The sequence below is a fragment of the Amphiprion ocellaris genome, chromosome 18 (assembly GCF_022539595.1).
Source record: "Amphiprion ocellaris isolate individual 3 ecotype Okinawa chromosome 18, ASM2253959v1, whole genome shotgun sequence".
NCBI lineage: Eukaryota > Metazoa > Chordata > Actinopteri > Pomacentridae > Amphiprion > Amphiprion ocellaris.
This window is the reverse complement of record NC_072783.1, coordinates 26,038,680-26,156,447: the sequence shown is the minus strand read 5'-3', so window position 1 is coordinate 26,156,447 and position 117,768 is coordinate 26,038,680. Positions and strand designations below refer to the sequence as shown.

The window sequence follows — 117,768 nt, the reverse complement described above, 5'->3', positions numbered from 1 at the left end:
TTTTCTATTTTTGTCTGTATAAAATTTTTAGAATTAGTCTATTTATTTGTTATGATAAATAATACTAAACGTTCTTAACTCGAACATTTAAGTTAGAAAAAGTGACATATCTAAAGTTGTCGAGTCTAAATGTTAGTATTTTAATTAGTCAGGTCCATTTTACATAAACAATAACACTGTAGTCTCTTAATCACAATATTTTAGTCAAGTGAACATAAATTTTATATAGTATTGTAGGGTCTTACCTGAATACTTAACCTTTTCAGGTAAATTTGCATAATAAATGTTGCTGTAAGGTTTCAACATTAACATTTAAACTTGCAAAACTAAATCAGTAACACCAATCTTATTTCTTTAGTGGAAAGCATATTGGGTACGACTGTTGCTTTAAATATGCAATATAAATAATGGTGATTGACGAGTAGTGACATATTTTACATTTTTGCATTTGTTCTGATCTGTTTTTACCTTTATCTTAATTTTCTTTACACTTCCATCTGGGTATCTTGCTTTCCCATTGTCTGTTAAAGAAGTTTGTAAACCCTTGTTTTTAAAAGTGATATACAAATATGATTTTATCACTTATTAGAACAAGCAGCCCTCTCATCGTTTTCCTTCCTCTATTTAAACTGCACTTTTTACTTTGTGGAATTACAGTGTCTGTCTGTGCATGACAATATTAACACTAATGTCAACCCAACAAAAGCAACTTCAAAATGTTGATCAATTTTCTTCTGAAATAAAGTCTGATAAAGTAGTATTGTCATATTGGATAGTAAAGCTCTTCACAAATACTTCAGTGTACTTCAGAAAACTTAAATTTCCATATTTTAGTGGTAAAACATAACACTTAAGAACAAGTACAATCCTCCATCATCTTCAAAACACAAACTGACTTATTGTACAGTGGTGTCCATCCTTTTAGTTATCAATACCAAGCTCTCCTTTGTTATCCACATCTATATAAACATAAAAACTTAGATTCTTCATGTTTGGGAGTAATGTGCTTTTCCTATTCAATAATACTGATGTTTGAGACCATCCCTTTTCAGGTTTGCTTTATTATAAAAAATAAGCACTGGGCAAATCATTGACATGACAAAAATGTTATCATTATATTCAATTTGATAAACAAAAATAAAGCAACTTCTATATTTCATTCATTCATTCACACAAAATAACTGCAGTTATTATTCTGGCTCCTGAGTGGTTTTCTTCAGTTTGGTCTTCAGCTCAGACATGAGTGGATTTCCAAATCTGGGGAGACATAAGAAAAGCAAGAATTGGAAAATGCAAGCACAAGATGCCTCAATATTGTTTTGTTGCTGCTTTTTCTTATTTTTTACCCTGGATGTCTTGGTGGCATCCATTTGGGTTTGTGTTGTGCCTCATCCTGTTGGGGAGCATCACTCTTCTCCTCTGGCTTTACCTCAGGTTCCTGCTGACAATGTGACATTTTAATAATACATACACTACCAGTCAAAAGTTTGGACACACTTTCTCATTCAGTGCTTTTTATTTGATTATTTTATACATTGTAGATTAATACTGAAGATATTAAAACTATAAAATAATGCATATGGAATTATGTTGTAAACAAAAAAAGTGTTGATCTTCAGTGTTAATCTACAAAAAGGTACTCAAAGATTAGTACCTGTGAGGGGGTTTCCTGGCTGTTTTCCTCTTTTACCACCCTTTGTGTCTTTTTTAAGACCGGAAAACCTGCACCAAGCCCTGAAAAGACATAATATATAGATTATGAAAACGAACGAGGCCTAAAAGACAAAAGGTAGCTGCTATCTGTGTGTCTTGAGTGACCTACCAGGCAGTTTTATCCCGATCCCCAGCCCTCCTAGAGGTACACCTTTTGGAGCTTTAACTGGTACATGAGTAGAAGGAGTTGGATCCATTGAGGGCATATGAAGCAGGGAGCGGGGATCTTTGGGTGGTCTTACACGAGGGTTCTTCACAGCAATTCGTGACCGTTGCACAGTGAAATCCAGCGCAGGAGCAACAACCTGTCATTACAAAAACAACTGAATCCACTCCATATGTAGGTTCTGATGACTGATATTATTCATAATATTACATCAGAGACTTTACCTTCTCCTGATCATCAGACGCTGTCATTGGTTCCTCTGCCTCCTCAGGCCTCTTTAGCTCAGACAGTGATTCAGTTTCTGACCAATCTGGTTCATCAGGTGAAGGCAACTTCAATAATCTCTTCTCAGTCCAGGATTCGCCTTGTGAATCAGGCTGTACTGTCATGATTTCTTCCTCTAATGAAGCTTCAGAGCCACTTCTAGACTCAGTGTGTTTGATTTCATGTGCAGAGTCAGACACGCTTATCTCAAGAGGCTCATTTTCAAATTTTGTTTCCTCTATTTGGAAAAAAGTGCTCCTTTTCGTCAGTGATGTGACATCCACTTCTTCACCGTCTTTCCAGTCAGTCTTCATTGCTTGGCTTGTCACCACCACATCAATCTCTGTTTGTGATGAAGATGTTGCATCGACTCCATCTGTTTTTTCCAGTGATTCATCAGACTCATGATTTAGATTCCTCTCCTCTGATGATTCTGGGTAAAATCCTGTCTCCTCTTTCAGGTAAGACTGCACTCTCTCTGCTGTTTCCTCTATCAATCCATCCTTAGATTCAGAGTTAGGCGTCTGTGCAGAGAATTCAGAGACGTCTGCTGATTCTGATGTACTAACCAACATGTCCTGTATGCCGTGAAGTGAGCCAGTGCTTGCAGATTTCAGTAGCTGAGTTTCGCTGTTCTGAGCGTCCCACTCACCGATAGACTGGTTAAAAAATCCAGACTCTACAGTCGACAAAGACATTTCTGCGTCACTTGCTAACCCAGATTCTCCAGAATTTGGCTCCATTAGCTGCTGTTTGTCCTCCTCTGATGTTATGTCACCTTGTTTCTCATTTAAAGGGTCTGTTTCTGTGTCTATTTGTTGTTCTGGCTCAGGTTCTTCTTCTTGTTTTATCCCATCAGTATCCACTGACATCGCCGCCTCGATCCACAAGTCAAGGATTTCCTCATCAATCACATCTTGATGTCCACTGATTGAGTCGCTTGTTTCCTCTGTGTGGCTCCAGTCTGTTTCTCTCACATGTTCTGCTGTTTCATCTGCTGATGAATCTTTTGGTTTGAACTCTGTTGCCTTTAATTCATCAGCTACTTCTGTCATCATCTCCTCCTCTCTTATCTCAAGTGCTCTGTCTGGTGATTGAGATAGTATAGATTCTGTGATCAAATTATTTCCTTTTTCTTTCACTTCTGTGATTAGCTCAGCTGCCGTTCCTGCTTCCTGTAGGTGCGTTTCATCTTCGGCTTCCTCCTCCTTTTCTCCATGATCTATTTCTTCCAGTATTATCTCTGCACCAAACATTTCTAAACTACTATCATCAAGTAATCCAGGCTCGATTTCAACTAAAGGTCTCAAGAATCCAAATTCACTTGTGTCTTCTAGTAAACTTGGAGTCCTGCTGCTGTTTTGCTCTGTTTGTACATCAAGCGCCGACTCCTGGGAGAAGTCTGTCTCTGTCATCTTTTGCACTTCAGCCTCAAAGAATTCTGAAATTTCATAAACAAAACCAACTGCTTCATCTGCAGCTACAGCTCTCCCTGTATCACCTTTTTTGGAATCACAGAACCCTCCATCTATTCCAAAATCAACCAACAGCTCCTCACTCAAACCAATGTGTTTGATCTCCGTCTTCATTGAGCTTTCCAATAATTTCCCTTCTTCTCTTTCAAATAGGTGCCTTGATTCTAATGGTTCAGCACGAGGTTTCTCTGTTTCTTGTGTCAATCCAATATCAGTAAGCTGCTGTATTCCAGTGTCCTTCTCCACAGCAAAATCAAAGCTACTCTTAATACCTTCTGTGCCTTCTTGTTTCTCTTCCATAGGCTCCTTCACCAGTAAATAGTCAGCTCCGGTGCTCCAGCCACTGTTTTGAAGGCTCTTCTGCTCTGTGTTCTCCACCTCTTCTGGTAACCAAGTGGTCCGTGTTTCCTCGTAATCTCCTACTTCCAGGAACCTTTGTGTTGTGTTTTCATCTGGCTCATTGTTGTATCCAGGAACTCCCTCTTGTGTTTCCTCGCATGTTGGAGTATTTAGTTGCTGCGACACAACAACCTGGCCTTCGCTGATCGCCGGGGGAGTATTTCCCAGCTCTCCGCTCATTTCCTGTCCAGTCTCGCCTTCGGGTTTTACTGTAACTGAGGTGCTCGTACATTCTACTTCCACGTCTTTGGTGCCCACTTCACTGGAGAGCGTCTCCTCTTCTGCTTGATCTTTATCATCTAATGAAACACATGCTATTGCCACATCTCTTGTTTTGGTTTGCACTTGTGTGACTGCCACGTCCTCTTGTTCTATATCTGTCAATTCTGCTGGTTGTAGCCATGTTTCAGTGTTATGCATAGCTTCTTCGCATTCATTTAAAATGTTTTCTTCTTGACTTTCGTCTGTAACTGTTGTGATGTTCTTTTCCTGCTCAGGCTCTTCGTCTGTTGTCTGGTTGCTTGTAGCTTCATTGTTCTGTTCTTCCTGCTCCCTCTCATCCTCTTTCACTCCCTCGTCCTCAAACGTATCCCTTTCACGTCTACCAACCATCATGTTCTCTTGTCCAACATCAATTAGCTCATCATCTAAAACTTCTGACACCACTTCACAGACCATGGCCTGATTTTCTTCTTGTTTTGTTTCCTCATCTGACCTGTTTTCAATGACCAGCTGTACCACACCATCACAGGTTTCTGCTTTTTCTTCTGTCACCACTGAAGTTGCATCGTCCTTCTGCATGCCTGCCTCTTCTCTCAGCATTTCATCTTCCTCCTCTGGACTTGAATCCATCATTGTGCACAGTTTCGCCTCAGCTGCCTTTGAATCTTGTTCTCCTTCGTGGAGCATTTTACATTCTTCTTCCTGTACATGGGTCTTTGTCACGGTTTCGTCTATTTCTTGATGTTCATCTGGTGTCACTGCACTCACAGTCTGCTCCTCGTCACCTACTTTCCCTTCGCTTTTCTGCATGTCTTCCCTCATTCCGTCGTCTATGAGAATTTGTGATGCATCCACATGCCGTTCACCATCCTCTGGAGTCTTACCTTGTGCACCAAATTCTTCGATCTCCCTTTTTTCATGTTCATCTTCTTTTATGTTTGCATTTTCATCATCATGTGTTTGACTGATCTGTTCCTCACCGTCTGTAGATTCTTCCTTCTCACTGCTTCTACTCGACTGTGTTTGGTACCGCACGCTTTCTTCATCGGGTTTCACGTGAATGTCGGTGGGCGAAAGTTCCCAGACAACAACTGGCCGAGATGAGCTAAGCTGAGCGGCTGTCGCAAGAGGTTGTTCCTTATCGACTCCTCTTCTGCCAGCATCATCCTCAGCAGGGTGACAGTCAGGAGGTTCGCTGTCAACTGCAGATTCCTGGAAGGAGTATGGATCATTGTAGACGTCGTTAGCGGGCTGCGGCCTGAAGAATCTGTTCACAGCTCCGGTTATATAAGCCTGAGAAGGAGATGGAGAGAAAGTTGGCAAAAACACACAAAGGAATCGAATCAAAATGCATTTATTTATCTCCAATGTTTTGTTTTCAGTCATTTCAGTTACTATGCATACAGTCTGATGTTTAATTTCCTCTTGAGGAAAATCTGAATGCCGCAGCATACAAGGTTATTTACACAATAGTCCTTCCAGCTTTGCAGCTAATTTGGGGAAGGTCCTTTCCTGTTTCGGCACAACAATGCACCCGTCCACAAAGCAACATCCATAAATGGTTTTCAGAGTTTGGAGCTGGAAGAACTTGACTGGCCTCCACAAAGTCCTGACTTCAACCCCACCCAATCCCAAGAAACAGATTTCTTAATTCACATCAAGTGTATCTATAAATATTAATGAGGGCTCCATTTAAACTGATCTGCAGAGAATAAAAGGAATGTTTTTTCCTAAACTATTTTTCTTGACCTCAGTAGAAAACATGACAAACTGATAGAAAGATGTAAAGGAGAATTCATGAGAACATCCAAAAAGACAACATTTAGAAATATAGACTTTACTGTACTAAAGGATCTGCTGTGGATGGACGCAAGGAAATGTGGGACGGCATTATCTCCTTTCCTTTTTTAAAGGATGGAGTAGTGCATCCTACGCTAAAAGAGATAAGAAACAAAACACTCTTTCCTCTCTGTAGTATTTAAGGAACTCAGCTCTTATAACAACTGCCACTTCTTTACTTCCTGCTCATTTCACTCAATAAGGAACCTTCAAAAAAGATGATTCAGCTGCAACCAGGAAGCTTTCAGGGCAACAAAATATATAAACAAAACACTGACTGACCTTGTATAAGTTTAGCAAACATGACGGACAGTGCACATGCAGCAACAATAGCTCTGTTAGTTGCTAAATGATGCAGTGTGTTCACCAGCTAGTTGCAAACTGTGTGTGTTTGTTGCTAAGCAGGTAGCAAATACTGGTACTCTGGTTTCAAGTCTCTTAATCTGTGTAGCGACGCATATCAGTGAATGAAGTGAAACAAAATGGCTATTCAGTCTAAATAGCAGGCAAGTGAACAGCGCTTTTTGTTGTGTGTGTGAGAAAATAGCCGCCTGTTGCAACTCAAACACAGTTGATAAGAGCTATTAGATTGAAACAAAACAGTAAAGTTGCAGGTGTGAAGCCAAAACAATGAGCTGAAAGGCGCTAAAATGCTCAGTGGACACAATGGGAAATACAGAGTTGGGTGATTCCTATCTATGGGCTCGTCAGTCCAAGCAAAACCAACACAGCCGTCTGATCTACTGTTAATATGAAAACACTGATTAAAGCAGCTTTAAGGATAAATGAGCTTCTCTGCATTAACAGCAGCCATCCCTACTTAGATCAGCTGCACTTGAATGTTTCCTGTGTCAATCATTCTGCGGTAAAAATTCTACACTGAGGAAATGGTGAAACACAATACATTACACCAAACCTCACTAATGCTCTTGTGCTGTACAGGAAAAACAAACTCGTGGTCTGATGCATGAAGCAAAAACCAGAAGGTGGATGACACCAAAAGACTCAGTGAACTTATTTCATAGGGTCCATTTAGTCCTGTTTGTGGATCTGGACATTCTGCATGCAGCTGTAGAGATTTCAGACAACGTCGCCTGTTGTTATTCACCAGAGGAGCGACTAAAGATTCTGAACGTCACACGAGATCCTTCATTTCTGTGGCCAGCCAGTTACAGTATATAATTCTTCCTCTTTCTGTGGATCTTTTAAAAAAAATGTTTGTTTCTTACAATCATTGATGTTCTTCTCATTCTCATTTAACATCTGTAGAGTAACTAAATGGTGTTTCTTTCCTGAGTTACCATGGATTTGGAGTTGTTTCAAGGAACTTCCCACAAAAACCATCAGCTCCTTCAAACACATTGAACAGTGTCCAAGATTTGTGCTTATTTATGGAAATTTGCTTTAACCCTCCTGTTGTCCTCATTTACGGGCACCAAAAAAATACTGTTTCCTTGTCTGAAAAAATAAAAAAAAAATCTGCAAAAAAATTCCCCAAATTTCTGAAAATTTGCAAAACCTTCAGGAAGAAAATTCCAATAATCCCTAAAAAGTTTCCCTTAAAAGTTTTATTTTTAAAAAATCCCCCAAATTTGTCAAGAAAATCTTTGTAAATATTTTCAAAAAATGAGTAAAAATCTTCCAAAAAAATCCTAAAATTATCTAGTGATTACATATATATCAGCAAAACTTCTAATATTTTCTTTTTTAATATATATTTGTGTATATATATATATATATATATATATATATATATATATATATATATATATATATATATATATATATATATATATATATATATATTTTTTTTTTTAATATATTTTATTTTTTATATTTTTAACATTTCTTTTTTTTCCACCAAAAAATGTTAAAAATGTGGACATCAGAAGTTTCACTGTGAAAATATTTATTTTATTAAACCGGGTCAATTTTGACCTGCAGGACAACACAAGGGTTAAGTTAAAGAGTGTATTTCAGGACATTTTTGAGATATTATTTCAAAGCTAAAGCTCTGCAGACAGATTCAAACACCTTCTGGAAGGCTAGTCACATAGAGGTGTCATGTTTTGGTGTCCTAATACTTTCCTCTCATTGGTGCACATTGAACAGCCAGCTTTGGCATTTAGGTGCTTAATTGTGCTCATGCAAGATGTCCAAGTTGCACAAACACAGGAAAACAGCATGGGAGGGGGGTAAAGAGGGGTGGAGAGAGGAGCATTCATATAGATCCATACACTCTACAGTGTATATTACAGAGACACACAAGGAGAGAGACTTTCAAGCCACATTTCATGGCTTCAAAGTTCAAAATTCAAGCAGTCATTTGCTGATTTGACGCAGCAGCTCACCCAAACTGTCCACAGACTCCTCTCCACCCTGGATAAAGGACTGTCGGGGTCCATGTTCGCTCTCCTCCCTCGGTGCTTCTCTGATCATCTGACTTGATTTCTGCTCTGGATGTGTCCGAGTTGCCAAATCGAGTCGCTTTAATTTCTCAGAAAACTCGACAAAAAAAAAGGGGTTTGCTCACTAACAGCAGTCAAACATATGGAGCATTTCTGCACCATTACATCTGCAACGTTCAGTCCAGTCATCCTCACACTAAAAAAAATAATGTGTTGCCTCAACTACAACAAAAACAATGCAACGGTTGGTATTAATCTTTTTGAGTTAGAAAAACTTCTAATAAAAGTATGCCCAACATACAAAATATACTGAATTAGAAAAATTCTTCTAGTATCTTTTTATTTTTTAAATTTATTTTATTTAAAATACCAGAATTAACAGTTTTTGTTGTTGTTTAGGCATTTTTAGTAGGCAAGAGAGGGGAAGAAAAATGTTTAAAAATATATTCATTAAATCATTTCATTAAGTTACATTAACCTGAATTTATTAAAAATCAACAAATGCCCCCCCCCCCCCCCCCAAAAAAAATGAGTTTAAATTATACACAATATTAAGTTGATGCAGTTACCAACATTATTATTATTTCTCTCTGTCTGAATCAGTACTTATTTTTTGCAACCATGCATTTAACTAAGCAGTGGGAATAAGTCCCTAGCTAAATTACTTTTTATAGTGTATTTGTTTTTCACAATTTAAACAACAGTTATTGAGCCGAAGTACTTTCCAATAAAGAAATAAGACTGATCTCACAAACACACCTGGCAAGTTTAAATATTAATAGAAAGAATCTAGAGTATTATTTATTATGTGAATTTAACTGAATATTTAAATATTGCAGTTCAAAGCCCTCAATGCTTTGTAAAATACACGTCTTTCTGACTAAATTCAGTATCGAGGTGAAGAACCTGCACTATCAGGCTATACTATTATACAAATGAGCCTAACTAACTTAACTGTACCAGATTACCAGACAAATTTAAAAATTAATGTTAAGATCCTACCAAATTATATAAGGAAAATTCAACAAATCTAAAGTTTTGCTGTGAAAAACCAAATAGGCTACAGTGGAGAGGAACAACTCCCTTTTAACAGGAAGAAACCTCAGATAGCAGCAGAGAGGGCAGATATCTGCCTGGACTGGCTGGGGTGAGAGTGAAATGGATTGGGACAGATACTTTTTAAATTATTCATGTGATATGGTACAATAAATAATGTTGTCTTAAATCTAATATTTTGATTTATTAAGTAAATTTGCATCACTCTTATTTCTCTATTGAAAAGCATTTAAATATGCCCCATAAATATACAAATACTTCACTTGACTCGAGGAACATTACAGGTAATTAACCCTCCTGTCGTCCTCATTTACGGGCACCAGAAAATATTGCTTCAAAAATTCAGCAGAAAAATTCCCCAAATTTCTGACAATGTGCAAAACCTTCAGGAAGAAAATTCCAATAATTCCTTAAAATTTTCCCTTGAAAGTTTTATTTTGGAAAAAATGCCCCAAATTTGTCAAGAAAATTCTTGTAAATATTTTCAAAAATGAGTAAAAATCTTCCAAAAAATCCTAAAAATATCTGAAGTGATTCCATATATATCAGTAAAACTTCTAATATTTTCTGTAAGAACATTCACAAAAAATAAACCAAAATCCAGTGAAATTCGCTGGATTTTGGTTGATTTTTTTGTGAACATTCTTAAAGAAACATTTTTAACATTTCTTTTTTTCAACCAAAAAATGTTCAAAGATTTCCTAAAAATGTTGAAAATGTTGACATCAGAAGTTTCACTGTGAAAATATTTTTTCCCCACATTTTCAAACTTTAAAATGGGTCAATTTTGACCCGCAGGACGACACGAGGGTTAAGAGATGTTCCACCCACACATTATCTAAAAGGGGACTGAAAGCATACTTTGCATTCAACAAACTTAGAGTCATTTAAAAACAGATTTGACATCTTACAGATAAAAAGTTAAATACATAAACAATAAATCACACCTTTTCTCATTTTCAGTGCACCAAGAGGTTTATTCCTGCGGTCCTACTAGTATGGCCAAAAGCCTGATTGATTTGTGTGTGGTTTGGCTGTGAATCTGACTTTACCTAAACAATTTCAAGACTTTATGATTCTCTTTTATAGTTCAGGTACTGTTACACTTTGTACTGAGTAACTCCGCTTGTCCACTGTATGCAGGAAAACATCTGAGAAACTGTTTCAGTCACCTGACAGCTACAGTTTTAAAAATAAAAATCTGTGAGCACAGAGTTAGACAGAAGTGAGTTGACCAAACCTCTGCAGCGTGTTCCTCATCTCTCAGCTATTCGATCCACCAACTACCAGCTTGGCATACGTAGATAGAATTTGTTGAATGAAAATGATAATATTCCTGGTTCTACTGCGTCAATTTTGATCTTTTTTTAAAAGAGGCTTTATTATGAGTAAGACAGTGTGGAATATAGCACTCTTTTTATGTGTCAAGCACATTTTAAGCTTTTTACATGATTGCTATGTCGTTAATCTTCAACAAAAATGCATGACGTCACTTTAGAGTCCATGTATCTTAGTGAATGTTTAGATTTTTATTGTCTCTGTCACATCAAATATAGTTGACTTTTTATTGTATTTGTGCCAAATGTAAACTCTTTTCTATCTCGCATAATATTTTACAGTACATATAAGAGTATATTCATAATAGTTGAGCAGCTGTGCGGGTTTTATTGTGTTTTTAAAAGTATACTGTGTGCAATATGTCTGAAAGTTGCTATAGCATGAAATGAGCAACTAGAATTTTCTCTAACTCTTAACTCTTGTTTTATTTTATTGTATTTTATGTACAGCGTCTTTGAGTTACTTGTAAAGCGCTTTATAAATAAAATGTATTATTATTATTATTATTATTATTATTATTATTATTATTATTATTATTATTATTATTATTATTATTATTATTTTTATAATTTTCTGTCATATAAAAACCGTGCTTTCCAACACGTATGTTTCCGTCTGTGATTAGTGCACAGATGCAGCAGAAGTATTTGCTGTACAATCAGAGGGGGAAGTTGCAAACTAAAGACCGTCTTAATTTCTCACTTCAACCATGCAGCACGTCCTCTGCTCAGGAAGGCCAAGTGACGTTTCTGTGGTCAGGGGGCAGAGAAAAAAAATACAGAAGTCTATTTTGAAATGAGAACTTATTTCAGATGCAGCAGTTGACCAACAGCAGATATCCGTTTAATGCCAAACGGAACTTCGGCTGGTGACTCACTGTTATAAAGGCAGCAACAAAGAAACTCCAACTAAATGATTTAGTTTTTTATTTTCAAATACAGATTCAGAAAAATATCCACAGTAAAATTATTTGTACAAAAATATGTATATATAAAGGAAAACTTTCTAAGAATATAAAATGTAACTATAAAATGTTGGAAGCAGAGCCACACTTGTTGATCATATTTAATACAGTTGGATACCCTAAAAAAAAAAAAAAAAAAAAAAAAAAAAAAAAAAAAAACAGAACTACAGGTTTATATGTACTTTAGAGATAAATATTAGATACATTACATGGGATATGTGAAATAGAGAAGCGCTCTTGCAGGGCGTTCATGCAGAAGATGAAATTTCCTCATTGGGCTCTGGGAGAGAGAAACAAAACATGAACAAACTTCCTGTTGAGAGGAAGATTGGCTTTCGTCCTGTGCAACGCAACACAAAACTTTCACTCAACCAGTTGAAGGTGTTTCATGATGCACACTCTGTAAAATGTGTTTTAAAAACTGACATTTAAATGGCAGGTTAGATGTCATATTCACTGTGCGTCTCACCTGTCCAGGTTCGATAAACAGGAAGTTTGAGTGTAGGGTGTGTGATCTCCAGGCAGACTCTCAGACGTGCCCTCTCGTTTTCTCTGGGACCCCTCCTCAGGTTGACCCTGTTGATGTGCAGAGCTCCGGGGTCGTCCTCTCGTTCTTTGTCGCTGTCCTCGTCCACTTCTGACAGCGTTTCTTCCTCCCTTTCAGTGTTGTTGTTATCTCCGTCCACTTTTTCGTCGATGTATTCTATTCCTTCGGTGTCAGGGTCTGCAACTGCTGCTTTTGTTTCTGTGAAGGGACACAGTGACAAAGTTAAAACAGCCCCAATACTCAGAAAGTAAAGTTTGCACATGGTTTCTTTATTGTAAATCCTTTTAAGTTTGTTCAAATTTGACACATAAGTTCCCCTGCCTCCTGAAAAATGGGATTTAACTGTGAGTTATGTTCATTAGTCACTTTTGGAACTGCAAAGCTAGCAGAGTTACCAAATGCTGAAAAAGTCAATTCCAACAAACTTAAGATATGAAGTTGAGTCAACTTGCTTTCATTTGACATTTTCTCAGTTTAAAGACTTTGTTCTTCTGTTAAAATGAAAATCTTGTAGCTGCTGAAACTATTTTGTATCAGCATAAGAAATAAACAGAAGACAACTTGTAAGGTTGTTCTCAGTGATTTAGACATAGGGGAAAATGCACTGGCTTGATTGCAGTTCTTTAAACCAAACAAGATTGTCTATGATGAGGTTAAGCGAAGGATGCAGCCTTGATGTTCCATTTAAATAGTGACAGGTGGAATTGTTGTATGCAGGGAGACTGCCTTAATGCTTAAAAAAATCCTTCAATCCTTGAAAACTTGAATTTTTTAGTGTGATAGGTTATTAGGCCAGAGGTTGTTGTTGTTTCCTATAGTGAAGCGGATTTTAAAAATGGTAACAAGCAGATAGTTGGAGAGGAGAAAGTTTTATAAGGTTTATACCTGAAGTCTAAATCCAGAGTCAGAATGTCATTATTATGGAAAAAAAACGATCATGACTTCATTAAAGATGCATGAAAGACAAACAGAAAGTTTCCACCACACCTGTTTTCTTTGAATTACAAACAAGAAGAGTCTCTGTGGGGAGTTTAATTCCAACAAATGCAACAGTTTTAAGTCTTACTCATTGAAATCCTGGTTTCAAGTGAAAAAGAATTTGAGTTAGAAGAACTTGTGTGTTTAAGTTTGCTAACTGTCTTTAAAATGAAAACTAGACATTTAAATTGAATAAACTTACAATTCACAAAAAAATAAATAAAATGAATTAACTAGAAATGATGAGTCAATGCAGCCAAATTCTTGTATGATATTTTACCATGTATATTTGCTGTGCTACTTGCTTGTTTGTCAGCTGGATTAAGAAAAAAACTACCCAGCTGGATTTCATGGAACTTGGTGGACAGTTGAATGTTCAAAATCTGTTATAAAGTCAAGAATAAACATATTTCAAAGATGAAATGATTCTTGTGTGGACAAAAATATAATAAAAACAAATAATAAAAGTTATTATTCATTATCAAAATGACAAAAATGGCACAAAAACGCATTGATTCTTAAATGGGTAATTTTTGACCCACTTATGGAAGAGTGTAGGGTCCAATCACTCGTGTATCTAAGGGTTAAAAGGTCAAGATTTGAATGCAGTTCTGGTTTTAAATAATGATGAGGGGCCACAGTGTGTAAGAGAGCAGCACTAAATGATCTGCTCAAAGGTGGACTGTAGAAAATATGAGCTGAGTTTCCCACTTATGACTTGCAAATATTTTTGTCAAAGTGTTTGATCCGTGAGGAAAAATAAACTATCTAGATCTACAGTTGGGCTGCACAGTGGATCGGTGGTTCACACTGCTGCCTCACAGCTAGAAGATCTCTGGTTTGCGTCCCGGTCTGGGATCTTTCTGCATGGAGTTTGCATGTTCTCCCTGTGCATGTGTTTGTTTTCTCCAGGTTCTCCAGCTTCCTCCCACAGTCCAAAAACATGCTGAGGTTAATTGGTGATTCTAAACTGTCCATAGGTGTGAATGTGAGTGTGACTGTTTGTCTCTTTATGCATCCCTGTGATAGACTGGTGACCTGTCCAGGTGTCTCCTGCCTTCACCCTAAGTCAGCTGAGATAAACTCCAGCCCCCTGCGACCCTAATGAGGATTTAGTGGTGTATAGATGATGGATGGATGTGTAGATCTTACAATTATAAATCAAGCTTGCACACCTGATAATTTTAAGTATATTGTTGGTAGTTAAAGTATTGAATTACACAAATCTACTTTGAAAAATTGAAGGAGATATTTGAATGATTCATTCCAGTAAGAGCCGACCCCCCTAGAATTAAGGTAAAATCAATACACAGCTGATATGTGAATGTTCAGATTTTACTTTCTATTTTTTTTTTTTAACACTGCAAGTGTGTAGTATAAGACACATCCTACTGATCATTCATTGTTCTGTTCATCGTGTTTAGTTTCCTTTCAAAAGTCAGTGAAAGAAACGCTCTCAATCTGAGGCTAATGGATCCAGACGGTATCTGTGGAGGGTCTCCTGGACTCTCTGCTGTTCTTCTAACCAAGACTAATGTATATGCAGTTTATATTATTGACACCTACTTATTGCATGTCCATTCTTGCGTCTCTCCGGCTGTTTGCTTGTGGGACTCGGCAGGCCTGTTGACCTCTCCAGAGCACACACACTTTTCAGCTCTCTCAGTCCGTCGTCTCCGATCTCCTCAGTCTCACTGGACACCAGCGGCGAGAGCGTCGCTCCTCCTGCTGCCCACAGTAGTTTGACCTTCGGGTGACCTCCCTTCAGCAGGAGAGAGAACACACCGACGCCTTCACTGCTCCAACAGACCGAGATCGAGGGAGGGATGGAGGGAGCAGCTGATGAAAAGGGACATAGCAGAAAGCGAATGAATGAAAGCATACAACACAAAATAGCCGACAGTAAAAGTGCCTTTAATGATTCATACCGATGTCACCGTTTCTCCAGTGTCTCACAATAGGTTCATGCAGGGAACAGTGCTCCACTCTGCAAATAATCCCTCCTCTTCTGTCCTTTATGTCCTGATTTGTTGGCCTCCTCTTCAGAGTGGCCGTCGCCCTGTACAGTCTGGTTAGAGTCTGAATAGGACCCCACATCTCTCCTCCCTCTATCACCTCCTCCTCTCTGTCATCCTGCTCTCCCTCTCTGAGCTTCAGCCAAGTGACTGATATGTTCGGAGGGTAGAAATCTGTGATTTCACATCCCAGAGTTGAAGTCTGATCCGAGGAGCAGGTGGAGCTGACAATGTCGGACACTGTTGGCCTCTTGATGAAGCCTGTTTGGGATAAAATGGAGAATTAATCTCAGCCGTTTTAGCACGTAACCTTACATTTAAAGCTTGTTTTATCCCTCAGTCTTACCTCTGGTCTCTCGGATGACCGGCTGCTTCAGGGCGATGTGGTGAACGCTGACCCACACTTTAGCGGCTCCTCTTTCCAGTTCACTTCGGGGAAGCTTACACTGGCTGAAGGCTGAAAAGAATCCCTCAGAGTTTGGACGAGGGGAGGACGAGGCCTGGGAAGCCACAGGGCTTAGCTCGCCGCCCTGACAGAACCAGCGGAAGGTGATGACATCTGGATGGAACTGGGACGCTCGGACTGTCATGCTGATGACATCTGGAAGAGAGAAACCGCAGGGTTGTAGCCCATTCCAGTAAAGGAGGTTTTAAACATACAATAAAAGACTAATCTGTTGGCTTTACCTGAGTCATTCTGTGTCTCAGCCAGTTGTATTTCCGACACCTCTGGAGGAGCTGAGAGAACAGACAGAACGCACTGTTGCAGAAAGCATGAAAACTAAACCAAAAGCAAAGTAAATACAAGAAGAAAAACCTTTCCTTACAGAGAATAGTGAACTTCTCCGACACCCTCTCCTCCACGATCTTGTCCTTGCCCACGTACGACACCTGACACTTGAACACGGCGCTCTTGTGGATGGAAATCTGGGGGATGAAGGTGAGCGAGGAGATGAGCTGCTGGATGCCGTTTCCAGAAGAGTGCAGCGGCCCCTGAGTGTGCAGCTTGTAGTATCCCAGCTCGCCTCTGGAGGCCAGGAGAGGACCTTTCTCTGAGGCTGGGGAGGTGAGAGTTAGACCGTAGGGGAGATGGATGGTGGTTAGGGGGCTGTAGAGGCAGTTAAAGTTAGCTTTGGAGGTTCCTATGTGTGTAAGGTTGTAAATTGTTAGCAGAAGAGACGACATGGTGTGTTTTAGGAACAGCTGCGATACAAATGACAGATTTTTTTTGCGTCTGAAATCATTCATTTTAAAGTCTAAACACATTTTATTTCCATTTTTTTCTGTTTACAAACCTTTCTACGCCCAGTTAGCCCTTTTATTTCTACTTTAAGGGAACAGTTTTTAAAAGAAAACGCATTTATTTGCTTTCTTGACAAGAGTTTGAGAATGTTGACACCACTTTCCTGCCTGTACAATAAATACGTGAAATTTTTCCACTATTTGATACTGATCAAACATATTCTACATTTAATCAACATCTAACTTTTACACTCAGTAACATATTATAAACCAAGACATTCTCTCCAAATCCAACCAACTTTGCAAACTTTGATGAGCACTAGAATGTAAAATATGTGACTTTGAACAATATATGTGAGCATAGCAGGAGTTTGGGGCTTAAGAAGTGTTTTTTTTCTCTTTCAAGTAGGCTATAAGCTCTCCTACCTGTGATTGAGGTGTCAGTGATGGGGGTGTCATTGAGAAACCATGCAGTCTGGACTCGGTCCACCCTCCTGCCCTCGATGCTCAACGACACTCGGCCCTTTTGACCTACAGTCACTCGCGGAGGGAGGATGATACCCGACACATTGAGCGACTTCTGTTTCTCTGAGGAAATAAAATAATTAGTGAGAGGAACTGAGGGCGGAGGTGGCAGAAATGTTACCATAATTCCTGACCAAGTGTGTTTTGTACACCGTATATGTAAATCTGTGAGTCTTGCTCAGTGAATTGAATGCGGTAGATTAATGGAAATGTGATACAACAATCCAGTTAATAGGAGAGCTACGTAAATAAAGGGCAACTGCATTGTTGCTATTGTTGAAGGTTTAAGCTTTCAGTTTCACCATGATAACAATGGCTTTATAATGAAACTATGCATCTTTACAGGAATATGTTTTAAGTATCTGCTGATTTCCTGGTGTAACATGTTCCTCCAGATGCAACAGGGGAGTGACAGATCAATGGGTCAGAATGATTCACTTTCACAAATGAATGATATTTTAAAAACTTCTCTAATTTTTGTATTTTTTCTTATTAAAAAAATGGTCTTTTCCTCTCTAGGCCGCTTAAAAAATGAAACAAAACAGTTTGAGAAGAACTGGAGCAGTTCATATCCAGGGATGAAGGTCACCATTTGTTGATTTTGACTCACCATCTCTTCTCCTCCAAGAAAAGCCGAAACACAGCAAGAAGACCAGCACTATAGAAATGCACATCATAGCCACAGATGCTTTGGCCGATTTAGTCAACACCGGAGGCTCGTCTAACAGGAAACAGAGAGAGGTAAAGAAATTTAAAGAATCAAGGAAGGGGAGGCAGCAGCAAGAAGATGAATGAGATGTAAACAGTAGCACCTGTTATGTGGTTTGTGCTTGTGAGGCAGCCAGACTGGTTTTTCTTGGGTTTTGCCAACTCATATTTAGTGGCCTTATCTTTCCAAAAAATTACTAGATGTCACCTTGGTGTGATCATGTGGGTTAAACAGAGACATTACAATCATACCTTGAGGATCCAGTTTGTCCAGGTATGCTGAGCCAAGCACAGGATTCGCTGCCCCGGGTTGGTTTACCGAACACTCCACCTTCCCTCCTCGGCCCCTCTGCTCGGGGTTCAGGGTGTAATAACGTCTGGTTCTGTAGGTCCCATCTGGGTTCTGCTCAGGAACAGGAGGCTCAGGGAGGGAGGTGCCGTTTTGAAACCAGGACACGGACACTTCTTCTGGGTAGAAACTCTCCACGTCACAGTAAAGAGTCAGGGGGGTGTTTTTGGAGCTTGGTGGCACGACAGACAGTCGAACGGAGGACAGATCTGAGGACACACAACAGACTTTCATCATCCAGTCAAAGCAGCTAAACATGTTGTCATAGTTAAGCCTTTAATGACAGATGTGATTGCTAAATAAAAAAGAATGTGATGAGTCACTGAGGTTGGTTGCTCAGATGTGACAATGAATCCTTTTGTCACTCACAGGTGATGTTGAGTTGGAAATCCAGCTCTTGATCGCTGCCATCGTGTGACACTCTGCAGCCAAAGGTCGCATTCTGGTCCACACGCGAAGGGTAGAAGGTCAGGTTGTCCACAGCCGTGTAGTATCCATCTGGAGCAAGGTCAGCTTCAACCTGGAGGGGAGACTGAATCACTTGTCCATCTCTGGTCCAGGAGAAAGAGACTGGAGGAGGGTAGAAACCATGTGCTTGGCACTGAAGCTGGCTCTCTGTTTCTAACACCAACCACTGCTGAGGGACGGAGAGAGTCGGGGAGGCTGAAGAAGGAATGGGGGGGAAACAGAAGTCAAAAAAAGCCAAGTTCAGTTTTGTATTTTATTTGGGTTCAAATTAAGGTGTAAATCAAAGGACTGAGCAGAGACATACCAAGGATACTGAATGTAACATTACTGGAGTGCAGGAATGAGGAGTTGTAGCCAACCGTGCATTCATAAACCCCCTGCAGGTCCAAGCTGGCTTTGAGGACGGTCAATGAAAAGTCCCCATTGATGAAATCAGTGGTGTCCCAGCTGAAACCCTCCTTTATCTGTGTTGCTGCTTTTCCAAACAAGGCGATATCAGAGCCATTACTTATCCAGCGGACTGTGATTAGAGACTTGTCTATTTTTCCCTCTTTTACAGGGACAGGGAGCGTCACATTGCAGGGGAGGGTCGCATTTGTGTTCGGGCTGGCTTGGACTTCACTTGAAGACACTAGAAGCAGAAAGAGAAACTTTAGATAGAGGGAAAATAAAGCGATGCTCATTACTGTAACACTGGAAGGCCTACATGAGATGATCTGACCTTTAGCTGCAGTTTCCATTCAAAATTCATCCGTCAAAACAAAACGCAACAAAATAAGTTCAATAAATTGTTGCAATAAACTCTTTTCTAACCCTCTGAAATCCCCAATTGGTTTAAAAGACCTGTTTCTGATGCTCCTTGAACATGTTCTTCCATCAGGAAACTCAACCCAATTTAAGCTTAAAATCACGATATTTCTTTAAAATCACTTCATTCTACAATATTTATATAAATAATATATTTTACAATTTCTCAAAAAATACATTTTTGTGTTTTGTCCCTGGGCCTCTGCCCTCCTCCTCTTTTGTCTGTAAATTTGTAATTTGTCTCAGCTGTGATTCCTGCTGCTGCCTCTGTATTTTGGGTTTGGAGTTTTCTTTGTGTTTGATATATTTTATTTTTCCTACAGTTTGGTAGTATCTACTTCCAAGAGAAGGTCGTTTTTTTAAAATATTTATTTGCTTTAGTTTCAGCAGCACCCATTTGCTTTAAGCCCCCTCACCTTTGTGTGTGTTTTTTAAACCTACCCTTATCAAAATAAACCAAAGACTAAACTCTGGAAACTCAGTGTTTGTTCCACTTGCTTTTTTTACGGTTCAGTTATCCTAGACAGCCGGGTTGTAACAGTTTGCTTTAACCAGATTCTGTAAAAAAACAAACAAAAAAAGTATGTGGAGTCATTAGTGACTCAGCTGTGACCAACTGTGATTCAACAAAAAATTAGGGACTTTTCATCTGACTTGCAGAAGTACAGAAACAAATAAAAAATGTAGGCAGTAAAGTAGAGTCACCCCTCTTCCCCAGTATTACTAAAAGCTGTGGGCACTTGGAAAAATACTGGACATGTTGAATCCAGGGTTTTTCAATTTTTGTAAAACAATCAAATCAATTCCACTTTTCTTTCTTTCTTTTGCGAAGAGTTATTGCATTATAACTCTGTTACACTACATAGAAGACATTTTTGAGTTCTTTCTGCTTCTAGCCTTGGTCGTGCTGTTTCCATCGAGGTGCAGAACTTAACGTTGCAGTAAAAAATGAGCACACAGTGAAGACTAATGTGATAGGAGCAAACAACGCCTAGGAACTGCTTGAGGTTTCGAGGGTTTAGAAATGTCAAACCAACGTGTATTTAGTTATCTGTTATCTATATTGTGCAACAAGTGTGATGACATTTCTTCTTTGAAAAGAAGAAATATCACTATCTTCCTCTTACAAAGGCCAGTCTTGATGTATAACTGGCTGCTTTTGACACTGTCACACGTCTGAACAGACGAACAAACGTTTCAGGTTTTTTTTTAAATAAATCAAACAAAGGGCCAACTTCCACACAGTAATTTCTAATAAATTAACTTAACTTTAAAAATAAAAAATGTTCACATTCAGAACATTAAGTATTAGAATGAAACTGTATCGACTTAAGTGAAATGATTATGTGTTTAGAATTATCTGAGCAAAGTGTACATACCAAAATGTCATCAATTTCAATCAACTCTAAAACTGAGTCACATGAACTTCATATGCTTTGTCAAAGTAAGTCAGGTCTACTTATTACTCCACCAACGAGGTGGAGCCTCGGTGGAGTTATGTGACGATCAGCATTGGTTTGTATCTTTGTCTGTCAGCAACATTACTCAAAAATGGACTGAAGTAATTGGATGAAATTTTCAGGGAAGGTCAGAAATGAAACAAGGACCAAGTGATTAGATTTTGGCAGTGATGCAGCTTATAGTCTGGATCCATGGATTTGTTAAAGATTTCTGTATCATTGCAAGATAGCAGCACGGCGTCACTGTAACTATGACAACAAGTGAACACCACGTCAGCTGCCTGCTGACGATCACATGATTGCGATCCTACTTCAAATCAACGCTGTGGACTTATCGGGACTTATCCGTCGGAAATGGTACAAGGAACAATTGATTAAATTATGGAGGTCTTTCCGAGTCCCATCAATTCCCGCCGTCACATATTTAGGTCACGCAAATTGGTATCCATACATAACGTACACATGCATAACACACTCCTGTGCTCAGCGCAAGGTCATTTTGTTTGTGGGAGCATCTATTATTAAATGGCCACATTCTGTAGTGCTGTGATTTGTGCCATGACTTTTTTCAAGATTTCAGCCGCTGGAAATGATATGACTGAGCAGCCCTGGTGGAGTACTACGTTCTCTGAGTGCTTTTCTAGGTATTAAATAAGATGCACCAAATCTACCTCACTTTAGCTGTCTTAAAAAATAAATTAACTCAGAAAATGTCATTCACACATTAGGACCTATGTGAATATTATTGTAGAATGTCCATGCACCTTACGTAGTTCGATACAACTTTTTTTTTCCAACTACCTGTCAAAGCCATTTTTAATCACTATATTCACTTTAATTTTATACTTCTGTGCCTTGAAATGTGTAAATACTGTACATTGAATTTTAATTTCAGTTTTATATACTAACCTCTATTGTTAATGTTACTAACCTGCTTTTTTTTTTTTTTTTTTTTTTGGTAATTTATTTTGTTGTATGTAAGCTGCTGAACACTTAAATTTCCCTCGGGATTAATAAATTATCTATCTATCTATCTATCTATCTATCTATCTATCTATCTATCTATCTATCTATCTATCTATCTATCTATCTATCTATCTATCATCTATCTATCTATCTTATCTCTAGAAAGCCTAGTTTTTTGTTGTTTTTTTTTTGTATACTGTATTGACATTAAGTGTTGAGGTAGAATATTTCATTTTATTTTGTAATTCCTGTGTCCCCTTCATTGCACAGCTATAGCTTTACTGTGATAATTTGTCTTTAAATAACAACCCTGAATGTAAAAGCTGGTTGGAGGTCATTAATCGCTACAGGAGGCTCAGTCTTTGTGCCCTCTTTGTAGCTAAACCTTAAAACTGTTCTCAGCCAAACAAATTTGGAATACCCATCGCAGATCAACAACAATCAAAGTCTCAACAAAACACGAGTGAAATAATGATTTGAACTTAAACATTAATGCTTGCTAAATGTTTATACTCACGTGAATTAGGTACAAATTATTAAACGACACAAGTACGCAGGCAAAAATACAGAAAACTCAGTACAATTAAGATAGTAGCATAAATGAAGTTAAATTGAGTATTTAATTAACAGATCAGGATCTTGTTTGCATGTACAGACACTGTTGAGCAGGGGTTACAATATGTCTCTCTTATGCCTTTCATTAGCTAATCCAATAAGTGCCATTATAATACCACATGATCAAAGTAAAACCGTGAAAGCAAATAACATTTATTCAGTGTGTTTATTTAAACTGACACGTGTCATAACTCTGAATGAGCAATGATAAGAAAATTAGAGTCAGGAGGCTTTGAGTTCCATGAAATCCACTCTTCATTCGTTCTTTTCATCCCTAAGAGTAAATCAGTAATCTCAGCGTACGCCAATAAATCAGTGTAAATATAAAGCCTTTCAGACAGCTCTGACCATCCAATCAGCTTAATTAGTAACTAGTACAATAAACACTTGTTGGCAGATATAGTTTGAGTGGAAAACTTTCTTTAGCGGGGAGTAATTACGTTGCACCTCTTGCTAAGTGTGACAAATGGGTCGATAATATCAGGCTGACAAGAAGGAAAAGAATGAAGGTCAGCAAACGTGACTAATGCCTCTGACACACTTATTTTTGGTTGCAAAGACACAAATAGTTCAAACCACTTGGCAGCAAACATCACACTGATCCATACTGTGACTGTTCAAATTCATTATTTAAAATGTCACATCAGAAGATTCGATATTGATCATATGTTGTCTCAAAGTACTTTCACTGCTTGTATCAATGCTAATTATCATCATCTAATTATGTAGTAAACAGACAACAATGTTATCTTATATTTTCATGGCAATTTCACTTTTTTCACAACTTTGCACAGAAACTTTAGTCATAATTCTGCCCATTTTTAGGCTTCAGGGTGCACATTTAACTTTATGTTGCAGTACTTTGCACCATGAGTCAATGTACATATTGCAAATTTTGTAGAAATTCAATCAAAGGACATTTTGTGTAATGACCGCATAATAATTCAGGATTTTTCAAATCACAAATCACAGCACTCCATTCCATAGATGCAAAAATTGTAAAAATCCAACTGAGCAGGCCTAGTCATATATTTGTAGCATCGATCAGTATGACTAATGTGACTAGAGATGAAGCTACATCAACATAACACTTTATCACACATCACCACAAAATAAAGTTAAATAAATGTTGACAATAACAGGTTAAAGTACAATTAACGTGTACTTTTGCACAGCTGTCACCCAGTAAGCCACTATAAGAGCCACAGAAACTAATGATTTGTTTTGGGACTTAACTGTCAAGTGTCCCTGTTACAAGCCTTCACATGCAGAATTCATCTGAAATATTTCACTGTCAACATTTCTAATTTCACCCGAGAAGCTCAAACTTAGCTGACAGGTAAAGAAACCTCGGCGTTTCCTCTGTTAGCGGCCTGTGAGTGTAACAACACAATACTCACCATGCTTTATGAGCGTCAGCAGGACGACATGGACGAGGACTTTACACTGCATGGCCAGGTTCATTCAACACCGACTTCTTATCATCAGGTCCTGTTGGCGTCTTTTATAGAGCCATGGGGTGGCAGTGGGCGGGTTTGGCCCTGCCAGTTGGGAAATAAGAAATATGGTTCCTGGGCCTCACAGAAGTGAAAGGAGGCCCTTGATATGTGCAAGTCCTCCTAAATAATCAAGCCCTGAGGAGTAACAGAGCGAGAAAGGGAGAAAGAACAAGAAGGGAGATGTGCAGTGACGAACAAGTGGGGAGACTGGTCACTTAAGATTCAGACGGGCCTCTGGCCAAGGTTTTGGGGCTACTTTACATTGGTGCAGTGTTGCCATGAACAAACGGAGAGAGTAATCCCACTGAGCTTATGTGGGCAAACACTCAGGCGAGACTACAACTCCTTTCTATCTGGGGAAAAGTTAGTGTGGTGTTGCATTTTGGAGAAAAAGGAGTCTCTTTTATTCCCCGTCTGTCTCTCCAGCCAGCTGCTGCTATGATCAGTCCCTCTGATAGTTAATGTTTAGCCACAACAAGCGCTTGATGTCTGACGGAAAAGGTGTCATCTGCTTCATCCCCCTCTGAATATTCATTAACTTGATTAGCTGTTTAGATTGTTTGACTTTGCACGTTAATTGGCCTTTAAACACACCAGTCTGGGTTAAGTTCTTATTTGGAGATCACACAGTGGATCTGTGTCACTCTGTTCCCTCTCTGCTTTATTTTGCGTTTGCTGGAAAACAAAAGTGAGGCTTGAAAGTCTTGAAAAGAAAGTGATTAATGTGTTCCAGGTCCCTGTTTGTCTTTGGTGCCTGTGTTCACTTATGACTCTGTGTGATTCAGCGCTGTGTTTTCTCTTCTTTCTTTGTCTGACATTCATTTTGCTTTTATCAGATTGAAAGATTGATTGGGGTTGCTGGGAGTGTTGGAAAAAAACAGAACATGTGGATTTGATGGAATTCACAACAGCTGATGGAAGGAATGAAGTGACTCAAATATTGTGAAAATGCTTCCTGGTTGCTTTAATGCCATCCTGACAAGCAAAAATGTTGTGAGGTTGACATATGGCCAAAATAAACTGAAATGAATACTACTAATGTGGACAGATTTGAACTTTTGGCAAGAAAGGGATATAAATTCAAAAGTCCTATAACTGTGAGTGGTGCAACTTTATCTACTATACGCTGCCTTGTAGTTTTATACTTCTGTCAACTGCGATTCGAATTCATGCCTGTCCAAATTCACATAATACATGTAGTGAGGAAACCAAAAGAATTTATTTTGTTGGAATCCAGGATTATTATCAGTGTGAAATATGATGCCAATCATTTTTTTTCCTGTTTTGGTGTTGAATTATGGCCAGAAAAGCATCGTTATGAAACAAAATGATGTTGAAGTGAAGTTGACTTTCGACCTTTAGGGTATTAAATGTCATGCTTTTGTCATTTTAACCTTTAAGACATTTGTGACAGAAAAAAAAATCTTGGGTTTTCAAACAGAACGCACACTCAAGTAGTTAACAACCTAAGAAGTACCTTCACATTTCCATGAGGAGTTTTGCATTACTTGTAAGCAGTAATAATAAGAGGCGGGTATTCAAAGTTGTGCCCTGGTGCTGGTGGTGCTGTGATCTCAGTTGCTTAAAAACATGTTCACGGTTGGTTCATTTATCAAAAACTAAATACACTAAAACTGTATACTTGTACTTGAGGAATTAGATTTTATTTCATATACATTCAGTGTTTTACTGTGCTCATTTCAGGATTTTGTGCTTTTTACTTCATCACATTTGTTTTGGACGCTTCAGCTGCTATTTTCTTCATAGGTTCAGATCAACATTTAACATTTATTCTCATAATTAGTTTTGCTTTTATTTGCAAAGGGAGAGTGCAGAGGAGCACGGTTAATACAGTAGAGAATGAACGAATGACAGAGGAAGTGATGCTCCTCCTGCAAATGCAATTATTCAATTATCAATAAGATACATATACAAATGTAATTTATATATAGTACAACACTAAATATGGTGCTTACTGCAGAGGTGTGGTACTGTAAGGAAAATGAATCGATTGCACAGATTCAGCTGCAATATTCCACCAGATTGTATCTTTACAATCAATAACAACAGTAAATATGTAATTGCAGTGATAAATAATATTTCCGGTGATAGTGCACATGAATAAATTCAGTACGAGATGAATAGCAGCTTGATTAGTATTTGTCACACTGTGAGCAGAATATCATAAATAAAAAGATGTTCCCCAACTGGGATCAATAGTAATTTTTCATTTTTAGAAAAATGTTTTTAGAAACATTTGTCAGGGAGGGTGAGGGTCCTCTTGGGTGGGCCCCTCTCAACTAACCAGATCCTGGGCAGCTGAGAGAGGCTTGTGATTGGAGGATGCTGGTAGACCTGGACCAAAAGCTCTGCTTCCCACCTGAGATCACATCCACCAGCCTGCAACCAGACCTGGTGCTATGGTCAGCTTCGCCTAGACACATCTACATCATCGAGCTCACAGTGTCCTGGGAGAGCTCAGTAGAGGACGCCTATGATGGCAAGAAGTTCAGATATATAGAGCTTGCTGGAAGGTGAGGGTCCAACCAGTCAAAGTAAGCTGCAGAGGCTTCATAGCCACCTCGACATCTTGGCTTCTCCGGGAGATGGGAGTACGTGGGAAGGCCCACCGGGAGGCGATCAAGGACCTCTCCAGAGCTGCTGAAAAGGGAAGTCAGTGGCTGTGGATAAAGAGAAAGGACTCCACCTGGGCCTTCAAGTGAGTAGATGGCACCTAGCGGGTGAACCTGGGATGCTGGGATTCACTGCTGAACCCTCTGGAGGTGTCGAGAGCCTATCAGCGAAACATCAAAGAAGGAAGGCGCCCACTTGATAACCCAGAGGATGTCCTCACTCACTGGACCATCCCACAGAGTCTTAGGTGTCTCATGTATGCAAGAAGGGATATCAACATCTAGTCCTACACAACAGATCTTTGTTCTGAAACATCAGACTTTCCAGAAACTGTATTAGTGTTGATTTTGTGGTTAAGGCTCTGAGATACTGATCAGAAGTTCAGGGCCTCAGACCCACCAAACTGAACTCTATCTGGTCCTGTAGTGCTGTAATGTGACATCTGACCTCTGACTTAGACTACATTTGGTTGTACCTGGTGCAATGATAATATAATTGATGTTTTTATTTTCCATGTTTAATCCCATGGGAATACACGAGTTTCACACACATGTAGACCATGAAAGTGTTCCACAATCACGTTTCCCACACGAAGAGTGCACGTGAAATTCATATGATCTTTATACAGTGGTGATTATGCAACAGAGTAAAGAAAAAAACACAAAATATGTTCGGAAACAAGGTACAGTATATGTATGTATGTATGTATATGATTCAGTGCAAACTACTGATTGCTCAGAGGTTTATTGGATGCTTTAATGGACAGAGCTACTCACACTGGAATGGAGAGAAACAGGTTTGAGCAGGGAGTTTTCACTGCACTAACCAGTACATGCGATTGTTCGCACTGTAGTATTTTTTGTTTATTAGAGACGGTGTCTTCTCTCTGAAGTCAGAAGGTTAGTGAGCGTCTGGTATGGCAGGCTGGACTGTAAGGATACTGCTGCTGTGTGCAGCCCTGATGGAGCGAGGTGAGCTTTTACACCAACTTCCCAGTTTATTACTCTTGTGTTCACCCACACGCTCTATTTGAGAGCATTAAATCTCCTCTTTTTTGCGGCATATTTTCAGGTTTTGATTAGACTTTTTGAGATAGTGATGGTCTCAATTAACCATTTTTAAAAAATTGCAGAGAAAATCAAACTACTGCTGCTGTGAATACAAGCTAAATTACTGCAGAGCTGTTTCATTGTAATAAGCTAACACTAACACGTTTTGAGAGTGAAGTAATTACGTGTGACGAATGAATTCATAAACCACTGAGAGGTTTAACTGTCAAGTAGCTGCTTAATTAAGCTTTACTTTAGCGGATCTGTGCTTGCTTGGTACAATGACTGGTCTCTTTTAGGCCTAGAATACTAGAACATGGTGAATAAGTTTATTGATGACTCACATAAAGAAAAGATCCAGTAAGATCTGCATGAAATCAAACTTGTTTTTTTTCTTCTATTAACGTTCATCTCTATCAAACCAATATATGGTAGTGATGTGTAGAGCTGTGAAAAAAATTATGTAACAGAATAAAACATGAATAATTAATAAAACACAGCTCGTCTGTCTGAACTATTCAAGGAAGCTGCTTGAACTCTAGTGCCACCTTGTGACTGCAGCTATAGAGATCTACCACACTGTTGATACTCAGCTGCAACTAACTTTTTTACCTCTTATTTCTACAGGGTTGAACGCTCAGAGTAAGTAAAGTCACATTTCATATCTTCCACGGAGCCAATGATGCATACACTGAACAGCTATGAAAAGACCTTTTAGTTTTGCAGATGAATCAGTGTAACTTTACTGCATATCTGCTGTCTGTCAGACTGTGGAGAGGCACCTCTGAACACCAGAGTAGTGGGTGGTACAAACTCCTTGGCCGGCTCGTGGCCCTGGCAGGTCAGCATCCACCTGCGGGGGTCTCACATCTGTGGAGGGTCCGTCATCAACACCGAGTGGGTTCTCACAGCAGCCCACTGCATCTTGACGTAAGACATCAGCTACCTTTTCTTTTGCTGTGCTTTACATTTCTCCTGGGAACATCCCAGGTTAAAAATTCTTCTCACCAATTGTACCTGATCACAGACCCGATATTAGGTTGGGCATACAATTCTGTTTGGTATTGCTGACTTAAAACCAGCTCAATTTGAAAATGTTCAATGCACGTTATTGTTTTATCTGCAGTTTCTCACCGACAATCATCATACTAGATCATTTTTGTTGGTCTGGAATCATAAGTGAGAATCAAAGGTCTGGTAGTAAGTGGTGTATTGAGTTGTAACCAGCTGATTTCCCCTCACTGTCCTCTTCAAAGCATGAAGTAGAAATGACTACGACCACTAAATGTGCAAAAAATGTGAAATGCCCTATAAAGCCAATGTTTGGTTTGTCTTTCTAGACTCGTTTAAGATAACAAAAACACAATGATTCTTATTTTCAGGTGATAATACACTAAGAAAACACAAGCATCGATTTACATTCCGTTTCTGCCACTAGATGAAATCTCACACATTAGACTTCTAAAATACAGTGTGCTTGTTTTTTTTAGCAAGTGACGTTTTGTAAATTTAGAATAACTTGTTTGTTGCACAATTGTAACGGAAAACTGTGACAACTATCACAAATTAGTACACACTCTATTATCATATTTTGTTGTCCTACAAAAGAAAAGAACATTTATTCTACACTATAACAGTGAATGTAAATGATCCAGTACCAAATACAGGTAAATGTCGATCAGACCACTGTGATAGAAACATTTAGGTGTCATTAAACTGCACATATATTTTACCAAATTTTACCAATTGTAAAGCTGCAACACAACTTCCCACTTCTGTATTGACAGAAGTTAAAAGTCAGACAGCAGCGGATGGAGTGGAGCACTTCCTTAGCTTAAATGCAACATCAGTGTCAACATCCAACTGCAACCAGGAGCTGGGGGCTGATTTGACTTTGTGAACACGTGATATGCACATATTCGCCTTTTCAGATTTGTTGGGTTTGTTCCAAAAATGTGCACTGGCTTGTGACAAATAGTAATTTAAGTGTCAACATTGCTAAAAATCCACCTGATACATGTTTTTGGTGCCTTTATTAGACTGGGGAATGTGAGCAAAGAGCGAAGTGGGTTGACATACAGTAAATGTCAAGTAACTTGAAACTGAAAAAGGAACTCACCAACAATAAACACATGGTATATTTGTTAGCCTCTTAGTAATCTGGTCACTCCCACCCTTTACTTGAGGAACTGAAATTTACTGGCGCTTACGCGGTTCACTTCTGATAAAACTGCGGCTTCATGAAACCTACTGAAAAACTGCAGAACAAATTATTTCACAGCACACTCATTTAAAAAAAAAAAAACAACTGCTATAATGAGGGTCTTATCTGACCCAACCTCACAGCTTTGCCACACCCTGCACTGTAAATGACTGGTATCTTTAACTTGTATAACTTTAACACACAGCTTCTGCATTTTAAAGTTACACAAGACAGCTTTAGTTCACAAATTACTCACTATACTGTTATTCTGTCTACATCTGACACTTTCTGAGACAGACCAGGCACAGCTGGTTAAACTCACAGTATTGATTATGGGCTATAATGTACTTATTTCAACTATTTCCCAATGGACTGACATTAAACTGAACTCTAGAGCTTTTTTTTTTTTTTTTGAAGATCCAGCCACACACATTGTTTCTAATTTATAATCCAGATTGGGCTGTCTTTGCTTGCTCTGTGTCAAAAAGTATTTTCATTTGCATTAATGTAGTATTATGTACACACTAATTGATTTAATGAATGTTTTTTTTTTTATAAATAACAGAAACACACTTAGTCAATGGACTCTCTACTTCGGAAGAGAAACTCAGGCTGGCCCGAATCCTAACGAGGTGTCTCGCTCTGTGGTCCAGATCATCGTCCATCCTAACTTCAATAACTCGCTCTACAACAACGACATCGCCCTGATGAAGCTCAACAGCCCCATTACTTTCACTAACTTTATCAGACCTGTCTGCCTGGCAAGTAACTCCAGCCAGTTCTTCAACGCTACACTCTGCTGGGCCACCGGCTGGGGAAACCTGGCCAAGGGCCGTGAGTATCCTTTCAGATTTTGTGTCTGGTGGCATGTTACCATCCAACCTCTAGGGCACACATGGCCACCACAGGCCATAACATGGCAGAATACGCGTTTTCTGTCACTTACATTTGAATTTCTCTTCTGTTTCATGCAGTTATTATTAATTCCTCTTTAGAAACAGCTGCTGTTAGAAACAGGTTTTGGTATTAACCAATTAACCAAAGTAGGTTATGGCCTAATTGTGGTGCTAGATGAAAAACAAACAAAAGGGTTAGAGCATTTGAATGCATTACCAAAGCCGTGCAAATTTTGTCACAATCCATCCTGTTGGAAGAACCAACCGTCAAACAAGAAAAGCACTCAGAGAGCGCAGTACTCCGCCGAGGCTGTTCAGTCGTTGTATGATTTCCGTAGTAGGATCACAGTCATGTGATCGTCAGCAGGCAGCTGATGTAGAGATCACTTATTGTCATGGTTACAGTGACACCGTGATGCCATCTCACAATGATACAGAAATCTTTAACAGATCCGTGGATCCAGACTATAAGCTGCATCACTACCAAAATCTAATGAGGTGGTCCTTGTGTCGTTTATGACCTTCCCAGAAAATTTCATCCAAATCCGTTTGTCCGTTTTTGAGTGATGTTGCGCACAGACAGACAGACCGACAAATATATGCTGATAGTCACATCACTCAACCGAGTTCTTTGGCAGAGTAACAAATGTGCACAAGTTCTGTATCAGCATTTGTGTTTGTGGGACACTAACCTGTCATCTTGTAAATAATACTTTGGAAATTGGATGACAGCCCATTGATCTTTCACTCTCTCTCCTCCACAGAGCCTTTGCCAGCTTCTTCGCCACTGCAGGAGGTTCAGGTTCCCATCATTGGATTAAACCAGTGCACCTGCAATTACTTGCCAAGTCCAAATGCAAATATCACTGACCTGATGATCTGTGCCGGGCAAGAAAACAGAGGAATATGTCAGGTTAGAGCAGGGGTGGGCAATTAATTTTCATATGGGGCCACATGAGAAACTTTGCCGGCTGTTAAGGGCCGGACCAGTACACTTAAAAGCTCTGCTCAATATATACCTCAATAAAAACAGTAAATGAAACATTACAATGATACAATGAAAATGTGGAACACAGAACACAACTATTTAATGAAAGATTTTGTCATTTAAACTATGATTGCTGGCTATTGAGTTGTAGATATTTTTGATGGTGTGACTTCCTTCAGTGTGGCTTGAGAGAAACTTCAGCTTTCTCATAAAAGCGGTCACCAGGCTGTACATTTCATCGTTTAAGCACCTTGTCCAGGCTGATCCATCTGACAGCTGTCTGGTAAACCAAGGTCACCATGTTCACTATCATCTCCTCCAAAAAGACAACAAACTGTCTGTGGTTTAGTGCTCTCGCCCCGATAAAGTGAACTACTTTAGCTACAACATCAGTCACGTGGTTGATTTTTAGCACTAACTTACACAGCACCTCCTGATGTATAATACAATGCAAAAATATCAGTTTCTGTTCTGGGTTTATTTTAGTCACTTTATCTTGCATCCGTTTCAAAAGTCCAACATTTTTCCCTGTCAAATTTGGACAGCCATCAGTTGTAACACCAACCAAATTCTCCCATTTTAGTCCCAGCTTGTTCATGCGTGTATTTACCTCAGTGAACAAATCACTCACCGTCGTGGTTCCTTCATTGGCTGCACAGCTGCCAGCTCCTCCGTCATCTCAAAGGTTTTTGTTAGTCCACGTACAAAGATGAGTAACTGAGCTGTGTCACGGACATCACAGCTCTCGTCCAGAGCCAAGGACAAAACGTCAAAATCGTCCACTATGTTGTGCAGCTGAAGCTCCAGATTTCGGCGCTGCTCTCCGCCCGCCTCGTTACGGTTCGCCTCCAAAGGGGCACATTAACGAACGCTCCTTTCTTCTCCGGGCATATAAACGCTGCAGAGTCCACCAGACATTCTCTTATAAACTCCATCAGAGAATGGCTTACTGACGTCATTTTATGTGTGAGCTTTGGTAAAAAATCCTTGCTGCTTTAGCAGTTTAGCAGCAAACCTTCAGATATCCTCCCCGCTCTGCATCAGTCAAATGTTTGTACTTCTCTGCATGTTTGGTCTCGTAATGTCGAATCAGATTTTTTTTTTTTTTTTTTTTTTTATTGAAGTATGTACAGTTCAAGACAGTTCACAGAATTGTAACATACATCTTGAAAGAACAAGTGGAGTACAGTTTTTTTCTTTCTTTTTAAAATTAGGCACACTAAGGCAAGGTATTACACTTATTCAGTTAAAAAAACAAGGATCTTTTAATACTATTACATAATACTGAGGATTTCCTGTTTATAATACAAGCAAATTTTAAAGACTTAAAATACTATGAGAAATAGTTTAGAAATACAGCAAAAATAGGAGTGGAGCTTCTCCATTTACAGGTATGAATAAAAAATTTACCCATTACAATAACAAAATTAACAGTATCTGAAATTGTCAAGTCCAAATTGTCCATATAATAGATGACATCATTCAAAATAAAAGGGGGTACATTTGGAATTGATTCATATTATAATCCTTGAGCACCGCGATCTGTTCGCCACAAACTAGCCCACAGATTTATCTCTGATTTCAGTTAAGAAATACCTGGAAGTCCATGTCTTGTTAAAAACTCTGCATTTGGAATCAATCTTTCTTTTTTGCCGTTAGCTGACATGTTCCCGGGCTGAAGCTAACCAACAAACCAATCAGCACATAAACCTTATGCTAAGTACGGAAAGCACGCGCGAAAAAAACGTAAGGTCGCGCGCATAGATGGCAGAAACCAACGGGTGACGTCACGGGTGCGACATCCATGTTTATATACAGTCTATGGTCGCGCGTGATCTTATAGCCTAAGGTCACGCGCGAAAAAACGGTAACTTAGCAGATCTTTCAAAATAAAAGCAGTGCAGGCGTATTGCTTGCATGTGTTGTGATGATATATATTTGCATTGACTTTTAATATTTTCCAATGACCTCATACGGGCCAGTCAGGGCCATCCGGTGGGTTAGAGCCATAGCAAATATCTGTAATATCGAGTGTTTACTTACTTGACACACTAAATCTTAAAGTCAGCTTTAGCATGCTAACTGTCACCAGCACCATAATGTAACTATGGAGCGTCACAAGACTAACATGTTTATATTTTTGTTATGAAAATGTTCATCAGTGAATTTTGCAGGTCTAATCTATCATTCTATGCATGTTACCAGCTGTATCATTTAGCTCTTTGTGTTTATCTTGCTCCTTTCAGGGGGACTCTGGGGGACCTTTGCAATGTAAACAAGGCTCTTCATGGGTCCAGGCTGGTCTTGCCAGTTTCGGAGTACCTTGTGCCCTGGCAGGCTTCCCTGAGGTTTTCACCCGTGTGTCTGAATTCCAGTCGTGGATCCAGGATCAAGTGACAGGAGCAAACGTTAGCTTTGTCACATTCGCTTCTACTGGCACCGACCCGGATAACAGCTTTGTGTGCAGAACCACAGAAACTGGAAGTTCAGATAAGCTTGCACCTGGGCTTGCATTTGTTGCAGTCTTAACGACAGTGTTGCTGCATCACGTTTGACCTCCATAGAGCTTCTCCTGTTCTGCTCTGTTTGCCTTTTGATTAATTTGTAAGGGTTATGCTTAAATATTACACAATGATGATTGTAGGTGAGTCTGGATGATGAAAGAATCACCTCATTTTAGCTTTGCCTTTGAAAAATTGCACTGCTCTCAGTGCAAACTTTGTTAAATCATCTTCTCAGGAAATAATTATTTTGGTAGTTAAAGGTATTTATTATTAGCTGCACCACAAAGCGCTTATTATGCAAACAACAAATAATCAAATAATTTACTTGACTAAATAAAATTTATAGATTTAGCTAAATAAAAATGGTGTTACTTAGCATTGTATACAATGATGGAAGAAACAGATTCTTCATAGAAACAAAAGCTCTAAATTTCACTTACTTGAAGAGCATTTCAATAGCAGCATTCTGCTTGCTCTTAGTAAATTAAAGGAGGTGTGTGATTTTCTGTTTTTTTATATGTGATCTGCTAATAAAAAGAGTCTTTTGAGTAAAAGAAAAAAACTTGTGTTATATGCACCATTGTACAGTTGCATTTTTAACAGTGAAACTCAGTGGGAAGATGATTTTGGGGCCATCATGCATCCATAGACTTCATGTGCATCATGTGATAAATGTGCAAGTTGTAGTTCTGCAGTTTGACCACAAGGTCTAATAAGCAAATAACCATGGGGCACATCAAGACAAATCCCAGAGTAATGATGCAACAGTGGGCAATAAAATTTCTACCGACCCTGTCTGGTCCTTTATCTTCCCCCTCTTCCCTTTGTTCTCTATAGATTATTTTTGGGATGAATCAAATAATGTTCGTTTTGGGATCTTGTTGCAAAACGCTCGAAATACACTTCTGCAGAGATACATAGAAATGTGATGCTAACTGACCTGGCAGCTACTTTATACATATATGGCTCATGATACAAACAAGGAAGTGAAAGTGAAGATCTAGCAATCAACATGTGAATTTAAATGGTGCCTACTGATCTGTAACATGAAACCTGGGTTTGCCTGAGGATCCTCAAGTAAGTAAAACATCAATGAAGCTTGTAGGAGCATTATGGATGCTTTAAATAATGTAATTGATGTAATTCACAATGAAACACCTTTAATCCATTCAGAACTACACACAAATGCCAAGAATACTCTCCCATAGATGTGTGGTAAAGATCAACACCTGGGTCTTTGTATGGATTGTACTGTAACCAATAATATAAAGTGCCTCTCCTGCAAACGCAGTTTTTAAATGATTTTCCAGGATGAAAATAAACTCAATTATGATGTCATGAGATGCAATGTTTTAGGTCAGGTTCACAAATTGGATGATTGACTGGGAGTATTTACTGAAATGAGACACTGAGGGCAGCAATTGGTGCTCGAAGTTACACAGTGAAACGCGATCAACTGAATGTAGTGAACATGTCTCAAGTGATTGTAGTATAAAGACATCTGTATCTGGAAGGTCCAGTCACTAATGAATCAGTACTACTGGATATAACTACACCATGAAGACTAAAGAAAATTCTAAGTGACTCTGTTAAACTATTATTGAAAAACATTAATCAGGGGAAGAAAATTTCCAAGTCTGATTTTTTTTCAATGACTGTATACGAAGGACTCGCTATCAATCATTTGGATCTGAAGAAGTCTCTTGAATGAGAAGTGCAACATTTTCAAGAACTGAAAAGAGAAGTCTACTTGCTTTCTACTGAAGTTTTTAGAATTACCATAATCAGAATAGCTAAGACAGACGGCCAGCTGTTTTCTTTGGGTTTATGAACTATCCTACATGTACTTTTAAGGTGTGTTAATGATTTTCCCCCACAGATTTCACTTGCTAGTAGAAAATACTGTAAACCTGAAACCTGGTGGTTTCATGTGACCTTTAAACAATGTTGTGTAATGAGAGGTAAATGTGGCAAGTACAACCAAAAAGGAAGCAAAGCAACATGGTAGGGTGAATACTTTATTCCGTGGCACCAGTATAAATCCAATACTGGACTTGATGGGATCAGACCAAGGAAAACAGTACAAGTTGTGTAAAAACAGTGAGGGAATTTTCACCTAAAAAAAGGGTGTTTAAAAACAAAAGGTAAGGGAATGGAGGCAGAAAACTTCCAGAATCTCCTAGCTGCAGCAGCAACCCAAGGGACAGTTTTATTCTTCTTTCTCTTTTGCTTTCAACCAAGATGTCGTGACAGTGCTGTTGTTACTCTTGCTGTGGGTACGAGAGAATTTCATGAGCAGTGCAACTGAGGACGTGCCCTTTTCCACGGTGATGTAATGATGCAGGGAAGAAGGTGGATAAGGTGTCCATGCTTAATAAGCATGATTAGCCACAAACAGAGACTCTCCACCAGCAGCGCTGGTTCCGGAGGTAATGTATTTGCCCTGGCAGGCCTGGCTGTTAGCCTGTAAGAGGAGAAAAGAACAGCATTAATGACTGCACTGTACAACACAGAAACAATCATTTTCATGCTAACAATCCAAACAGTTCTCTCACAAGATTAGAATTTGGAGTATTTCTGAAAGTAATGTTTATTTTTCCAGTCACACATACCAGAGCTCTCTTGATGAACTCATCCTGGCATGCCTTGCCATTCTCCTTCTTGCCACCCCAGGCTTTGAGGGCAGAGGCCTGCAGGGCACGGCCATATGAGAAGGTCAGGGCCCAGGGTCTGTGCAGAGGGCACTGGTTCATGGCGTTCAGGTTGACAGAGGCCTCCTCCTCACTCTGGCCACCAGACAGGAAGGTAATGCCTGTACAGGAAGAGCATGACAGTTGGGCAATGTGCACTTCTCCAAACATCCAATTTAACCTCTTTCAGAACATTCAATCAAGAATTCAATGTCTGTGGAAAAAAATAGCAAAAAATTATGTCTGTAGCATTTGCAGATTTGTTGATAAGAGGGTGCTGTGCGTATCCTGTTTACCAGGAACTGCAGGGGGCACGGTGCGGCGCAGGGCAGTAACAGTTGCCATGGCGATCTCCTGGTTGCTGTACTTGTGTGAGCAGGAGTGTCCGGCGGTAACCATGTTGGGTTTGAGCAGGGTGCCCTCCAGGTAGACGTGGTGGTCGGACAGGGCCTTGTAGACGGCGGCCAGGACCTTCTCGGTGATGTACTGGCAGCGCTTCAGGTCGTGGTCGCCATCGGGGAGAATCTCAGGCTCCACGATGGGGACGATGCCGTGCTGAAGGAGGGAAAAGCAGAAAAAGGACTGTGTTAGCAATACAACTGGTTAACAAAGTCAAACTCTCAATAAGGAGGCAAGAAATAAGAATGACTGCTGAAGCATATTGTATGTTAGATTATTATAAAAAATATATTTCCTTGCAGAAACATTTGGTTTCCTGTGTTGAGGTTTCCAATGAGGTTTCCAAATGACTAAAACACATATTTGTGTCACCCACCAGCCCATGCAGGAAATGGCATGACAGTATTAAATGCATGTCTAGCAGCAGTAAGGCTGCTGTTTACTAAGCAATGCTGTTTAAGCATTGGCAAACCTGTTGAAGAGTTTTGATCAGCATTTTAACTGCCATTTAACTATTGACGCAATCATAATGGCCACACAGGGTGTCAAAAGGGCACATTTTTCCACTGATAGCTTACATGCGTAGACCTGTCTTGCCTGCTTTTTCTAACATTGCTCATCAGCTGTTACTTCGGTGCTATTTTTGACACTGAATTATCTTTTGATGCTCAGGCGACTAAAGTAATGCAGATCTGCTCAGCCCAGACAGTTAACAAAGATAAGGTCCTTCTTTTCTTGTGCATACTGTGATAAAGGCCATCAGTGCTTTTATCTCTTCCAGACTTGACTGTTGCACAAAGCACTTTAGTCTGAAGCTGACACAAAACTCTGCTGCTGGGCTTTTAACACTTCCTAAGATAAGCGAATACTTTGCAGCAAACCCTGCTGCCCTTCACTGTCTACTTAACTTTAAGATCTATTTATTTTTGCTACTTTTTACAGCCTTGATTGATCTGGGTAACCCCCTATGAGCCTGATTGTATAAAATCCTAATGCTATAAATGCTTCCTAATTCTTGTTTTGTCGCTAAAGGTGATTTGGCTCTTGCTGTGCGGTCCCCTTGGTTGTGCAGATCTCAGTATCCTTTTATTAAGCTCTTCTTTAATATCTTCTTCTATATTAAGTTCTGGTTCTCGTAACTTTGAAAGGTGCAACATAGATAAAATTTCCTCGTAATATTGTCATTCCAGGATCTGTCTGTTGAGTCTTACCATCTGGCAGATGCTGGCATAGCGAGCCAGGACGTTGGCGTTCTCCAGGATGGCCAGCTTGGAGGGAGTAGTTGGGGTGATCTTCAGAACGCAACGCCACTTGGCGAAGTCAGCACCATCCTTCTTGTACTGGGCGCAGCGCTCATACAGTCCATCAAGACCTGTTGACAGGGAGAGGACATGCTGAGTGAGATAAGGTATTAAAAAGATGCTGATACTCCCTTTGCTTATACATCTTTTCTACGCTCACCCTGGGTGGTCGTCTCGCCGTTGGTTCCGGCCAGGGGGACAACACCTTTGTCGACCTTGATGCCTACCACCATGCCTCTTTCTTTGAGGTACTGTGGGAAGGGCTTGCCATCGTCGGTCTTCTGGTACATGGTCTCGTGGAAGAGGATGACGCCACCAATGCAAGGGTTGACGCGGTCGTCAGCGGTGAAGAGGAGCTGGCGGTACAGCCTCCTGTTCTCCTCAGTGTTCTCAGCATTGATGCTCTGGAAGCGCTTGGCAACGCTGCCTGGAAGTTATAAACACATTAGGTTGTATGAAAACACAGAGGATTTTTAACTGGACTGATGGATGTGCAGAAAAATTTTGCTCAAATTTACATTTAGACCAGAAACTGTGCTCTTAATTAGTAATTTTTTGAAAACTTCCTCTTCACAAATGCACACATGCCAGATGTGTTGTGGGTGTTAGAAACTGGTGGCAGTTCCAGTTTAACACAGTTGGGCACTTTCTTCCATCAGAGCGGTAAAAATTCAGTTGATTTTCTTGGAATTGCTTACCGGTGGACTCGTCTGCGGCGAGGATTCCCTTGCCGGGAGCGACGATCCTCTGAGCAATATCACTGAGCTCCTTCTTCTGCTCAGGAGTGAGGAAGGGGTATGAGTGAGGCATCCTGACTCTGCAGAAGAAGAGGAGGAAGAAAGAGACGCGAGTAAATAGCAAGACACACACCTGCAGTTTCATAGAATCCTGGGGGCAAAAGTTCAGTGGAATTGCAAAGCTGCATTTGAGGTTGTGGTTCTTCTTGTATGTGTGGGAAACTGTTTGGGGGAATGGAAAGTACAACATCATGCTGACAATGTAAAGGAAGTTGAGTCGACGAGTCTGACCACACAGCTGTAGATTTTCCTGTTTGTCTGTGATCTGTTGAAACATCGGACCAGCTGGTGGCCCGTGTGTGTGACCGCAGTTGTTGCTGCTATAACTGGCAGTAGCTTATGTGCAGGTGTTATACACTAGTCCCCAGGCACAATATATATGGTGACACTGGGGATCTAATGTCACTCTCATCTGCCCCACCCTCCCCGTGTCTGACCACCCTTGAAAAATTCTGACAAGCATGTGCGTGACCTATTCCGTTTTCTAACCTCTTATCCCTGACCTTTCCGTTCCCCCTCCATATTACACCTCCCACCCACCCCTGCCTGCTCTCCACCCCGTCTGTGTCTCCACTATCAATAGGTTGGACTAAATATATACAGTGTGCTGCTGCTGCACTGCACAAGGCAATGAATGCGCTGTGGCTCAGCGAGGAGGCATTACATAAAAGCAAAACGTGCAGCTTCAAACCCCCACTGTTCAGAAGCCATGACACGGCCTGCACTTTGCTTGCAGAGACAAGCAAGAGTCAGTCTCGACAAAGTTAGACAGTTTTAAATTAGAACTAGTGAGTCACTGGTGAGCACGCTGTCTGTGGAAACTTTGCATCACTTAAATGAGGGTGTAGCAACAACCTGTGATGCACTGAGGATTAGCTAAGCTGCTCAGTCATGAATATTAATGTTGGGTCTATGTCAAAATATTTAACACAGCAGAAGAATTGTCATGCAACGTCGGGACTAGCCTGCGAGTGAAGCAGTTTTTGACACTGTTCGGTTTACTGCATTAAGATGTTAGTAAGACTTAAACTACAGTTATCGTTAACCTACAGAGGTGTTTCTCTGGGTTAAATGTGATGCTCCTACCAAACTAGATAGTCTGATATACCTTCAGCTAGGCCCAGTAACCGCATATTTGTTAAAGCCTGATTGTCATCTCTAGTAGGTGTGAACAGTTTCATGCTTTACAGAAACAAAATATTCAGCAGGTTAGGTAGCAAACAAATCCAATTAAAGTAACTGGGTTATTTCATATTTCTTAATGACATTTTCTGTTCTTTTACCTTTGAGTTTGAGAGGAGAGCTGAGAGAGGGAAGGAGCAGATCCGGCCTTCGTCTGCGACACCCCTGCAGCCTGCTGGCCCTTGTATTTATCCTCCCATTGTGACCCCTCACATTTCAGCTGCCCAGCTATAAAAAGAACAGGACGCAACCAGAGATGGCTTGTGACATTCAGCAAGACTGGGGCTGGAGTAACATGTTGGAGAGAAGCCAGTAAAAGGGCAAAGAGTGTTTCAGTGAATGGCAGAAAACGCAACAGAGTGAGGGACAGTTAGGGGAGGATGCATAGGGGAAGTAAAGGTATAAGTCTTGCATAAGTAAATAAATAGATTAGTAGATGATATTATACATAGATGTTTACTGATGCAAGTGAATTAGCCTCACTTTGAAGTACCAATATCCTCTTTAAATAAATTTCTTCTTTCATGTACATCTGTGTACACTTCACACCCTTTTATGACTGCGTTCTGTAATAAAAAGTGTACACTAGTTTTAGCTCAGTTTAGCTTTAGCTCAGATTCAAATTTTCAGTCACACCCATGAAGAGCATCTCATCCCCCAGAAGTCAATTTAAAGGGTATGTGGAGCAAGATAACTTCGGTTTATGTGTAGTATGTGCCAATAGCACACACTCAAACAGGGGTTTGGAGAGCATGTGGCAACATTGCTAACCTGCCCTTAGAAATCCAAGCCAGACACGGCAACACAGTGTGCTGATCCTTGACCTTCTCGTGACCTTTCTCGATCATCTGTGCCTTGCAAGATGGGTTCAACCAGCGAGCTTGGCAAAGGTTACACGTGCACATAGTCTAGTTGTATAACACTTTGGGCCTGTTAAGGGTTCTCTCATTCAGACAAGAAATCAAAGATGTCAAATTTTGCATGGTGGAGGCAGTAAGAGCGTTGGGTTGTGCTGACAAAAAGTAGTTTTTATCTCCTCGGAGCAGAAGTTCAAAAAAAAGCTCACTTCCTGAGCAGAGGAGAACATACTAGCAGTAGAGCCACTTGGTTTATCACCTATCAGACAGGCAGAGTTCCTAAATATATTCATAGATATATATGTGTGTGTCCAAAAACAACAACAAAAAAGACTTCTGTGTCAAAATGAAAACAGATTAATTGAAAAATATGTCACTGAGTGCAGTCTGTGTCTCAAATAGTTGTAGTATAAAGACAAGATAATGTGGAAGGTTCAGTTATTTGTGCATTAATACTATTGGCTATCACTACACCACAAAGGCAAAAAAAACAACAACAAAAACACTCCAAGCAACTCTGTTAAAAGGTTTTTGAAAAGTAAAAGTGAGAGAATTGATTAAAGACAATTTCCAAGTTAATGAATATCCCTTAAATCTATCATTAAGAAATGGAAGAAGTACAGCACAATCCTGCCTAGAGTAGGCCATCCAGAAAAACTACGAGGTCATCAAGACACCTATGACTCCTCTAAGGATGTTTCAAGCTTCGGTGCCTGACATGGGAGAGACTGTGCACACATACAGCAACTGTTGCCTGTTCTTCACCAGTCCAAGCTTTATGGGAGGGTGGCAAAGAAAGAAACACAGCTGAAAAAAGCTCAGATCAAATGTCAGCTTTGACATAAAAGACACTTTTTCAGGAAATTCTAGTCAAAAAAGACAAATTAATTTGGCCATTATTAAATGTAAAAAAGCACTAAAACCAACAACTTCACTTTCCAACAGCACAATATAAACTGTAACACACAGTTTTTGTCTCAAATAGCAAAAGGCAAGTAAGGTTTTTTTTTTGTTTTTTTTTAAATGAAGCAAACTATTCCTAGTGTTCACATTGTAATTATACTAGATATCTATCCACTTAGCTGAAATGCTCCTCTGTTTGTTTATTTAGACACATAGCAACATAATACAGAAAGAAAACTTGAATAGAACATATTCAGTGTTATTTCGGTAACGCTAGACATGAAGTGGCCACATGTTGAATCCAATGCTATTCTACCAAGTCAGACAGGCTGCCACTTACAAAACTGGCACATTATCTAATGTTGTGACAAAGAGATGGAATGATGCAGTGTTGAGGAAGTCAAGAAAAGGAGAAATGAAACTATTTATTTTAAGCATTTTTTTTAATCATGAGGAAGCTTAGAAGAGCTGATAATTCAGATTTCACAACAAAAATATTCACTTCCTATTTCGCCCACCAGTCTGGGAAGAAGACAAACTTCCAGGAAACTATTTTTATCAGCATTCCCATCAGTAAATATATCTTATATTGTATTGTCGGTAAGTCTTTTTGTTGCAAGGAATACTATCTAGAGTTTGACTCACCGTCTTAAAACCTGCTTCCTTTTACTCAACACAGAATTTATCTCTGCATGTGTCAGCAAGAGATCAAGTTAGAGATAAAGTTTTGTTTTCTGTCGTTATTTTTCACATACTCTCATCTGGTTAGCCTGAAATGAACTAAGACATTGTGTACTTCTGCTAATTAAATAACAATTCACATCTGTCCTTTTTAAGTTTCTTAAAGCACCTGAGCAAAACTAAACAACACCAATGGTTTGTGCAATCAAGTGGCAACAGAGAGTGTGCTGATTAAAACAGCCGTATTTTAATCCCTCCTCTAACCGACTGCCTTGACTCTGAGCTGCCACTGAATGATTTCTGCATTCTGCTGTCAACATCTGCCTTTTGACACTTGCAGAAGTGGGAGTAGTTTAGTTACTTCACATAGTTTCTAAATGCATTTGTTGGAGCTTCGAGGGCGCATCATACTTTAATTCATAGGAGTAACACAATGGACTGGATAATTACTGCCACACTGATCCTGTCAGGTAAGACAGTGAGTTTGTACCTTGCTTTGATAATATGATGTTATTTACATTTTTGGCAGCTGTTTCTTTTACAGTCTTAAAGCATTGTTATTTGTGGCATTTAAACAAAAACATCAGGGCTAATAGATTAATGACCACAATATTAATAATACAAATTAATAAAACATTTTGAGATCATTTTCTTCTGTAAATCAAACTGCCTGCCTAAAGAAGTGACCAGCTTAATAAGTCTTGACTGTGAAAACATCTTTACTCTACAGTCCTCTGGGATTTTTAATGAGATTATTTAAATGCTTTGAGTGAAAATGTGCTTCAGAAACAACAACTAAACTAAATACTTGAACCTGGACACATAACCATCTGTGCAATTGAGCCTAAATTGCTACCCACTCGTGTGGTGAAGGGCTGCAGGAGAGTGGAGGTTTTGTCTTCATTATAACTTTTTGAACGTTATAATTAATACTACCACTTAAAAGTCCCACTTACACTACCTTTATAGCTTCCTTTTATGTATTTGGTGGCTTAATTTTCTTCCAGATCTACCTAATGACTTGCTACACATCTAAGACTGCGTTAAAATACATGAGAAATGTTTGACAAAAACTAAATAACTGGAGGGAGATCTGTGAGAGTATTTTCTGTAACTGCTGTTGAAGCCCTAAAAGCCACAGTGACTAAACTGAAACTGCACTGGTGAAAAAAAAAGATGAACCTGTGAGTCTCTCATAGTATCATTTCATATTTTTTGTCTATGATAACAAAACTATCACATAACAGCATTTCACTTACTTAAATGTACAGGAAACCAAAGTGTCAAATAATAACACTTTGTTGTAATTCGTATAATTTTAGTCAGTGTCAGGAAATAAGATAAGACAAATTTTCATTTATTCTGAAGGAAATTCTTGTACAGAATAACAATACAGAATAATTGCACAGAAGAATGATCTTTTACCTGCTGTTGTTAAAAAAAAAAAAAAAGAGTATATTTTCTTTAGTATTTTGCTTCTGCCAAATCCAGGAAATACAACAGAGACCAACAAGCACAGAAAGGCTGAATACAGAACGGAACCTTGAGAATGTGTTTTTTCAGCCGCAATGAGCCGCTGTGTTCAGAATTTGAACATTTCTGACTTTGGTGCTCCCTGGTGGTGCCTATCAAAGGCATGTGGCAGACCACAGTTCACAGTGCAACAGTCTAGAATGAAAGCAACATATAAGCTGAAAAAACGCACACGGTTATAACAAAGGTGCTGCAAACGCAAAATCATCACACACTAAGTGACTTTAAACAAGACAAATAACTCTCCTTCCTCAGTGTTTCAAGTTGCACTTTGTTACAATATTGATCCTGCGGCTTGGAAGACCCTGAGGAACCCTGCTGCAGGTTTTGGCTACCAGGTGGTGCAAAGACAATCAGAGTAAGTGACAGTGTGCGTTGTTGTGTTGAAAGTGGGTTTAAAACTACACGACATCTATCTGCTACGTAAGCTTTTTTTTCCCTCAGCTTTTATCTCTGTGATGTCTACACATGACAGGACCTCTAAACTGGAACATATGGGGTTTATTTCTCTGCACTGTGCTGACCAGATATGTTTTTTGTTCTGGTTTCATTTCCTCAGTTTGCTCATAAGCGCCCCACTTGCACAGTATTCAGAAAATGGAAGGGGCCAAATATATAGCTGCACCAACGATAACTGCCGAAACATAGGTAGGAAAGCGTTCATTTCTAAATATCTTCATATGATCTCCTAAGACAGTAAAGATGGTAAAAATTTAAAAAAGTATTTTCTAGGAGTTCATTAACAAATCTTGGGACTCGACCTTGTATGGCTCAGGTGATAGATACTCATATATCTCAGAAAAACACTAGTTTTGACACTTAAAAATGATCCTGACTTGCAGTTAAATGAGATTGCTACTGCTGAAGCTTCTTTTATTTTTACGTTTTTAGGGCTGAATTGTGTTTTATGTTCAGTCCTGTTAAAAGTATTTGGGAATTTAAATCATCATGCTGCTAACATTTGGAAAGTGTTTTACTTCTGGTGGTTTGTAGTAATCACTGTTCTCTTGCTGCCCTGAAGTGTTTTCATGAATGTTTTAACAAGACTTTAATGCTTTAGTTGCAGGGCCAAATGCTGCAGTCAATATGTCCCTCGGTTTGACAATGAAAAGTGATCCTGCCACACAAGACACTATAGTGAGTTGGTGAACTGCAGATATCAACATCAGTGCAGACATCATATGGGTCAATATATAACTGAGGGTCTTTTGAAGTCCATGGGATATATCTTGCATACATTTTTATTAAAAGTAAAAAAATAAATAAATGTTTTTTATGTTCATTATGATCATGTCTGTACAAATTCCATAATTATTTATTATGGAAACAATCACTTAATAAAAAATGATTGGATATCACTAAAATGTCAACTAAATAACCTTCCAAATTTAATAACAACCAACCTCTAATTAGATAAACAATCATAAAATGAGCTTATTCAAAAATAATTTTGATTGTATTCTTTTCATTAAGTTGAGATCGTCATGACAGATATTTCTTTTTCAACAATATATCAAATTATATATGGAAAATAAGAAATTGTATCTTTCTGAGAAATCACTTTCAACTAAGTTACCTGTTACAAAAACACCTCTCATGAAATGTGTTACTTCCAGATCACATGACCTGTTCCACATGATGTCATTTCCTCCTGGAGAAAAGACTTTAAAGACTCCAAGGCTTTCTGAGTTATTTAATATAAAGTAGTGAGTGAGTCAAGTGTGGATTTATCGCATGTCAACAGGTTTACTACAATATTGTCAGGAAAATTCTTCAGTGGAGTCCTGACTTCTCCAAATTAATGCTCAGAGTCGTCTCTCAAGTCAAAGCAAAGTTTTACTTGCCAAGGAATCACTTGAACAGAGCAGAGTCTGAATGAGTGACTGGCAATAGGTGGAAATAGTTTAGTTTTTAAGCAGGCATTTAAACAAGTTACATTGGTATTATCAGTTTCTGAGCAGCCAGTTTCAACCGGCTGCTTGCAGGATCAACTTGTTATATTTTCATAGTCAAAGTTAAATCATGGAAATTTACTGGGTACACTGGGTTATATGAGTTCCCAGTCACAGTTATACAGTAGATTGAAATCATAAAGAGCATTTAATCATAACATCATTATAATGTCATAATGAATATCTTTATAAATAACTTTCAATTTCAATTTTATTCAATTGTATATATTTTAGAAGAATCTTTCTGTAAAAATGCCATGTGGTGTTTGGTTCTAGGCGTCCATGTTGATTTTAGGCCTGAAAACAGCAAAAATGTCAACTATGATACAAAAAGTCCTGCAATTATATAATGACCCATATACAAATCTGTTATCCTGTTTGCAGCGGTGAAAACCCAATTTTTGCATCTTGAAAATGTTGAAGGGACAGAAAATAATGAACCTCTTAGTCAGAATTAAACCTTTGTTTGTTTTCAGGCATGTGGCCCAACCATCCCTAAGGACTGCAAAAGTATCACCATGTATAACGGTGTCTGCTTTCAGATATCCAGCCAGAACAGATTTGGGTCTCCTATGCCTTCTTCTCTTGAAGGTAACTGTTTGTTGAGTTTGTACAAAACATTCATATGTCATTACACACACACACACGCACACACACACACACACACACACACACACACACACACACACATGCACACATGCACATCATTAGATCCTTGGATCTGTCAGTTTGTTGAAAAGCACTGAATCCATTTGTTGCATGGTGTGATTAATTGATAAAACTCATTTCTGACTCATCGCTTTGACAGAGTGCAGAACAAAAGCAGACATTGCCTTCCTTTTGGATGGTTCAGGCAGCGTTTCTGCAGAAGATTTTCAAACAATGAAGGATTTTGTGAAAAAACTGGTCCGGTCATTTCTGTCAGGAGACACGCAGGTGAAACTACAGCACATTTGTAAAATAACGCCACAATTTCAATGTATTTTACCTCAAAAAGACAAAAGGAAATTTGTTAAATGTTTGTGATCATTTTTCTTTCCTTTCTTTCAGTTTTCAATTTCCCAGTTCTCCAGTGGACCTGAGGTCCATTATTACTTTGATAATTTTTTCTCAAATAGAAATTGGGAGGACAACATTGATATGATATTTCAACACAGGGAAACAACTTACACAGCTAAGGCCATTGAATATGTCGTGTAAGTGCTGCCATGATATTACTAATGAGCTAAATCACTGACATTGTAATTGTCATGCTGATTTTCTATCTGGACACTCCGTCTTTAATTTACAATGAATTTGAGCACACTATACACTGCGTGAAGTGGATGAGAAAACCCCAAACAAGGTCTGATGTAAAAGTGGCTCAATTTGTAAAATTATACTTGTATTACTGAGATAAATTGCTCAGATTTTCAGAAACACAAGCTGCAAACATCCAGCGCAGTACAAACATTTCTGCGATATTGATAGATAATACAATAAAAACATCTTTAAATATTATAGAATCAATCATGCAGTTAACCTTGTAAGGTGAAAAAATATACTGTGAAAGAAAGTTGCACTGAAATTCAATTTTTCATTTGACAGCAATACGGTTTTTGTACCACAAAGAGGTTCCAGATCAAACGTGAAGAAGATCTTGATCGTCATCACTGATGGAGCATCTCATGACCGGAACAGATTGCCAATTGCAGCACGATTAGCTGAAAGGAAAAAAATAGTTCGATTTGCTATTGGGGTGAGTAGTCTGGTTTTATGTATAAGGTAGTTTTATACTGGCATTGCATTTCTGCCAGTTTTGAGACTGCAGGGTCACATGATACTGTCCGAAGGTCAAATCTCTAAGTTCTATTTTAAAAATCTCAATCCAAATGTAAGCCTGTTTTTCTACTACAAAAGTTGATGTGTATAAACCCTTTTACAGCATCACGTTAGTCTGTACATGTGAATAAGCTCAGTAATATATTACATTACATTCACATTACGTGAACAGAGTCTGTACAACATGCTTTTTTCAATGACCTTAGGTGGGGAGCGCATTTCATGATCCGAATGCAAGAAATGAACTGGACACCATTGCATCTTCTCCCACGGCAAAACACGTGTTTCAAGTGGAAAGTTTTGACGCCCTCGAAATAATAAGACAGACTTTGCAGGACAGCATCTTCGCTATCGAAGGTACAAATGCAAACTTCATTGCTGTTGAAATTCCTGTTAATGTCAATCAGAAAACAATAGTTTCAACTCTACAGTCTAAACATGAACTTGCAAATTGTGATTCTTTTATTGCGTCTCCCTCTAAATCCTCATTTACTTTGCTGTTACAGGATCGCAAAGCGGTGGAGAATCACTGAAAATGGAAATGTCTCAAGAGGGATTCAGTGCAACTTATGTCCCAGGGGTAACAAAAAAACTCTGGAAACTCAATGGGCTATGTACAGTATTGTATTCTTAGGAAAACAGACTCATGATCTCATAATCAGACGTGAAAACGGAGCTTTTTATTTGCCTGAGGTTTTGCACCAAACAAATAGATTTTGCACTTCTGTCTATTTTGCAGGGGATTCAGATGGCTATTGTTGGTGCAAACCAGTGGAAGGGAGGCTACACGCAATATTCAAGAGCAGGCAACAGAATTAACTCATTTGAGCCTGAATCTATGAAGCCTGACAGTTATCTCGGTAAGAATATTACAGCAAGAACAAACCAGCATTTACATGTGTGATTATGTATATTTAATTCAATTTAGTCAGTTCAATTCATCCATTATCTATACACCGCTTCATTCTCACTAGGGTCACGGGGGGGCTGGAGTCTATCCCAGCTGACTTAGGGTGAAGGCAGGGGACACCTGGACAGATCGGCAGTCTATCATAGAGCTACATATGCAGACAAACAATCACACTCGCATTTACACCTACAGACAATCTAGGATCACCAATTCACCTCAGCATGTTTTAGGACTGTGAGAGGAAGCCGGAGAACCCGGACAAAACCCACACATGCACAGGGAGAACATGCAAACTCCATGCAGAAAGATCCCAGGAAGGCTAGAACGCGAACCAGGGATCTTGTAGCTGCAAGGTGAAAGTGTTAATCACCAACCCACTGTGCAGCCCCAGTTCAGTTCAGCTCAGTATAATTCATTTCATTCCGTTTAATGCAGTTCAGTTAAATTAATTCAGCTCAATTCAGTCTGTTTTAGTTCATTTCAGTTCAATTAATTCAGTTAATTAATTCCATTCATTTCAGCTCAGCTCAGTTCAATTCAATTTATACATCACCAATTCAGAACGCATGTCATCTCCAGACACTTGGTATTTCTACAGCTCTAGTGCAACACTTCATCCAAGTTTTGAAAAACACATTAATCATTTTGGAAAAGTGGAAAAATGCCAAGGCGGAATAGGGAGTTTGAAACACCACGACGGTCTGTATTTTTTAAACATAAAATATTCCATTTCCCTTCTCCAAAATACACTGGAATAGGGGTGCCCCAGCAACTCAACAGGTTGAGCAGCTCCTTTCCCTATTCTTCTCCCCACTTTCCTGTCTCTCTCTCACTGCTGTCCTGTCAATAAAGCCGAAAAAGGCCCCCCTAAAAAAACCCTAAAAAAATACACACATACACTGGAATAGTAAATCAGTCATCACAGTTGGATTTAGTTGACACAAGCAGAATTCTAAAACAATTTAGATTGAGAAACTGCAATAGCTTATAAATATGTTTAGGGAACAACAATGTAAAGGCATGCAGTGGACACAAGGCAATAGAATTTAGGATTCTTTATGGAACATTTGGTTGTTCCCTACAGAGATAATTATTTTTAAAAATTAAATAACACTAAAAAACATTGGCAAAACAAACACACAACCTGTCTACATTGGCTAAACTTTTGTATATTGTAATATTTTTTCTCTTCTGCCTCGACCTCTTAACTGTTAAACTGTAGGTTACTCCATGGCAGCTGTTAAAACCAGGGACGGCCTCCTGACAGTTGTTGGTGCTCCGAGATACGAGCACAGAGGAATTGCAGTGGTTGTTTACAGAGAAAGCTTACGCCAGAAGATTGATCCCTATCCATGGCAGGTACGTACAACGCAGACAGATGGTTCTGAGGGACAACTTTAATCACATTACAATTAGTTTCTTCAATTAAACCATCCTGCCTATGTTTATCTTTTCAATGCTGATTTGTTGCTTACACAGTTTCAGAGCGGTGAATATTTTGGGGCCGAAGTTTGTGCCATGGATCTGAATTCTGACGGCTACTCTGACCTAGTCCTCATATCTGCCCCAATGTACAAGGAACCCAACAGAGAGGGAAGAGTTTATGTTTGCACAGTACCGGTAGCTCGTTTGGTAAATGGCAGTTATATCTAGTGAAACTAAATGCACCTATCTGGTTTTTGTCTACTTTTCATTGAGCTTGACGCATTCAATTTCATTCCTGTATTTTCACCAGAAAGTCGAGTGTCAGTTTGATGCTCCATTATTCCTAAGAGGAGATGAATCTGACAAAGGAAGGTTTGGGTCTTCTCTCGCTGTGCTACCTGATCTGAACACAGATGGATTCAGTGACTTGGCAGTTGGAGCACCTTTGGAGAACGAAGGTCAAGGCAGCATCTACATATTTCACGGTGAAGGAGGATTAAGAATCAATCCTGCTTATTCACAGGTGAGCAACTTTCAGGAACTCACAGACAAGACTGAACACCGTCAGCTGTGTAAAGTCTCATGTTTTTGCACGAGAGCTATGCAGCTTGCAAAATGATTATATAAAATATCATATTTCCATTTACGCAGAGAATAGCTGCCTCTGAAGTCCAGTCAGGACTGAAGTTCTTCGGCAGGTCGATCAGTCAGTTGTCTTTCGACCGGAGTGGTGACCGACTGCCTGACTTAGCGGTGGGTTCAATGGGCACAGTTGTCTTACTCAGGTGAGATATGATGAAATGCATTACTGTTGCCTACTGTAATCCTGCAATTTTTGTTCATTTGTAAACTTGCTGTATTTACATAGAACCATATGGTTTTTTTTAAATATAGCTCTGCAGTGTATACAGTCCAAAAAAAAGCTTCAACAAGTATGTAGTTAGTGGTGGTCGCTAATTCATGGATTCCATTAGGTAGTCAGAAAGGTGTCAGTTTGTTATTCTGTTGGATTATTAACCCCAGAATCAATGCTTGCTGACATGTATCTTCCTACTACATCCTTTCTCAGGTCAAGGCCTATTGTACTGGTAGAAGCTGAGGTGGCATTCAACCCAACCCAGATCCCCACTCAGAATCCAGACTGCACACAGCCTCTGAACGGTGAAGCTACAATCTGCTTCACCATGACCAGATTCTCTACAGTAGACACAGGTTCCTCATTCTCCTCACCTGTTCTTCCATTTAAATTCAGTGAACATTTGTAACAGTTTCCTGAAACTCTAACCTATTTCAGCTCAAGCAAGGATTGAGTTTATTTTCACGCTGGACGCCACTCGCAAGCCGCCAAATAACCGAGCGTACATCAGCGACAAACAACAAACAGAGGCCAGATCCCTTACTGTTGACTTAAGGTCGCAAAAGTGCACCCTTGTGAACTTCCTCATTGAGGTAAAAACCCAATCACACCAGCAAGACTTAGTACAATTAACAAAAGTTCACTTGGCCAATAAAACATGTCTGACTCCTATTTTGTTTTTAAGAGTCCTCTAACTGTGAATACAAACTAACCCCCTTGAACCTTAAGAAATGCTCTTTAATAATAATGCCCCCTGCTTGCAGGCTTGTCCAGAAGATGCTCTCAATGAACTTTCCAATGAGGTCAGATTCACATTTGATGGTTTGCCCTCTAACACAAATCTCAGACCAAGTCTTGCTCAGCAGGCTCAAACAACAACCTTTCATCCTGTAAGTAACCTTCAGAGACACCTGGCGACCTGAACAGCAAAGCCTTGTCTTTATGAATTGATTCCATGGCTGGCACATGATCGAATATTGTGTATGTATGCTACGCTATGCTATGCTATGACATCTCCAGAAGTCATCCTGTAACTCAACTATTGTTCAAATGTGATTTCACTTAGACTTTCTGAACAAATACATTTTGTTTCACATTGTCTTCCACAGATTGGGTTTGAGATCAACTGCGGCATGGATGACAAATGTGTAGATAACCTGAAAGTGGATTTCAACTTCTCCAGGTGAGGTCAAGTTACAAAAGTGAAGCTTTGAATGTGTGGATGCATTTTACTTTTCAAAATCAACAAACTATGTTATTTGCTCAGTCTTTCTCAGTGTGTAAGATACTACAGTGGAAGAGATTTAATATATAGTGTGAGAAACTCTTACTTGCTGGACTGATACCCAAAACCCAAACTCTCCTGTGCTTTGTGTTTAACCCTGTTAGTGGTGTGGCTCTATGGATCACATCCTCGGTCCAGCACTTTGGTCCAGACTAAAATAGTGGACTACTGTTTCATGGATTACCAGAGAATTTAGTGCACACAATCCTGGTTTCCAATGGATGAAATACAAAGATTTACTCTGAGATCATCCCCTTTGATGCCAATTTATGGTTCTAGTTGCTGCTTTACTTCTTCAGCTACGTATCTGATAAATCGCACTGACATTCAGTAAATACATTGGTGTTCCTTCAGGGTGAATTGTCTGGTTATGTCTTAAATGTGCAGTATATAGGATTTAGTGGCCTCTAGCAGTGAGGTTTTATATTGCAACAAGTTGAACAACTCTTACATCGCCCTTCCCTTCCCAGCCTTTCAGAGAGCCTACTGTGGCCACTTCAAATATAAAAGGGTATCTATCATCAGTTTTGCCAACATGGTGGACTCCATTTAACCCTGTAGATATAAAGGGCAAATTCTAAAGTAACCAAAGAATAATTTGTTGGGGAAATTTGACAAAAGCTAAATTCAGACAGAACAAGTGCCCATTAGAGTAATTTGGTGCAATGAATTCTTGCTTCCCAAAGAAAAGAACCAATGATAAAAAGATAAATAAAATTTCAACTCACATGGAGGTTTGTCTTTCATACAGCTTCCAGCTGAGGGGAAACGAGTTGAGGTCTAGTCTCTTATGGTTTTCCACAATTCTATAGTTTCATTTTGGAGGCTCTTTAATCCAAAGCAAATTACACCTGAGAGTAGATACAACACAAGCAAGAATCTAGTCAGGAGAAAGCAACCTGGATAAGTGGCATGAAACAAGGTTTTGTCAAACCCCTCCACTAACAAGACTCTCCTTGCCCTAAACATCATTAATTTATATACAGTTAATATATTAAATAAGCAAAGTAAATAGTGTTAGCAGAAAAATATATTAAAACCCAGCAAAAGATAGAAATCTCCATTGTGCTACTATTTTCAGGTGATTACATTACCAATTACAACCAATATATCCCCATAAATACTGCACACTGGACTTTTACTTTTTCATGCAGCATCATCAGCAGGGCAATTTTATTTGTAATTTTTTGTTGGTCTGCAACCAATACCTGTAAAACTGATGACAGCCTCCATGGTTCTTTGCATTTTTTGCTATTATAAAATGTTGGCATGCTAACTTAAGCTAGTGACCACAGTCAATATACTGACCTCTTATCAGCTTGTTAGCATTTCCACTGTGACCATGTCAGAGTTCATTTCAAAGTAATCTTGTATCACATTGTCTGTGGCGTCAACCTTCATTCTTGTCCTTCCTCATAATCTGTCAGCGCCTTAGAGGTTAAAGTGGGCATTGATGAGCTCTTGAATGTCACAGTCTCAGTGGAGAACCGTGGAGAAAACTCCTACAACAGCCTGGTTACGCTCACATACCCGGCTGGGATCTCTTACAGGAAGTTCACAATACTTCAGGTAAGACATCAGGATCAAATCTGTTATAGTTAATCTGTGCTCTCCAAAACCACACAGCAGTAATTTATCATGTTTTTTTTTTAATAAAGGGAAGAATTGAGTGCAGATCCTTGGACAGTGAGGATGGTTTAGTGGTTGGAAAGACAGACTGCACCGTTGACAAGCCTATTTTCAAGAGCAACACTAAGGTTTGTTGGTTGTTTGTCTCCTTGCTGCTGCACAGACCACTAAGTCAAACAGGAGACAGTCTGATTGCTCTCACTCATTTCATTTTCTTTAGGCTTTATTCGTTGTCTCCTATGGGATTGAAACCAACAGTCAACTTGATGAAAGAATCTACATCACTGCCAACGCCAGCAGGTACTGTTCATCTGCTACAGGCACGCCTCATTTGTGCAACAGATCTATTATGACATATATGATTATTTTCACTTTCTTCTTTCAGTGGAAATAAGGAGCATGACCGTAAAAGTGAACTCTACAAAAAGAGAAGGATTAATGTGAAATACAGCATATTTGTTACGATCGAAAGGTTTGTGTGATCCTAGCTGAAGCAAAAGAAACCATATAAAAAAGTAATAGTCATCTGTAGTATATAGTGATAAATAGTATATAATAGTAATAAAGTGCCATTTCCTTACATCTAATAAATGTTCGAAATGTCTGCTTAGCTCCCTCAGCTACAACAATTTCAGCTTTGGAAAGAATGATTTGCAGAAGCCAGTCCTGCAGCCAATTAAGGTAACATTTTACTTCATGTAATAATAGTATTAATGCTGAGCTACCTTGATTCAGACTTGATCTCAATGTTTAATTATCTTTTCTCCTTTTTCTTAGGTTACAAATGACATCAGGGCGCTGAATTTCACTGTGGTGATCAGGGTTCCAGTTAAGCTCAATGGTAAAGACATTTGGGCGGATTTGAACAGCTTGCAGGTAATATATGTTGCTGATCCCATAAACGTCTAGATTGAATGAGTCAAACTGACAAAAATGGGCTCATTCTCAGATTCCAGATTGCGACAGAGAAAAAAATGATGAAGAACCTGTTGTCCGAGACTTTGTTGCTCAGATACAGAAAACTAAGGTGGTGGTAAGTATGCCTCTACAATTTATCTGTTGAAATTTAACCTAATTTTACATTTAGAAATTACACTATGGCTTTCTTTGAATTCCGTTTTCTCCATTCCCCCACAGGACTGCTCTGTAGCCAGGTGTAGAGTGTTCAAGTGCACTAGATTCATGGGAAGACTGGATACTAAGACATACACAATCTCTGCCAACATTAGTTCAGGATGGATTGAGCAGGTAATTGTGCTGCATTGAGACATGGTCTGAAATTTTCTAAGGCAATCATTTTCTTGTCACATCTAACAACACAAAAAAAAAATCTAATTAAAAGGCTCACACAACCGTTTTTTTATTCTCAGATTGGACTTGAATCTGCAAAATTCCTGCTGACCAGCACAGCCAGTCTGGAGTACGACACAAACCAGTACATCTTCTTTTCAACAGGGTCTAATAACAATCCACCTGTTCGCAAAGTGAGTACACACTGGACTCTCTAATTAATTTGTGTTATAAAAGAGCTTCAGTTTCATCCACATCCTGTGACCTTCTCTCTCAGATTGAGACAGAGGTCGAGGTGTATCCTGAACCAGATTTCACCAAAGAGATTGTTGGAGGCTCCCTGGGAGGATTGGCTTTCCTGGCTATACTCACTGCTGGCTTGTATAAGGTGGGGCAACGTTCGTACACTTTTTCAGTTCATTAGACAGGGAAGGATAGCTCTATGGCAAAATATATATTAGCAGTGACTTTTCATTTTCAAATACGTAATGAACAGTTTTTGTCATATCTGCTTTGGTTCCTTTCATTTCTGTATGATGTGACTCTGATTTCAGCAGTTTTAAGTAATATATATACTTTTTCTATTCTCTCAGGCTGGATTTTTCAAGAGTAAATACCAAGACATGATTAAAGAAAATGCAGAAGATGGAGCGGATCCAGGGACTGACGGACAGGCACCAGAATAAAAACCAAAAAAAACTGTTGATATCTCACAGATGTCAGCTTTTTTTAGATCCGTTATACCAGCTGGCTGGTGCTGACATCAAAGCAAAGCCAGCCACACATCTCTGGTGGCACTGTTATCTCTCATTGGTTATTTTGTACCAGTGTTGAGGGTTTTTCATCTGAAATGAACATCTTGACATTTATAGGAGTGAACATAGTTCTGTGCTACCAGTTTTGATTTGTTGTCCTAAAATACAGCTTGTTTGCATGTGAAATCCCTCCCTCGCATAGTCATTCATTATTATCTGGAACAGAGGTTCCCAACCTGGGGGTCACAAATGAACTTTAGGTATCAATGTTATTTTCCTTTTTAGGGCGTACTTGAAATACAGAGTGAATACTTCAAAGTTTTAGCTTTCAAGAGCTTAAAAAATATTCAAATAAAATAGTGTGAGCAGAGAAAAAACAGTTGCCAATCAACTGCTCCCATCATTGGTTCACAATACAACAAAAGGTTGGGAATCCCTCTTTTATAGAATAGACATTCAGTAATTTGCTTTGTAGTAAGCTGTAAAGAGAATTTCATGAATTATATTGAGCATAAAGTTTGCACTCTGCACATGTAGTGCACATCTGCAATGTTTTTGAATTCAGCCTAAGTGACCAGACAGGTGTTGTAATGTGGTAGGAGCTTTAGAATGTATATTTTATAAACCATCTTTTGCTGGTTGACAGTGATACATTTCTGAATTTCTGTTTACACAAACGTTGCATTAATTTTTAGAAATTCCATCAAACAATTAAATGTACCATAGAAGAAATTCTGTACAGTATGATCTGTTATATTCTAGTTTTTATCACATCATGTACTGTAAAGATTTTAAAAATGCTTAAAGTTGCTAACTTGCTAAAAAAAAAAAAAAAGCTATATTACTACTGTTGACAATGTGAACTGCCTTGTTAAGAAATAAATTATGAAATGTGTAATTCATTTCATGCTTCATCAATATTTATTATGTAAGTGAATAAAATGACATTGTATGTGAACATATACCCTAATAAATGACAGTAGGAGGCAGCAAGGCAAAAAAGGCACAATATGAGTATAATGAGATGTGACAGAACAAATAATATAAATGCTGTCCTTAATTTAACGATATTCAATAAAACAGATTCAAATAAAAACGTTTTCCTGTATAGTTTATAGAAAAGTATGACATCACTAAAACATACTATTTATAGTTATGAAAATGTAAACTTCATTGGAAGTGCCTCATATGAAGATGCTCTTTAGTTTGACCTGAGTGTTGTAAGTGCATTTAATTGCAATTTCACTGCAATATGAGACTATTTCAAGCAGCTCAAAGCAACAGGAACATCAAGGTAATGGGGACAGTGAAAGACAGGAATAACGAAATGGAGAAACCTGGGGAATTTCCTGCTACAGTTTCAGGGGAGGGGATGTCGCCAACCGTCTCCTTTACCACTGAAGCAAATTTTGAAGCTTTTTCAAAGACCTGGACATCTGCACGACCTGATTTACTTCTACTTATTGTTACGACAGCTACTTGGAACCATGATGAGTCTGACTTACACAGCAGAGGGCTACCTTGATCTCCCTGTGGATACAAAACAGATGAATCATCAGAGAGATTCCAACACTACCAGTCTGAAAGTTTCTGGACCAAAACTGTGAGAGAAAAACCAGTAGATGGGATCCGTTATTTTTTACCTGTTGAAGGTCCATGATGGAAGTGCAAATGTTCTCTGTGTCAGAAGCATTCCCACAACTTGCCACTTGAGTTTCAAGATCTCGAAGAGTTGAACCAGCTTTACCAATGTCTACAAGAATCACATTTATTCACATGAATATAGTTTCTGTGAATCATCAATCTGCAATGAGGCAATTATGAAGGATCCACACATATTTTGCATGTTGTAAGAGCAACAGAAAACCTTGATAAACCCTTACCTCTGTTCTTGCTGCCAGTGCCCCAGCCTGCCACCCAACACGGAGTCCCAACAGGGAAGGATCTGACATTGTTAACGTCCAAACATGCAGGCTGGATATAATTACTGAAGTTGACGCGTTCTCCCAGTTCCAGCAGTGCAATATTGAACCCAGGCAATTTACTCAATATAATGCGTACAACACCCAAAGACATCTCAAATTCATCAAATCCGTTCACAAGTCGCTGACCCACAGACACTCTCCACTCACGGACATCAGGATTGGAACTGTCAGGAGGATGGGAGGTAACTTTAGAAGCAGAGCTTCAGTTCTTATTGTGTTTTATAAAAAGACACACATGCTACATAAGTACTTACGTAGAGAAGCACAGGGCAGTGGTGAGCACAAATTTGTTAGCAATTAAAGTTCCTCCACATGTGTAGACCCCATTTTTGTAGAGACTCGCCATCCAGGGCCAGGTTCCTCCAGTGACAATGCCACGATCACCTACAACACGACTGTTCAGAGGAGCTTTGCCACAAACTGGCCCTAGATCAGAAGAGTGAAAGGTTTAGAAATGCAGAAAAAAGACTGAAATGGAAAACCTAAGTCATTCATATGTTGTCATCAGAAAGTGAAAAGGTTGGAAATATGAGTGACACTAACTTGAAGGAGTTGCTGGAGGAGTAATAGGAGAAGTAGGAGGAGAAGGAGTGGATGGTGTTGTGGGTGAAACTGTTGTGGAAAGTGGCAGGCCAGGACAGGTGTAGCTGCTGTCAGCATCCAGCCCACTGGAGGTGAACTGGACAAAGCCTGGTTTATCAGAGATGATGTGGGAGTTGATCCAGGTTTGGTAACGGGACACTCTGGCATAGACTCCTGGCAGATTGGGTCGAGCACAGCCAAAACCAAAACTAACAACTCCAGACTGGACCCACACAGAGCCTTGCTGATTCACCATTGGACCTCCTGAGTCTCCCTGAGAACATGCAGAGGACACATTGAGAATTTGACAAACTCCTGAACACATTTCCCATCAAGTGATGAATGAAATGAAGCAGTTACCTGACATGAGTCTTTGCCTCCTGCCAGAACACCAGCACAGATCATGTTGTCTGTGATTGTGCCGACTCCATTCAGACAGTTACACTGTCTGTTTCCCACAACTGGCACCTCCACTTCCTGTAGAGTTTCAGGGGATGGTAACCACACTAAAGAGAAAGAAGAAAAATGGGAGGCACTTAATACAAAAGCTAAAAGATGACAGGACACATGAAGACAAAGCTTAACAAAACCTAATGAGCGACAACAATCAGACTCACCTCCCTCCTGGACTGCACCCCAGCCAGTGATCCAGCTATCAGTGCCGTTGTTGAACACACTGTCACTTGCTGCCAGACACACAGGTCTGATGTAGTCTGTGAACTGGACTGGTGAGGAGAGTCTGAGCAGAGCAATGTCATTGTCGCTGGTGTCGCTATCGTAGCTTGGATGCAAAATGATCTTGTTGACAGTTCTGGACACTTCGTTTGGGTTTTCACCCTGCAGGTTCTGACGACCAAGAGAAATCTCCCATCCATTTGTACTTGGACTGGAGAAAAAAAAATCAGACAAGAGACACTGATTTCAGGAAAACAGTATTCCCTTTAATTCTGATGGTAATACCAAGTATTAATGTCCTACCTGGAGAAGCAGTGAGCAGCAGACATCACCCATTCTCTGTTGATGAGGGAACCACCACAGACATGGCTGCCAAATCTCTGCAGACTGGCCTGCCAGGGCCAACTTCCAGCTGGAGCATCTTCACCTCCAACTATCCTGGTGTTCAGAGGAGTGATGCCACACACTGCAAAATTGGAGATGGAAAGAAATAGAGAATTTTTGAAATCGTTGCTAAAGTTTGGTCATTGTTCATTGGTTTCATTAACCAGGTACAGGATTGAATTGTACTAGAAAACGTTTGCGTCAGTCATGACACTTACATTCTGCACTTGATACAGAAGATGTTGAATCTGTAGTTGCGGTTGGTTCTTCAGTCCCAGTAGCAGTACTATCAGTAGGAATAACAACAGGAGGTGGCAGGCCAGGACAGGTGTAGCTGCTGTCAGCATCCAGCCCACTGGATGTGAACTGGACAAAGCCTGGTTTATCAGAGATGATGTGGGAGTTGATCCAGGTCTGGTAACGGGACACTCTGGCATAGACTCCTGGCAGATTGGGTCGAGCACAGCCAAAACCAAAACTAACAACTCCAGACTGGACCCACACAGAGCCCTGCTGATTCACCATTGGACCTCCTGAGTCTCCCTGAGAACATGCAGAGGACACATTGAGAATTTGACAAACTCCTGAATGTATTTCCCATCAAGTGATGAATGAAATGAAGCAGTTACCTGACATGAGTCTTTGCCTCCTGCCAGAACACCAGCACAGATCATGTTGTCTGTGATTCTGCCGATTCCATTCAGACAGTTACACTGTCTGTTTCCCACAACTGGCACCTCCACTTCCTGTAGAGTTTCAGGGGATGGTAACCACACTAAGGACAAAGAAGAAAACAGAAGTCATTTAACACAAAAGCAAGGCAAGTTTATTTAAATAACACAATTCAGGCACAAGGCAATTGAGAGTCTTTACAATGGCAAAGAAATTAATTACAAAGATCATTTAAAAGGTAGACATTACAAGCATGCATTAAAATCATCAAACTAAACATAATTTAAGGACAAAAATTAACCTAAAATTTCATGATAATACAACAAAGAAATGAAAACTCATGAAAAGACAGATTAGTCAGACCTGTAAAGACACTGTTACAGTAATCTAATCGACCGAAGATAAATGCATGGACCAGGTTGTCAAGGATCTGCTGAGACATAAGTCCTTTAACCCTGGAAATATTTTTCAGGCAACAGTAAGCTGACTTTGCAATGGTCTTAATGTGGTTTGTAAAACTCAAAGACTGCAAAATATCTGAAGACAAAGCTTAACCAAACCTAATGAGCGACAACAATCAGACTCACCTCCCTCCTGGACTGCACCCCAGCCAGTGATCCAGCTATCAGTGCCGTTGTTGAACACACTGTCACTTGCTGCCAGACACACAGGTCTGATGTAGTCTGTGAACTGGACTGGTGAGGAGAGTCTGAGCAGAGCAATGTCATTGTCGCTGGTGTCGCTATCGTAGCTTGGATGCAAAATGATCTTGTTGACAGTTCTGGACACTTCGTTTGGGTTTTCACCCTGCAGGTTCTGACGTCCAAGAGAAATCTCCCATCCATTTGTACTTGGACTGGAGAAAAAAAAATCAGACAAGAGACACTGATTTCAGGAAAACGGTATTCCCTTTAATTCTGATGGTAATACCAAGTATTAATGTCCTACCTGGAGAAGCAGTGAGCAGCAGACATCACCCACTCTCTGTTGATGAGGGAACCACCACAGACATGGCTGCCAAATCTCTGCAGACTGGCCTGCCAGGGCCAACTTCCAGCTGGAGCATCTTCACCTCCAACTATCCTGGTGTTCAGAGGAGTGATGCCACACACTGCAAAATTGGAGATGGAAAGAAATAGAGAATTTTTGAAATCGTTGCTAAAGTTTGGTCATTGTTCATTGGTTTCATTAACCAGGTACAGGACTGTATTGTACTAGAAAACGTTTGCATCAGTCATGACACTTACATTCTGCACTTGATACAGAAGATGTTGAATCTGTGGTTGCGGTTGGTTCTTCAGTCCCAGTAGCAGTACTATCAGTAGGAATAACAACAGGAGGTGGCAGGCCAGGACAGTTGTAGCTGCTGTCAGCATCCAGCCCACTGGATGTGAACTGGACAAAGCCTGGTTTATCAGAGATGATGTGGGAGTTGATCCAGGTTTGGTAACGGGACACTCTGGCATAGACTCCTGGCAGATTGGGTCGAGCACAGCCAAAACCAAAACTAACAACTCCAGACTGGACCCACACAGAGCCTTGCTGATTCACCATTGGACCTCCTGAGTCTCCCTGAGAACATGCAGAGGACACACTGAGAATTTGACAAACACATTACCACCAGGTGACAAACTAAGTGAAACAGCTGCAGCATACCAAGGAACAGAGAAACAGGTTATTGCATGATGTATTCCAGACCATGTTCTAACACAATGCAAGGACTCTTTGTCATCACTGTTAATTTGGTAAGAGACCATTTGAGAGGACAAGTGACCAAAACTTTAACTCAAAGGAAACATCTACCCTTGGCACCAGGTAGCAAACCGTATGGAAGTTAACAGCCAAAAGACACTTTATCACTCGCTTAGAGACCACACAAGACGTCTCAAATGTCTCAGAAGAACTGATGGGGTTTCAGAATGTTCATTCTAAAACTTCCCAGAACTTTTCTTAGCAGCAGGACTGCCCTTTTCTCTTAACTTTTGTAAATCAGTATAAATTGCAATGCTTAAAATTAATCTGATGCAACTGTAATGGACACCCAAAACCTGCACTCAGCAATCTCAGACACTCAGTGACCACACAGAACCTGTATTAAATGAATACTGCAAACACATACTTTCCCCTCTCACATCTACTCTCAGAGAGAGAAGGTACATGCTTCAAACGTCTTATTTCCGTTATTATTTAAATGTGTATGCTTCCAGTTTCAATATTTCAAAAGGTACTATTTTAGCATTATTTTCAACTAAAATATACAGTTCATATGCATGCTTAAACTTTTTATTATTATTTCAGTAACCATGAGAGACAGTTTGCTGGCATGTTTGATCTTATTTCAATCAGCTGGGCATCAGAACCTCAGATATAGATATTTAAGGAATGATTTTAAAGTCAGTTCTGGAAGTAACTGGTCTCCATTCATGGGAAGTGTAACTAGCATATCCAAGACTGGTTAGATGCCCCAAAACATTCTGTATATAAGATGGTCACTGGAATGCAACTGGACGACTTTTCTTTGTGGGGTCACTTTTCCTTGTTGCTATGGGCATTTATGATGGGTGAGTATCACAGCTATTCTTTCAGATAAATGAATGAATTTGAAAATTACTATTGAAGTTTCAGTTGCAAAGGGATTCAGAAATGATCACTGTTTATCTGAGCTCATTTCAGCGAAGACTACAGCCATTACTCAGTTTGCTTCCCTGGTTCATACTTTCATTGCCAAACTGTAGTCCTCTATCTATTTACTTCCATTTTGTTTTGTATGTGTGGTTCAAGATGTTGATATATTTTGTTAATATTAAATCTGAAATATTAATAATCAATTTCTCTGAGATAAGTATTTTTGTGGTGTCCTGATTTGACAACTGTACTTTAAAAAAATGAAAGTGTAGTTAGACCAAACAGCCTACCTGACATGAGTCTTTGCCTCCTGCCAGAACACCAGCACAGATCATGTTGTCTGTGATTGTGCCGACTCCATTCAGACAGTTACACTGTCTGTTTCCCACAACTGGCACCTCCACTTCCTGTAGAGTTTCAGGGGATGGTAACCACACTAAGGAGAAAGATGAAGATGAGAGAAAATTCACACATAAACCAACAGATGTCAGGACAAATAAACACTAAAGTACACAAAACCTGATGAGCAGCAAGAATCAGACTCACCATCCTCTGCAACTGCACCCCAGCCAGTGATCCAGCTATCAGTGCCGTTGTTGAACACACTGTCACTTGCTGCCAGACACACAGGTCTGATGTAGTCTGTGACCTGGACTGGTGAGGAGAGTCTGAGCAGAGCAATGTCATTGTCGCTGGTGTCGCTATCGTAGCTTGGATATAAGATTACTTCAGCAACACTTCTGGATGCTTCATTTGGATCTTCACCCTGCAGGTTTTGCCGACCTAACACAACAGTCCAACCATCTGGATCTGAGCTGAAGGTTAAATATAACATGAAACAGTTATAAGAGTCAGTCTGATAATATTTGCCTGGATAAAGTAGTTAAGGAATGTCAGCAATTTCGATATTCAGCATCTCCAATCTGATATCACGCCAAATATTTGTCATACATCTGCCTGGATTTATAATAAACACTAGTTTGTTCCACTCACCTAGAGAAGCAATGAGCAGCTGACAGCACAAACTCTTTGTTGATGAGGGAACCACCACAGACATGGCTGCCAAATCTCTGCAGACTGGCCTGCCAGGGCCAACTTCCAGCTGGAGCATCTTCACCTCCAACTATCCTGGTGTTGAGTGGAGCAGTGCCACATACTGAAAGAGAGATGAGTTGGAGTAAACATGAGAGGCAACAGAAGTCAAGATAAAGTCAATAAAAACAAATTCAATGAATTACTTAAAATTCTGTGTAAAATGTTTTTTTGGGATAGACACTTGACTAGTTGATTCAATGCTTTGTTCCAGATCTCAATATTAAACTGTAGCACTTTAAATGAAAGTAGAGAAATTCTTATTTTGACTTACCATCAAGTTGAGCATGTGTTTCTGGAAAAGAGACAAAGAGCAATATTACATTTACATAAATAAGTAAGCAGGCTTAAGTTTTGAGTGGATCTATATATTTTTGTTTTACCAGCAAGTAATACTACTACTACTACTACGACTAATAGTAATAATATTAATAGGGCTGCACAGTGGCTCAGTGGTTAGCACTGTCACCTTACAGCTAGAGGATCCCTGATTTGTATATGTAGCCCTGTGATAGACTGGTGACCTGTCCAGGTGTCCCCTGCCTTCACCCGAGTCAGCTGGGATAGACTCCAGCCCCCTGTGACCCTAATGGAGATTAAGCGGTGTGTAGATAATGGATGGATGGATAGATAGATAACTAAAATAATAACAGACCTAAATACTCGCAAACATACTAAAAGCAGGAAAAAAATATAGTCCCCTTTTAACAATAAGGTGGTGAACCAATTAAAAATACTAATTTTCTATTGTTTTTTAAAAATAATTCATGTACAGTCAAAGTTATTCAGTTACCAATTTTGGATTCAACCAGTCAAAATTGCAAATGTTAATTAGTTGCCATAACGCCTCTAATTTTCAGTAAAAATGCAGTAAAAGTGCTACTTGGTGTGACCATTTTCTGCCTTCACAACAGAACCAATTTTTCTAAGGAACGCAGTTTTTCTGCTTTTTCCAACTATCTGTTGAATTTTTCCACAGATAGTTCAATGAAATATTTCAATGATTGTGTGTGATGGATAAGAATCTAAAAATCCAGTCTCTAGTACTTCAGTTCTTTATGCACTAAACTCAATTATAAGGAAATTTGCATCCCACTAAGTCTGTATTTCTAACTAATTAGTGACTCACCAGCATACAGAAGATTCACCAGAGTCAAAACGAACATCCTTCTCCTCAAAGCCATTGTGTGACTTTGTGCCATTGTGCACAGTTCTTGTGTGTCACTCTTTATATACTTTGTTGTACCTGTCCCCAACCACGAGATCTGCCCCTCCCATAAGGCACCCCATAGTCAACGAAGTCAACTGTTTCCTTGTGCCTTTTGCATGAATTTTTGGGACAAAGGTTAAAGTAGTCCAGTATCATTACACAGTAAGTCTTTTAAAAGCAAGAATTAAAGGTATGTTGAAGGTAACTGGCTAAATAGACAACTAGAAGAAAGATGGTGTGGAGGAAATCTGAAGAATTTTATTTTACTTATCTTGATTTAAACTTGATTGTGGTTTTCATTGTGGAATTTTGCCCTTTTCATAGTAAAATATGTATTGTTGCATGCATTTCGAAGGTGTGGCCATTTGCAAATACAATGTGAGAAGGTGCAAATACTTAACATGTCCCACAGTTGGGAAACACTCTGCAGTGGAACTTTTTTTTTATTTATTTTTTTTTTACAAAGTTACACAAAAGAGTCTGCTGTCATTGTCCGTGGGTCAAACATAGACTCTGAATGGTATTTCAGTGACAAAACACCTCCTCGTTACATCACTGGTATCTTGAGGATTACAGTAATCACTGTGCTGTCATGATTTGACAGGATGTTGAGGCATCTACACATGACTACCTTTTTAAAAATACACTAATTGCTCACGTTTCTAATCAGATTAAAGGGAATATATTCAGAATATGGTCAGTTGATTGATTAAATGCGTGCTTACATCCTAGTTATCAAATCACACAAATGATCTGACTCATAATACAAACTAGTGGCAGCATAATCAAACATAATTGAAAATAATAATTATCAGATGTCAGTTATGGGGTTTGCTGGGCAGGAATTCAGGAGGATCAACTGCTGTATTGTCGCTTCTGTCCACACATATAGGCAAATATGTCAAAGTACGTCACTCGTAGATACTGTATACTGAAACATTTCCATGAACATCTTGACTCTACCACTCATCACTGACAACCACCGTCCTTATCTTTTCTAGAAACACACGCAACCACTGCGCAAAGGTAAGGAATTTAAACCAGTGACAAATAGCTTTTCTGACACACTGATGACAAGTCTCATGTAACAAAGAAGAAAACCAGACAAGCACCTATTATGACGGCAACCTTTACGCCTAATCGATCATTTTTTGTGTACATGTCCAGATATACATTTTGACAGAGAGGAGAAAGGCCTTTTCAAATGCTGTTACATAACATTTCAAAACCACACAGGATGCTGTTTGCTTGGTTAACATTTTTCTACTGTTCTTGGTGAAACGTATTGCGTTTGTTCCCATAGGAGGTCACAACCATAAAATACACTCATTTTAGCAAGCGAGCTACTATATTTAGAACAAAGCCAGTTTAAAAGGTCGCTCAGTAAAATAACAATAACAGACAACAATACTAATAAAGTATAAATGCACAACATACTCCATTTTCATAGAATTTATATGCAAATAATCCTGCTGCTGTAGCGTTTCTGGTTGTTGAATTATTCAAACTAGAATTACCGCAATATAGTTGTACACGTCTGCTTACTAGTGCAGTTCAGCTGCAGCTTACATCCATGAATGTCCACATTTATATAATCTACATACACTGATCAGACATAACACTATGACCACTGACAGGTGAAGTGAATAACACTGATTAGCTCTTCATCACGGATATTCGTCATTAATAGGGCCCGAATATCCGGAGGCCAGAAACTGCTATTCAGACCAGCCCTACCTGTTGCGCGTCCATCGCTCAGCACTCATGAGTGAAGTAACATAAAGCATGTCGCAAACCCGCATGACAATCAAAGAACGTAAAGCCCCTCTATACTCTGTCCTAATTCGAGGACTTTAAAGATCAAATCTGTCTCAGGGGCAATACGATTACTGGCTCATTTCAAAGACTCCTCAAAATATGTATCTTTACTTGGGCCCTGTAGCATCCAGTGGGTTGATTCCTTCATTGCTCAACTTATTCCAAGACTCACTATGAGTCAGAAATTGTTAGATTTTTGAGAATATAGTGGACTTCACAGGTGAAACTTTGATGATCAAAGATTGCACTTTTTAACAGAAGTATTGGGTCATCTCCATTTCCTCTTGCATATGGTAAAATACAAAAGTTATAATCAAAATTTCCAGTTCCATCTTGTCAAACCGACTAAGGTCTCAGCTTTTGTGCCAAATGTCAACTTCGGCCGTCACGTTGCTCGACATGAGGAGTGGCGCTCTGAGACGCAAAGGTAAGGGTGGGAACAGTGGGTGATGAAAACAGGAGATCCTTCAAAGGCCAGAGTGTCTGTTTAACAACACTGGGTTGGAGCTTTGCATCTTTCATAGACATGTTCTTTGTAGGATGTGTTGTTTGAAGGGCCCCTGGATTACGACACAGCTATACATTGTGTTTAAGAAAGTATTAATATAGAAAAAGGAGACAGTTTTAGCCTTGACGTTTCAAAATAAAGAACTAAATCATGTTGGGGAATCATATTTTCCGAGCTTTCTTGATCTCACATGATGTCACTTGTCAGTCTTATGGCAAACATTACAAAGTGCCTCATGCATTTGATGAGTAATTTAAATCTGGAGGTTTATTAAGTATTTCTGAGGAATTATAAGCCATTGCACATATGAAATATTAAAGACATCAAGGATAGGTTTACTTAGTTTATTTCCAGTGCTGTGAAATGCAAAATGCAACCTTTGTGCTCACAGTTGTACCTTGTTTTATCAGAAGGAAAGAATGCTAAAGTCAAAATATTGTGTCTGGTCATTATTTGTCACAGCCTTGTCATGGTGAACATGACAGATGAAATATGACAACTGAAAAAGTCACAGGTTTTCCAAAAAAATAACAGCATTTAATGGAAAACTTCTCCACGAGGAAGCAAACTGTGTGAAATGGATAAGAGAAAGAGTAAATAATTACCTGAGGGACTGACGTGTGATAAAGCACAATAGTTGAAAAAAAGAGGAGAGGAAGACTAAGATTAAATCAGAAAAGATTAAAAGCAACAACAATAATAGATGAGGGTTAGCTATTTAGACCTGCACATGTGGACACTTTATTGTTCACAACTTCAGTCTGCAAATTTGACACTTTTTGCATGCAAACAATGTTAGAAGTTTCAAAGCCACCACATTGCTGCGTGTAACCACGCAGGTGTGGTTTCTGTGACTATTTAAATGTTCAGATTGTGGGTGGGTGTCAGAGTGTGGGAGACTGTTTCCTTTTGTGCTGCAGGACTGTGCTTCTGCAAATGGCAGCACTGCTGACTTAATACATTAATAAGATTAATCTTTCTTTAACACAGTGCTGCTTGTGTCTGCTCTGACTGTTAATGAGTAATTCCCCTCTGTGAAGAATCTGCTGCTTGAACATGGAAAAATGAGATTTTGATTTTGTCTTTCATTCCTTAAAAGTGTTATTTTTGGCTCGTGGAAATAAACTACTGCCTCACAAGCCTGTAATTTTACACCATATTTGTAATATTGTGTAGGTGCTACTTGTACTGTCAAATCCTCTGCAGAGCCTTGGGGTACTCTGGGTTGCAGGATGGGGCCTCTGTGGATCTAGTTTGTTCTGGTGCATCCTACAGATGCTCGATCAGATTGGTGTATTGTGAGGTAAGAGGACAGGTCAGTACCTTGAGCTGTTGGTCATTTTCCTTGAGTCATTTCTGAGCTAATTTGTGCAGTGTGTAAACAGCAGGATCCAAGATTTCCCAGCAGGGCGTTGCACTGTAAGATGATCGACTTTATTCACTTTACCTTAATGTTGTGGTTTATAGGTGAATATGATATTAAAAAGAACACAACATTTGACCTCTGTCAGTGTGGATAATTCACTTCCTGACTGAATGTGTCAAGTGTTCAGAAATAATGCTTCATAAGTATCATGAATCCAGAAATTCTTCACCATGGAAATGAAAAAACCTAAATCTCCTTTGTTCAGTCAGGTTATGTTTGTGTACATTTGCTCTAATGAACATTTTGCTTGTGCAAGTTGTGGTTAGTCATTTATATAGTTTGACTATAATGCATCTGCAACATTCATGTCAGTAAAGCTGGTTTGAATTGAAATGAAATCATATTTGGGCATTTAGCTCCCTCTGCTGGTATAATTGAGTAACTGTGTGTGTGTTACCAGCAACTAATTCACTGTAGATTAGTCAATATCCACTTTCAGGACTTCTGTTTACTTAACAAGTCAGGAATAAATCACAGTCAACATGAGGTAGTATTCAAAAATGTGTAATCAGCATTACAAATGCACAATGACATACAACAATAACTGCCGTTTTATCAAGTTTCTCTCCTGAAAATCCTCCTATAGATCTTCTGAGATGAATATCCAGTCATTTATCTCTAAATACACTGAGTTAAACAGTCGTGAACATGCACTTGTGAGCATGGCAGAAAAACTGTGGGAGAGAATTTGTTTTTCAGATCCAGTGTGGCTTCAGGTTAGCAGGGGGAATAAAGAAGGTGTTACATTTCACAAGTAACACTTTCTATCCAGCCTTTTCCTTCATTCCTTCAATGGCTCCCCTTCGTTTCAGGTTGGTGTAGAGCAATGCAAAGTTGACAATATATGTTGACACACAGACCATGCAGAAATCCCCCAGAACGAAGGCGAGAATAGATGCAAGATAGAGTGAACCGGCCACAGACACCCAGGAGGCGAACACCAGAAACACTGCTGCTTTTTTAGACAGAGACAATCCTGCAGACGAAAACCAAGGATTTCAGACCATGAGTTGGAATAAAAAACACAACCTGAGGATTATTTGGAAATCTAACACAAACTAATATAGACTTAAAAATAGAGTTGGAATTTAATACATTCACTCCCCTCCAAAAGTATTAGAACAGTGAGGCCAATTCCTTTATTACTCCACCAAGGAGTTATGTGACGATCGGTGTTGGTTTGTCTTTCTGTCTGTCTGTCCGTCTGTCTGTCTGTCTGTCTGTTAGCAACATTACTCAAAAACAGACTAACAGATTTAGATAAAATTTTCAGGGAAGGTCAGAAATGGCACAAGGACCACCTGATTAGATTTTGGCAGTGATACAGCTTCTAGTCTGGATCCACGGATTTGATAAAGATTTCTATATCAATGCGAGATAGCTGCATGGCATCACTGTAACCATGACAACATGTGAACACTACTTTAGCTGCCTGCTGACGATCACACGATTGTGATCCTACTACATATCGACTGCTGTGGACTTATCGAGACTTATCTGTCGGAAATGATACAAGGAACAACTGATTAAATTGTGGGAGTGTTTCTGAGTCCCATCAATTCCTGCCACCCGCTACATATTTAGGTCACGTGATTTGGTATCCAAACATAACGCACACATGCATAACACACACCTGTGCTCAGCGCAAGGTCATTTTGTTTGTGGGTACATCTATATTAAATGGACACTCTGTGGTGCCATGATTTCTGCCACAAATTTTTTCAAGATTTCATCCGTTGAAAAAGATACGACTGAGCAGCCGTGGTGGAGTACTGCGTTCTCTGAGTGCTTTTCTTGTTTTTGCTATAGACCTGGAAATAAAAGCTGAAATGTTGATCTCTTGTCTCATATTCATCATTTGATGTCAAACCCAGATGTTTTCAATCTAGAGCAAAAACAAAAGAATTGGCCTCACCGTTAACTCAGAAAAGATACAATACTCAAATAGCTGAAATGCATGCCAAGCCAAGGATTGCAAAGAATATTCTGTCTGAAACCACTCAGAATTGCACTGTAATTTGCAGAATACAATGACAGACTAACCAAGGCCCATCTGCAGAGTGTAAAACAGGATGCCAAGCACGCTGTTGGGCTGGTTCAGAGGATGATCTTGGGCCACAAACAACTGGACCAAACCAAAACCACGTCCCCATCTGCCAAAAAAAAAAAAAAAGAGAAAACAGTTAGAACAGCACATTCTTGAGAATGAAATGAAAAATGCTTTGTAATTTGTATTAACACTAAACAACATGATCAATATCCTTTGTAATATTACTTTCTGAATCAAACATGTTCCAGTATTGCTTGCAATATTACTTTACTAGTTGACTGTATTATTTCTTTTCTATTGTAGTTTTATTTTAGCTGACTAGTTTTTATATTTAGTAATGTACTATATCTTATTGTTGCTCTATTAGAAACTACATTTATTCTGTTTTTTTTTCTTCTAAGCAATATCGAGCACACAAATTTCCCTCAGGATGAATAAAGTTTATCTTTAAAAAACATCATGTGTAGAGATGGTCTTGTAACTTGAAAACCAAAGAAAAACATTAACTTTGTATTCTCATAATGTAAAATGGTACTTGATGTGAAGCGTTTCCAGAGGAATTTCTAACACGTGGCAACGAAGGGGGTTGGAACTGTCATAAAATATCTCAAATTTTCAGTTTTGCAAGTAAAAGATGACCCCAAATGTGGATCAGAAGTCACTGGAACGCAGGTAAAAGTCGACTGACTGCGCACAAAAGCGCACAGATGCGCTGGCTGGAAAACAAACAGATAAAGTCCTACCTGGAGGTGAAGACTTTGGAGCAGCTCACAGACTCCCCCAGGTCGCACATCGCTCTGTAGTCTGGGTCGTTTTCTCGGGACAGCTCCACATGAAGCGCGTAAAGGGACAAAACCAAACCGAAAAGGCACAAAAATATGCGCGCTTTTCTCTCCCACTTCGGCAACCCGTCAGCCGCAGCCATGTGGACACTTTGGATGAATGTATGACAGAATCAGGAGTCTAGAATTAGTCTGCAATCAGTCGCTAAACTATCCTCTGGCCGACGTGTTGAAAATCAAATCCTCGCTTCTGATTGGTCCAGCTGAGTTTTGCAGCCGCCTCTGATTGGACGCGCTGGTCCAGATGTTAGCTCAGCCAGATGGGCGTTTACTGTGTATTTACTGTGAACTTTAGTCTGTTTGGAAAAATGTTAACAACTGCCCTCACTGTTCATACCACACAGCCGCAGCTTTTTACTGCACAATATGTTGTTTGGACTATTACCTCATATACAACACGTAGGGGAAGAAGTACCCGGATTTACTTCAATAAAAGGAGCAACTATAAAATAATACATTAGAGCAGGTACAAATCCTGCATTCAAAGTACAGGTTGATTCAAGTACAGAAACCTCTATCAATTAAATATATATAAAAAAAAAATTTAAAGTAGTCCGTGTATATTCCACAACTGGAACATTTTGGGGGATTTTTATACTGTTGTTTGTCATGACTGTTATTATTAGGAAATGCTCAGTAAAACACTGGGTAAAAAGGGAAACTGTGTCCATGTTCACATTTGTGAATTGGTTACAGTCACTTTCATTGTCATTTTAAGAATAATCAGCACCACTAAAGTACAGGATCAGCTGAGGTGGTTCTACATTTATATATATATAAACATACACACACACACACAGAGTCAGAACCTTATATTTAAAACAAAATGTAACTTTATATTGTACTCACGTGATGGATATTGCCGAATGAAACTGTTTAGGATCAAACTGTCGTCAAATCATGACATTGGTTCTTTATTTATAATAGGTTAGATGGGACAATCCCACGTGTTTTTTACCATTACAGTTATTAATGGTATTACTAGCAGTAGCATCAGGAGTAGTTTGTTCTATACAATTAATATTCAAGTCTGTCATGCATTTCAGCTATAGTGAGTCCTGTATTATTACCTGATATGTCTGTTTTTTTCTTGAGGAATTAACCTTTACTGCTACATCTTTGCACTTTTTAAACTTATTTTTTTTCAAGCCACTTTATATTGTATTGTTTACAGTGTGTCGACATTGTGCTATTTCATTCTCATTTCTCATCCCTGCACATATTGTAAATATTATTACTACTATTTTATTATTATTTTATTACTATTACTATGTTTATTGCTACATAAGCTGCTGTAACAATGTGAATTTCCCACGAAATGGGGAGAAATAAAGGACTATCTTAATAACTCAGATACAATAATCCCAAGAATGGGACTCAAAATTCCAATCTGCAATATAAGCAGCAGGCTAACTACAGCTTTTAAAATACATAAAATGAAGTAAAAGTATGAGTACCTGTGGAGCCTGGATGATTTTTTCCAAATGTGGATACCATCATCATCAGCCAGAAATAACCCAATAAAAACACAGATATTGGTCTATTATCTTTATGAGGAATCTTGCATCAAAACCTGATATTTAAAGCTTGACTTAGCTTCACATTGTACACACAAGATGAATAACTATGGTTAAACAAAAATGTGTTTAATCAGACTGTCTTGAAACCACAATATCGGGTATTTATTTATAAAATATAGATGAAATATTCCAAATGCACTGGAGTGAAAAGGATATTATTTCCCTTTGAGTTGCAGCCAAGTATAAATAAAACTTTCTTCTGTATTTTCTTTCTTTTTTTGATCTGTTTCATTATTAGTACTAATATTATTATTAGTAGTAATATTAGTATTTTCAGTGTTCCTGGTGTTTGTTCCGCAGTTGTTATTGTTGTGCTTCATCCATATAAACTGCAGGTAATTTTCTCCAATTGTGACCCCTCCTAAAGTAATTAAATCGTTGAAAACAGCGTCACCACCCAAAAAATAAATAAATAAATAAATAAATCAAAACAGAGACCTTATTATCTGCCGTAATGTCCCGCCTCTCATCCTGTCCGTCACTCCTATTGGACGGCCCCGTCGACGTCCCGTCATCTCATTGGTCCGCCGCATGACACTCAATCCCAATACGGAACTGTACGAAGAAGCGGCAGACAAAAACAAGAGATAGTCGTGCTGCTACGGCATTAAAAACGCAACTACGGATGTGGTGGTTGACTCAAAAGGTGAAAGTATGTTCCGTTATGTTGAAACGGTTATCTGTGCCGTCTGGTTGGGTTACTTAAACGGTAAAGACGCGGTTTAACGGCTTACGTTCCTAGAAAGCTAGAGGTTCAGGTAACGTTAACTAGCCTACGCCCCTGCGTCTAGAAGTGGGTAAGGCTGTGTCTTTAGCATGTAGTTGGCTTATTTCTCGCTATTTTGTAGGAAAACTGAATCGTCATTGTACCCTCTTGGGGATTTGTCCTCTAGCTACTTGTTCATAGACCCCAGCTATGATGTGGAGACGTTGTTTGGCTGAGAGCTACAGGTTTCGGCCACTTCACCGTCAGGCCTAACGGTGTGAAGTTGCCGCCGGAAAACGTGCTGGTCACGCCTCGTTTCTGTCCTATTAGCCTGTTCTCACTTAATTAGTTTGGTTTGTCACCTTTTAAAAGGTGAAATACACGTCTTTTCATCCGAGACACGTCAAGATTGCTGTTTTTTTTTTTTAAATCTTAATCAAGCAAAGTTGCACTTGTGATTGTTTAGGTGTACCTTGGTAACGACTGAGTGACCTTTAACGTAAAAGATGGTGTCTCAGGCAGTTTCTGGTTTCCTCAGACAGAATCACTTGATTCACACTGAGAAATCATAATGGATGCTTTGTTTACAGAAGAACATTCTTAACATTCCTTGTTAGTAGTTAGAGAAACAATTACTACAAATAGATCTATTTCAGAATATACTTTAGTAAATAGTGTTTTATCTGAACTCATCACTGAGTAAAGTGGTTCAGTGTTCATATTTCATTATAAGGAGGCATTTTGTATGCTTTCAACCTCATTATTAATAGTTTAAAAAAAAACAAACATATTTTCGTCCCATCAAACACTGATGAAGTAGCTTAAATTCAAAATGCATGTGTTTGCCCATCCATGAACTACATTTACCAGTTGTTCCTTAAAAAAAAAAAAAAAAAAAGATCAGTTGTGCAGTATGATTTAACTTTGAGAGACTGGCGTTAAAGCTCACACTGACTCAAAGTAAGAACTAGTTTGAATCAGTGGCTCTTGGTTCAGGACCAGAGGCTCAGTGGATTTTGTGCCTTTGTTTTACTAACTAGGAGTTAATTATTGCAAGAACACACAGGTTAGTTTTGAAGGCAGCATTGGACCACTATGAGTTTTCTTTTGAGCATATCACATTTTGCTCACCTTTAGATGACACTGATAAGTAGATTTGTATCAGTTTGTTTTTAAAGAGCATGTCACTTTTGTTAAATGCTGCTACGAATCACAATTCTTTTCCACAGTGATTGAAGTGTTTATTTTTTTTTTTGAATCACCAACTGTGTAGTCTGTTAAGTGTCAAGAATCCAAGAGCTGAAAGCAACTAATTTAACTCTGTCCAAACAGCGTAAATTGAGTGTTATCCAGAAGCTAGAAAAAGCAATTGTGATTGTATTTTTCTTGCATTTCTGACTCATTGATTTATTTGATCATCAGAATAGTCGCTACTTGCTTTAGCGCCACTTTCATGTTATCTCAAGCTGGTCAGTAACTCACTATGTTTGTTCTTCAGCTTTCAGCAGAATCACGTTAAGATGTGACTATGTTGAACTACATAATTGTATTGTCCAAACAAATGATTCTTCGGTGTGATTATAAGCATTCAAAAAAAGTATTTGTTTTAGTCAGAGTTTTGTGATTGTTGCCTGCATTTGTCATATTATAGTGTAACATATTAGAAAATATTCAATCTGATAATCATGATTTCAATTATATCACTAAGGCTTAGTTGTATTTAAAAAATGCCAAACACAGCTGGGTCAAATATGATCAGTACAAATATGAATCAGTTTGTTATCTGTGATTTTTTTTTTTTTTTTAATTTTACAGAAAAATGTCAACTAAGGAGGGTGGGGAATGCAAAAATGGTCAACCGGCAGCATCTGAAAGAATGGCCACCAACAAAAGCAGAGAAACCCAGAACCAGCGTGGAGTCGAGGCTACAGGCAGCACTGCAGACACCAGCACAGCAGCAAAAAACCTGGCTTTGCTTAAAGCACACTCTCTCGATGTGAAGTTTGACGTCGGGGAGGAATATGACGTTATTGAAACCATCGGCACTGGGGCCTATGGAGTCGTTTCATCCGCCAGGAGGAGGGATAACGGTAGTGCTTATTTAGTAAAGAAAACACTCATTCTGTGTGCACTACAATTGTCACTCATAATGGAATGACCATAGTCATTATCAGATTACATTGCCCTTGAAACTGTGCTCTATATTTACCGTTCACAGGCCAGCAGGTGGCGATAAAGAAGATCTCCAATGCTTTTGAAGTAGTGACAAATGCCAAACGCACCTTGCGAGAGTTGAAGATTCTCAAGCACTTCAAACATGACAACATTATTGCCATCAAAGACATCCTGCAGCCGAACCTTCCTCATTCTGCCTTCAAGTCTGTGTATGTACCTTTTATTTTCATTCTAACTTCCTCATACCAGAGCAGTCTGTAGACCTCTGAGTTTATTATTAAATCTTAGATCTGGAAATTTACTCACATGTTCACAGAAATGGATGTTATATTATTATTAATAGTTTTCTTAACTTTAAGGCACTTTTCACCCACATCTCACTATTTGACTTAAGTTTATCACTATAAATCAAAAATATTGACCTGAAAACTTTGTCCTACACATGTTACAATGCTGTATTAGCTTTTTCTGAGATGGAATATTTTGTAAGATATGCAGGAAAACTATCATAAATGAAGGGAGTGTCTTCAGATGATTCATGTTTAGAAGACTAATAAGCTTCAGTAAACTTGTCTTAGGTCTGTTACGGATGAATTTAGTAAGTCATAGTGTCATTTTATGCTGTAAATTAAATTCTACCACTATGCATATTTTCATCTCTTGGCCACAGTTTGCTCTCAGTCAATGGTTCAAAATGATTTTAGTTCTTGTTAAATGAGCAGATTGTGTGTACCTACCTTATCTCACTTTTCCTCTTCCTGTGTGTCTGCAGGTATGTGGTGTTGGACCTCATGGAGAGTGACCTGCACCAGATCATACACTCAACCCAGACACTAACCCCAGAGCACACACGCTACTTTCTGTACCAGCTCCTCCGTGGCCTTAAGTACGTGCACTCTGCCAACGTCATCCACCGTGACCTCAAACCCTCCAACCTGCTGGTGAATGAAAACTGTGAGCTAAAGATTGGCGACTTCGGCATGGCAAGGGGTCTCAGTTCACATCCGGAGGAGTCTCATTCCTTCATGACCGAATACGTTGCAACTCGATGGTACCGTGCTCCTGAACTCCTGCTGTCTCTGAATCACTACAGTTTGGCCATCGACTTGTGGTCAGTGGGCTGCATCTTTGCCGAAATGTTGGGGCGGAAGCAGCTTTTTCCCGGGAAGCACTATGTACACCAGCTGCAGCTCATTTTGAACGTGTTAGGCACTCCTCCAGAGGGTTTAATAGGTGCTATTAGGGCTGACAGGGTGCGCTCTTACGTTCAGAGTCTTCCATCACGGTCCGCTGTGCCTTTGGCCGAACTGTACCCACAAGCTGACCCAGAGGCTTTGAACCTGCTAGCAGCCATGTTGCGATTTGACCCTCGTGAACGAATCAGTGTGACAGAAGCTCTGGAGCATCCTTACCTGACGAAGTACCACGACCCAGACGATGAGCCGATTTGTGTGCCAGCTTTTGACTTTGAGTTCGACAAGCTTCAGATGAACAGAGAACAAATTAAAGAGGCAATTCTGATGGAGATTCAGGACTTTCATCAAAACAAACAGAGCTGTCGTCAGAGACTGCAGTTCAGGCCCTTGGCGAGGATAAACGGCGGACCTGCAGCACCAAACGGTAACCAGCATACCGCTCAGCCTGCGACTGTCAACCTGAACAAGTCAACATTGGTTCCTATGGCACAACACCCGCAAACAGCACAGATACAGCCGCCCCAAATGAGGGAAGTGCAATCTCAGCAGCAACAGGACCACGCACCAGCAGAAGGGAACCATGCATTTACAAATCAGATGAAGACATTTAATAAGCCTGCATCTCTGTTAGAAGTTGCCCCGCCTCATGTGACCCATAATTTGCCTCTCCTCACTAAAAGCGAAGGTGGCCCAGTTGACGTGGACATGCCCAGCGCGAACTCGGACAGCGGTCAGCCTGAGACTATAGATTTAACAACACCGGTGGCTAGTCAGGACGCGCCATCAGAAACAATGAGAGACAGTGAGGCTCAGGAGCAGCTAACTAGCAGTCAAACTCCCCTGGCTCAAAACAGCCAGAGCCAGCCCATGAGCCAGGCTCCCACCTCCATTCCTACTACACCAGCACAGACCATGACTCCCCTTCCCACCACTGTGCCTTCCCTTTCTCTCTCTGTGGCACAGGCCCAGTCGCTTTCTCAGTCCCTTTCACAGTCACTGTCCAAGAATGTCAGGCCTCCTCCGTGTGCAGCAGAAGGAACCAGAAAAGAAGGCGCCATTTCAGAGGACACCAAAGCTGCACTTAGAGCAGCTTTAATGAAATCAGCTCACAGACACAAAGCCAGGGGTGGTAAGTTCACTGTTTTCCTGATATACTTTGCTTTTTATACTGACATGCCATCCTTTAACCTGGTTTTATCTGGATCTGATGTCTTCGTTGCAGATGGAGGTACCTCTGCTCTGGGCATTGACGCTGGTGCAGGAGGAGGTGTATCGTCCTCCCTGTCTTCTGTTCCAGAGTTGCGTCGGCCTGTCACAGCCCAGGAGCGTCAACGAGAGAGAGAGGAGAAAAGAAGGAAGAGGCAGGAGCGAGCAAGAGAGAGGGAGAGGAAAATGAAGGAAAAGGAAAGAAGAGAGGGAAAAAAAGGGGATTCGCTGGGTGGGGTTCTGCTAAGTGACAATGATAAAAGCCTTTTGCAGCGCTGGACAAAGATGATGGACAGCTGCAATGAGAAATCTCAGACCTCTACCAACGACGGAGCAAAGAAGGACTGTAATGTGAACTCGCACAGAGGTGTTGTTGTTGGCGATAACACTCAAGGAGCACTGAACAGTAAAACAGATAAGGAGGGCCGGAAAATTCAGTCTCATGAACAGTTAATTTCTCAAGTAAAACCCAACCAGCCGGGCTTGTTTCAGCCTCCCAGCACCCACCAACCATCATTACTTTTCTCCATGAGCCAGAGGAAGCCTCCAGCGGATATGGTTGTTGCTGTAAGCGGAGGGCTGGATATAATGACTGTCACTAGTGGCTTTGTTAAAAACAACACACTCAAACCTCACAAGAGCAATGGGCAAAGTGGATTTAACTGCTTGGGGAATTGGAGTGGGCAGCAATTAGAGACGAGGCCACCACAACAACCAAACAGGACGTCGCAACCATCGAACTTTCTCCAGCCCCAGCCTCAGAGTCAAACCCAACCTGATCCTCAACCTCAGTCGCAGCTGCTTCCCCTGGAGAGTTTTTTGTCTAAAGCTCCAACACTGAGCACCAGAGAGACAAACGGGAATGTGGATATCAGGGGTCAGAATAACCTCAACTCCCACAATAACTCCTTGACTGCAAATGCCGGGCCAATGGAGAAACTTTGTCCCTCTGTAGGAGAGAAAACCGGACCACAGTCAACAAACCCTCTCTGTGGGGCTTTAGGGGTCCCTTCTCAGCCACATCCCAGCTTAGGATTCACAGATACTGGACAGCAAGGACCTTCCATCGCCCCTGACATCCACACTGTGACACTACAGCTCTCAAAGTCCCAGGTGTGCATAGTAATTTATTGCAAAGTTTTTCTCAAGAAGAATTTTTCTCCAAAAGATGTTACATGTATGGACAACGCACTACTGATGCCTTAAATATATTGTTCTTGTACATATATACCAGGCTTAAAAGTCAATCTTCTGCTTGCCTTGAACTGATCCAAAGGCTACAGAGTTCAGTTGACCCAATGTTTTCCACCTTCTCCTGTCAGGTAGAGGACGTTTTACCCCCTGTGTTCTCAGTCACCCCTAAGGGCAGTGGGGCTGGGTATGGTGTGGGCTTTGATCTGGATGACCTTCTCAACCAATCCCTCACAGACCTGCAACACTCTGACAGGTGAGGTCTAATACAGCATTTATGGGGAAAAGAAGGATGTCTGCTGCTGAAAAAAAAAGTGTTTTGGCCTCAGTATAACCCATTCAAGTCAAGACAGTTATTTGCACCTGGTAGCTGTTCTAGTTTCCATGTAGGCTATACAGCTGCACAATAGTTCCACTTCTGTTACAACAGTATTCTAAATATTTGTGTAGCTGTGTTCTTACATTGATATCTTATTTTTGCACCAAATTCTTCACAGTAAATGCAAGATAGGTTCTCATTTATTCCACCTGTGTCTTAATGGAATATTAACAAGCGCGTATGTACATTAAAATCATAACTAGTCACTGTAAGTGTTGCTCTTATCCTTAGTGGCTGCAAGGAGATCCATTCCGAAAACAATTTCAATTCAGGACATTCAGCACAAAATCTACAGTTCTAGTTTTGTGCAAAAAAGTTAGGCTGATGTCAGCAGTCTGAGTTAGACAAATTAAGTAAAATTGAAGTATTTCTTGTACCGAATTCCTGCTTTGGGTCACTATACTAACTATGAAAGACAACGGCTTCAAAAAAAAAAAAAAACTTTCAGACCTTATTTTAGGGCAAAGCCACAACATTTTTTTCAGTGTGCCAATTTGCTCGGTGATTCTATACATGTAGTTTTTATGTTGTGATCTTTGAAATTGCAGCTATGGCTCTATCATCATTCATTTAAATAGGTGTCTGGTCTTGTTCGCCCAAAATAACTGCCCAGGGAACTACAAAGTTGGCTGCTGAGAGGCAAGACTTGCCTATAAAGGGGTGAATTTCAAAGTATTTGGTTTCATGGCTGCAAACATGAACCGATTATATTAGAATCTGCTAGTTATTTACTCGATGACTTGTCTATAAAAGAGAAAAATGCTCTTCACCATTACTCAGAACATAATCCAATGTGTAACTGTGTCCAAGCAAGCAGCAATAGTGTGTTCATTTAAGAATCATGCCCTACAGTTCTGTCAACACACCTTTGCAGTTGACACAATCCAAACTAATATCTGAAAGCTGGTCAGTAATATCTACTTATTCAGTCATACAGTAATACAATTTAATGTTCTTCCTTCTACATGGAAGCTAGTTTTAGACGGTTATTAAACCCAGCAAAGGAGCAGAGTTGCAGTGTCAAGTCAGATGACGCATGTCAACACACCAAGTGCAAACAACAGATCTCACTGTCATGTCAAAAGTATAATGTAATCAGAGCCCTCCAACCTGCTTCATGTTTCCTCTGGATGGTTTAATTTCAGCAAATGATTTAGCTGATGTCTTTAGAGTTATCCTTAATAATAACAAGTAAATGACTTCTAAAAGCGTCAAAGCAGCAAATGTAATTAACTTTGACCAAGCACTGAAAAAGTGGTTTTGAACTAGCCTTTTGTTACAAATAAAATGTGCTGCATTTAATGACATGCATCCAAGTATTATTTAGGACAGTGTTGACACTTTCTTTCATGCCTTCTGCATTTTGTTTGTCTTCATCAGCTACGACTCGGCCCCTCTCTCGGCCTCCCTCTTATCCGACTGGAGCGAGATTCACCGCATGACTCCAGCCGATTTGGAGTCGCTGCAGCAGGAGTTGCAGCTCGGTTCTCCCATGATTCTCTCCGATACCATTCCCCCAGATGCCTGACTGACCCTTTCAGGAAGACGACACTTGGATTTGTGTAAATGTTTTTGTTTTTTTTACAATGAAAATCCTGCTTTAAGATTTATAAAATTAATTTAAACGCTGGCTTTTTTAATAGGCACGATTAAGCAGTCTTTTTTTTTTTTTTTACCATTATGACATGCTGCGCTTTGTTTTTAATAAAGAAAACTGTCATCACCTGTCTGTGTCTGGATATTTAATAAACTACAGTAAGCCTAGATAAGGTCATTTAAAATGTCGATGTCATTTTAAGAAAAAAAATGTAACATATTGTACGCTAAATACTTTTACCCAAGAAAGTTAAAATTACTTCACAGCTAATTATGTGTTTCCAGCTGAAATGGCTGCCTTAAAAAGTTTTGAAAGGACACAACTGAAGATTGAGTCCATAAATAACATGATACAAAGGTGGTTGAACAGACCAGTGAGGTGATTTTAAGAATCAAATTAACAATTTATTTCAAATACAAAAAGACATGATTTATTTAGTTCATAATTCTGATTTAAAATACAAACCTATCAAAACTACTTGGAATCAAAGTACATAATGCAGAGTTTTAAAAATTAGGATTTTAGGTTTGATATGGCTTTATGTGCATGTGACAGATTTGGACTATTCAGGACCACTTTGAGCCAGACATTCACAAGTAATCTCCTTCATTCAGCCTGTTTTACATTCTGCCTCCCTAAAATCCAGTTTTAAAGCGTTTCATCTGTGAAGCAGCATCAGCAGAGTGGAAAGGACGCTGACCGACACGACGGACCAATGGCACCAGTTCTGATTAGCTCGGCCGTGCAGTCGGATCTCTGGTATCGTGTCGCTGATGAAGCGTGAGTAGCTGGTCAGTCTGGCATACACACCTGGCTTGTTTCTGTTGCCACAGCCCAGACCAAAACTCACCACTCCTGCCTGCACCCAGGTCCCATTTACCATCTGGCAGACGAGGGGCCCTCCTGAATCCCCCTGAGAAGAAAAGCACACGCTCGGCTTTCACCCCTGGGAGGAATCAAAGTGCTAAAACGGAAGGTTTTTACAAACTAGACAGTGGATGGCAGCAGAAAAGAAGCAGCAATCCAAGTTATTTTCGTTGTAGGTTCTTGTTTTGGGAATGTAAACACAAGAACACAAACAGCTGATCCAACAGTACCTGGCAGGAGTCCTTGCCGCCCTCCTGGAATCCAGCACAGATCATGTCATACAGGATGTCCACCTGCTCCTTCGGGTCCGTTTGGTACATCTCCTGACATGAACTCTGGGAGATGATTGGCACCTGCACTACCTGCAGAGTCCCGATGCCTGACAGAGGGACTGGGAGGGGCATGACGACAGATGGAAGATGAAGAACAAAAGGAGTTTCAGAACTTTTTTCTTACTATTACCTAATATGGCACAAAAGAAACCAGCCACTGTGGTGAAAATTGCCATATGGTGTTCTTCATAAGGCAGGAGAATAAGCTGTGAACACCATGGCTGAGCATTTCTACCTTAAAAATGTTGGGTATCAATGACAGTTTCAAAAACTAAATTAGACTTTCAGGGTTCCAAAGGAACCAATCCTGTAAACTTGAGTAGGACTTTTTGTATTATTGTTCAGAATCTTTCTCTAGTTCAAACATATATGCCTGAATTACTCTGATATTGGAATGGAAACTTTAGTTTTCTTGAATCGTTTGACTTTTTACCTAAAAGTTTGTGATGACTGGTGGTAAATAAATAAAAGTTACATGCAGAATTCGGCAAGCCTTACCGCCTTCCCGGATGTTCCCCCAGCCGGTGACATAGCACATCATGCCCCCTGGGAACGAGGTGCCAGAGGAGGGCAGGCACACGGGACGGACACGATCTGACCAGGTTATCGGGCTGGACAGCTGCACCAGCGCCACATCTTTCCCACTGTGCGGCTCGTCGTAGTCGTACGGGACCACCACCTGGCTCACGCCGCGCGACGACTCGTACGGGTTGTAGCCGTTCAGCTGGTATCGGCCGACGTAGATGATGTAGGAGCTCAGGTCAGATGGACTGAAAGAGGACAGAAGGACAACACATTAAACCTGCTCGACTGGAAATCTAGAGGGATGTGAAATGTGAAACCTTTACATGTATATTTTATAGTAACTAAAGACTGAATGTATGCTGAGCAGATGTTCCCTGAAATGGGGGGATGATCACATTGTAGGTTGGAAATTTAAAACATGCAATGAATCAAATGAACGAGCACAACTTTGTGGGATTTGCGTTTGTTCTTTTTTACAACCAGAATTCTTGTCTTTAAGACTTTCAGAGGGCCGTACTATGAATCAAGTACAACGGGTTCGAGGTATGTTGAGCCTAAATCCGCAGTTTTCGATGTAATGAAGGTGGCTCACGTTTGACTTGCTAGATCACCATGGTAACTGATGCTGCACAGCTAACCTGAAGTGGAGGAAGTTTTACTTAGAGTTTGGGATTCAAATCGGCTGAAAGAAGCATCATCCTTTCACCAAACGTTTTCCTGACAATATTCTCTGAGTGGTACAGATTTTCAGCTGATGAAAACATCATATCTGAAAACCTGTTAAACTGGATGCTATTCATGGCATTGAACAAAGCTGTGAAGTTGCAACAGGAACATGAATGCATTCAGTTGCAGAAAATGCACAGGTTTTTATTTTTGCTCCTGATTTACTGCCAAGTCTGTTTTACACTGCTGGTACTGCAGTTAATAGAGCACAGATTAGTAAATTGGTTCGTTTACTGGCATTTATCACAGAAAATATTCAATCAATAGCATTAATTTCAGTTTGATTTGGACAAAAACTAATATGATATTCAACTATCCTTCATTATGGGACAGTGTCAGAACTAAATGGATTCATTATAATTTAATGAATGAAATTTAAGAGATGGACTGTGCTGCTGTCATATTTGAAATTAGCTACTGCTTTGAGAGTGTACTGAGTGGTAAAATAAATAACTTCAACGATTAACAAGTTTAATGATTGATGTTTAACAAGGATACAGTAACAAGTTGTACGTTCCTTGCAGCTATCCAGTATGACAAACTGTTCCTGTTGACTGAAGTGGGCGGCACAGTATCGGTCCATTTTGTGTAGAGGACAGACCCTTTTATAGTAGCGTGCACAGAGACTCGTGGAGAAAACCTGGATTAACAAACAAAACAGATAACTACCGTCACAATACCCATTACCTCTGACTGAGGTTTTACATTTTGTCAAGCTGATTAACTCAATCTGAGCCTGGCTGTGTCAAACTTTTTACTACGCCCCTCTTCTGTGCAGGAAATATTACTTGTATGCAAACACACTATCGTTTAAAAGTTTGGGGTCACTTAGAAATGTCCTTATTTTTGAAAGAAAAGCCTTTTTTTTTAATGAAGATAACATTTAAATTAATCAGAAAACCAGTCTAAACATTGCTAATGTGGTAAATGACTATTCTAACTTGAAACAGCTGATTTTTAATGGAATATCTCCATAGAGGTACAGAGGAACATTTCCAGCAACCATCACTCCTGTGTTCTAATGCTACATTGTGTTAGTTAATGGTGTTGAAATGCTAACTGATGATTAGAAAACCCTTGTGCAGTTATGTTAGCACATGGATAAAAGTGTGAGTTTTCATGGAAGTCACAAAATGGAACGACCTGCCTGAGAAGATAAGGCTTGCAGAGTCAGTAATTTCTTTTAAATCACTTTTTAAAACCCACTTTTATAGACTTGCTTTTATGTGAAGTTTACTTTGAGCTTTATTTCGTTTTAGTGTTTCATTTTGTATTATGTCCTGTTTATTTTAGATGTTCTCCCTTGTTCTATTCTAATTTTAGCTGCCTAGTTGTTTGGTGTGATGCCGTGTCTGTAATTCTTTAATTCTCAAATTTTTTGAACGTTAAAGCTTATTCTTTAATTTTCAAACTGCCTAGTTCCCTTGTTTGATTTACGTGCTAATCTATCATTACGATTTATTTTAACTGACTGCTCTGACTTGTGTCCTGTGGACTCGAGGATATTTGTTGTCATTGCATTTTCTGCAATGAAACTTTGTTGGCACTTCCAAAAAAAACAAAAACAACATAGTATAACAAACAATGAACAGTTGTAAAAAACAAGTATTATACATATAGATAGATAGATAGATAGATAGATAGATAGATAGATAGACAGACAGACAAGTAAACAGAAAAGTATTTTAGAAAAGTGTGTTAAACTGTCTGATTTAAATAAAATGTCTTGCTTGATTGTTGCACGTTTTACCTGTCAAAGCACTTTATATAAATAAAGTTATTTTTGAACAGTAGTGAAAATATGCCCCTCTTCTAACCTGAACATACTTTTTGAATACTAATTTGAATATGATGGCTGGTTAAGACATTTTGCTTTTGAAAATATGCGTTTTCTTGAAGGCTTTTATCAAAAACAGCAGTGGTCCCCGTCAGGACAGACTCACAACAGAAGCAGACAGCGGCTAATCCGCTTTACCTGATGATTTATTTGTCTGAGGAGAGCTTTCTTACTTGGGGAAACAGTGGGCGGCTGATAGGACCCAACTCTCGGTGATGATGGAGCCTCCACAGACATGACCATCACGGCCTTTCTGCAAGCCGAGGGGAGAGGAAGAGTGAGTCACCTCAGCATCACAGGCAAACCCCCTCTCTCAGCAGTCTGATACACTGAAACCACACGTGTATCTGCCCACAGGCACAACTGAGACCCAACAGCATCACGGGATTAGGGCGTAAAAGCCCGCGTTTCCTACCTGTATATCCACCTGCCACGGCCAAGCCCCGTCTGAGGCGTCCATCCCTCCCACAATCCTGTTCTCCATTAACGGTGGTCGGCCACATTCTTGCGCATATGAAGCCGAAATACCTAAACAAATGTGCATTATTTACATTTTTCCTCCACCCAGACCAAAGCAGGCGAGCTGTTTTACCGTAAAACACGCCAATTATGTTTGGTTCAATTAGATACGAGCATAAAATATGTGTTTTTCAGGCGGACAAAGAAACATGGCGAGAGGAGGGAAAGACAGGGAGGAGACACAGCATAACGGTAGACACTCACCTGTTAAACACCACAAACTAGCAAGAAACCGTAGTTTCGGCGACATTTTTTTGCGTTTTGCGCTACAAATCTATCACAACTACACCCCGGACGCGGATAAATCTAATTTTACTTCGATAAAACTACATTTACTGTAGAATTTCTTCTGTCCTATAACAGAAACTGCAACAGAAAATCAAATTAACAAAGTCACGTGTCAAAATCGCGTTCTTCCGTCGATAATAAATCCCTCAAAGGGTCTCAGGTTTTACCAAATCACTTTATATCTACTAATTTCGGAGTAAACGTTTCGGTCTCAATCAGCTGCTACCTGTAGCCCCACCTGCAACCTATCAAAACTTATGTCCCGCCCCCTTAGTCCACCTAAGCCAATGGAATGGAAAGAATGTAACGGCAGACCAATCAGATTCCTCCATAGGATATTTAGGAAGAGGTAGTCTTTTGTGGGTAAATGGCTGCTGCAAATATTACCGTTCAGGTTGCTAAATTACAGACATTTAATCCATGTAGGATGCTGCGTTGCTTTATTTTAGCATGCAAATTTTTATATTTAGTTTTTTGCCAATTGTACTATTATATTTACAGTCATGGAAAAAATTACTAGACCATCCTTGTTTTCTTCAATTTCTTGTTCATATTAATGCCTGGTACCACTAAAGGTATATTACCTGAAGAATACAATGAACAAGACAAAAAAAAAAAAAAAAAAAATGCAGCTGATTACATAATCCTTCATGTCCTATTTGACATGCTTAAGCTTAACTGTATTCCCAGAGTATATAAGAGGCCATTTCATGTCATAAGTAGCACAGCACATGCAAAGGTCTAGAGTGGTTTCCTGCTTATATTCAAGCCGTAGCACAATTCAGAAGTTGTCAGCTCTCACATAATGACTAAAACAAGAGAATTTTGTGAGGCCACAAAGGCAGCCGTCTTGGCACTGCTGGAAATTGGCATGAGTGAGAGACAGGTAGCGAAAAAACTGAAGATCTCCAAGACAGCTGTTCATTACACCAAGAAAATACAAGCCCAACATGGTTCTACCAAACTGCTAGCTGGTCTCAGCAGGAAACGTCTTTCTACCCCACGAGATGAGCGTCACTCATCCGTTCCTGTGTCAGGAATCATCATCAGACCTCCAGGGACCTTAAAAATGAGTGGACACTGTGGAGAAATGGGACTTGTTCAACAAGGACAGCTAGAAGCCGACTTCTTGAAGCTGGTCTGAAGTCACACAGGGCAGGAAGAAGCCCTTCATCAAACAAACAAGGGGGGCTTAAAATTTTTTCCATGACCGTATGTATAGGCGCTGCATTTATTCTCATGTCATTATAATTTTTTCTAAGAAATATTTAGCACAAGATTTTCTTTCAGGATTAATAAAGATCAATTTGGGGATTTTTGAGTTATATTTCATACCTACTGTGTTCTCCTGTGACAGAACAAATGGTTTTTTTTGTATATATTTCTTGAGTTTGTCATATCAAATTTTGATAATATCATAATGTGGCGTAAAGCCTCGTTTAGTTGTTTAATTTTCAGTAAAAATGTCTTCTTCTGCTTGGAGATCCTGAATTCATGTTTTAACAAGAGCATCCCACAATGGGGACATTTGTCATGTTACAGCAGCATAGATTGTGTAAATAATTATGAAATACACCCAAATATACATAAGTACTGGGTCTAGACATAACAATATTACACATATCAGTGGTATTGCACATGTTTTTTGATAATTAAAAATACTAGTATTAATATTGCACAGACTGTACCTAAGTAGAAAAATACTGATATAGTATATGTTTTAGTATATGTAAAAGATAGATACTGCAAAGGGTTTTAAAAGTACAAAAAATCTTGTTTTTATTTATACAAATGAGCAGATTCACGTGAAAATGATCAGAGCTTGTCTCAGGTATTCACTTGACAATCAGAGCTTCTTTGTTTAATCATTTGCATTGCATCCATTTAGTAATTTACGGTTAAAAGGGAAGTTGTGGCTTATGTGAGAACAATGTTTCATGTTTTTAAATTCCTCTTCAAAGTTGTTATTGTCCTCAATTTATGTCAAACCTGCTTGAAGGAGGCCTTGCAGTACTTGTGCTCCAGGTGTTGAAAGGAAGGAACTGTTCTCAGTGTGTGCAGAGATAAGGAGGAAAAGTGGAAACTACAAACCAGTTTAACAGGTGTCTGTGGTGAAGCACACACAAGAACTGACTGAAAGACACACAACCAGGTCAAGGGTCAAACTCTGTCCTAAATTGGGCGGATTTGTGTTTCTGTTGTTTCCAGTCCGACAGTATTTGAGCGTCGCGTCTTTTTGGCTCGATCCTGAACACGAAGATGACTCAGTCGATCGATTTTCCACACATCTGGACTGTGGTAATCCTGTTTGTTTTTTGCATGACACCAAATGTTTATTCCCTCTGTCTGTCTATAAAGCTGTCTGTCTCTCTCGTTCCCTCTCTCTTTTTCCTCCCTCCCTTCCCTCCCTGCCCCAGGCACTGTGTCTAGTTTCACAGAGCAATTGAAGGTGACAGGGACAGAGAGAGAGGGAGAGGGAGGGAGGGACAGAGGGAGGACACATCACAGCATCGCCTGAGGCTACACAACAGTAAAGGAAGAGCGAGAGATGGAGGGACAAAGAGAAAAGAGAGGAGAGTCTCACGAAAGTAGTCATAGGGAATTCCATAAGCAGGTAATGGGGGACATAAAGTTGCACAAAAAGAGTTGAAATGCGTGTGAGTGAGACTGAGTGTGTGTGTGTTACATTGGTTTGCCCTCAGGTCAGAAGATATTCACTTTTTTTTTTTAAAATCACTAACATGATTTTTTTGTGTGCTAGTCCGTCCACTCCGCTCCTCTCACTCATAATATATGAACGCATTATTGGATCCAGTCAGTGAGAGCAATTATAATGCACTCCCGTTTGTTTTTATTTTAACGACTTGATGAATATTTGTCGTGGCATTGTAGCCATGGTGACTGCCTCCACCGCAGCCGCCTCCCCCCTTCTCTCCCCTCCCAGCCCCGTCCGCCTCCCCTTCCCCATCCCCCCTTCAGCGCTGAAAAAGCAAGGGATGGTGAGAGAGAGGGAGAGAGAGAGAGAGGGAGAGAGAGAGAGAGGGAGAGAGAGGTGACAGGAATGAACTAACAAGATGCACTAAAAAAATGCATGTCCTGGAGCTACATGAATCTTTGCAGTGAAGCACGCGCCGTCTCACACACACACACACACACACACACACACACACACACACACACACACACACACACACACACACACACACACATTATTGCACTCAGCACATAGGGAGCACATAGGTTAAGCCACATTCCAGCAACTGCAACACAATAAGATGCGGCCATGATTCCTGAATAAAGGCAAAACAAAAGGGTAACCAGCTAGAAAACAAAGGGGGTGGATGAGTGGGTGTGTGGTGTTAATATCATGTTTTTAGGTTTAGCTTTTGTTGCTCAACTTTCCCTCATTTAGCCCTGAAATCCCATGTTCAGAGTGCATTTGATACAAAAGTACATCATTGAGGTACTTGTGCGTGCAGATTTTTGCTACTTCATACTTCTGCTAGACTTAATTCCAGAGGCAGGTACATGGTATTCATATATATTTAAACTCCACTACGTTTATTTGACTTTGCAGATTATGACTTTACAAAGGATAATCATGTTTGTCTTGTGCAAGATTGCAAGAATGTTTTATGAACTTATGGCAGTGAAACACTCCTTATATATGTGTGCATAGTCATTCTGCACAACGAGCTCTATTTCTTCTGTTTTCTGATGATATGTTTTTACTTTTACCCAAGTGAAATCTTAAATGCTGTATGCTTTTTGGCTTTTAACTGAATGTTTTAATTCTTTTGAAGTGTCTAAATGCTTCTCCCGCCACCGTTCTTACTTGTTTTTACCTTTGAACTTGTCAAGTCCTTTCCTTTCTCCGAGGCACGTCTCGGAGGAAAGTAACAGAGAAAGAGGGGAGGTGGGCGGGTGGAGGGGGAGACGGAGCAATGGGGGCAGAGGAGAAAGAATAGCAGAGTATGAAAGAGAGAGGGAGCGACAGAGAGAAAGGGAGCGCAAAGTCTTGTCAACCGGAAATAAAACAAGCTGGCACCCTCCCCATCCCCAAGCCCCTACACCCACCCCAAAGTCACATACTTCCTCTTCACTCCCTCTATCTCTCTCCCCTCTGCCTCCATCTTCCATCTCTCACTTCTTCTCTCCCTTCCGTTGCAAAGAGATATATATAAACCCCCGGTCCTGCTCTGCTCTCGCTCTTTGACTCCGCCATACATACCGTCATACCTGCGTCATTACTTACGCCTCACATCAGGCCTGTGTTTCTACGGTTGGGGGTTTCTGTATGGTGCTCCTTTAACCCGCTCTGGGCCCCAGACATTGCCTTTGTTTATTGTCCCATAGCTTTAAGCTCAGCGTGCTATCAGCAGGAGAACAATACTGCTGTGGTCGGAGAACAATGCCCAGGTGTTCTCAGAAAAGCAGCAGTAACTCAGACTGTGAGCGCTTGTTAACCCTCACGTAGCTGCTGCTGCCCACCTACTGCAGCTCTGCAGGCCTGTAACACTGGTGCAGATGATGGACAAAAAAAATAATAACTAGATCAATATTTCAATTGTTCCTTAAATATAAATAGTAAAGCTTACTGCTACCAGCTTCTTAAATGTGTATATTTGCTGCTATTTCTTGTCACACCATATTCTAATTTCATCAGTTTAGTGCAGCAATATGAAGAAAATTGTAATGAACATTTTCCCTGTTTTGTGACCAAAAAAATTAATTAATGAATCAAGAAAATGACCAACAAATGATAAGAAATGATAAATTGCAGAGTGAGCAGACTTTTGTGGAACAGTATTTAAATACAGAACATAAACTGAGATTTTTCTAAACCCATATTGTCATGTTATGTTATTCTAAAAACATTTCTGGAGCCTAATGAGTTACAGATCTAACAAAATGATGCCTCAGTATCACTCATCTTTCTTAAACAAACATGTAGGGATTTAGAAGCTTTAATTTTGTAAACATTATCATTATTTTGACATTAATATTTATTTAAATGAAATAAATTACCAAAATAAATCATTAATGAGCTGAAAACATCAAATTATTTAGTTAACTAATAAGGAATGCATTTAATAATCAAATCAAAAAATCAGCCTTTGGTAGCAAAATTGATAACCTTTATCCAATCCAACATATAAAAAAAGATTGTAATCAATCAATAATCCTTATATTTAAATGAAACAAATAATTTAAATCCATTTTATTAAAATGCAACACGAAGATAAATTATCAATGAGCTCAAGATGTTACACTCTTAGCTAACTAATATCTAGTTGTAAAGAACTTTTTAATGTATTTAATGATTATCAATATCCAATCCATTATCTTAAATAAACTGGAATCAACCTTTAGTCCTAATATTGCTCATTTAATACCTAGCAATATCTCTTTATTACATGGACTTTTTTGTATAATTTCTCATTGTTTATGATTTTAAATATTTTTTAAGATGTTAAATTATTTGGCCTGACATTTTATTTAATATTAAATGTCTTAAGATGATAGAAAAACCATAAAATTATATATTGATAATGACTCTACTGCAACAAAATACTTCTTAATTATAACATTTCTCATACTGTGATATAAAGTTATTTATTGCCTCGATTTTAAACAGATAATATAACATTGTCTTGTTATGCCTATTATTACTTTCCTATTAATCATAATTCCCATCAGTCTTTTATTCTTCTGTTCTCTTTTAGTAGTGATATAATTAAACAGCAGCTACATATGGACGCTTTATTAAAGTTTGAAGGATCAAATCTTTTAAGCATCCAAACAAGAATTAACACCAATCAGTCGTCACTCGTGTGACCGTTGAGTCCAATAATCTAATAATGTCAATTGTCTGGTCGCGACACACTTGACTGCCAGTTGTGCTCAATATTTATGTGTAATTTATGGCTAAAATTGAATTCCATCATCTATTTATCATCCACTATCTCTCCATTATCTGCGCTTTATGCTCCACTCTCTCGGCCTCCCCTCCTCCTCTCGCTGGCATTAAGTTCAAACTTGACACTGATGTTGACTCACTTTGTCACCCCTCGGTGGCTCCCTCTCTCTCTCTCTCTCTCTCCCTCACCCTCACCCTCTCTCTCTCTCTCTCTCACTCTCTCTCCCCATCGCTCGGAGGACAAGAGTGCCCGCAGACGCATTTCTCTCCAGAGCCCCCCCTCTCCGGTTTTCACTCTCTCTCACCCTGTCTAACTCCCTCCATCTCTCTCCCACTCTCTCCTTTACACACTCTCAGTATTGTCAACAAAGCTGGAGAACAAGGGACGTTGGGGGGAAACAGGGGAATGAAGGTCCACAGAGGAGGAGAGTGACACGCAGGACACCCCCGCATCATTTCACCTGGACGCTCGGTAAGTTTGCAAAAATCGCATCATCTGAGCCTTTTCTTTTTCCTGTGTTTCACTCGGTGCTGATTTCGCTTCTTCTTCATCAGACTTTAGTGCAAGCTTTGAGATCGGCCTCGTCAAATAGCGTGTGCATTAATATTTTCTGGAATTTACTTGAAAATGAGGTTACTGAATTGTTATCTCACGACGGCTTCATCCAAACGAATCACGTTTGACCTTTGACATTGTGCTGCTGCACTACTTTGTGAGATTTTGCTCAGTATCGACATATCTTTGGCTCCCATTCTTATTCTCAACACAGGTTAAAAGAAGAACGAAATAGGTTTTATTCATCTAATAGTTGCCACATATTTACTCAGGTAGATCATGATGATAAAGGACACACTTGTGCACCTTATGTCTTATTCTGAATGTTAAACTTGAGCTTGGTTTGGGTGTTTTATGTGAAATTTTTCACTCAGCCGCTGTTAGTATGCGTATAAATTCTTCTCGGGCATACATGCATGCTCGAGCTTATCAGCAAAAAATAGAGCTAAAAGCGAGCAGCATCATAAATGTCATGGCTTTCAGAGTGGCTTCTAATGTACCTTATCTCCCAGTGGTATACCAGCGTAGCAATGTATAACACACACACGTTACGACAGCGAGCATGTAACTAACTCCATTTCTGTCTGTCATCATGAGGCTAATTCACCACAATGCCAACCATGTGTGAACTCATGCGATATGAACCCCTCCTTCTTCTTCTTATCTTTGCTCCCACCTCAAAACCCTCCCGCCGCCGCCGCTGCCCCCCCAGGAGCAAGGATTGGAGGATTGAAGGAGGCAGAAAGGAGCCAAGGTGACAGTAAACAGGGCGAACGCACACAGGACGGGATTTGCTTTTATTTCTTCTTCATGGTGGTTCGGACGCTCGTAGTATGTATGAGAAGTTAACCATGCTGAACCTGCAGAGCGGCTCGAACTGGAGCGGGCCCAACAACTGGTACCATGACCCCACCGGCGTTCAGACGCAGCACAGCACAGGTGAGAAGGCGTCAGGTAAACCAAATTCAAGCCACGTAGAAATTAGTAGCGCACTGGCGGCTGTCTCTCCGCCCTTCTGTTTGCTAAAAATGTGACGCTCTGTTGTAGGGATTTTTGTCTTTATGCGTCTCTTTCGTCACCTTTCCTTTTCCGCCAGTGTCTGAGGGCTGTCTGCTGGACACGGAGGGCAGCATGGGGGGTGAGGCCGGGGGAGGAGGAGCGGGCCGAGGGGGAGGAGTGCCCGTGGAGCGGGACGAGGGCGAGGAGTCTCAGCTGAGGCTGCAGCTCAAGAGGAAGCTGCAGAGGAACAGGACCAGCTTCACACAGGAGCAGATCGAGGCTTTGGAGAAAGGTCAGGCCATGCAAACACGCACAGCTCCCCGTTTCAGCCAATCGCTGCCCTCCGTGGGCGCCAGCCAGAGCAGAGTGTGTCATGACGCAGCTTGTCCTGCTGCTTTTTCCCCCTGCCAACACCTTTGTTACTGGGTTGCAGTCTTTAAACATGTTTACAGCGTTAAGTTCAAATTTCAATCGAAGCAAATGAGCAATTACCTCCACACTCAGGCTGTGTGTATTTTAGCAGGTCAGAGTCTTCATCAATCCCTCCGAGGGAGACTAAGCATTGCCATGAAAACGTCCACATGCAAATTATCCACAGTCTTAACTCCACAAATATTCCTGATCTGCTCCAAAAAAGCCCCTGGCAACATTTCCAGCAGAGTTTTGATAATGCATCATTACTGTGGCTGTATTATGCAGCGAGATCTGGTCCTCGTGGCCTGATAACCACTGAGAGGGATCAGAAAGCCACCCTTGACTGGATATGGCTGCAGAGGGCCCTTGAGCTAAATAAGGACGCAATGTCCACTGTGCAGCCGAGTGGAAACGTATCAGTGTGGTCACTCTGTGCAAATGACATTAATGAGGTACACTGACCTCAGTGCACAGCCACGGCACAATAACAATCATGTGTTGACACAGATGCCAATTATAACCAAGCCAATTAGAGCAATTTGTGAGACAGACTTAATTTACGGAGAGCATCCTTATCTTGTGAAAAAGTCTTTCTTAACCATGTGTTACCAGTGTCAACTTTACCCTTTAATATGTAATATGCTCGGCTGTAAACATAATTAGACATTTGGCTGCCTTTTTCGGCGGTAACCATCTGTGACCTTAACAAACCATTAATTGATTGATTGACACACTAAACTAATGTTGAGCATCACGAGCACAGACGGTTCAATCCATTAAGACGTGTCTGTTACCAGACCTGGAACTTCAGAGAGTTCATGAGGATGAGTCAGGCTGTCAGAGGGTGAGGCAGATTCTCGTTTCGACTTGTCAACAACAAAAATGTCAGCAGTTTGTCAACTATAAATTAACTGCCACCGTGAGAAATGATACTCTGAAACCGAAAGTCTCATTACTATGAACTCACTGATGTTCAAACAAGTTCAGAATTCATTTACATTAAGCCATTGGGCCTCTTGTGCACTTTACAATAAGCCATGAATAATTCTGACATTCTGTGAGACACAATAGATGCTCAGAATTAAAAAATCATAAATGATGACAGAATGTAAACCTGTAAGGATTCTCCTTCGCTTTAGTAGGTCTTCTTTGAAATAAAGTGCTTAGGCAGCTTCTCAACTTGAATCCTTTCACTTGAACTTTCTGCGTGTTCCATAATGATAAATAATTTATACAAAGTGCAACAGATAAATATTTCAAATATGGTTGTAAGGATACAGCTCAGCCTCCTGGATTTATACGTTCCACGGAAAGATAATTAGTGATGCTGATATTAAGCAGTAATTGCTCAAAATGCAGGTTAATATCTGCTGAAATTAGTCATTTTTTAAATTAATTATAAGCGAAACTTGAAGATGTGCAGATGAATCCAAAATATGTGGACACCACTCAGCGGGGGCTATCCAGCAAGCTGTTTTCCTGTAGTGCTGTCAGCCTGGATTAAGACTCACATTGTGTGTTTGACATGAGTTAATATCTTCCACAGAGTTTGAAAGGACACATTATCCAGATGTGTTTGCGAGGGAGAGACTGGCGAACAAGATTGATTTACCTGAGGCCAGGATACAGGTAAGTCAACGCGTTTCCTGCAGCAAAATGCGTTTGCTGCTGATAGATGATTACACGTGGAACAGGCCTGACAGGACTCTGTGATTGGCAGGTGTGGTTTTCAAACCGAAGAGCCAAGTGGAGGAGGGAGGAGAAGCTGCGTAACCAAAGGAGGTCAGGCGGCGTGACTTCTTGTTCGCAGAGCCAGGCCCCTCTGAGCACTTCGTTCAACACATCTGTGTATCATCAGCAGCACGGCAGCAGTTCAGGTAAACACCACAGCCGCCTAATTATACCGAGAATCACCACCTCTAATTACCCACACTCTTGTTTGTTTGCTCACACTGCAGCGAACGAGGAGTTTACATTTGCTCTTTATGATTTATACATCTGCTGGCAGGAATATTTTACTAGTTCATAATTACAAACCCCTGAGCTCGTCTTCTTTGACATTCTCAGGCAGGCAAACCATTAGAGTTTCTCCATTAGAGTGCATCTATATTAAAACATTTCCACTGCTCCCATCACATGTGACTGCATGTGTGTGTGTGTGTGTGTGTGTGTGTGTGTGTGTGTGTGTGTGTGTGTGTCTCTCCAGGGTCCATGTTGAGTCAGGCTGAGTCGTCCCTGCCCAGCTACAGCTCGCTGTCAGTTTTCTCATCTGGAGTCCAGGTTGGACATTCATCATTCATCATTCATCAGCACCTTCTGAACTATAACGAAGCACATCGCCATCAGCACACAGCCCGGCCCGTACATTATCAGCTCTAGAGTCTGAAACTCCAATGATCAGAGTAAACACGCAAAGAGATGAATGCTACGACAGAGAATAATACTACTATGACCACATCTTCTAATATTAACAACGAAACATCTTGTAGTACGGCATAATTTCCTGTTAATATGGTCACACCTATTATTGTTGCTCTTGTCCCAGCCAAGCTATTATGATTCATTACAACTACTACTACATATTATTCAAAAACCGCAAAGAGACAGCAAATATGTAAATAATGAAAGCGGCAACAGCTTGATCAATTCATTTAAAAACCTAATTGGATGATCGATTGAAAGATCATTTAAGTTACTTTTCAAATAAATTGCCAGTGTTTGATGGTTTCTGCTTCTTAAATGTGAGGATTAGCTGCTTTTCCTTGTCACACATGACAGTAAATGAAATATCTCATTTAATCCATTTATCAGACTGTTGGAAGAGTCAATAATGTAAAATAAATGTTAGTTATATGCTGATTTTTCAATGCGATCTGTCAAATCCTGACTGCAAAAAGGCGTTAATTTGTATAGTGAAATATAGTGACACATGATTCCTTAAGTTGGAAGGTTTCCTCTTGGTAATGAAATTAAATAACAGTGTAGATGTGAGCGCAGCCTCTTTGCTTATTTATATTATATGTATATTTGCACCCAGAGCAGCTGGATCTTTATAAGTTAATTAATCAAGCAGATTTCTCAACAACTAAAATGCAGATTTATTTAGATTTTACACATTTTTTCTAATTAATACGCAGGATCTGTAGTATCAAAGGTCTCATCAGACCCTGCTACTGTTTGGAAATTACAAGTAATCAGACTGATTCTAAAACTAGATGGTTTACCGAATTCAGCTCAACCTGGAGACATTTTTTGAAAGAAGAAGCACTTAATTAAAAATCATCAGAGTGGCCGATATGTTTCCTGAGGCTCTTATTATAGGCGTTGACGTTGCTTTCATTGTAGCAAATTGTCGCTTCAACCTCAGCATCAAATTACACATTTTTGGTTTCTAGTTTAACATTAATGTTAAAATATGTTCTGCTGTATTTGTGAATATCATGGATTGGTGTCAGAAATTCCAAATTATGACATTAGAAAAAGCAAACATTGTGGCTGATGCTGGAAATATTATTAAATGCAATAGTTCAGGCTTGAAACAGTAGAAAATAATTCAGCAGATTTTCTGGGCTGCTGGTGCTCCTGCTGTACTGTAATGATCTAGCGCCTCCATGTGGTTAAAGTGAAACTGTGCTGTTACTACTTTACTTTGCCTTTATTGTGCATGGGTCATTCCAGAATTAGAGAACATTTAGGCTTCAATTAAAAAACACCTTCTCTTTTACCATTTTCTGCTACATATTCATCAATAAAAGGTAATAAGCAATCAAAGGCTTGATTGGCTCAGTTTACACATCAATGGTATAATTTTTGTTTTATTTGTTGTCTGCTAACCCTACTCTAATCACAGTAACATGGTTGCTAATCCAAGCTAACGTTAGCTTTTTCTCAGGAGTGAAAGCTAGATATTCACCTAGCTGTTACTGCTGACCAAGAGGACAAACTTACTCATGGAAAAATGTAAAGAAAAAATCAAAAGAATTTGTCTTCTCCTGATAATATGCATAACAGGGTTGCATGAGGTAGAGTGAGACATTCAATCAAGGCTGACAGTGTTATGAAAATATGAAAAATGGAAGAGAGAAAAAAAAATTCCCACAATTACAAGAGACATTGATGGAAAAAATAATATTAAAAAAAAGGAGATTTAAATTTAATTGTAGCTGTTTTATGTGATTTTTTTAAAATGCCATTTTAGAGGGAACTCCAGACTTATTTGATATTTTAAAAAAATATTTTCAAACATTCTTTTCTCCTATTTTTTTTCAATTTGGTTTCAGAACAAATGAATTTACACAACAACTGCATGTTTTAGTATTGTGAACATGGATTATTTGAAATTTGATGTAAAATTTCATCCAATTTTGGAGTGGCCGACATGTAGTGTGCAGCAATGCATCAAAACAGACTTTCTTAGATGATAATAGAGTGATTTTGGGAATATAAATCTAATCTTGCCTCCCCTCCTGTGTCCACTCAGTCGATTCCTCCTCAGTCGGCCTCCTCCTACTCCTGCATGTTACCTCCATCCCCCTCTGCACCTCGCAGCTTTGACTCCTCGGCGTACTCCTCCCCTCACCTGCAGACTCCGCCCTCCGCCAACTCCAACACAGGTGAGCATTTATTTAACACTCCTTTTATGTCTTACTGACGTGCACAGTGAATTAACCTGTAAACTGAGCCCCAAACTGACAGCCTTTCCTCCTCCGTCTCCTCCCTGCAGGGCTCATATCGCCTGGAGTGTCAGTGCCAGTCCAGGTCCCAGGAACCGAGCCGCAGAGCATGAGTCAGAACCTGGGTCAATACTGGGCCAGATTACAGTGAGCAACAGATAATCGCTGCCAGCCGGCGTATTTAAAGAAGAAGGGGAAAAAAAGGGCATGTGAAAAAAAAAAGAGTCAAGAAAACAGGTTTTAAGGAAGCACAGGGCTGAGCTACAGAGGGGCCTCGATGGGTTGCAGAGCCCGAAATGCATTAAATGTTTACAAATCCAGCCAAGAGCAGCTTTGGTTGCACTTAACAGTACTCTGGTCATACTGGTGTTGTCTTAGTATTATCAGGTCGCACTTTTGTTTTCTTCCTTTGGATAGTGTGTTAATCATAGGGCTACAGTCAGGATTAGGAATAGGATCCCTCTGAGATGTGTTTAGGATTAAAATAGGATTAGAATCAGGCTGGAGTCAGGGTTTGATATCTGTGGGGATGCAGCAAGTGGAACTTTTTCATCATGTATAGTTGAGAATTAGCATTGAACCCTTTGTAATTTATTGTGCCACACATTTTGGCTATTAGTTGTATAAATTTAGTGATTTAAAAATCAAAAAGCACAGGAATTGACTGGATATGTGTTTGCCTAAACATCAAAACTACAGTAAGGGATGTTTTGAGTTTCACATTTTTTAAAACATATTTTACAGACGTTTTGGCTGTTATTTTTAGAATTTTCATAATTCAAAAACCCAAAAAACACACCCAAATACAAGGAAATGGACTGAATGCATGTCTGCTTAAATGAGAAAACTCTAGTGGAGTTTCAGTTCTTTTTTAATACAAATTTTACATACTTTTAGGCTTTTATTTTTTTAAGTTTAAATTTGAAACCCAACAACAACAAAAAAAAACTGGATGAAAGACTGGATACACGTCTGAGTCAACATCAGATTCGAGTAAGTGAAGTTTTGAATTCAATTTTTTTCCCACAAATTTTACACATATGTTGACTTTTATTTTTAGAAATTTAAGTTAAAATATCAAATAATGGGATAAAAAAACTGGATATTTTTCTGTCTAAACACCAAAACTCTAGTAAGGGAGTTTCAGTTTTTTTTTACTATAAATTTTTTACACATTTTGCTTTTATTTTTCTCAGTTTTATGATTCAAAAGCAAAGAAACCCCATTGAAAATAGGAAAAAAGACAGGATACATGTCTGTCTAAACATCAGAACTCTAGTAGGTGAAATTTTGAGTTTCAATTCATTCTTTTTTTTAATTGACATTTTATCAAAGATGTGATAGAAGACTGTTGATTACCTTCAGTCTCTCCCAAGTTATTATTAGACATAAATTATAAACAGCTTCATTAACTGCAGCTTTGAAATTTTCAAATGTCAAAAGTGATTCTGTAGTACTGAGCGAATGCCAGCAGATGCCAGGTGTATTGTGAAGTGTAACCACAGTTTCTTGTTACTTGAGCAGCTCAATGATATTGTGATAGCTAGCCTGTTCCCTGAGCAAAAGCTGTGTGAAGCTACTGTGAAGATTTTAGACTTGCTTATGGCAATCACTTGTACTAAAACTAAAAAAAAACAACAAAAAACACACCATAAAAAGTGTAAATCCTGCCTCTCCTGCCAGCAACGTTACACTCAGACTGCATATTTTTGTACAGACATCTGTGTATGATGAAGAAAACTGTGGAATATTGTCAGATGTTACAGGAGGGAAGAATGTAGCACGCTGTGGACTCAAATCATCCTGAAAGCACAAGATTAATTTGCCAGAGTAAATTGTTAGGGATGCTCCGTGAAACATAAAATTAATATAAATATTAAGAAAATGTCACAGATTTACAGGTGTTAGAAAAAAAATCATGTTTTTTTAAAGGTTTTCTCTTTATTTTGTATATATGTGGACATCATTTTTTTACTAGTTAATCAAAAAAACAAGTAATTGCACAGCAGAATTAGCAGTGATACATACTTGGATGGGCGGGGTATCTTTATTTTATTTTATTTTGTACATCACTAATGACACATATCCATCAGCCGGTGACAATCAAGCATCATTACAGCAAAACAAAGCTGCCTTCAAAACGTCAAATGCAAAACACTGGACAGAAAATGACAATCAAAGCTGGCGGTGGAGCAAATCTAAAAGGATAAACTGTGAAATTACTGCAGCACTACAGCAGCAAATGGCTTTATCAACTGTGCATGACCAAAAACAAGCCACTCTAGACAATCAGCTACTCGCAGAAAACGAAGCAAGTATTGTACAAAAGCTGTACTTTGCAGAGTTTGGATCTCTGCTCACTTTTCCTCTGACTGTTGGTTCCGTTGATGCATCTCATAAGAAAATGTCTTTCAGCTCTTATTTATTTGTCTTTTCACTCGTTCACGAGTCCTTTGTGTTGTTTTGGTTGTTGTCGCGTGTTGTGTTAGTACTGTATAGCTACCAAGAGTCAACCCTTTTGTGAAGGCCTTGGATCCCTTTAATGAAAATAAAACTGTGTGTAATGAATATGAATGAATTCATGGGTCTGCATTTGTGCTGTCAGATTACATTTTACTCACCATATGTGTGGTTCAAAATTTTAAGAAAGGAGAAAAGATTAACAACTCAACATGGCAGTTTTAATAATATAAAGACAAGGAGGATGTTTGACAAATGTGATACGATGCCATCAGTTATCCAAATAAAACGCAATTTGTTTAACTGAATTTCTACTTTAATTCCAATATAATAAGTGTAAAATAATAGTTCAATTAAATTGCTTTGGACCCCTGACAGACTATCAGGGTTACAGACTGTAATAGGATGCTGACATTTGGTCTATTTAAAGCTGATATAATCATTATTTTTATGTCAACAATGGATCACATGACTATTTTTATGTAAAAGGACTCACTCACAGTGATGAGTTTACAAACTCTAAATTCCAAATGAGCACTTTTGCATCTTTCAGTCTTTTTTTTAGTTTTCAGCATCATTTGTGGTCTTAGCAGGCAGCTGTTGTCAATGAATAACTCATTGTTCATTTCCTTCCCTACACCAAACAACAGACTGACAAAGTTAGACACTGCCTGGAGAGCAAATTGATGCATTGAGCAACAAAAAAATCACACATTTATGAATTTATTAAGAGCGAAACTTAGTAAAAAAAAAGACAGAAATATGGGCCCAAATAAATAGAAATGGGTCTATGGGCACATTGTTGCTGCTAAACTTCGAGTGTGGAAGTTTTGTCTCCCCCTGCTGGTACTGAGAGTAAATACACCAACTCTGTAGACAAATGCTCTTGTCATATATTATTGCCATTGACTGCTTTCTTTCCCAGAACGTGTAATTGTTCCCCTGAAAGCAGAGTTTCTTTATGTAGCATCAGATTCCTGGCTGTAGCCTGTTTCGTCGCCATCGCTATGGTTACTCCCCTCTACAGCTCTGTCCAATCAATTTTTACTGGTGGAGGTAAAATGCATCACTACTGGTGCCCCAGTATGGGAAAAACACTACAGAAATCAGATTCAAAACTCCGGTATACTACAAAATACAAATATTCACCAGGCATTGATAGACTTAATTAGTACTTTGTGAACTCATTTATATGTAAAAGTCCTACATTCCATCTTTAAGGGCTGATGATTTTGAGTGTATGTCAGTGTTCAAGCTTGTTTCGGCTCTGCAGGGTGGGCAAAAAGCAGTTAATGCAGGTTTATGATATATTACTTGTTTCAGGCAAAGATGAAGAATAAAGATAGGAAAATGCTGGTTCATATGTATGTAGATCTAACAATAAATCTGATGAAAGCACTCAAACATCAGAAGTCTGAGGAGAGTGTTTAGTATAGACTCAATTTCCCAGAGGTCATTGTTCAGATTTAATTTCACACGTCTTCAAAAGGCCAACAGTATAAGCTGACATACACTGTGCATCATAACCTCAACTACTAAATATTGAGCAGCTAAAAGACTGTTCATTTTCCACAGAGCAGCGACATGAAGTGGACATGACGGAAACTGGCCAGCCATTAGCCGGACTGCATTCTGTGCTAATGGCATGACTCACTTGGGCCCTGGAGGATGAACAGAAATTAAAGACGGGAGGAGAGGAAGAGGGGGAGGGAGGGAGGAACGGGGTAAGATAACACCAGTGATGCTTTCCAGAGAGAATAAAAATGCAGAGCCACAAACGTAATGGGACTCTAAGATGGGATGTGAGATGCCAGAGCACTCCAGCTTAATGCAGCCTTGCCAATACTCCTCAAATTTATTATCTCTTTTGAATAACACAGTCAAAATATTCCTCCTTAAAAATGATAACTACATTTCAAACTTAATTTTTCATAATTTTTACTCCAATGCAAAGCCTTTGGAACTCCAAGGGTGCCAAAATAAATGTAATTAATTTAATCAATTTGAGATTTTAGGATCGTTTTAAATGTATTGTACGATAAAGCTGCATTAGAATAAAAATCTTTAATTGGAATCTGCAATAATTTATAAAATTAGAAATGTACCAGTTTTCGTGTAAAATATATAGTGTAAGAGCTATTATGATGAATTTCTTTTCCTAGTATTTTATAACGCTTCAACTTAAATGATTTTGGACTTTTATCCTAAAATTAGGATTTGGTTTTAGGTTATTTCTAATGAATTAGACATTTTAATAATATCCCTTTTTCTGGTCTGTCAAAGGTCTCTTTTTTAAACCATTTAGTCAACCATCAAATAGAAACTTGAATCTCAGACAAATCTATGCCTTCTGTTCTTTTTTTTTTTTTTTAAATACCACGGAACAAGCCATTTCCTGGCCAGTTAAACAGAAATCTAAATTTAGACAACTCTCATAGTGAGGAAGCATTCATAAAACCATCAAAACGTAGCACGATTTAACAGCAAGACTAAAAATGGTCCCATTTGAAACCGTGAATTACTTCAGTAGCCAAACTGTAAATGTATATGTACAATGCACAATATCTTATAAAACATGAGAATAATTCACTAGATACGAGCTAACAATTAACACTTAAAATGCTGTACATACTAGCGTCAGGTGCTATGGCTAGCCGTTAGCATGTTAGCATCACCAGGGCTGTGCTAAGGGAAGTTATGAATTGCTCAAGTGTATATATGCCAGTTTATTACACAATCTACATACAATACAAACTTAATTTCATTTTCAGAATCAAAATGCTGCTAAATATTACTGGTTTAGGGTTATGGTTAGCCACTAGCTGTAGTCCCACAAGCTAACGTCCACATTTAAACCTTAGATGCAACAGTTGTACATTAGCAAAATATCAATGATTTATTTAACTAACTAGTATATCTGGTGCTGAATATTGACGGTTAGTAATATTTAATCGTTGAGTGAACTCATCATGCACATCCCTATTTTTCATGAATATTGATTACAGTTGAAGGTAGAATTGAATGATTCATGTTGGTCTTTTATTTTCACATTTTAGAAACAATAAAATACAGTCACACCCTGCAGGATAAAGCAGTGTGTAGAAAATTCAATTCATTCCAAAATCAATTTAAAAAATAAATTAATTAAAAAAAACAAAAAAAAAAAAAAAAACAAAACGTTAGCATCAACTGTACAATAGCAGCCGTGTGGTAGTTTAAATAGGATAAATAGAATTAAATTTAAAAATCAAAACTGTATTTTGCTGAGATAACAATGCAGTAAAATATTGTACTGACGACAAAAATAATGTACATGACGTGCTAAAATAGTGCAAGTGATTGTATATGAACTTAGCAGTATGGTTATATAAGGAGAATTACAGAACTGTATTGAAAGGAATGACAATAAAATGAATGAAATCCAAATAATAACGTTGGACATATGCAGGATTAAAAAAAGGATTTGAATCTCAGTAATTAAAGGTTTACTGACCTTCATTGCTGTGAGTGTGGACTTGTATTTTTAATATAATACATCTAAATTGTTAGTTTTGAGGTTTAGGATAAGAGTCTACTCTACTATTCATGTAAAAAGTAGGTGCAGTTCTGAGCGTGTGCTCACTTCCTTCCAGCAGGAACCATCCCCTCATGCATGCATTATGCACGTTATATAGACGTAGAGACAAAGACTGAAGAAAAAAAAACTGTAAGCCACTTGCTCTACAGTGAGGCAGAGAGGCAGAGAGATATTGATCAAGCCCGCCTAGTCCCAAGAGAGACAGAAGCTGTAGCGGAGAAACAACGGTAAGCTTTGTTTCAGTTCTTTAGAATGTGAGATGCTTTGTAGGGAGATATTTCCTGCACATAATAAGCATCCTGTTCATAATGAGGCACTTCTTTTGCAGCCGCTGGAATGGAGTTGGGTCTTCTGTTGGGGATGATTTTCACCTTAGTGGGAAGCTCACCAGTGGTGCCCGACCAATACAGCAGAGCAGTGGTGAGTAGAAAATACTAACAAGAAATACACTTTCACACAATGTTTAAATGTTTGTGTCGCTGCTCTGGAGCTGTGTAGATGCATATAGTGTGACTGAGCATAACTACCATTCATTTTCCACTTCTGCAGTAGAAATAATTGAACATTTTCTTATGTCTCAGTGTGTGATGAAGCACTAAAGGATGATCACTTTGATGATTAGGATTATTATGTGTGTGTGTGCAAGTGAAGCATTTTCTATCCCAATCATATCTTTTAGTCACACATTTTACTTGTTTAGGGAAAATCCCCACTACTTGTATGTGTTTTTATATTGTAATATGAATGCTGTTCTCTGGCTCATATGAGAGGAAACATATGGTGAAGAATGGGGTTATAGTGCACATAAAGCAGCATTCGGATGACTCATGACGATCATAAAAACATGAAAAAAACTTTTGTTTCGGCGTTGGGACAGCTTTTATGGTTTTCAGGGGATAACAAAAAAACTACAAGCCTAATGGTGATTTTTAATTTTTGCACTGAATAAGTGAACAGTGTGATCAACATATTAGAAAAGCTGACTTCAGTTAATTGCAGTCACATGTAGAGAGTGACGCAAAGGTTTTAAACCACAAAAATGCAACACAATTTGGAAATCGGCGAGCTTCCCATGTTCACATACTTCCTTACAAATTATATAAATATCGCTTGTTTTTGCACAACTTCACATTGCTGGGAATCATCGTTTCTTTGCTATGAGGAAAAAGCATTGTTTCACTTCTGCGACTGATTCATGGACTCTAGATGCAGATAAATCTGAATGCAGGGAAAAGCCTTATGAGGTGGCATAATATTTCAGATTAAAGATAAGAACACGCAACATGAACTCAGAAACTCAATGTGCCAAGTTGAAATAAAAAACATGGAAAAGAAAAAATAGGAACTCATATAATTTGCTGAAAAAGAAATAGCAAAAAATGTCAGTTTTTGTTGGAAATAAAATCTAAAGACTAAAAAGTGAATTCAGTCACCTCAAGTGAAGATTTTTTACAGTGTAAAACCCAAAAACTGTTGATGGAGTGAGCCACAACGACATTTCCTTTCCTGGCAGAGCGTAGTTCAGGGTAGAGACCAGGTTTCAGTTCAAAGACACACCTGCTGTTCTCTCTTTCAGTTATTATGATTCATTTGTCTTGTTTGGTTTTTACCTCATCAAGCAACTTATTGAACACTGAAATGAAATATTGATTAGAAAAAAGTGTCTGACCCACTGCTGTGTGAACACTGATGATGTGCAGTATAAGTGGAACAGTTTATGTATCACATGGCATGAAAGCGAACTCAAGCTCGAGATGAATTTCAGTGATATCGTTGCTTCACTGTGGTTTTCCGTTTGTTGATGGCGCATTAAGATGATAAACATGAGTTTTCTGGCACCTGTGGTAATCATGTTTTGTGTAATCGTCAAATATCTTGTGCTTTTTTCCTGTTCTGTATGCAGGACTGGCTGAGTAGGTATGGCTACCTTCCTCCTCCTGACCCACGCACAAGCAAACTGCAGACCAAAGAGGGGATCGAGGAGGCTATTCGTGTCATGCAGAGATTCGGAGGGATCCAGGAAACTGGGGTGATCGGTAAAAACAGCTGAACTTACATCTGTCAAGACATGTTAAATTTCACACGTCCAGGATCACGTGAGGTCTCAGACTTCCTGTTATCTGCTTGTTAGTTTCCACATTTGTGCTCAACTTCTCTTGCAGACAGTGAAACCGTGAAACTCATGTCCACACCACGCTGCTCCCTCCCTGACATTGTTGGAAGAATGGACCTGAGGAGGAGGAGGAGGAGGAAGAGATACGCTCTGTCAGGCCTTAGGTGGCATAAGACAGACCTCACATGGAGGTGTGTTTCCTGTCATGTTACTCTGTGGCTGTATAACTTCTCCATATGAATCATATTCATCAACTATTGCCTTAAAAATTTCCTCTAATTTATCATGACATCCCAAACAGATCTTATTATAGCAAAGGTCTGGTTAGTTTTTAAGCCGTCTGTTAGGATTAAAGGTGCCTTAAAGGAGGATTTGGAGAAAGTGCATCTTTTTATCAAGAATCATGGGTAGCTTGTAGCTGTTCTGTGTGCCTACATCCAAACTGGACATCTGCATCCATCCATCCATTATCTAAACACGGCTTAATCCTCATTAGAGTTGCAGGGGGCTGGAGTTTATCCCAGCTGATTCAGGGTGAAGACAGGGGACACCTGGACAGGTCACCAGTCTTAAAAAAAACAATCACACTCACATTCACACCTACGGACAATTTAGAATCACCAATGAGCATGTTTTTAGACTGTGGAAGGAAGTTCAAGTAAACCTACGCAGAAAGATCTCAGGCCCAGGCAGGATATCTGCATGTTGATTCAAAAATATCTTTCAACAATTATTAAACAAAAGCACACACAAACTGTTAAATGTGTTATTTCCACCACTGTGGTTGTGAGGATGTTGAAGTTGTATGTTCACTATGCAAATGATATCTCTCATTAATAATGAATTGCAATATATCAGGATTGATCTGGAAAATTTGAAATTGAAAAGATGGATTTATAATACAAGGTAATTCAGGAAAAAAATTAAAAGACATCATTCAAAGACAGACTTGAAAAAGATTCAAAAGAGAAAAATGAAATAAGGGAGTGTAAACTTTGTGTTGTAAAAATAATAAATAAATGCAATCATAATCTGTGAAAATTTAGATTAATATATCAAATACTTTCATATGTACTTTTCATATATATACACACACACACACACACACACATACACACACACACACACACACACACACACACACACATATATAAATATATATATATATATATATATATAAACTCCTATAAAGTCTGACTTTCAGCATGTTTTTTTTAAATTTAAGACCATGTTTGAACGACAATATCTCAGAAACTGTTAAAGATAAAAGCCTGAATTATTCACAGTTATGTCTCTTCATGGCATTGACTTAGGATCTACAATATTAGACAAGTAGATCAGATGATCAGATCATCTGATTATGGGTGACGTAAAATACGGGAAGTCATGAAAAGTCCTATCTGTGACCACACATTACCATAAAAAGTAAACAATACAAATAGAATGCTTTTAAATATGTAATACTTGGTTGCCAAAACAAATTCTTGCTAAACTTCCATAGGTGATAGAGTATTTATGACAAATACCACTAAAGCAAAAATATCAATAGACAGCCAGATGAGTTTCAAAATGGTTCTCCAAAAAATATCAATCAAAAATATTTTATTTAAAATTGGCCTATTTTTAATCTTCTGATGTTATACATTATGCTTGATTTTCAATTCCACAAGTATCTTTATAAATATTCATGTTATGCCATACAAAATTCAACCAAATCAGAAACGATGGAGCAGAAATTGTTTTAAAAATATGATGATTTGAGAAGAAATGACCTCTGTGTGTTTGTTATCTTTTTAAAAAATTATTTCTTAAAGTAATTATTATATACAGAATACCAGGACGGTGTTTTTGGGTTTCATTTAAAACAAACTGTTTGTGTATCAGTGTATCCGTGGCTCAGAGTAATTAGATATCAGGTTTTGGGAATATAGACAGTACTTAGTAGAAGTGTTTCACAGTTGGTTTTGGTCTTTTGATGGGAAAAATATAGAATACAGACAGATTTATCATTAAACATTTAAGCATTAAGGAGGGAAAAAAAATGCAAAATATCCCTTACAGATGTAGAAGTTTTAATCAGCTGAATGGCTGATGATGTTTTGATCATGCAATTAAAATGCCACGTAGAATTTGGTGATTAATAAAACAGATGGTAAAACAACAGCCTCGCAGTGAACAGATTCAGAGGAAAATTAAAAATAACGTCTTATTCAAAGTGTATCCTTGTCTTCAGTATCCACAGCTACCCATCTCCCTCCATATCACCCGGCCTCTCCAAAGATTTGGTGAATTCCATCATGCGTTACGGCTTCAAGGCCTGGAGCGACGTGGCCCCCTTGAAGTTCCATCAGCTGCCCGGCGACAGCAGCGGTGGGGCCACAGCTGGAGGAGACATCAGAGTGTCTTTTGCAAGTTTGCTCCATGACGACGGATACCCTTTTGACGGGCGGGGTGGCACCCTGGCCCACGCCTTCTTTCCCGGCAGGGATGAGGTGGCGGGTGACACACACTTTGACGATCATGAGATCTGGAGCTATGGAGGTATTTATTGATTGAAATCAGGATATGTAGAAGAGATGAGCTAGTCAAGAGATACAGCTAAAGTAATCAAAAACAGCATACAAAAGACCAAACACACAAAATGCCCAGTTCATGTTTTCCTATGTGGTCCACTAACACTTTGGCTTCACACTTCCTCAGGTGACAGCAGCAGCACAGACTTGTTCACAGTTGCAGTGCACGAGTTCGGCCACGCGCTCGGCCTGTCTCATTCCTCCTCTGATCCGTCCATCATGAGGCCGTACTACCAGGGTCCAGTGGGAGATGTTTCCACATTTAAGCTGCCGATGGACGACAGGCTGGCCATCCAGCAGCTTTACGGTCAGTCTGACTTACTGCACCATCATATGTCACATGTGTTACATCCAGCATACAACAAGTGTGCCGTGGTTTTGTGTGTTTGCATCTTCACCTCGGTAATGGGGAGGCAACATTCTCAGCGAGTCACAAGCTCTTTATAGTTTGGCAAATGCATTGATTGAGGAACCAGTCCAACTGTTGTTGTGATGAACGATTGGGTAACAGACGGATGTATACTGCCTTGTTGTGCCATCAGAGCGGCTAAGACACTCCCCGAGTTCCTTTTTGCTCTGCTATCCTACCTGAAATTCACACTTGATTTAGTAACAGTCCATGAAGACACGGTCTCTGGCAGTTTGCGGTTGGCTATGAATTCGTAATTTCTTTCCTAAATGAAGATGTGGCCCTGCGCTTGTAAGAAAAAAAAAGCATTTCAACAGCTTACACAACAAGGTAAATTTCCCCAAAACTCTAAAATGCTTGTTTTCCATCATCAGCCACAGAAATGTTATTTTACAGCTTGATAATTCATTCCCCAGTCAAAAGGGAAAAAAAAAACCCTCTGATGAAATATTTTATTAGTCTTAGTACTAATGTGTGTAAAAGTGCACTCCTCATGCACAGCTCACTATTTCCTCTCACATCCTAAAAAAGAAACAGGTTGCATCTTGTGTGTTTTGCATTAACTGGCTACTGAGAAGAATGTGGGCTGCATGCAAAGTTTTCTTGTGCCGTCATCTTTCAGTCAGCGTTGTCTGCTGTCACTGTTCCGGTTGTAGGTGTGAAGGATGCCGATCGACCAGGTGTTGTTGATCCTAACCTGCCCCGTCTGCCCAGCAGACCTCCACCAAAACCAACGCAGCCGTGAGTCAAACCAGAAAACATCCCACTGCTCCTCCATCCAGACTACAAGCACTCATTTGTTTATACTCTTAATGCACTCATGAGCAATTGGATGTAGATGAATAATGTCAGATCAATGAGGAGTTGAAGTTAAAAGCCTTGCGATGGAGCAGCTCTGCACGTTGTTGCACCCTCTAGTGAATGTTTTATCAAACTACATCCAAGAAAATGACAATTTGATGGGAGTTTTCACTGAGCCTTCTGTGTTCCAGCTCTGATCCATCGTTCCATGAGCGCTGTCAGGGAGGCTTTGACGCAATAGCAAACATCAGAGGAGAGGTCTTCTTTTTTAAAGGTAGAAAGAAAACATCTGGAATTCACGTACACTTTGTTCATGTAACAAAAAGAAAGTTCAGAACGTTATTGTGTACTCCCAGTGATCTCCTTTACCATCCATTTCTGTTGGTATCTTTTTTTTTGGAAAGGTTCACAGTTCTGGAGGACTCAGCGCGACGGGTCTTTAGTGTCCCTGAATCCGGCTCAGATCAAAAACTTCTGGAGAGGCCTTCCACCAGGAACAAACAAGATTGACGCCGTTTATGAGAGGAAGAGCGACAGTAAAATCATCTTCTTTATTGGTAGGAAACAAAATCTTATGGTTAAGCTGCGGCGTTGACTCATGGGTCATTCCACCTCAGTTCACCGAGTTTAAAAAACAAAGTTCATGCTTGATCATCTCATATTTGTCAGATTTTTTCTGTGCATGTTAAGTAAAATGTGTGTGAAATCTGGGGTCACACGTAACATTAGTTGTCGAGTTAAAAAATCTTAAAGAATGTAGAGAGATATGGATTTTTGCAGCATTTTCTTTACGCCAAACTGTGGAGCAATGTTTAAAGCACCAAAACTTGAAAAATAATGCAGAGTCCTGAAATGTTGTAAGCTCATTGATATGCAGATCTGGTCTTCAATGGTTCAACCCTGCTTTGATAAAATACAAGCCAGTTATATGATGCTGTAAATTTGGTCACAAAGTTTTTTATTTTTCCAATTCCGGTATTCTACCAATCATATAACTTATTTTCCACCCTAAGAAGCTGATTTTTTCTTGACTGTAATAGACATCAAAAATAGCTTTAATCATGTACTAGTTTTCTTGAAGCACTGAGCTGGAAAACCGTGATTTTTCTTTTAGCCCAGCTAACGATATTATAGAAATCTTCTTCCAGTTGGGATCACTATTTGAGTGGTTTCACCTATCATACCTCTTAATACTGCCCTAATATTGGACATAAATGCAAAAAAACCCCACATAATTTTAGATATTTCTTTCTCATAAAGTTAGTTTCAACTGGGACGATACTCTGCATTTTAAGACTCCTCTTGGTGCCAATCAGGCAAAACAAATTCAGCCTCTTGGAGTGAAAATGAAATGTGTTATGGTTGGTGGAATGTCAGAATAGAAAAAAACATGGATATTTGACAAAACTTGCATCGCCAGAGACCATTTGTAGAGATCAATGAGCTTACTTATGGCACTTCAAACATTGATTGCTGCAAAGAATGATGCAAAAATCGTCATGACTCCCCCTCTTAAAGAATTTTAAACTCAAAATAATGCTACCTGTGACCCCAGATTTTACACATGATCAATTCAATGAACATTCACCACTAAAAAAAACGGTCAAGCGTGGGACGTGGTGACTGACGCTCAGTGGAGTAGGAGGTGTGAATGTGGTTCTCACAAGTTTGATGCTATTCTTTCAAGGGGAGATTTTGAGGCAGGATGTTTATCTATAGCTACTGGAGAAAGACTATATTTAAAGACCCTGTTACAGTAGGAGGCGGGGGGGCAGAGAACCCAGGCACAGAAGCAGACAAACTGGTTTTGGCAGAAAAAGGAATTTCTTTTAAGCAAAACCCGAAGGATACAAACTGGGGGGCAGAACTAGAAGCAGGAGGGAAGACTTGGCAGGGAGGAAGGGCTGAAATCTGACAAACCAAACCTAATTGAGAAAACAGGCAAGACTACAAAAATCAACAAAAACTCTGAACTAACAACAGAGGGGAAATCTAAGAAAACCACAGATGAATAAACTAATCCAACAAACCTGGGTGCTTACAATGGGGAAAAAAACTAGACTAAAAGGGGGCAGGTAAGCAGGTTCAGGGAATCCGGGAGTTGGTGGAACACTAGACAGAGACACAGCAGGCTGGGGACAGAACAGGGACAGGCAGGAATACAAGGGCAGAGCAGTGTCCATAAAGCTGTTGCAGTCTACGGTCCAGCAGGGACTGACTGAATGAGGTGAGCTTATATAGTGAGCAGGTGAGATAGTGGGCAGGTGAGCTGAGTGACTGATTACTGCAATGAGTGTCAGCTGCAGTAATCAGCAGAGTGTAGGCAGCTGAGAGTAGCAAGGAATAGAGAGACAGGAAGAGTGAGAGAGAGAAAGAGAAGAGGACGAGACAGATAACAGGCAGATATGGTTAAGGGGGAAAAGGGAGAAGGATCAGGGCAGGACCACGGCTCATAACAGACCCCCACTAAGACAAATCGAGCGGGTTTATATGCTGGAAGAAACATCCTCCACAAATAAGCACTGAAAGTGCAGCATATGGTTTGATATGTAACAAGTTTAAACTCTCAACTTGCAGGGTGTGTCTTTCCTCTCCGCAGAATCAGTTTCATTTCACACATGCATCTGAATTACTCCATCAGAACTTACTGTTGTGTAGCATAGAGCAGCTTGACGGTGTTTAAGCAGAGTCATAGGTGAGCTGGTGTGCTCAAGCTGCACTAAGTGGGAAGGGGTGCATGAGGAGAGAGGAGGGGACTTCATAGAGCTGCACATTCTAGAGCAGGGGTCATCAACCTTTTTGAACCTGAGAGCAACTTCAAGGGTACTGAGTAGTACGAAGGGCATCTTGTTTGATACAAACTTCCTCAATAGCGAACTTGCACCATCATCTTTAAACAATAATAATAATGAAAATAATATGTAAAAAGACTGTCTGATCACATTTATGTTAATTATTCCTTACAATAATTATTAACAACGATTTCCACAACAATGACGGTAGGAAACACACACATATATGGAAATCTGTTCCAATATTTAAAAGTCAGAGGTATCCCATCTCTGAAACTTTGGTAAATATCTTTCTTGGCAGTTTTGTATGAATCAGCATATTTGCAGCATTTTGTTCAAAATCACACCAGTTACATTTCTGTGCAAATTATCACTTCTAACATTTTTAGGAAATCATTAACTGTCATCAAATCATGCTTCATTTGTGCAAACCACTACCTTTGTAACATTTTCTGAACAATTCATGAACTCTGTCCCATGTTTGCACAATTATCAGTTATGTAAGAAAAAAAATCAACTCTATCACATGTTGAAATGAATCCTGTCACATTAGTACTAATCACCAGCATTTTTCACCAGCATTGCAACATTTTTAACAGATCATAACAACAAATCATTACATGTTTTCAACAAATTATTTTTCACATTTTTGTGTAATGGCACGGTGTTTTGAATGACAACATATGTTACCTCTTTCTTTATCTGTAAGTGTGTTAGTGGGAAGCCTGGCATTGCAGAGCTTATCATGTCTTACCTTTACCTTGCAGCTCACAGTTCAGATGGTTCAGTTTCCCAGTGATGTCTATTAAAAATGCAAGGGCAAGAATCCACTCAGTGTCCTCAAGCAGCGAGGTGTCTTCCCCTTTGGATTGCATCAACTCTTTGATTTCGGCCAACAGTGACAAAAAACGCTGCAAAACTGTTCCCCTGCTGATCCATGGGGTTTCTGTGTGTAGTAACAGGTCACCATGTTCAGCTGGCAGCTCCTCCAGCAGCACCTTTAATGTCCTGGTTGTTTGGCTTTGGAGCCATTTATGATCTTCATGACACGAGTCATCACATGATCAAATCCGGCCACTTTTGTACATACATATGTCCTGCTGGTGAATGATGCAGTGGTAATGTAGGAATGTTGGGAAGTCTGGATCACCTCTGCATCGTACAATGAAGCCTGCATGCCGGCCCGTCATGGAGGAGCCCCGTACGTCGTCAATGAAACAAGCTTTTCTAACGGTACATTTTTCTCCATGAAGAAACTTTTCGCCGCTTAGTAGATGTCAAATCTGCCTTTAAGTCCCGGCTTTTCCTGTCCGTAGTGCGCATAGAGTCTATGTGCGCTACCAGGTGGCTAGTTAGCATGGAAGCTTTGTGGCGGCTAAAGTAGCGTCTCTCAACATTGTGCCGCTTTGCCGACGCAATAGTCGCCCCGCAAATAGGACACATACATTTATCTTTCACTGTTGTGAAAAAGAACTCTTCCTCCCAGTCATCTTGAAAATAGTGTTTTCTCTTTCACTTCTCTGTCATGTTGTGGGGGTAAAAACCCCATCTAGCTTCTCAAAGTGTCTGTGTCCGGAAGCTTCAGCAGAGTGACCTGGTGGTTTGACATGCGCAGTGAACTTTGACTCGGACAAAGTCAAAGTTCATTTACACCGAAGACATTTTTGTTTTTTAAAAAAAATTATAATAAATATTGTAATTTAAAATCTGTATTAATGTAAGTATTTTTGATTTTAAAAGAACAGCAACTATAATTTTTTATAAGGAATTTCATGGTGACTAGTGTTATTTTTAGAACATGTGTTGGGGGCAACTCACATGGTCTCTGCGGGCAACCAGGTGCCCGCCGGCACATATATAAAGATGTGTGTGTGTGTGTGTGTGTGTGTGTGTGTGTGTGTGTGTGTGTGTGTGTGTGTGTCTGTCTGTCTGTCTGTCTGTATGATGTAAAACTACTCAAATTAAAGCTGTGAATTGGTGCTTTACTGCATCTCATTTTCTTTGAAAAAAACAACAACAACTCGTTTACAAAACTAACACAGAAAACAGAATGAAATGGAAATAAATAGCCACAATACACCAGCATTCAGTAATCATGTTGAGGTAAGTGAACCATCAGCATTCTTCTCTGATTTTGCACCAACACCTCCCTCCACCTGTGCAGGATCTGAGTACTGGGTCTTCAAGGACACAGAGGCCATGGCTGGATACCCCCGGCTCCTCTCTGAGTGGGGCATGAGGAGGAAGAACGGCCAGCTGGTGGACAGGGTGGATGCAGCCTTCATCTGGGCCCATAACGGAAAGACCTACCTGTTCAGCGGAGGGGAGTACTGGAGGTTTGATGAGAGCCGTAAGGGTGACCAGGCGACCAGGCAGCCCGATTTGGACTACCCACGAAAGAACAAACTGTGGGAAGGAATCCCCCTCCACATGGATGACGTCATCAGCTGGGGTGAAGGTAACGTTGCGTTCTCATGCATAGACATGCAATAAATCTGTGTCACAAACTGCAGATAAATAAACTAGGCTGAAGAGGTTTCGAGTTGGGGGACATTTTTCAGTTCGCACACACAAGACGCTGACAGGAATGAGGAGCATTCATAGTAATGCTAGGTAACTGACAAAAGTCACGACGAGAAGATAAAAATTATGACTCACACATGATGGACAAACCCAGCTGATGGGCAGGAACACAGATGGAACTAGACATGCATCATTCCAGCAGCAGAATGCTTAACAAAAGCAATAAAGCACAGGAGGTGTGTTAATCATAAAGCAACCAAAGCAAATGTCAAACAGAAGCCAAATGGAGTCGCTGGAAGCGCAGCACCTGAGAGAGAGAGATCACATGGTGGGCCTTTTATAACCCAGGAAATAGTCCAGAGCTGAGGTGCCAAAAATAAAGAAACAAAATAATATTACGTA

General features: G+C 39.5%; 10 protein-coding genes across 14 annotated transcripts in view; 5 read left to right on the top strand and 5 right to left on the bottom strand.

Annotated features, from left to right (window-relative positions):
* Window positions 1-1,043: 1,043 nt before the first annotated feature.
* Window positions 1,044-8,590, bottom strand: si:ch211-136m16.8 (uncharacterized). Of its 2 annotated transcripts, none has more exons than XM_023289816.3 (6): window positions 8,430-8,590; window positions 2,104-5,532; window positions 1,823-2,018; window positions 1,655-1,734; window positions 1,347-1,441; window positions 1,044-1,257 (listed from the first exon to the last, which is right to left on the bottom strand). In XM_023289816.3, exons 1-6 carry the CDS (start codon window positions 8,481-8,483, stop codon window positions 1,191-1,193), a joined length of 3,921 nt encoding a protein of 1,306 aa, XP_023145584.2. In that variant the 5' UTR covers window positions 8,484-8,590; the 3' UTR covers window positions 1,044-1,190. The 2 variants fall into 2 exon arrangements, with proteins under 2 accessions (XP_023145584.2, XP_023145585.2); XM_023289817.3 differs by having other exon boundaries at window positions 1,347-1,438.
* A 3,199-nt stretch (window positions 8,591-11,789) lies between these two features.
* Window positions 11,790-31,646, bottom strand: si:ch211-180a12.2 (uncharacterized). 3 transcript variants are annotated; one of them, XM_023289819.3, is made up of 13 exons: window positions 31,498-31,646; window positions 18,981-19,307; window positions 18,578-18,871; window positions 18,112-18,417; window positions 17,762-17,872; window positions 17,053-17,214; window positions 16,212-16,526; window positions 16,072-16,122; window positions 15,731-15,985; window positions 15,298-15,645; window positions 14,936-15,208; window positions 12,314-12,589; window positions 11,790-12,124 (listed from the first exon to the last, which is right to left on the bottom strand). In XM_023289819.3, exons 1-13 carry the CDS (start codon window positions 31,502-31,504, stop codon window positions 12,093-12,095), a joined length of 2,757 nt encoding a protein of 918 aa, XP_023145587.2. In that variant the 5' UTR covers window positions 31,505-31,646; the 3' UTR covers window positions 11,790-12,092. The 3 variants fall into 3 exon arrangements, with proteins under 3 accessions (XP_023145587.2, XP_023145586.2, XP_023145588.2); XM_023289818.3 differs by lacking the exon at window positions 31,498-31,646 and adding an exon at window positions 23,925-24,092; XM_023289820.3 differs by lacking the exon at window positions 31,498-31,646 and adding an exon at window positions 23,925-24,087 and having other exon boundaries at window positions 16,212-16,442.
* Window positions 27,485-35,088, top strand: zgc:123217 (uncharacterized protein LOC641414 homolog). Its single transcript, XM_023289821.3, has 6 exons — window positions 27,485-27,628; window positions 28,334-28,348; window positions 28,474-28,636; window positions 30,475-30,743; window positions 31,570-31,718; window positions 34,040-35,088. The coding sequence occupies exons 1-6, from the start codon at window positions 27,574-27,576 to the stop codon at window positions 34,346-34,348; spliced, it is 960 nt and encodes a 319-aa protein (XP_023145589.2). The 5' UTR covers window positions 27,485-27,573; the 3' UTR covers window positions 34,349-35,088.
* Window positions 35,089-36,302: 1,214 nt separating this feature from the next.
* On the bottom strand, window positions 36,303-65,778 carry aldoab (aldolase a, fructose-bisphosphate, b). The gene is made up of 25 exons (XM_035957064.2): window positions 65,708-65,778; window positions 64,853-64,873; window positions 64,480-64,642; window positions 64,033-64,301; window positions 63,777-63,922; window positions 62,109-62,433; window positions 61,810-61,972; window positions 61,449-61,717; window positions 60,819-60,964; window positions 60,408-60,732; window positions 60,109-60,271; window positions 59,748-60,016; window positions 59,491-59,636; window positions 59,092-59,404; window positions 58,803-58,974; window positions 58,447-58,712; window positions 58,207-58,316; window positions 58,069-58,093; window positions 40,768-40,894; window positions 39,386-39,504; window positions 38,848-39,114; window positions 38,598-38,758; window positions 37,284-37,542; window positions 36,910-37,109; window positions 36,303-36,761 (listed from the first exon to the last, which is right to left on the bottom strand). The coding sequence occupies exons 1-25, from the start codon at window positions 65,760-65,762 to the stop codon at window positions 36,669-36,671; spliced, it is 4,572 nt and encodes a 1,523-aa protein (XP_035812957.2). The 5' UTR covers window positions 65,763-65,778; the 3' UTR covers window positions 36,303-36,668.
* Window positions 43,407-57,465, top strand: LOC111581578 (integrin alpha-X-like). The gene is made up of 30 exons (XM_023289804.3): window positions 43,407-43,577; window positions 44,896-44,998; window positions 45,200-45,288; window positions 45,701-45,777; window positions 47,069-47,183; window positions 47,401-47,528; window positions 47,643-47,788; window positions 48,180-48,330; window positions 48,620-48,770; window positions 48,920-48,993; window positions 49,153-49,273; window positions 50,546-50,682; window positions 50,803-50,955; window positions 51,059-51,271; window positions 51,400-51,533; window positions 51,818-51,960; window positions 52,043-52,197; window positions 52,369-52,494; window positions 52,714-52,787; window positions 54,317-54,458; window positions 54,548-54,646; window positions 54,739-54,818; window positions 54,904-54,990; window positions 55,130-55,199; window positions 55,296-55,394; window positions 55,468-55,551; window positions 55,656-55,766; window positions 55,889-56,002; window positions 56,086-56,196; window positions 56,402-57,465. The coding sequence occupies exons 1-30, from the start codon at window positions 43,541-43,543 to the stop codon at window positions 56,492-56,494; spliced, it is 3,417 nt and encodes a 1,138-aa protein (XP_023145572.2). The 5' UTR covers window positions 43,407-43,540; the 3' UTR covers window positions 56,495-57,465.
* A 4,250-nt stretch (window positions 65,779-70,028) lies between the features above and the next one.
* Window positions 70,029-72,608, bottom strand: vkorc1 (vitamin K epoxide reductase complex, subunit 1). Its single transcript, XM_023289809.3, has 3 exons — window positions 72,334-72,608; window positions 71,584-71,693; window positions 70,029-70,516 (listed from the first exon to the last, which is right to left on the bottom strand). Exons 1-3 carry the CDS (start codon window positions 72,513-72,515, stop codon window positions 70,305-70,307), a joined length of 504 nt encoding a protein of 167 aa, XP_023145577.2. The 5' UTR covers window positions 72,516-72,608; the 3' UTR covers window positions 70,029-70,304.
* A 1,935-nt stretch (window positions 72,609-74,543) lies between these two features.
* mapk7 (mitogen-activated protein kinase 7) lies at window positions 74,544-82,590 on the top strand. 2 transcript variants are annotated; one of them, XM_023289814.3, is made up of 7 exons: window positions 74,544-74,658; window positions 76,534-76,808; window positions 76,937-77,102; window positions 77,666-79,218; window positions 79,312-80,408; window positions 80,618-80,742; window positions 82,246-82,590. In XM_023289814.3, exons 2-7 carry the CDS (start codon window positions 76,538-76,540, stop codon window positions 82,391-82,393), a joined length of 3,360 nt encoding a protein of 1,119 aa, XP_023145582.2. In that variant the 5' UTR covers window positions 74,544-74,658; window positions 76,534-76,537; the 3' UTR covers window positions 82,394-82,590. The 2 variants fall into 2 exon arrangements, with proteins under 2 accessions (XP_023145582.2, XP_054860677.1); XM_055004702.1 differs by having other exon boundaries at window positions 74,575-74,664.
* A 254-nt stretch (window positions 82,591-82,844) lies between these two features.
* zgc:92313 (uncharacterized protein LOC436869 homolog) lies at window positions 82,845-87,805 on the bottom strand. The gene is made up of 6 exons (XM_023289826.3): window positions 87,473-87,805; window positions 87,165-87,277; window positions 86,923-87,002; window positions 84,160-84,431; window positions 83,560-83,720; window positions 82,845-83,375 (listed from the first exon to the last, which is right to left on the bottom strand). Exons 1-6 carry the CDS (start codon window positions 87,516-87,518, stop codon window positions 83,121-83,123), a joined length of 927 nt encoding a protein of 308 aa, XP_023145594.2. The 5' UTR covers window positions 87,519-87,805; the 3' UTR covers window positions 82,845-83,120.
* Window positions 87,806-93,726: 5,921 nt separating this feature from the next.
* Window positions 93,727-102,696, top strand: pax10 (paired box 10). The gene is made up of 8 exons (XM_023289843.3): window positions 93,727-93,948; window positions 94,745-94,971; window positions 95,129-95,323; window positions 96,992-97,074; window positions 97,166-97,322; window positions 97,652-97,725; window positions 99,926-100,058; window positions 100,169-102,696. The coding sequence occupies exons 2-8, from the start codon at window positions 94,866-94,868 to the stop codon at window positions 100,267-100,269; spliced, it is 849 nt and encodes a 282-aa protein (XP_023145611.2). The 5' UTR covers window positions 93,727-93,948; window positions 94,745-94,865; the 3' UTR covers window positions 100,270-102,696.
* Window positions 102,697-106,257: 3,561 nt separating this feature from the next.
* mmp25b (matrix metallopeptidase 25b) overlaps window positions 106,258-117,768 on the top strand; it is a 13,904-nt gene continuing 2,393 nt past the window's right edge. The window contains exons 1-10 of the mRNA XM_023289835.3: window positions 106,258-106,382; window positions 106,484-106,575; window positions 108,059-108,191; window positions 108,318-108,459; window positions 110,502-110,809; window positions 110,969-111,148; window positions 111,907-111,991; window positions 112,243-112,325; window positions 112,456-112,608; window positions 117,008-117,301. Of these exons, the coding sequence (XP_023145603.2) occupies window positions 106,492-106,575; window positions 108,059-108,191; window positions 108,318-108,459; window positions 110,502-110,809; window positions 110,969-111,148; window positions 111,907-111,991; window positions 112,243-112,325; window positions 112,456-112,608; window positions 117,008-117,301 (1,462 nt within the window). The 5' untranslated portion in view covers window positions 106,258-106,382; window positions 106,484-106,491. The remainder of the gene's footprint in view (window positions 106,383-106,483; window positions 106,576-108,058; window positions 108,192-108,317; window positions 108,460-110,501; window positions 110,810-110,968; window positions 111,149-111,906; window positions 111,992-112,242; window positions 112,326-112,455; window positions 112,609-117,007; window positions 117,302-117,768) is intronic.

What these genes read in the sequence shown, in the direction of transcription:
- si:ch211-136m16.8 (XM_023289816.3), bottom strand. Translation starts at nt 8,483, where the DNA reads ATGGACCCCGACAGTCCTTTATCCAGGGTGGAGAGGAGTCTGTGGACA. An exon ending in CGTCTGATGATCAGGAGAAG is followed by an intron (nt 2,019 to 2,103) that starts GTAAAGTCTCTG and finishes TTGTAATGACAG; the next exon opens with GTTGTTGCTCCTGCGCTGGA. An exon ending in ATGCCACCAAGACATCCAGG is followed by an intron (nt 1,258 to 1,346) that starts GTAAAAAATAAG and finishes ATGTCTCCCCAG; the next exon opens with ATTTGGAAATCCACTCATGT.
- si:ch211-180a12.2 (XM_023289818.3), bottom strand. Translation starts at nt 23,988, where the DNA reads ATGAACCTGGCCATGCAGTGTAAAGTCCTCGTCCATGTCGTCCTGCTG. An exon ending in GCTGACGCTCATAAAGCATG is followed by an intron (nt 19,308 to 23,924) that starts GTGAGTATTGTG and finishes TTCTGCTTCTAG; the next exon opens with TGTCTTCAAGTGAAGTCCAA. An exon ending in CTGGAGAAACGGTGACATCG is followed by an intron (nt 15,209 to 15,297) that starts GTATGAATCATT and finishes CCTTTTCATCAG; the next exon opens with CTGCTCCCTCCATCCCTCCC.
- zgc:123217 (XM_023289821.3), top strand. Translation starts at nt 27,574, where the DNA reads ATGGCAGGCTGGACTGTAAGGATACTGCTGCTGTGTGCAGCCCTGATG. An exon ending in GCAGCCCACTGCATCTTGAC is followed by an intron (nt 28,637 to 30,474) that starts GTAAGACATCAG and finishes TATAAATAACAG; the next exon opens with AAACACACTTAGTCAATGGA. An exon ending in AAAACAGAGGAATATGTCAG is followed by an intron (nt 31,719 to 34,039) that starts GTTAGAGCAGGG and finishes TGCTCCTTTCAG; the next exon opens with GGGGACTCTGGGGGACCTTT.
- LOC111581578 (XM_023289804.3), top strand. Translation starts at nt 43,541, where the DNA reads ATGGACTGGATAATTACTGCCACACTGATCCTGTCAG. An exon ending in TATGCCTTCTTCTCTTGAAG is followed by an intron (nt 47,184 to 47,400) that starts GTAACTGTTTGT and finishes TCGCTTTGACAG; the next exon opens with AGTGCAGAACAAAAGCAGAC. An exon ending in ATATTTGTTACGATCGAAAG is followed by an intron (nt 54,991 to 55,129) that starts GTTTGTGTGATC and finishes ATGTCTGCTTAG; the next exon opens with CTCCCTCAGCTACAACAATT.
- aldoab (XM_035957064.2), bottom strand. Translation starts at nt 65,762, where the DNA reads ATGGCTTTGAGGAGAAGGATGTTCGTTTTGACTCTGGTGAATCTTCTG. An exon ending in TTCTGTATCAAGTGCAGAAT is followed by an intron (nt 61,973 to 62,108) that starts GTAAGTGTCATG and finishes CCAATTTTGCAG; the next exon opens with TGTGTGGCATCACTCCTCTG. An exon ending in GGGTGCAGTCCAGGAGGGAG is followed by an intron (nt 60,965 to 61,448) that starts GTGAGTCTGATT and finishes CTTTGTCCTTAG; the next exon opens with TGTGGTTACCATCCCCTGAA.
- vkorc1 (XM_023289809.3), bottom strand. Translation starts at nt 72,515, where the DNA reads ATGGCTGCGGCTGACGGGTTGCCGAAGTGGGAGAGAAAAGCGCGCATA. An exon ending in TCCAAAGTCTTCACCTCCAG is followed by an intron (nt 71,694 to 72,333) that starts GTAGGACTTTAT and finishes TTTTTTTGGCAG; the next exon opens with ATGGGGACGTGGTTTTGGTT. An exon ending in CACTCTGCAGATGGGCCTTG is followed by an intron (nt 70,517 to 71,583) that starts GTTAGTCTGTCA and finishes TTTCGTCTGCAG; the next exon opens with GATTGTCTCTGTCTAAAAAA.
- mapk7 (XM_023289814.3), top strand. Translation starts at nt 76,538, where the DNA reads ATGTCAACTAAGGAGGGTGGGGAATGCAAAAATGGTCAACCGGCAGCA. An exon ending in CGCCAGGAGGAGGGATAACG is followed by an intron (nt 76,809 to 76,936) that starts GTAGTGCTTATT and finishes TACCGTTCACAG; the next exon opens with GCCAGCAGGTGGCGATAAAG. An exon ending in GACCTGCAACACTCTGACAG is followed by an intron (nt 80,743 to 82,245) that starts GTGAGGTCTAAT and finishes TGTCTTCATCAG; the next exon opens with CTACGACTCGGCCCCTCTCT.
- zgc:92313 (XM_023289826.3), bottom strand. Translation starts at nt 87,518, where the DNA reads ATGTCGCCGAAACTACGGTTTCTTGCTAGTTTGTGGTGTTTAACAG. An exon ending in TAGTTTGTGGTGTTTAACAG is followed by an intron (nt 87,278 to 87,472) that starts GTGAGTGTCTAC and finishes ACATTTGTTTAG; the next exon opens with GTATTTCGGCTTCATATGCG. An exon ending in GCCGCCCACTGTTTCCCCAA is followed by an intron (nt 84,432 to 86,922) that starts GTAAGAAAGCTC and finishes GTCCTCTTTCAG; the next exon opens with TCCATCTGACCTGAGCTCCT.
- pax10 (XM_023289843.3), top strand. Translation starts at nt 94,866, where the DNA reads ATGTATGAGAAGTTAACCATGCTGAACCTGCAGAGCGGCTCGAACTGG. An exon ending in TTTTCTCATCTGGAGTCCAG is followed by an intron (nt 97,726 to 99,925) that starts GTTGGACATTCA and finishes GTGTCCACTCAG; the next exon opens with TCGATTCCTCCTCAGTCGGC. An exon ending in CTCCGCCAACTCCAACACAG is followed by an intron (nt 100,059 to 100,168) that starts GTGAGCATTTAT and finishes TCCTCCCTGCAG; the next exon opens with GGCTCATATCGCCTGGAGTG.